Source organism: Athene noctua, chromosome 1, assembly GCF_965140245.1.
Source record: "Athene noctua chromosome 1, bAthNoc1.hap1.1, whole genome shotgun sequence".
Lineage (NCBI taxonomy): Eukaryota > Metazoa > Chordata > Aves > Strigiformes > Strigidae > Athene > Athene noctua.
In genome coordinates, this window is record NC_134037.1 from 67,164,752 (window position 1) to 67,308,930 (window position 144,179).

The following is a 144,179-nucleotide window of genomic DNA, read 5'->3' on the forward strand; positions in this document are numbered from 1 at the left end:
TTTGCTGGAGTCAGGGCCTTCATTTTTGATCATTAGTGCTCAAATTCACTTGAGAACAAGGGATTGCACACAACACCACTTTCCTTAATTTTGTGTACAGCTCTGCAGTGCTTTGCAGTTTCACTATCACAGATGTCTAAACCAATCTTCCCATTCAAATGAGTAATAGCAATTAGTAATAGCAAAACCTGTCTCCTGAGATCTCATTATAAATTCCCAGACCCAGGCTTTTACACTTAGCGACAGCGGGAGACTGATCGCTCCCCTCAGTGAAGGAGACAGATCCCAGGGATGGCAAATGCTTCCCCACTGGATGTTTGGAAACTCAATCCAGTTTTTCAAAAGTAAACACCACAAAAGTGATATAAAGACTTCTGCATCCCTTCTCTTTCGACAACTGTTGCTATACCACCTTCCTACAGGCGCCAAGAAAACTTGCCCGTGTGTTGCTTGGGGCCTTTGCAAAAAATAGCATCCATTATTCAAAGAATGAGTAACAGCTCACAGATTACATGTTGTGTTTCTTTTTTTTTTTTGTTAGAAAATGCCTAGAAGAAATGCTAACAACTTCTTTGCAGTAAACACTTATCAAGAACTGGAAAAATTTCCAGGTTGTGGATAATTTTGTGTTTTGCAACTTCCCAAAACCAGATATCTTTCACAAACGCATGATATTCCCTTGGAAAATAACTATGTGGAATTGATATAACTTCCTTTAACTTCATCATCTACTCACTTCTGAACAGCAGCAGTGAAGGTAACAAATGCCACCAATTTTCTCTCAGTGGTTGCAAAAGCTTTGAATGTGTTGCTCAGGAACCAAAGCTCCCAGGACTTGAAAAATCCTTGGGGCTTTGCAAGAGTCTGCATTCAGCCAGTTGCCACAAATAATTTCTGAGCTGAGGTGCTCACATTTTCTGATTAAACCACTTTTCCCTGGCAAACTTCACTGGCCAACTGCAACAAGAACAGCCTGCTTGCCATTACTCCACATTAAGGACAGCGAAAGAGTCTTGGGGAAACCCAGCTTTTATTGTCTTAAGAATGGGAAGGATTCATGTAACACTACTTAGGAAAAATTATAAGTGACTTAAAGAACCAAAACTACTTACAGTGAGTGTGCTGAAGAACCAAAGTCCCTTCACCTCCTGCTTTCTGAGTTTCAGCCAAAGCCTTTGAGGAGAGGGGAGCTGTGGAGCAGATGTTCCCGGGCACTCAGCTAGGGGCTTTAATGACCAGGAATAGGAGTCGAAAGACCACTGTGGCACCAGTGGAAACCACAGATGGGGACCACAGAGGGAGAAGACAAGGGACTCATCTCTCTTCTGAGAGAGGATTTTTGAAAGATAACAGGAGCCCAGAGGTGAGTTTAATCATCTTGAGTAGTTGAGTGAACAGCAACCTGTTATCTGGGTGACAGTAATAACTAGCAATAAAATAAACGACTCAAAGTAGTCTATTTTGTCTCCCACAAAATATGCATTATTTCTTGGTTATGGGTAGTTCTATTTGATCAGCTTGAACTTGGATTTGAATAACATTTTTAAGTTGTGCAGGAGAACTGCAGAGGTCTGAGTTTGAGTTTTTACTGTTTTAATCTCATTCTTTTTTTTTTTTTAACCCTAGGCTTCCATAAAAGTACCTAAATAGAAAGTTTATAATGTAGGATATTTTTATTAGGTATTTCAGATGGGAAGATCCTAAAAGGATTTGCAACCTCTTCCCGTTAGCTCTCTTTCATGCTTTTTGACAGCCATGGAGTGGAACATGGCGCACTCTCTCTCTGCCAGCAATTTAAGTAAAATGGCACTATTTTATCTACTCCCATTTCTTGCCAATTGAGTCTCTTTTCAGAGTACGACCCTGATTTCAAGTGTCTAGTCTGTATCCATTGAGGAAATGTTGTTTGCTCCTATACCATCATACTGATTAGGTGCAGTCATTTATTTTTCTTATTGATGCTTTCAGCTCATTTTTTAACGTCAAAGGAGATTACACCAAGAATGAAATACTGGCCAATACCCATAAAACCAAAATATAGTGCTTATGGGAATTTTTCTGCTCTGTAGAAAACGGTCTTAGTACATTTTCTCAAAGTCTCTTGATCTTTCCCACATGTATCTCTTTTGAAGTATACAAATGATGTGTCTTTTATGTTCAAACCAAAATTTAGTGAGACTGATCGATTTGTGAACATCTGCAAATTAAATAAGCTAAGGACAGTTTACTGGCACCAGTGCTAGCCCTTTGTATAGGGAAATAAAATATATATATAAAAAAGAAATAATAATAAAAAGCTGAGAAAGGTGGCTTGTTTTGCTAAAACCTTCCTTGTTCATTTATTAAAGGAGGAGATCATCTATTCCTATAAAAGAGCTCCTGAGAAAGTATGGTCAATGGAAAAGGTCTAGGTGTGAACAGAAATCTGGTTAAGTTTTTCAAAATCTGTGTGAATAATGTAACTACTCACCTGGCTTTTAAACTAACTCATTTCAGAGTGGAATGGTCACAACTACTCCATGCACAATACATAGAAAAAAAAAAAAAGATGCTTATTTCTGAGTTACAAAAAGCAAAGCTTCTACAAAGGATTGGACCATGGAGAGAGACACTGCAGTACCGGTTGGCGTGGGCTAATTGCACTTGTCAGAAAGACGCATCTCCAGGACAAGTCCTGGCTGATGATGTGCAGTAAAGACCTTGCAGACCCAAGCAGAGACATCTTGCTTCCATGAGACAGGGAATGAGAGGGCCTTTGTGGAGAGGCTGGTGGAGGCCCCTTACCCTCATGTGGAGGGATCCTCATGACCCCACAAACAACCAGGAAAGTGCCTGTACCAGGGGACTGTAGCAGTCTTGTTCCCCTGACAGATCAGGTGAGGGAAATTAGGCAGCATACATGGTAGCATCAAGACAATTGAGATAAGATTCCCCTGTTCAAAACTAGTATCTACCTTGAGCCTTCTCCTGCCCAACATGCCTGCTCCTAATCACTACTCTGCCAGAAGCTTGTCCTAGGTCACCAGCATGGCTCACGGATGGCTCAGAGATGCAGGAATCCCTGCATTGCCTAGACAAAAGCCACTGTCTGTGCTACTCCCTTTCTGAAGCCATAGGGATTTTTGTGGTGCTGACCATAGACACACCCTTAATGATGCCCAGTTTGTCTTTACCAAGTCAGCTTAGAGACATCATAGCACTTCAGAGAGGAATTTTCACCTAGGACCTCTCTTCAGTCCTCCTGCTGCTAACTCATAACCCTTGTCTCCTTAACTGACATAGGGCTTTGGTTCAGTAATTTTTGTCAGATGGCTACAAATCTGTCCTTTGCAATGTTAACAAGAGGCCTTTCATTTGGATATACATTTAGTAATGGTGCTTTGTACCCATAGAAGGTTTGCCACTACTTCTTTAAGTAGATCTGAACAAGGAAAGCCCAAGAGGCAGACTACTCCTTTGTGTGAGCCAGTAGTTAGTTGCCACACTTGTGGAAGACTTTTTTCACCCCCAGAACATTACGGCAGATCTCCATGACTACTGAAACTGCCATTTATTACTTGATCTCTTCATGTATTTCTATGATTTCACCCCAAGAAAGTCTCACTTAAACATGGCACAACCCTCGCAGAGAGTAAAGGCTCACTGGACATCACCAAGACTTGACCTTGCAAACCAGGAAGCTTAAATTTTGCAAAACTGATGTTTGAGATGTTACACTTTTGAACCCAGCCACCGCATTTAAGCAGTTACTCCTCCAGCTCCTCTGATGCATGGTAAGGATCTACTTTCCTGATCATCTGGACCAACACTCCATGCTCCACACCTACTCCAGACATAAGAATCAGGCATCCATGGGGTTTTCGCTATTTTATAGGAACATGAAGACTTGAAAAGATTTCCTTGGAGGTCTGACCCCCTGTTACTGCAGGCAAGCACATTTATGAGCCTGTAAGCATAGTAGTGGAAGGGTTTGGTTTGTTTGTTTGTTTGTGGGTTGTTTTTGGGTTTTTTTTTGTCTTGGAAGCCTAAAGAACTGGGGGTGAAATCTGCTCTTGCCAAAACAAATGGAAATTCTGCAGCTGAGATGGCTGGGATCAGGATTTGCCCAAACTTGTGGCCTCAGAAATTGGCCACTCTTTCTCTGTTCCCCTAGTTTCTAGACAGAAATGCGATTTTGAAGATTCAAAGATGTGAACTAAGGTAGGCAGGACGTTTAGCTACAGGAATGCTGACGTACTGAAAAGCACATAATTTCAGAAGGTTTGCGCCAACACGAGAAACTGCTTTAAAATCTCTCTAAAATGTTGATGTCTGCAGACAAAGAAACTAGGCCATGTGAGTCCAAACTTCTTGTGATAGCTGCTTCAAGAGTATTTGAAAATACAGTGGCTAATTTTCTTGGAAAACTAAGGCCCCAGCTACAGGTACAAGACCATACAGGATGTATGTTGTTTCTAATAGGAGGAAATTTGGGAACTGTTCCAGGCAAACAATTTGTCCAGTCACTAGATAAATTGTAACTTACAAAATGCGGCACCTTCCCCTCAGACAGGCCTCACTTACTACAGGTTTTCAGCTATCCACTTTGACTTGACCTCTAGAACCCAGACAGCTCTTGCCCTCCCAGGCTGGCTCAGCCACAGAGCTCTGACTGTAACCGCTCTGTGAAGGCACATTCTTGCACGCCTGTGTGCTTCTTCTGTAAGGAAATCATGAAAACCTAATCTGCAGGATCTGGGTCAGAAGGATAAAAAGTTAATTTACGTGCGAGGAAAAGCTTGCCAGGCTCAGAGTAACTGCTCAGCCCGAGAGTTGGCACGCCGTTCTTTCAACAGGTTGTACTTTTTATTCTCAAGTTGGATAAAGTTGTAGGTACCATCCTGAGTGCACCGGCAGGTGACACTTCGGAGCGGGGACCCGCTGCTCGTCGGCCAGGCGAGGGCACGTTGCGAGTGCTACTGTCTTGCAGCCGACTGGCAGCATCTCTCCTCCCCGGCTGCGGGAATCCCGGGAATATTCGTTACCTATTTTCCGCAGTGCCGCCCGCCGAGGCCGGACTCCTGCAGAAGCCCAGGCTGCTGCCCCTCCACAACGCCTCTGCCGAGGCGCGGCGGCTTCCAGCTCAGCTCCAGGGGGGCGCGAAGGTCTGACAGCCTTCACCTAACTCCCGTCCTAAAGGTTCACCCCCGCTATCCCTCACCCACGGAGCCACCCCTACCAGGAACTACAGAGATGAAAAAAACCTCACGTCCGGGCCGTAATGTTGTAAGGCTTTTTGCTCCTTAACCCGCCCCCCCCCAAACACGAGAATGCATTATTTTTATTTCCTCCCCTTTTATTCTCGCACCTTCAGGTGACATCTTCCAGCCGTTCCCCGCTGTCTGGACATTCACACCGCCTGGGATGCCGAGAGGGGAGCCCAGCCCCGACCGCTCGGCCCGGGGCTCCGGCGGGAAGAGGGGTCTCGCCGGGCCCCCCGCTGCCGCCCGCCTCCCCCGCTCGCCCCTGTCCCACCTCCCCGCCGCTGCCCGACCCCCGGGCCGCGGTACGGCCCACGGCGGCAGCTCCGCGGCGCGGCCGCCCGCCCCGCCCTGGCTGCGGGGGGGCCGGCTCCGGTTCCCGCTCCTGCTCCTGGCGGCGGGGCGCGCTCTGTCCCCTCCCGGGAGGCGCTGCCGCCCTCCCGCCCCCGTGCCACCGGCGGGAGCGGGGCTTTCCCTCTCCCGATAAGCCCCTCCCGCTCCCCCCGCCCGGCTCAGCCCCAGCCCCCCCCCGCCCCAACGCGCTCCGCTTCCCGCTGCCGCCCGCGCCTGCTCCGGGAAGAAGCGGGGCGGCGGCGGCGGCTGCCGAGCGGGACACGCCTCTCGCCCTCCCCGTCCCGGCCCCCCCGGGCCCCGCCGCCCACCGCGGGCGCGGCGCAGCGCAGCGCGGGCCCGCCATGAGCCGGAGGTAGCGGCGGCGGCGCCTTCCGCAGCCGCCGCCGCCGCCCGCCCGCCCCGCCGCGGCGGCGGCCGGGCCCGCGATGCCGAACCAGAAGGGCGGCAAGGGCAAGAAGAACAAGCGCGCCAACAGCAGCGGCGACGAGCAGGAGAACGGGGCGGCGGCGGGCGGCGGAGCCGCGGCAGCGGCGGGCGGCGGCGCCGCGGCGGGCGGCGGAACCGGAGCGGCGGCGGCGGGCGGCGGCGGCGGGGCGGGCGGTGGAGCGGGCGGCGCGGCGGCAGCGGGCGGCGCGGCGCCCGGAGACGTCAAGAGCGGTGAGCGGCGGGGCCGGGCCCGCGGCCTCCCGCGGCCCGCCGTGGCGCAGGCGGCAGCAGGGGGGCCCGGGGGGGCCGCGGCGGGCGGGGATGTGCGGGCGTGTGCCCGGGGGCGGCGGCGGGGCCGGGGCAGGCGGGGGGGGGGCGGGGGTGTCGCGGGCGCCGCCCGGGGCCCTGCGCGGCGGCGGTGGCTGCCGCCGCCGCCGGCGGGATCTCCCCGAAATGCGCGGCGGGGCGGGAGGCTGCTCGCCGGGGTGTCCCCGGCCGGCGACCCGCCGGAGGGCGGCGGCGGGGGGCTGCCTGCCCGCCCCAGCCCGCCCCGCCGCGCAGCGCAGCGCCCGCGGGCAGGCGGGGGGGCCGCCCGGCCGGCCGGCCCGCGGGGCAGAGCGCGTCCCCGGCAGCGGCTCCGGCCACGTCCCGGCTCGTTCAGCCCTTCGTTGAAAAATCCCGACTTTTATTTCGGTACAATTAAAAATGGAGTCCCGCTTTTCGGTCCGTTTTATTTGTCGCTTTACAGCGGTCGGGTTCGTCAGGGTGATATACTCACTTTTCATCATCCATTTTCTGCTGCCTTTGGTTGGTGGGTTGGGTTTTGGTTCGGAGCAGTTTGGGTAAGGTGTTTGCTTGCAGAAACTTGCATTGCTGTCCGTGTTTGGAAATAGCCTTGCTGCAAAATTATATTTCAGGCTAAAACTAAAGGTAGGCTAGGATTTTATTACACTTTTCGCTAAGCTAAAAAACTCCCACATCTCAGGTCTGCTGCTGGATTTTACAAACTGCGGCACAGAGTCCCTACTGTTGACTTTACTCCCCTCCCGAGTTGGACTTCAGCTTTTTACTCTCGATGCTTTGGAAAAAAGTGGGAGGGTAGCTACAACTGGTTTTATACTTTGTGGCGGTAGTTTTGCCTGGCTGCTCTTAGACAAAGGTCTAAGAATCCAAGAATCCAAGAATCTTACTTCGGTTTTCAAGATGTCTGATTCCCGTGGATTATTTAATGGAAACTTTTCCTTAGAAATATTAGCAATTAATTACTAATCACTGTAATGCACAAGAACTTTGCCAGACTGCTTTTGTAAGAGTATTACTTACTCCAGAGAATCATGGAGAATGCTTAGAATTTCCTTTCTGGGTTTGGGGTTTTTTTGGGGGTTGTTTTTGACTATTTGTTCTGAGTAAGTGAACAAGGGGGGTAGGGGGAAGAAAGATTAGCAGGAGTTAGAGAATTTTCCGAGCATTTTTATCATTACTTCAGTCTGGTGGTGTAAAATGTATGACAACCACGTTGCAGGTGGTGTGTCTCATAGGTGACACTGTTGGCTTTTATTTAGTTTTTCAGATGGGGAGAAACAGTTTCCAAATTTTTTTGCTGAAGCACAAGGGAAAGCAGAGGTACATTTCTGGTGTGGCTGTTTTGCACGGGGATAATGAAGGTGGTGTTTCTTGTGCAGATGCCACTGAAGGTGATGCCAGTGAACACTGGTGGTTGCACAGCTTGTTGGGTGGACAGGTTGTCAGTCTTCAGCTGTAAGACTGGGTGTCCCAGGTTACCTCACATATCCTTCCCCTGTGCTGGCCAGCTTCCTCTGAAGATGAGGCTGCCTTTCTGAGAGCTAACCCGAGATGTTCCTTTATTCTCTCTCTCCCTGCTTCCATATGACTTAAGTGGTCAGAAACATCCTTGACTCTTTTGTCAAATTACCCTCCTCGCCCCTCCTTTTTTTTTTTTCCCCTCACAACAGAGGCATGACACTGGCTTTGGCATTTGCTGTAAGTGCCTGGTTAGCAAGCACACCTCATCTTTGCCTTGACAGGATCATTGCGTCTAGTCATATCTTTCATCTCAGATAATCATAAAGGCTGGAGGAGTAGATGTGGTTGCTAGCTTTATTTTACATCGGCTACTGCCCATCAGATAATCCTGAGCTGGAAGTTTGGTAAATTGTATTCTCACTGATAAGTCCAAAGCTTTCAACGGTTTTGGTTCAGGAGATGAAAGGAGAAACTGCTCCTGTCATGCTACGGAGGTGGGGATCTGACTCTTGTGTGCAAGGAAAAAATTAGATGATGATAACAGATTCCCCCAAGTCTTCAAAACCAATGAATCTGAAATGAAGCTATGTAGTATAGCCAGGGCCTTGGTATCTAGTATGCTCGACTGAAGACGTTTGTAAGAGGCCATGCACTTACAGTTACTTGATCACTAAGCAGTTTATGGAGGACGCAGCCTGCTGCAGTGAGTTGTGAGGTTAATAGGGTTCTGCTGTACCAGTCAACTCTCGATTATTCATGGGAGACTATCTGGGTTGCGGATTAAGCATGCTGGGTGCAGGGAAGCTCTTTGCTGTGCTGCTTTTGGACCGTGCGGCTGCATGCTGTGACTTGTGCTGCCCAGGCTCACTGGTCCTGTGGGTCCCTCATCCCTGGGCCTGCTCTTCTCTCCTGCGTCGTCGCCATATGTTGTTCTAAGAGTAATTTGCATGTGTCTGGTATTATCAGTCTCCTACTCTATCTTTACCCTGGAAAGGCAGTAGATGATCATAATAACATAACCTGTTTTCTTTCATTAATGTGACAGGTCAGAAGTATGCGGAGATGAAAGCAGCAGATTTAATAATTGCAAAATTAAGATTGTCTGTGCAAACCTTGGCATCATGATGTCAGTATGACAGTCTAATTACACAGTCCCATCAGGACCCTGCTTCACTCAGGGAAGGGATAGTGGTTCAGATGGTTTTTTTAAGTTGTTACAGTTCATTATGTGGTCCATGTATTGTTTCTAGCCTCCATCCACGTGCTGTAATGAAACAGAATTTTTTATTTCCTCTGGGCTTCTCATGCAGCTCTGACTACCGGTGCCATGTAATACAGAACTGCCGTTATAGCACCCGGTTACAGTGGAAAGATGTTCCCTTTTTCATTTGGACAAATTTAGCTTTCAATCCCTGTACCATTTTCCCTCAAAGTGTCAGTCAATTTTTGACACGATGATTGAGAAATGTAGGCTGATTTTTTTTTTTTTTTTTTTTTTTTTCCCCATGCCCCAAGAGGGCATCTGTTTAGGCTCTTTTTTGGTGGTGGTTTAATTTTTGCACGTTCAGAGCTCAGACTGTGATTGAAGGGTTCTAGACTCCCACATGGGAATTGGGAAGGTGGAGAGTGTAACCACTGACTATATGGGATGGCTTTTCTCCATCTTGCACTATAACTTTTCAGCAGGTATTGGGATGATGTCCACAAGGAGGATTCACGTTCTGTAGCTGTGTCTTCCGTTCCTATCTCTTCCATCAGACCAAGCAGGAATTCTGTATATGATTGATAGATTAATCTTTCTTGACCAAAGTGCATCCATTTTCTGCATTGAATGAGGCACAGGTCATGGGTGGGAGGAATAGACCAATTTAACAGAAACGCAGTGCACAGGGAAACTGAAATGCGATGTCATAGAGAGCCCAGTTTCTTAGATTCCTGATCTTCAGAGCAGTTGAATGATGTGTCTTATACATTTTTAGTTTCCTAGCTAACTTTCTGGGTTACTTTTCTTAACCAAACTGGAAAATCTGAGCTATAATCTTGTAAAATTAGACCAGCAGCTCCATGGGATTGTGTGCTTACCCACTGACTCCATCCTGGTGGGTTATCAGCGTTCACAATGGCAATAGTTGGTTACCTTCACCTGCAGACATGAGTGAGTGTGAGGGGGCAAGACATTTTGTGGATACTTTGCCCTGGGCGGCAGAAGAGGAAAATCCAAAGGGTGTACATTAGATCTGAGGGCTCTGAGTGGCAAATTCCTTCTCTGTTTCTGCCTTGCTGAGCATGGGCACTTTTATACTGTCAGCTCGAGACATTTTATCCCTTTATCCTATAAACTTCTTGCTCTGGTCTCCACATATAGCTGCGTCTGACCCTAAAATTCTTTCTTCCATCCATTTTCTTTGTCTTATTTCCATTCTTGGTCTCATTGTTCAGTAGACCCAAGTCTTCTTCCTCCTCTTGATGGTCAGTATCTTAGTATCTTGTTGCTTTATCCTCTTGTCCTTGTCACTTCTAGTCTCTCCAGCATTGGTGCTATGAGAAGATGAGAGAAAAGGAAAAGCTGGCTCTTCTTGTTTGTGCTTTTCCTCTTAAACATGTGGTTCATTATAACCAGTTAAACTAAACTAAAAAAAATATGGCATAGCTGTCTAAATCACTGTCTTGTGGTGTATTTGCCACCTGTTTTAAGACCATAGTTTTCCCCCTCTTGCATAGGTGAGCTCTTTATGCTGGTTTTGGCTGGGATAGAGCTAATTTTCTTCACAGTAGCTAGTATTGGGGCTATCTCTTAGATTTGTGCTGAAAACAGTGTTGATAACACAGAGATGTTTTCATTATTGCTGAACAGTGCTTACACAGAGTCAAGCCCTTTTCTGCTCCTCACCCCACCCCACCGGCGAGGATGCTGGGGGTGCACAAGAAGTTGGGAGGGGACACAACTGGGACAGCTGACCCCAGCTGACCAAAGGGATATTCCATACCATATGACGTCATGCTCAGCATATAGAACTGGGGGAAGAAGAAGGAAGAGGGGGACATTTGGAGTGATGGTGTTTGTCTTCCTAAGTAACCGTTATGTGTGATGTAGCCCTGCTTTCCTGGAGATGGCTGAACACCTGCCTGTTGGTGGCGTGTGGTGACTGAATTCCTTGTTTTGCTTTGATTGTGTGTGCAGCTTTTGCTTTACCTATTAAACTGTCTTTATCTCAACCCACATGTTTTCTCACTTCTGCTCTTCCAATTCTCAACCCCATCCCACTGAGGGTGGAGCGAGCGAATAGTTGTGTGGGGCTTAGGTGCCAGCTGGGGTTAAAGCATGACATCCTTAAACTGCAAAAGTGTCAGAGCTAGCAAGTCGGTGGGTTGTCAGGCAGAGTTGCCAGAGGTCAGATCTGTACAGGATCCCCAGGTGTGAGAGTCTTTCAGGGAAAAAAGGCTGTGGGCGAGCTGGTGTAGGGGGTGGTTACTGGAGGTCTCACTGGAGCATGGTTTCCCAGGGGTGGAGTTCCTGCTGTGGCAGCAGAGGGGTCATGCAGGCAGTACCCACTGCGCAGGCCAGGCTCTGGACTTGTCTGTAGTTACCTGGGTTTGAAATGGCCAGCTGTGCTTTTGCCCATTCTTCACCTGGGTTTCACAAATCTGTAAGACTGGTTTACTTTTGAATAAAAATGCTAATGCAGGACAAGTGTGTGAAGAAGAAAATCACTCAGGCCAACCATGACTAATGTGTTGAAAGCTGTGACTGGCCAACAATTAAGATTTACCAAAAAAAATATTATATCCTGGAGGTGGGATAGTTAAACAGGCCAGAAAATCTGTCAGTGCAGTATTTAAATTAAAAATGCATTTTTAGAACATGAATTGCCGTAGTATTTAAGCATGGATTAATATTTGCTGTCAAATGTTCCCTGCTGCATGTAACATCCAGTTCCAGTTTGGCACTCTAGAGATGTTCAGTATTGGCACCTTCTTATACACCCACTTAGCTTGAGGGAGTCCCATTGATGTTGGTGAGACCACCTGGAAAATTAAGTTTCTGTTCTGTTGCAGTGACTACAAAATTTAATACCTATTAATTTTCTAAAGGAAAACCATTTTGCTTTGTAATTCCATTGAATTCTTCTAACTGCAGAAATCAATTGAATGCAAATTTTACTGTCTCTCAATGCAAATCGGGTTTGAAAGGACTTTCATGTTAGTTTTAGGATTTTTAGAACTATGCGTTTACATGCTTTTGTATCAAAGGCATTTCATGTTCTTTAAATCTTTGCAAATCGAATCATGTCTGTGGTATTACTGAATAAAATAAATACTACTCTTTCATGCAAGCAAGTACACACCCATTTATTTTTTGTTAACAGTTATTTGGTATCAGAATGGTTACTGGTGCCCTGACAGCATTCTGTGTTCATGTGATTAGTCATTTGCTCAAGTGTAGCGCTTGCATGAGTAAGGGTTAGGCTAGATGTTTGTTAGGTTTCCTATGAGGAAATACAGTTTTTGAACTGTTTGCTTTACTTTGTACTCATCCTGTATCTTCCTCCCAGTGATCTAACAAGTAGTGACAAAACAATTTCTGGTCCTTGGAGACATTTGTAAGGTATTTTTCAGCCTTTCTTACAGCATTGCATATCGAGACATCCCTTGATATTAAGTACCATGATGACTGGCAGACATCCATCCTTTTCTTCATTTCTTCCTGCAGCATATGCAAGGGGAAAAAAAATAGAGGTTAACCTTTCATCCAGCTCAGGGTAAAATACTCCAGCTAATCTTCAAGGTGTCAAAATTACAACAGCGTTAGTAGAGCATGGGCTTTCTTTTAAACAGTTTTGATAGAAACTCAAATAATTTCAATGAGGCCTCTTGAAGCGGTAATCTAGTCACTGGAGTGGGTAATTCCGTTTTGAAAGCTTGTGGGATTTTGAGTGGAGCACTGGCATTTCCCAGTAGACTTCAGTGACATTTATCTTGAGAGCATTCCCTTTAACCTTTATCTCTTTCTCTCTGCTTCTCCTACTTTATGGAGTCTGTCAGTCCTCCTTCCAGGGCTTGAGAGGGATATTGCTGTTGTTCCTGTCCTGATTGCCTGCTGGGAGAGGAGTAGCTTCAATCAGAGCGTGGCTATTGAGTGTGCCTGGGACTCCCCGTCTCCACTCCTGTTCTACTGATACCCATGTTGGGAGCCATGTACAGTCGAGGTCTCTGTGTACTGCACAGATGCCAGAGATGGCACATAGGCAGGGCTGGGAGCCAGCCCAGCATCATGAAGGAGAAGGCTATTGGAACTGACAGCTCCAAACTCAGGAGCTGCTGTCTTGCAGAGATGCTGGGTACTCCAGCTAGGGTGACTGCATCTCCTGTTTCCCACAGAGTTTCTACCAGCTTCTTTAGCCTTTAGTGTGGGAAATAAAAATACTGTCTGTCATATTGAAACTTGGGAAGGATAGACCAATGACACAAACATCCCTAGACCAATGACACAAATATCCCCAGATGCTGATACCACTTGATTTAACCTTTTCTCCTTTTTATCTTCCCTTCTTCTGCTTTTGGACTGGGTCTGGTGGCTGGTTGGCTCTGAATCTGGGCAAGTCCAGCCTGTGGTTTGTTACATCTGTGCTTAGTATTGGGGCATCTCCTGCTTGCCAGAATTACCTCTTTATTCCCAGCATGAGTTGGAATTTGCCACTGAAAACTGGCAAGAGCAGGTGCATTAGTCTGCTTTAGTTATTAGGATGTCTGTTTCTTGAGGCACCAGGGTTAGTTTTCTGTAACATTTCAAGGTACTAAAATCTATTGGAAAGCTACAGTGAGAGAATTTTAATGGTGGAAATGCTTTTCTGTGAGGATGATTCATGTGCAGACAAAGCAACAGCCGGTGTTCAAAACATCTTTGCACCATGATAGAGGTCACCAGAAAAATCCACCCTACTCTGAGGAATGCGAGGAGTCTTCCTGGCCTGGGCACGATTGCTTGTGGCATGTAGGACCAATTGTCATCTGACCTGGTTAAGCCAACTCAGAATTCATGTAGGAGTATCAGGACTGCATTGCCATTAATTGTCCCAGTGCTGGTACAGGTAGAGGCTTGTTCTCTTCGATATATTGAACTGGTGATATTTTCAGTTGGATTGAGGGTATGACAGCCCAAGCTAGGGCAAGATTTCTTCTATGCAGAGAGAGTCTGCACATCCTAGGAAAAAGGCAAAGCTGGTGACTTGAATTGTTCTCTGTGTTTGGATAGTAACAGGTATTAAATGGAAATAAGTCGGCTAAGTTGTCTAGATGGTAACTGTACAGATTATGGTGGCTTCTACTAGACCATGTGAATTCCCATGATGGGTTTCAGCAGTGTAGGTAGGCAGGTAGTTGGTCCGGCTTGGAGCACAGATGGTTGTGTAAGCAAACTGCAAAACTGTTGTGCACACGTTAACTGCCTATCCTCCTTAGTTTGTACGGTTTTGCTCTTGACTTTCTGACTGACTGGTGAGGTGATGGCTGAGCTGGGAGTGGGTGGTTGAATAAGAGCCACAGATAACTGACTTTGTATCATGTGCTAATTGCTGATTTCCTAAACAGGCACTAGCTCTGACTGTGCTGTATGTTAGAAGGTGTTAATGTAGCAGGCATGAGTTAAGCTTTCATGATTTCCATGGCATCTTCCCACTGCTATGTAGTTGCTAGGCCTTTCTCAGTTTTGATTTATTTTTTGTGAATAGACTCCTTTGGAGGCCAAGCACGGAGTCAGCGTAGAGTGAAGTGCTGGGTGCTGCCGTTGGGCCACAACAACCCCCAGCAGCGCTGCAGGCTTGGGGAGGAGTGGCTGGAGAGCTGCCAGTCAGAGAGGGACCTGGGGGTGCTGATTGACAGCCGGCTGAATAAGAGCCAGCAGTGTGCCCAGGGGGCCAAGAAGGCCAAGGGCATCCTGGCTTGTGTCAGCAATAGCGTGGCCAGCAGGGACAGGGAAGGGATCTGACCCCTGTACTGGGCACTGGTGAGGCCGCCCCTCGATTCCTGTGTTCAGCTTTGGGCCCCTCACTACAAAAAGGACATTGAATGACTCGAGCGTGTCCAGAGAAGGGCAACGGAGCTGGTGCAGGGTCTGGAGCACAGGTCGTACGGGGAGCGGCTGAGGGAACTGGGGGTGTTTAGTCTGGAGAAGAGGAGGCTGAGGGTAGACCTCATCGCCCTCTACACCTACCTAAAGGAAGCTGCAGAGAGCTGGGTTTGAGCCTCTTTAGCCTAGTAGAAAGCGACAGGACAAGAGGGAGTGGCCTCAAGTTGCGCCAGGGAAAGTTCAGACTAGATATTAGGAAGCATTTCTTTACAGAACGGGTTGTTAGGTGTTGGAATGGGCTGCCCAGGGAGGTGGTGGAGTCCCCATCCCTGGAGGTGTTCAGGAGTAGGGTCGATTTAGAGCTAAGGATATGCTGTAGGTGGGAACTGTGCTAGGAGAACGTTTGGACTAGATGATCTCCAGGGTCCTTTCAAACCTAGATGATTCTGTGATTCTGAGATGGTTCGAGGACCTACTGAATACTCCTCCAGGAGTACTGTCATTTGAATTCCCAGATGAACTAGGGTTTAGCAGCTCCAAATTACCTGAAATCTTTTCTAGAGGAAGGTAATCACTTCATCTGGCTACTCACCTAATACAACTAGTGACACCTTGCACAAGTTGTAAGTATGCCAAGAAATGCCGGGCTGCTTACAACCTTGTTCTCTTTAAGTCCCTCTGAGCGTAAATATTGACTGCAGCGACTTGGCCCTTGAGGGTAGGACTGACCTCCAGATTTGTAAGTGTCCATATGTAGGTGCTTACATGTGGAAACCTATCAGCCAGTCTCCCATTGTGATTGGCTCTCAGAGGGTGATTCATGGGGGGGTGTGTGACACCAGCCTGAGCTCTGTCTGTTGCTCACTGAAGATGGACTGCTGGTGTTGACTAGTCTTTCCAGGAACCTAAGAGGGAATCTCGTGACACAGACAAAAGCCTGTATTTTAGGAGGCTTACCAGGTATCGCTGTCTTGTTTTTGCCTCTTTACCCCTGGAGAATGACTGGAAACTTTCATCTTGATCAGTCTGCAAAGATTGCTTAAGAAGTTCTAGAGAGACATCAGTCATCATCAGTGAGTGTTATCAATATAAGCCATGAGCTGAGCTGTTCTGAAAGACTTCTCCTAATCTTTGATGGCTATTACTTCTTGTTGCTGCACTGAAGATCCAAGCTTGCCTTTTGAATCCACTTGTGAATCATTTTTTCCCATTGCATTCTTCCTGCTGCATTCAGGCTCTGAGGAGGATGGCTAACCATTTCTGTATTCCCGTATTATTTGTAGTGTTTAACCAGTTGTGCCTATGGCAATACCATTTTTTCACGTCTTGGTAATCTTTTGAATATTAGATGGTATTCCAAGGTTCACCAGAGTAAACACATTGGACAATTAATACAAGTTTTCTGTTCAGTCTGTTTTGTTGTGGTGGTGGTTTATTTTCTACAGCTGCAGTATAGTATTAGCACAATAATATTGAATGACTTCAATTAAAATACAGCTATGCTGATGGCAGAGGAAATTCAGAAGATTCATGCAAATGGTTGGAAGGGAGTAGCCTTCCACAGAAATGACTCAGCTCTGGTTCAAGCTGTCAGAGTGAACAATTCCTAGATGTGTAGGGTTGTGAAGAGAGCACTGCTCATGGGAAAGTGCTGGTAGAGGTTAAAGTGCTTGATTTGCAAAGTGTGTGTTCCACATGTACCCTTCTGGTCTAGGTAATGTGCTGGCAAGTAAAGTGTCCTTGGCATAAATGGTGATGTGCTAGAGTAACAGTAGACCAAAAGCAAGCCATAGTAATCTAAATCTTGTAACCGATTCAGTGCCAAGACCTTAGCTTTTTTTTTTTTTTTTTTTTTTTTTTTTAGAATTTCTTTTTCCAGATCCATAACAACTTACTGTTGCCTGACAGTTTTAAGATGACAGTAGGGCTGCCTCTTCCAACAGCCACTGTGCTTCTCTCTCCTCTGTCCCCAGCCTCACATGTTTAACACCTCCCTTGAGCTTTACCAGCAATCGCAAGTCTGCGGTGAGCTGAGACCTACGCCGACGAGTACAGGAAATAATAATCTGTTTCTGTCCACTGACTGAAAAACTCTGGTGCTCAACACAATGGATAATGTGGGAATGTGGCAGGGGAAGAGCAAATTTTGCTTGAGGCGTCCGCACTGAGGACTTGGAACAAATGAGAGCAGTCATGAAACTGAAGCCGTGGAGTCATTGCATTTGGCTTGCTGGGTGCATCTCTGGTTTTATGATGGGTGTGTAAACAGAAGTAAACAACATTCTCCTCCATTTACTTCACCAGAGGGAAGTTCCTCAGGCAGCCGTTGTTCTGATGCTTTCGTTTGGGTCATAAAACGGGAAGGATGGTCTTCGTATACCCTATTTATTTTCTATTAAAAGGTAGAAACCAGTTAATGTGGGTTTTTTGTTGTAGATTTATCTGAACTGTCTTTTTCTACTCCTGGATTTTATTGATATTTATAAACCTGAACAGAAAAACTGAGAAAAAGGCAAATACCCAAACTAGCTTCCTTGTAGTCTTCTGTCATGTACTCATTTTTGAAAGAAAAGTTAATTTTATGGGAGTTCTGTCAAACATAAAACACCACCTTGTTTAAGCAATGAACTGTCTTTGCTCCAGTCTATGTTTGTTTGGAATATTGTATGCTATTTGTGTTTTAGAGGACATTTATGTGCTGCCCCTTGCGTTATTTTAAGAATTACTGATCAAATTCACTACAGTGGAATATGAGAAAACATTTTTTTTTTTTTTTTTAATGTGGAAACTTAATTTCTTGAAAGAAGCAGCATGCAGTTGTAGTTGCAACTTGGCAGCCTGTCTGTTACAAGTAAATGTTGAAGCCATTCTGCTACACGAAACTTCACGCTGTCTTGTTTTGTTCTCTTATGCTGTGAAAACCGTCTTGAAAGTGAGAGGAAAAATAGAGGTACTTTTATGGCCGTTTAGGCGTTCTTTCAAAGGGTCTGCTGGGAGGATGAATGCTGCCCTGTTAGCTGTTAATCTTTAATTTTTCCTGAAGTTCAATTTCACAACTTTGGAAACCAGAAATCTGTCGAGCTATTAGATACTTGGAAACAAATTATATTTAGGTGACAAACCAGCTTGGGGCTGCAGGGGTGCATGGGCAGTTTGGCCATGTAAATTTCTATTTACTCATCTTTACTGTCTGTCTTGACAGTAATCGTTATGCTGTTACCATAAAACATTAAGACAATGATTCTAGCTCTGACTTTTTGAAGAATAATCTCAAAATGCATTTCTAATTAATGGGAAATAGAGGGGCTTGATAACAGGAATTTTTAAAGTTTTGTAATTCTGTAATAAGTGCTTTGTCTCGTTTATAAAATGATGATTAAATAACCCAGAGCACTTTCAAGGGTGTGAATTGATGGGAAGAGCTCTTCACATTTGCTAATGTGGCTCCCATACTAAGTGATCTGAATGTTGTCTCTTTCACTCCTAAGGCATATCTGTTGCTGTAATCTGGGAAAGTTGCACAAAAAATTGCTTCATTTTCTGTTTTTCATTTATTCTTTATGTAGGAACATGTGGCATGATTATGTTTGGCAGGAGACGTGAATGGAGAGAAGTCTGCAAGGGATGTTCAGTCCTGCACAGTCTGTTTTGTACAGATAGACCTGTTGGAATTTGAAATATTAGACAGAACCAAATGCTGGCTTGAGGTTTCTATACACTTTTCAGGTAGTGGAGTTTTCTGCTTTCTTAAATAGGGGGATACTACTGAAGTGGTAGAACTTTCTACTGAGACAACTTTAATTAGCTATGCTAAGTTTCTGTTGTGGAAATACTGCCACGGTTTTATCAAGGCCATCTCCAGATCAGCAGACTTCCTAATAACAACCAGTGAAAGCAGGTGCTTTGACTAGCATGGCATTAACTGTGCTGTGGAGCATGGCAACATGGCAGAGAGACCCGCTGGTTTCTTATGCTGCTACAGTGTCAGTAGTGAAATGTCAGGTGGGTCCCCAGAAGGGGTGAGTAGGCCACCAGCTTCTCCTCTTAGCAATGATGTTTTCCAAAGTGATCTCAGTGCCACCATTTAACAATTCGGTGGCATCTTTTGCGCGAGGAAAGGCTCTTGTTCACTCCGTTGCTTTTTTCCAGCTGCTTTAGATCTGCTTTTGTGTTGGTGATTGTCTAATCAGCTAATTCACACTGAGCAGATAGAAGATCAGATGAGGGAATGTCGGAAAACTTAGTCATCTAGTTAACTTAAATGTTGAAAAAGTCATTTCTGTCCAAGACTTGAAGCTTTTTCTTGCTCATAGTTATGCTGTGTGGAAGTTCCTCACATGATCTGGCATCTGTAAATTCTCAAGGAGAAGCTGGAGAAGGTCCCACAGTCCTTCCATTGACCAACCAGGGAAAAGGGGAAAATAATCTGTTGAAAGTCACCTTTACAATAGCCTCTAGACACCCAGTACATGATCACAATCAAATAATTGTGGACGTGTTCTGTGGAATACACAGGCTGCAGTGATTTTTTCCTGTATTTCAGCCACTTATTTTATTAATTTCATTTCTTTGATCATATAGTGAAGAGGCTGCAAACTTCTTAGGGGCCTAGAGATTGTATGTTTTTGCATCCAAAACCAAAAACATGTTCAAAGGCTAGACAAGGAAACACTTTTCTTTTTCAGTCAGTTAACTATGCCAGTATGGATGAACAAGTATTAAGTCTTTATACTTGTGGAGATCTCTAGACTTGTCTGTATAGTAACTTTCTCGGCTGTCAGCTATAATTATACCTGCGACTGTTAGAACATTGACACTTTGAAACACAGGGGGAGCATAAGCGGATTTTTGGCATGTTCTTTCTTCCTGCCTCCTGGCAGTGGTGGAAAGGAATATGTACCAAAATAGATGAATACAGGAAATGCGTAAGTGAGAACTGTTCTTATTGGTACCTCCGATATCTTGCTGCACATCTGACTTCTGATGATTTGCCTTTAATGGTTTCAGTTTAACTGAATTCTCTGAGATAAGATGCATAAGGATGCTGTAATTGCAAACTGTACTTTCAGACCCTAAATATGATGAACGAAGAAAAACTTTTCTGAGTTGCTTGGTGTGGCATAGGATGACTTGAAGTCTGGGAGAATGGGTGGGAGAACTCTCTGAACTAGTAAACAGATTTTATTTCAGAGCAGATAAGTTATCATTCATTTTACTCTTGGCCTGCAATGTTATACTCAATAATACACAGTAAAAAATGCCAAGGAAAAATTTTACATTGGTACCTGATGAAATTCATGTTTCTCAAAGACATCTCAAAACCTGCATGTTTTTAGTGGGCTTTTCAGAGACCTGAGACAACTAGTAAGAACATTGGTGTCACATGTATAGAAGGAACTTCCACAGAGTCCCTAGGGAAAGCTGCTCTTATCTCTGTTCTCTCCAGTTTTGTAATTTGTTTTTAAGTCATATTTTGAAATGAAATCGACTTTTTTTGCTTTAAGAGAATGTGAATGTGCTTTGCTTGCAGTTCGTAGGCCAGTCCCTGAAGGAAAGGTATTGCAGAAAATTCTCTTTGCAACTGTGCTGCTTCTGGCATTAGAAACGGAGGCAGAGAATTGAGGTGAAGGATGTCGCATCTTCCAGACAATGGCTCAGGAAGATTTTCTCGTGCTCTTTGTACCAGTCTCTTCTGGGTAAATAAGTCTTCAGAGCTACTGTAATCTTGAATTTACTGAAGGTAACCTTGAAGATTTTGTTTGTTTGTTTATAGCCTTTTAACAAAAACTTGTTTGGAAGGGGCGAAACCACTAGCGTGGCAAAAATCTGTTGTTGTAAAGCATCTGGTTTGTGTATTGCTGCTGTAGGACACGTGATGATGGATAGTGTGTGTATTACTGAGAGCCTGAGTAAAAGCAAATGGAGCAGCATAAAACCTATCATCCCGCTGCAAATTTATATTATTTGTGCTAGCAGTGAGAACAAGATTAAAAGCAATGCAACTGAGTGGTGGCTTTTTTCCTGCTTATCAGCTAGAAATTTGAAGTCCTGAGGAAAAAAACCCTAGATCACAGCAGCCTCTCTTTTGCAAGGCTCTGTGTACTCTTTTGTTAGTTCTCTAGCTCTGGCTGAGACTGGAGAACTGCAGGGAGCTTGTTTGCTCTGTTTCACATGTGGTGAGACAGCACTTGACCATGGAAGACCCTGAAGAATCCTGCTAGTATTTGAATGCAGCAATACAGAGGTTAAAAGGCAGCCAGCCAGCCCTGTTGGATCAGGATTTTTTGGTGAAGTGGAGGAAGTAGGAAGTCAGAAATACAGAGGAGAAATATTTGTAATACTTGAGTAAGCATCTAAAAACTTCATAATTAGAAACTCTTAAGATCCAACAGAAATTCCAACTGAAAATTTCCTGTCCTTTCTGTGCCTCCCAGCTGCAACGGAGCAGCCAGAAATGGCACTTATATGTAGTCCGTGGTACTTTAGTGAGGGAGGGGAAAACATCATTGGTCCATAAATGCAGAACATTTTAGTAGAGCATTTGTGTAGAAGCTGATACTGTTGCAGGCAGAGAATTGAAATAAACTGTTCTTTGCTCAAGCATATAGCAAAGGCTGCTGCTGCTTTGTGGCAGCAAAATGTGGCATTTTGTTCTTTTAAACTGTGTTGCAGAACTATTTGGTTTGTGAAATTTAGCTATCCAGGAGGTCAGTGATGACAGTATGATCTATATTTGCCTGAGCAGTGTAATGAAGGTCTCCTTTCTGTACTGGGAACATAAGCTGTTTGTCTTGCTTTTCAAAGTCCTCTGCTTCTTCCTTCTCTTCCTAGCTGTTGTCTCTTGCTTAGTCCCAAAGAAAAGATCAATTTCTGCCTCTCCCTGTGATTGCAAAGCCAGGCTGTATTGCCTACTTGTTTTTCAAACAAGCATCTCTGTGTGTTCTCCCCCTGTTGCCTCTCAGGCTTCAAAGCAACCCTCCAGAAACATCCACAAAGCTTTCTCCTTACTTTTTAAGGCCTTGCAACGGTATCTGCAAACCCTTGTGGTGGGCTGATTCTTCTGAGGTGCTTTGGCTTTGAATATTAAAGAACAAAATGACATTACAGTTTGTTTATTCCCTCACTTCCGTATCTTCTTTCACATGCTTAATATTTTTTTTGGCAAAGACTGCTTTTTGCCCTGACCCAGAGCTAGTGCTTGTGGGCCCTTCAGTAATACGGATCATGAGTAAGAGCTCATGTGTGTATTTGGCATGGTGTTTAAAGAAGTATTGCAATAAGCAGGCCATTAAGTTATTAATGTATCTGTTTTATCTTCCACAGAAGCCCCCTGTGCTACTCCACTGATCTGTAGCTTTGGAAGGCCGGTGGATCTGGAGAAGGATGACTACCAGAAGGTTATATGCAACAACGAGCATTGTCCGTACAGCACTTGGATGCACCTTCAGTGCTTCTACGAGTGGGAAAGCAGCATTCTTGTCCAGTTTAATTGCATTGGCAGAGCCAGGAGCTGGAATGAAAAGCAGTGTCGCCAAAACATGTGGACAAAGAAGGGATATGACCTGGCTTTTCGCTTTTGTTCCTGTCGGTGTGGGCAAGGTCATTTGAAGAAGGACACTGACTGGTACCAGGTGAAGCGAATGCAGGATGATAAGAAGAAAAAATCAGTCTTGGAGAAGAGTACGGGGAGGTCAATGGCAGAGTCGGCAGAGGAGGCCAAAAAGGGCAGGCCGGCCAACAAGCCGCAGAAGGGCTTGAGCAATGACCTCCAGCGAAGGCATTCAATGGACAGGCAGAACTCCCAGGAGAAGGGCGTCATGGGCAGCAGCTACGCCGTTCGTTCGCCTTGTGTCTCCCCTGGCCAATCCCCACCCACCGGCTACTCTATTCTTGCCCCCACACATTTCAGCGGCCCTCGTTCCTCGCGATACTTAGGAGAGTTTTTGAAGAATGCCATTCACCTGGAGCCACATAAGAAGAGCATGGCGGGTGGGGGCATGTTCAGGAATGCGCATTTTGATTACGGGGCAGCTGGCTTGCAAGCACATAGATCAGGACACTTCGATGCTCCTGTGCAGTTTTTGAGAAGGCTTGATCTATCTGAGCTGCTTACTCACATCCCCAGGCATAAATTGAATACTTTCCATGTGCGGATGGAAGACGATGCCCAGGTGGGCCAAGGGGAGGACCTTCGGAAGTTCATCCTTGCTGCTCTTAGTGCCAGCCACAGGAACGTTGTAAACTGTGCGCTGTGCCACAGGGCGCTGCCAGTGTTTGAACAGTTTCCGCTGGTGGACGGGACCCTATTCCTTAGCCCATCGAGACATGATGAGATTGAATATGATGTTCCCTGTCACCTTCAAGGTACAGGTTGTCTGTCAGTCATGCTAGGTTTTATTAAATGATGGAACTACCTTTTGTGCCTTGTCCGCCCCCATTATAGATTTTCATCCTGATTCTGCATTTTCAAGCAGTTCTGTAGAGCTTGAAGTCATGTCCAAATTAATCGCATGGATCAGATTGACACACTTAGAAGGAATTACGAAAAGGAAATGCTGTGTAGAAAGATCCATGCCTTGTGTTTGGGTTTACAACTAAGAGATTTCTCATCTGGTTTCTAGGTAGACCACGGAAAGGTTTTCCAGCCAATCTGTTCTGCAGTGTGTGCCTGCTGATTTATCTGTTGTGAGCTTTACTCCAAGATATACATCAACCTTTTAAATTTAAGCATGCTGTGCTGCAGCATGGGTGAAAGTTGTATTTGTACCACCAGTGAGATGAGATGCTTCTTCTCTGCATTCAGACTAGAGAATATCAGTTTTGGTTTATAGCAAACGACTATTTTTTTTTTTTTATATGGAAAGGACTGTAGTCTGGCCTATGTTAATACCAGCCTGGGGAGGTTGGATGTAGTAAAAGTAAGCTTTTAATATGGTGATTTGAAGCAGCAATGGTGTAGTGAGGGTTTTAGACTTATTTCCAAACTCCTGCCTGTTTGGACTGCGTCCTGATTGCGTCCCAGCTCTGAGCTGAGTTGAGACCAAGGCATGTATTACTTTTCTCCTCCTAGAGAAATAAATGGATGTGGGCTAGGATGAGCTTCAGATCATCCAGAATACTGTGCCCCAGACTAAGTGATCAGGGTGGTACATGGCAAAACATGCCTGTTCTGCAGCCTGCTGGCTGCCAACATGGCTAAAATAAGTCAGAAAATATTTGTAGTTTGTTGTTCAAAGCCACAGAATTATATGTTGAAAAGTGTGTTGGGAAGGCATTAATGAGGGGTATTTTTAATATTTAAGTTTCTCTCCTTTCAATAAAATTTGTTATATCCCATGCATGGCCATAATATGTGTTATGTAACATTCCTTTACTCAACAAAATTTGTATTTTTTTTTCTTTCCTTAAATCACTGTGCACTAAGTCACTAAACTGTATTCATGCTAACATTATTGTTTTGTCTTGCCTAATGTACTTTAAGGGGGAAAAGTGGTAGGCAAATATACAAGCTAAAAAAGCTCCAGGATAAACAGAATATATATATGTGAGATAATGCTTATTTGCTTTGGTGGGAAGGCAGTGTGCTTGTGATTTTTATCAATATTAATAGCTGGTTTAGTAATAGTGAAACTCATCACTTATTAACATTTGCCACTAAGAATGAAACTCTGCAAATTTTTTTTTTTTAATTAATTGCTCCATACCCATTGGATGATATGTCTGAAAAACTTGCTTAGACATGATATTGTGAATAATTAATTGTTAAAATTTCTACCTCCTTGTCCTGGGTAAAATGGTTTATTATCAGAAGTACACTTTGAAATGAAATTAAGCTTGCAAGGTGCTGTTCCAGAATGTTACTTTCTCTTCAGTAAAGAAAATAACTTCTTTTATTTCAGGCCTGTTATCAGGTGCCTCATTTCCAACATTCCTGAAAATTAAGCAATGGAGCTATACAGTATTCTAATGTGCAGGAGCAGTGCAGACTTCAGATGAGGAAAAATATTTTCTTTTCCTGCACACAACACAAAACTTCTGCGCATGGAATTATTTGAAAGCCTCCAATCTTGAGTGTTCACTTTAGGAATGGAGTTTATTATATTTGCATATCACATTTTCTACAGCTGAACACTCCAATGTGGAATAACTCAATTTCTATCAGCTCATACTAGCAAGTTTATTTTGTATATATATTTTAAGAAGAATCTGATTTGTCTTCTCATTTTTCTAAAATAGTTGGCTTAAAAACCAAAACAAGTTAAAAAAATCATTATCTTTAAAGTATCTGGTATGGACTAGTCACAAATGGTTAACATTTTACTCCCTTTTATCTAGAATGAGTACAAAATATGTATGTTCTTTAAATTACAGGTTGTGATGTGTTCACTGCTTTCATGCTGAAGAGCACAAATTGCAATCCAAAATAAATGCATATTATATGCAGCCCTATTTTGTAGCTGATCTGTAACTGCATTACTTCATAACTTTGTCTTGTATAGCAGTGCAAAATACAGTATATTACAGAATCGGTATTCTCTGTCAGCCCATTTTTAATAACCAACTATTAAACTACAAATTGATTAAATCACTACAAGTCAGGCTTAATGTAGATGCCAGATCTTTGTAATTTGTAATTAGGGCTTTTTGTTTTGTGTGAAATTTGCATCTTGGATTTTGCTTTGGTGAGTTTAGTCACCTTTATGTAAAGAAAATATTTAATTTTCAAGTCTGAAATGCTTGATTTTTATAGAAGTCAATATAACTGTTTTTGAAAGTCATTGTGTGTACAGAGCCTAAGGTCATGATAGAGTTCCATAGATTTGAAGTTCTGAATGGCGTGTTAAAGTCTGTGTATGTGTAATGTATAATGCTTTTAAATATACTTACTGTAAATGGTCAGGAAAAAGTATGTGAAAGAAAATTACTCTGCTGGCTGTTGTTTTTTTCCATGAGGAATATTAGGTCCTTAGTTCCCTCTTTGCTGGAAGATTTTGGCAAGTTGTTAAATGAATCTGTACCCAGCTTGCTAATAAGCTTCAGCACTTCTCCACTTGTTCTGTCAGGTGGGGATGAAGCTAGGGCACAGTCCTGGTTTTGGAAACACTGCAGCTGATCATGTAGCTTAACCTGGCATCTGTTCATGGAGCTTAAGCATCTCCTTTTATAAAATATTTTGCTAAGGTCTACCAGCAAATGGAGGAAGGGAGGGTGGGAGGGGTGATGACTAATTCCTGAGTTTTGCATTCATGGAAAATAGCTTCAGTCAAGCCCTATGTGTTTCCCATAGAGAAACATTTTTTACTTTATCATTCACCCTTTTTTTTAAAAAAAAAAAAAAAAAAAAAAGTGTGATTTGTATTACTGAAGAGCAGATAATGGGAAATGTCTGTTTTAATCTTCTGTTCTCGTCTCCTTAAGAAGTGTCTTTACTGTCCACAGGAAGGCTTATGCACCTCTATGCTGTTTGTGTAGACTGCTTAGAAGGGGTTCACAAAATTATCTGCATTAAGTGCAAGTCCCGATGGGATGGAAGCTGGCATCAGCTGGGAACTATGTATACCTACGATATTCTGGCAGCGTCTCCCTGTTGTCAGGTTAGTACCGTACATAAATAAGACTCCTAAGGTGAAATTCCAACAGATGATAAGTAAAGCCAAGGTTTGTGTTGCTCTTCTCCTTTCCCTTCTTTCATCCTTCTTTTCTAGCCTATAAGTGCAATACAAGAAAGCTGACCGCATCCCTGTCCCTTTGTCTTATGAGGCACAGAGTCTGATAGCTAGACAAAAAACAATGCAATGGTCAGTGGTTATTACTTAAGTTTTTTTTTAATAAAGCGCCTTCAAATGAATCCACAATTCAGTCTAATGCTTAGGATGATCCCTAGCAAGTATCTTTGGCATCATATGTAATTTCAGTAGTATTTTAATAACAATTGCACGTTTTTAGCTGATGTTTCATGTGTTCAGGTTTCTTTTAGTTGCTTCAGTTATGTTTTATCGTAAGATGCTTGTAGCAAAAAAGCTGAGGGAACGGAAAGGTCTAAAGAGTCTCTGTGCTCACGCTCTCCTTAATCTTTGCTGCGACTGAGTCTGGTGATGGTACTCTACCACAGCTTGAAGCAGCTTAGTTTTCATTAAACGTTCACCTCATCTGTCCCTTGGGTGAGAAAGATCCAAGGCCTGAGGTTACTCCAGAGTAGACACCGGCCTGAGGCAGTAGGGTCGTCAGCATCCAAGGGAATTGTCCATGTGATGGGCAGAGCACTTTTATTGTGTAGGTAGGGGTAGATAGACATGGAAAAAGCATTTATCTGGGAATGGCTCAGTGATCTGCTCGGGATGCTCAGGAGTAGGCTGTTGCCTTTGGACACACCGGTTTTGTTACTGGGTGAGAACAGAAGCCTTGGTAGAGATGCATTCATTCAAAGTACAGTCACTTCATGGTATTGTGTATGCTTAAGAGCACTATAAAATACAGTTTTGTCAATATGTGAAATCCATTTTATTTTAAATTCAACATATTTACCAAAATATGTTGCTGAAAAGACAAATAGAGTTGCTGCTACTGGATAAAATACTGATAACAATTATAACTAAAGACAGATATTACCTCCAAATTTAGTACCTCTTGAGGTTGTAACTTTTTTTTTAACATAGGGAGTTTTAAAAGTAAAACACTGATGCTGTCTTGCTACCTCTGTAAAAGCCAGGAAATTTAAATCTGAATTGCCTCTGTTGAATGTACAAGACAAGAATTAAGGTCTCGTTATACAAGAGCCTTAATTATATGATTAATGGACAGTGTGACAGTACATGCTAAGTAACAGAACTGACTGTGAAATCATTAGCTGCAGTGACTGTGATTGCCAGATAATACGCTTTATTGTTTCACTGTGATTGTTATAGCTGATTCTGTGCATAGAGGGATGACATTTAAATATGGTATATAATTTAACTCTGAATTGCCTTGCTAATTTCTATTTTGTATAATTCCATACCTTATTTCAAAATATTTAATTATACATCACAAATGTGCATGTAGGATAATGAACTGCAGCCGCTGTCAGGCTGCTAAGCAGGTAGCTGATGTGCTGGACAGTAGCAAGGGGGAAGACAACCTTTTTATTAACTTTGTTTAAGAAAATCATACAAATTCATATCCTACTAGATTGTACTTCTTAGAATTTCTGCTTTTCAAGCAGAGCAGATGGCTGTGGAGCTGATGGCTTGTTTCTTTTTGAGTCTTGTCTCAACAGTAATAGTACTTGAATAATTTCTTTCTTTCCTCATCCCAGGAAAATTCCTTAAATCAAGGTTGCTGTAGAAAATTTTTTGTTCTTTTCAGTGAAGAAAGAGCTGAAGCTTTCATTAGCGTATTGGGCTGTGAGGTTAAGCTGTGATACAGCTCATGCCCTTGCTGTTCGTTTGCCACCTTTACTCTTAAACTTCTTTACGGTCTCAAATCCCTTCTGCTTCTCTTATTTCAAATGGCCTGCTGAGCTTTCACACCACCTGTTGCTTTCTTTGCATCAAATGGGCCAGGTTTCTCAGCTAGATCTCTTCTGAAGGCTTACTTTTTGTTATTGCTGAACATTAATAGCTCTGTCTGCCCTCACCCTTGACCTTTAATTATTTCTCATATCCACCCAGTTAATACTGGTCCTTTCTCAGTTGAATTTTGTAAAATGGTTTGTGTGCTTGAAGTGATGTTTATTTTGTATAAACTATGTATTATAAATGTTTAAATAGATACTTAAAGTGATACAATACCATGCCATGCTGATAAAGTAGATTGAGCTATAAATTTAAGCCAAAAGATTAAAATGCTGATATATTTCATAGACAGATCATGCTCAAACGGCAACCTAAATGGTTCAGCTGCATGGCACAAATGTAAGGTTTCTCTCTTTGCTTTGGGGCTTCATTAATGATGTATTGAGACTGCACTTCCTGTGCTGGGGACTGAGGAATTGGTTCAGAGATTAAGCAACACAATGCAATTGTTTGCATATATAAACTTTGAAATTCTCTACCTCCTGTCAGTCAGAGTGGGAGGTAACCTACTCTCCAGAATTTGGTGGTGGTATTTCATGTTAAAAGCATTGTGTATGCCTGCGAGTTATCAGTCCAGATGAGGAATGTCCTTACCAGCAGATCCCACTACTGCCAGTTTCCTCACCCCTTCTCCTGCCGGAGAGGGCAGGGCAGGGGGCTGTGTGTGATGCTCTCTCTTTCAGAGGCAAGGAGCGGAGGTGAGTTTGGTTATTTCAAAAGGGTTTGTTTCTTTGTTTCTTTGTTTTTTTACAGGCTCGACTGAACTGTAAGCACTGTGGGAAGCCAGTAATAGATGTACGGATTGGCATGCAGTATTTCTCTGAATACAGCAACGTCCAGCAGTGTCCTCACTGTGGAAATCTAGACTACCACTTCGTGAAGCCATTTTCTTCATTTAAAGTTTTGGAAGCTTATTGACGAAAGCTTTGCTTTAGTAATAGCTATTTTATGGGTATTTCAACTTTATTACATATCTTTTTATAGGATTCATTCTGTGATGAAATTTAATTTCTTTTCTAACTGAAAGAGCAGCTTCTTTGTCTGTGTACATATTAATATGTATATATACATGTTGTTAAAAACAGAATCCTCCTGACAAGGTCTCTGTGAAGATTGAAGGCAAGCCAATTTAATGGCCTTTGAATATATCCCAGGTATGGGGAACTTTCCCACCCTGGGAAAAGTTCAGCTAAAAATGATTTGTTTTTATTTTTTTGTATAATTTTAATACAGTTTATAGGAAGGATATGGAGAGACATACAGGACAGAGAAATATGTTCAATTGGAAAGTGGATAATTGTGTAGGGTTGTTGTCCCTTCAGCTTGGTGGAAATGGGAAATCCTTGGAAAGAAACTGTCCTGTTACTGTTGAATTCATTCAGCCTTTTGCATCGGTTCCCACGGGTGCAGGAGCTGGCCCTGCACTGCCAGTCACCTTAGCAGGCTTTCTTTCAGATTTCCTGAGTCGGGGTAAACTAAGGTATCGTGACAAGTGAATGTAAATGTATGCCAGAAAACGCAATCTTGAAATGAATTTTTTTTTTTTTGGCATAGTGTCTTCCTGCCGTGTGCGTTTGATGTGCATTGCCCTCACTGATGGACCATACGGCAATAGTGCTGCTTCCACCGGGGCTGTCATGTGCCCAGCTGGGTCATCTGTTCATACCAAAACAAGCTGGAAATCTTAAAATGCTTTATTTAGAGGTGTTTCTTCATAGATGTTTTCGGGAAGGAACGGACTGAGCTGAAAGGGGATGTGTGTTTGTATGTGTCTGCTGTGACTGAGGCTTTGCTGCCTACTGCGAACTGGTGTGACTAGTGTGGCAGGAGGACCATGGAGCTGGGATCTGGGCTGTCAGACCCGTAAGAGCTGAGAGTTACTGAGTACAAAATATGGCATCACTTTTTAAAACAATGAATTGCTGCACCTTTGTCTTTCAAAATTACATTAAGTCCAGGATCTAAAAACCTGGAGATGTTTTAAGAAAGCAAACTTAGAATATTTACTTTCTACATGCCTCTGTGCTGTACATAATAAACCATGCATTAGGCAGTGAATTTGTATCAGAGGGCTTGGCCCTGTAGACTCTGCAGTTGTATCTTTGTTCCCATTTTTCCCTTCCTTAAATAAAATTTTAAAAATAGGTCGTTAATCTTTTGCTTGATTTCTCAAGCAAGTTGAGATTTAGGGAAGTTTGAGTTTTCTTGCTTTTCTCCATAGTGTATTTATGGAGTGTTTGTCCACTCTAGAGGTGTGGGATCTGTTTCTGTTTACAAGGTTTCTTCTGAAGTATTTTTGTTTTTCCAAATTAGAAGCTTTTTAAAGAGTGTATCTGTTGAAATCATGATTTTGAAAATGACCCTGATATTCTGCTGCTCTGGGAAAGAAAATAAAAATGTCAGAAGTCAAAAAAGTGTTTCATATGCTGGACTGAGAATTATGCTTTCTGCTAAGTTAAAAAATTAATGTGCACATAAAACTCAATCTGAATATCCATGTTTCTTTGTGCATAAAAATGCCAAGATCACAGTTTTGTTTCCTGGCTCTCTTCACTGCAGAATTAGCTCCTTTTAGCATTAGCCACTTTTCAAGTAATACGCAAGCTGCACAGAGGGCTTTGTTGGCACAGATGACTTGCTGCTAACTTGAGTGGTAATTCCTTAGAAGCCAGCCAGCTCACTTTAATGGTTTTCACATCTGGACTGTCTATCTCATACAGTTACACTGGTGATCTGCTGCTGGTCTGAACAACGATGTTAGAAGGCTGTGGTAGCCTTCATCACTGGTGTTCCCCTCCTTCTGTCCTCACTTTTGGGCTTGGTTTTGGGTCTGGAGCACACCCTTGGGGTTTTGTGCGGATGATCCCATTTTGTGACAGTTTTGGGAAAATTTGTTTACTTTTTAAGGAGAATTATGGAAGGGACTTTGAGAGACTTCTAGCACTGTCCTGGTGTGGCTACCACAAACCAAGTTAGACCAAGCCCAGTTGCAGTGGGACCAGCACTGTAACCATTGCCCATAGGAGCAGGAGCTGGACTAGGCATACCTGGGCTGGAAGAAGGTGTCTAGCAGATAAAACCTGTTTAGCTGTGCAGTGTGGAATTCCCTTATGGGTGACAATCAAATTATATTTTGAATTAACTCCTCAGGGAGGATGAGCCCCTCAGCTTTTGATGGTGCATTGAGCAACCCAATAGTTAGGGTGGCTAACAACGTTGGAGTGGCGTTGCCTGGCAGTACTGCAAGAACCAGAGCAGATAGACAATGGCTAGACTGTTCCAGCAGTCTGAAATCACACAGCAAAGACAAAGCTCCTGTAATGAGAAAAATTAAAGGATGCATCTGTTATTGTAGTGTTAAGTCTTGAGTGCCAGTCCCTCATGCAGTGAGTCTAGGGTGTTAATTCCCACATAGGCTACATGGCATTGTGTACCCACTTTTTCATGCACTTGGCGAAGGGAGGTGTCACTACAATGCACACGGTAGGGGAGAAGTGGGATCTGGAGTCCTTCTAAATACTTGTTCATTTGCTTTCCTTAGAGTAGCTTAATTTATAATTCTGTTCTTAAGTACTTAGGTGCCTCTCCAGACATGTATCTACATAAGACAATCAAGAATGAGTAGACATGGAAAAAGGGAATTTGGCCAGCTTTAAAAACACAAGTGTATGAAAGGTTGTACAGTATATTCAAGTCAAAACCAAGAATGCAGCAGATTAAGAAAATGGGAAGGGAAAAGCATATTTAAAGTCTTAACAGTGACAAGGAGTTATGTACAAAGCTATCCAAGAACACAATTTAGTTCTTCATCAGCTTTTTCTTTTAATTCTGCTGTTAAAGTGAATCTTATCTACTGTTTGAGGAAATGCCTATTTTCTTTCAAAACACATCTCAACTGGAGGCTAGCAGCACTTGTAGCACTGTAAAAAGATCCTCAATGGAAACCAGCTGTGATACAGAAAGATTCCTCTAAACTTTAACTCCAAAGTAAATTGTCCCTAGTTTGTAAAGAATGCTTTCCCTGTTTCTTGCTGGTGCTGAAAACTGGTCTTGGTTTACCCTAAGATGTGTATTTTCTGTAACATGCATCAGATTCCAGTCAAGCAGTCAGGCCCACCCTTCAGCATTGAGAGTTTCAACTGGGCTTTGCATAAGTAGGAAGGCAGAAGTAACTTCTTTGGGACCTAATGGCTACTTCAGAGGTTAAGCTAGACCACAGTTGGTTTGCTTTCTGTCTTGACAAGCATTGGAAGTAGTCATGAGCTTTTAAATGTGTCAAAGGGGAAATTATTTCACTAGCTAGGGAGCTGCTTGCTTTGCTTGTTTGGCTAAAGTTTATTCTTCATTACCTTTCATTTTTCTGATGCTGTGTGTTGTTTTTAATCTGGCCTGTGTTCAGATTAAATTGTGCCTGAAATACGTTTTGTAAACGAGAATACAGTCCTCTGGATTTGGAGGTTCATTCTGTTCTTCTGAAGTGCACGATACTCCTTGTGATAATAATGGGAGTTGCATGTGCAAATGCTTTTCCTTCCAGTAGTTAACTCCATTTTCCATAGCAGAGGCTTGCATTTAGATAGACTTTGTATTTTGGATGTGTAAAAATGAATTCATTCATCAGTAGGATGTTTAAAAGTAAATTTTGATAACTGTAACTAACACAATGGACATCTCTCACATGCTGATGTGTAGTTTGACATCTAAGGTGAACAGCCTGAAACTCTTGTTCTGTCTAATGCTGCAGAGTCATTAAAACTACAGTGTTCTATAGCCAGCCCATAGACTATCCTATAGTCTATTTGCTTTAACATCTCCAGTAGTTAACTGTATATTAATAATGAATTTAGTTGGGAAAATAGGGAATATTTGTACAAGGGAGGCATCTAACTAATTTCTTTCTTTTTTCTTGTTTTTTTTTTTTTTTTCCTTTCTCATATACTCTTCATTTTGCTGTACCAGGTAACCAAGGACAAACGTTGTTGTAAGGCCACTGGTGAGAGAACCCCTCAAAAATATACTTGTCCATAAAGGCTTCTTGAGGCATTCTTGGATTGCACTTATACAGATGGAAGAATATGTACATAGGAAATGAATGTTGATGAAATTAAAATAATTAGTTATGATATCATTTGTGTGTGTTGTTAGAGAATATTTTGTTGTGACTTCTCTGTATTAAAAAGTAATAAATACCAGACAGCTAACAGTGTGGGTTCTTCTTTCCCCCTTCTTCTCTTGAGTAGTTTCTTACACCTGCTTTTTATAGAGAGACTTAGCCTGGTCACCTTTAATATTAAAGGACACAGTGAAAACAAATTTTCGGTGCCAATTAAAATGTAGTCATTTTGAAGACCTCTGTACTAAAGAAGGAGGGGAGGGTGACTTGTCCCCTTGCAAAACAGAAGTCCTGTTCACTTTGTTGACATTGGAAAAGCTCCTACTGTAGCATAGCATGTCCTGCGGGAGCCGTTTTGGGAACGCCTGCGTGCTGCACTGGCCATTGCCAGTGAGGATGAATAGAGGACGGAGTGCTGAATTCTTCACTTCTGGTTGAGTCTGTTAATAGAAATATGCCCTCTGGTGCCTGAGGAATATCAGAAGGGCTTCTGTGGGGAAGAGTGCAACACAGTAGCACTAGGCAAAACCGTTTCCCACTTTAGAACAGAAGAATTTACCTCTGAAACACTACTGCAAGGGAGGGAGCCTCAAATCCCTGTTTCCTGAGAAAAATTTTCAGCAGTCCGACTAATCATCTAATCATGCGTTTGAGCAAACCTTGCTCCATATGCTTACAGCATGATTTTTTCAGCCTTTTCATATTACCACAGAGAAGTTCAGGAAGGATGTAAGTGATCAAGACAGTCCAGCCTTTCAAAAGGTAAAGCAAATACTGCTGTGGGGGAGGTTGGTCTGTGGCTCAAGAGAGGTGAGGTGTGATTTTGGAGATTGGAAACACTCTCTAAAGACCCAGCCGTAGCTGTTCAGGTTTAATTTTGGAAGCAGATACATGGCTGACTTGAATAACCTTGAAGCTGAAAAAACTGTGTGTTGATTGTGAAAAGCACTCTGGATAGCTGCCTCTTAAAATATGAAGATCTGTTTATGAGGTGGAAATGTAAATAAGCTATCATCAAGTAATTGCAAGTGAATGCAATGATTCCATATTGATATTTTGCTGAAGGGATCTTAGGTCATGATTTAAGCTTTAAGCCTATGTGGGGAAAATGAGAAACTAAATGAGAAAACTAAATTGGTACTGAGCACTAAGCTGCAGAACTTCAGGTTTGGTCTGCTGTGGTAATTACTGTGTTGCTAAAAAGAACTGAATAGCATTGTGAGAATGTGGAGGAAAGAAAAAGTCACCGAAAAAAAGCTTTTCAAGCTGTTACATGATACAGTATATAGTTAAAATAGGCGTGGCACAGGCAAATTGGGTTAGGAGCATGCCTGGGCTCGTGTTCCTGCTGGAGGCATCCATGATTGTATTAGAGAAAGGGAATGAACTATTCAGGCTGCATATGTCTGGGGGTGTGTGCACCTAAAAATACATGTCCAGGTTTCACACAGCTATATTCGTATTTGATTTCTATTCTGACGGTATTCTGTGAAACAACTTCTGTTCATTCTGATGCAAGTAAAACCTGGCCGTATAAAACAAAACCTGCTTTCCTGTTAAGGCTGCAGCTGCTGTGCTTTGTCATTGACTTGGTACATTAGTAGTTTTTGGCCTTAAATGAGTGTATTAGTCACTGGGTTTCCTGCACATTTGCTTTTCATTCAGCAATGTCCAACCAACATCAGTGGGATGTGCAGAGAAACTACAGTGACTAGTATAGCCCCTTAACCCACAGGCCCCCTGATGTGATGCTCATCTGAGCAAAGCTTACAAGACTGAACGAGCGGTGATGGCATCTAGGAGTAGCTCTCAAGCCATGTTCCACGAAGAAATCTGCTCCTTCCTTCCATGAAGGAAAAGGTTTCCTTTTTGTAGTGTACCTGCCCGGAGTGCTGTATATTCAAGAGTTGACATCTGGCTCCATTATATAATGTAACTCTGAAGTTACTCCCTTTTGTTAAACATGCACTGCATTTGTTTTCTTGTGAGAAAAACACGTGTGCAGATCACATCCATCTTACTGCTTCTGTGTCCCATTTTCCTGGCTTCATGCTCCTTTAACAAGCAGTTGAAAAAAATTAAAAGCTCCGGCAGGATCTTTTCAAAATAAAAATCTCCCTAGTTATCCAGATAGAGTTACAGAATAACAAATCAATGCTGCCTTTGTGTGATGCCTGCGTGACTCTTAACTAATACAAGATCATAACTGTGGAATGGAGTATTTGGAGATAGAAGGTAATCCAGCCATAAAATCAAGGAGACTTAAACAATATAAATTGCAATTGCTAAATTCTTACACCTTTTTTGGTGTGGGTGGTTTGTTTTTTGTTTTTTTTTTTTCCAGTGCCTGAGCTTTTAAATGAGTTTGGCTCCAACCTAAGTAATACCTTATGTTTGGAATGTGATTAATAGTAGGCTCAGGTTAATTGCTTGGGACTTGTTCTAAGAAACATCCCTGCTAGCTGATTACTTGTATAATGTTCACAAACCTCCCAATCCCCACGTGACAAACTGATACTTTCATATTCGTATGTTTAGGAAGCATCATTATATTGGCACAAGACACAAATACTAGTTAAGGCTCTGAGCTGAGCTTTTCCTTTACTGTGTCTTCTATAAGACCTGGAGACAAACAGCACCTTGGAGTTAAGAGACAAGAAGATCAAGAAGCTGAATCAGAATCAAGAATCAGCATTTTAATAATGAGAGACTATTTTCTTTAAAGCTTTGTTTAAATGATTGCTATGGTTACAAGCTCTGTAACCAGGATACCCCAGTTACACAAATAGTAATTGAATTTAGCCTGCATTTTATTCTTAATTTTCTGCCAAAGAATATATTGAACTGCGTGGGTGTCTTTCCTCACCATCAGGCAGCCTTTCCCTTCGGTGCAGTCAGTGCTAGATTGGCTGGCTGGGCCGACGGTGGAAAGAGAGGCGGCTGCAGACCTTGGCGGACAGCCGGGGAGGACATGGGAACTGAATGGTTGGTAGCAAAATACCGCGTAGGCTGCAGCTCACTGCTGAAGGCGGTGCAGCAGCCGCCTTGGTTGGAGTAGAAGTCAAGTGCGGAGTAAGGGGCGTTTCCTCTCACAGTTTTATGGAAGTTTTTCCTGATGTTTTTGTAAGCAGTCCTCACTTAAAAATTGGCAGTGCTTGTACCTTGTTGAATTTAACTTCCTGTGGTTCTGGCTGGAAGAGTCCCTGTTCTGCTTTTTCACCTCTTCCCTCCCACCTGTGCTGGGACTGAAGGGTTGCTTGCACCCGGGGGAAGGGGGCATGGACCCACCTCCTTCCAGACCCACCAAGCTGACTCCGCATCTCTGCTTGCAGGTACAAGATGCAATGCAGAGACGCTGAAGCCAGCCCTGGAGAGGGCCAGCATGGGTATGACTAAGCTGAATTATTTTGCCTCTGTGTTCTGCCTCCTTCATCTGTAATATGCTTGTGACCTGCTTCAGAGGACTATTTTGCATGGAAAAGGAAGAAAAAAAGGAACAACACTTAACTGCCCCTGCTGCTTGCCAGTGGCATAATACCTGTTGCCCAGGGGAACATAAAACGTTGTGAGCTGGCTCAAGTTCCCTGCACCACACAGATGTCTCTTGCGGGTCCTTACTCCATTACTTGTGTGCTGGAAGATCGGCGGGGGCATACTGTTACTGCTGTGATGTGACTGCTTAGTGCAAGGCATCATGCCTGTGGAGGTGGAGCAGCTATGCAGCAGGTGGAGCAGGATCACCCAGCCATCCTTCTGCTCTTTGGGAAGAAGTAATAGAAGTAGCTTTCAGGAGCTGCCTGTGTCTGGAACAAACGAGAAGGGAGTAGCTTGCAGGAGAGCTGGGAAGCCAAGCCAGGATTTTGGCAACGTAGCTGTCCTGTCTCCTGAAGTCTATGGTGGTGTGCCTGTTTATGCCAGAAGAGGATTTGTACTAGTGCTTCTGATAATTGCTGGACATCAGAAATTCAGTGTACAGGTATTGCTGAGAACAAGCACTGTATAAATTAGTCTAGTCATGTGTTTGGCGATCTCTCGTTGACAAGGAATTCTTAATAAGAATTATAATATTCCTATTAATGAGGATTATCCTCTAAATCCCTTTCACAGGAAGAAAAGAATCAGAAATCTGACTTGTACAGTAAGGTGAGGACATTTGTCTGAAGGCTGAAGGCATGAGAGAGGTGATGCGAGAAATAACATTTTACTTCCTCTCTGGAGAGTGTACAGTAGGGCATTGTTGGAGGGAGGAATGTCTTGACACAACAGACTGGGACAAGAGCGGAATTCACATTTTGGTGAAGACGGGGAGAGCTTCAATCAAGGTGTTTGATGACTAGTTTAGTTGACTTGCAATATAAATCTTGGCTTGGGAGAAGCTCTTGTCAAGTACAAAGGGCTTCCTTTGGTGTCTCTTGTCATTACCATTGCTAGGGCCAGAGGAGTTAGTGCCCGTAGCACTGGGCACAGCCCAATGCAAGAACACCTTGAGAGGGGAGTCTGTGGGTTGCACTCAGCTTTTGCTGAGGATTGTGTCTGTGTGCTGGCATGCTCCTCCGCAGGGATGGCAGTGTTGTGGCAGCCGCACTGGAGGTTTGTGTGGATTTTGGCATGCTCCGTGTCTGACCACCTCTGATGAAAACGTGCTGGCAGGAGAGGAGCGCTGGAGATCCCAGCCCTGTTCTGCTCCTGGGCTGAGAGCACGGCTGCCCAGTTCTCCCTTTGCCACTCAGCTGCTACCTCTGTGCAAACACACACCTACACCTAAAGCAGCTGGACTTTCCATGCCAGTTTATTATTGAATCCTCTCTCCCCTCTGTGCTCAGTTTCTGATTAGTGGAAATGTTGTTTTGTGAGCCAAGCCAGAGAGAGTGGGCCAAATTTTGAAATGGATGTATATAATCTTCAGAAAAAATACAGTATAACTGTGAAGTCTCATTTTCTTCTGATTGCTTTTCTGGAGGTCAGGGCATGATAAATGTGCATGAGAGAACTTTCAGTGGTTTAACTGCATCAATTTGAAAATGGAAAGTGATGAACAATACCCAGAAACATCTGTATTGCACTTTTGAAAACCTGTGGTGTGGTAGTGAGGACCCCAAAATAAGCCTGACTTTCCTCCATAGTACTGTTGCTCCCTCTGACTGCCATAGCTGCACACTGCACCAGCACAGTGGAAGGTACTTCAGACAGGCTTTTGAGTCCTGGAGTTAATAGTACGAGGGCACAAACCATGTGAACTTCATCATAGTGTCTTAACCTTGCCTCTGGCTTTTGGGACCAAGTAGTAGACACCTCACAAGTCTTAGCAGTTAAGTAGTTACCCATCAGCTTTGACTGTGACTCTTAGCTGAGTTGTTTTGGCAGAAGTTTTTAAAACAAAAATACATATCCAACAGACTTCAAAATAGTAGTCACACATTTATTGCTCAGCCTTTGCTGGTTGGAGTACCCCTAGGAGATGCCCTGTAGGGTATGTTTCTGTTCAATATATTTATCAATTATCTGAATGCAGGAGTTGAATGCACCTGTAGCAAGTTTGCTGATAATACCAAACTGGAAGGTGCTGTTGACTCTCTTGAGGGATGAGAGGCCTTGCAGAGGGATCTAGATAGATTGGAGCACTGGGCAATGATTAATGGAATGAAATTCAACAAGTCCTAATGCTGGATCCTGCACCTAGGATGGAGTAATGCTGGGCACAAGTATAAACTGGGAGAGGAGTGGCTGGAGAACCACCCTCCACAAAGGGGTCTGGGGGTGCTGGTTGACAGCCGGCTCAATGTGAGTCTGCAGGGAGTCCCGTCAGCCAGGAGGGCAAACCTCCAACACAGCATAACCAGTCAGTCAAGTAAGGTCATTATCCAGCTGTATTCAGCGTTGGTGCGGCCTCACCTTGAGTACTCTGTGCAGTTCTGGGCCCACAATTTAAGAAGAATGTGAGGGTCCTTGAAGGCATCCAGAGGAGGGCAATAAAGCTGGTGAAGGGGCTGGAAGGAATGTCCTGTGAGGAGAGGCTGAGGACTCTGGGCTTGTCTGGTTTGGGGAGAAGGAGGCTGAGGAGTGACCTCACTGCTCGCTGCAGCTTCCTGAGGAGGGGACGTGGAGAGGGAGATGCTGATCTCTTCTCCCTGGGATCCAGTGATAGGATGTGTGGGAATGGCTCAAAGCTGTGTCTGTCAGGGGAGGTTTAGACTGGACGTTGGGAAGCACTTCTTTACCGAAAGGGTTGTTAAACACTGAAATAGATTTCTAAAGAGGTGGCTCATGCCCCAAGCCTGTCAGTATTTAAGAGACATTTGGACAATGCCCTTAGTAACAATGCCCTTTAACTTTTGATCAGCCCTGAATTGGTCAGGCAGTTGATTGTTGTAGGTCCCTTCCAACTGAAATAGTGCTTCACTTCACTTCACTTCACTTCACTTCACTTCACTTCACTTCACTTCACTTCACTTCACTTCACTTCACTTCTATTCTATTCTATTCTATTCTATTCTATTCTATTCTATTCTATTCTATTCTATTCTATTCTATTCTATAGCAGCTTCTCAGTGGTAGGCTGATATAAGATAAAATGTCTTTACAAGGCTGACTTAAGCTTCTTAAACTTTAAGGATCAGAAAAGACTTGCTTGTTTCATTTTCTGTGGTTGAATGTAACACACACAGGTGTACTTTAACCAAGTTCTCATGGTGCTGTATTTTTCTTATTATTAATCCTTGTAACATTTTGCCTGGCAAGTAGGAACAGCACATGTGGAAAGTTCATACACCTGTGTAAATGTTATTGTTAACAGTTAATATTCTGCTGAGGACTTGGAAAGATTTGCCAAAGCCTGAGGAGAAGAACTCTATCAAGCATAGGAACCTGAGCTTATGGGAGGTAGGGCCCAAGTAGCTGTTGCTGTGTCACACATTCCGTTGGAGCTGCAACTGCAGGGGGGGAGGATTTTGCATTCTCAGCAGACCTGGTGAACCCACCTGTTTGCCAACTATTGCTCCTCTACTCAGCTGGCACAGCTGCCTACATAGTCATCCCCCAAGCAAAGTCAGGTCAAAATGGTTTAGTTTGCTTGAGCATTTTCCTAAATAAAACTAAAGCTGCCTGATGCATTTGCACCAGGCTGGGTTAGGAAATGATCACACAAGCTGGTACGCTGACAAAATTGGTGAGGGGTTAAGCTGTGGTGGAGTTCATGGTGAGAGACTGGGAAGACTGGGGGGTGAATGGGAAGTGGTGGCTGCTTCACTTGGATAGCAGCAGTTTGAGCAGGCAGGGAACTCACTGCTGCAGTTTAGCATGTATGTGGGCTCGTCATGAAATGAGGCTGTCCCATGTAATCTCAACAGAACTGGGTTTGTTCAGCCTGGAGAAGGCTCAGGGGTAATGAATTGTTTTCTTCGACTCATGATGGGAGGCTCTGGAGAAGACGGTGCACAGTAGCAAGGTGAGAGGCCAAGGGCATGGGCTGCACCAAGGAAAATTAGATAGAAGGAAAAAAACTTCACTGTGAAGGTAATCAAACACAGGAACGAGTACCCAGAGATGTGCAATCTCTGTCCTTGGAAATACTCAAAACTGACAGGACCTGAGCAACCTGATGTAAGTTCAGTATTGGTCCTGCTTTCCCTAGGAAGGGGAGGTGACCTCTAGAGCTCCCTACCAACATAAAATGTTCTATGATTATAATTTTTTATGGCATTTTAAATTAGGTTAAAGCAATTAATCTTACTGAGAAGTAAATGTTGCTTACACTCAAAATAACTTGCAACCATGTTCACTACTAAAATTTTACATGCAGGAAGATGAGGCAGAATGATCATTTATTTGTCTGAGACAGAGGGTCCCAAAATCAGAGATTATAATGCAGGGGTTTCAGGTGCACCGCCTGATGTCTGCATTGTATGTCTCCCCCTGTTATCTACTGCTGCCGGTGGGATTCTCCAGGGTGCAGGAAGGATCCCAGCTCCTCCCTGGGGGAGAAGGGCACCAAGCAGAGCAGCAATGTTGCAGTGTGTCCCTGCAGCTGTGGTGTTACAAAGCTTACACCATTAAAATGCCTTACTACAGCTCTCCACGTCTGTGTGCTTCATAGCTATAATAGAACATGCTACATCATATGATATGCTACATTAATATATAATTAAGATGTTAATATGGTATATATTAATTCACCAGTAACTGCAGAGGACACTGTGTTCCATCAAGAATCTTTATTGGTATGTGTATAATAGAGACATAGAAATAGATAATAGCAAACATAATAAACTAAAGATGTAGAAGGCCTGGGTGGGTTAATGGCAGCCACTGTTCTGCACACACAAGGTAAATGTGATCTTTTATAGAAGGAGAAGTTCAATCTCGTTTCAGGGGAGCTAGCTGAACATCATGCTGTTGTGTACCATGCTTGTAAATTGCAGTGATTTTAATCTATATTTTAAAGTGTTGTGGGTGTATTTAATGATGCAGAAAATGAGAAAGGAATGGGTTGACCGAGGCAGGTGCAGAGAACTGCTGCTGAGTAAGCCATCCCTCGTGCTGACAGGTCCATCTCTTCCTGATCCTATGTCAAGCTTCTATTTCTGTTGTCAAGACTTTTCTGAACAGACTTTCTAGCTGTACAGAATAGCACCAGTCAAAAGTGTGGTTTTGTGCAGTGGTCTGGTCTAGAAGCACATATTTAAAACCAAAACTGTCTCCAGTTGACGTCATTCAGATGTGATCCTGAATTTCAGGAGGTAAGACTGCATTACCATCCCACAAAAAAAGGCTGCTTCTAATAAAAATGGCACAGATGACACTGGTTTTTTTTCCCTTTCTTTGAAGCAAATGCCTCATTTTTTTTACATTACATTCAGCCTCTGGTATAACAGAAAAATGGGTTTTCTGGGATGCTGTGGTCTATACATATTGATTTAATAATATTTTTTAGTACAATAAACAAAGAAAGAAAGAAACTCAGTATATTCTTATTGCTGAGGGAAGCTGAAAATTAGGATCTACCAGAATGACTGGGAGCAGAGAAATGACCCTTGGAGTCTGAGCAGTCACCTTGCTGCTGGCTCATGACCTGTTCTCGTGTGTGAGAACCCAGGGTGTCCATATGGAAGCACAAGAACTTTCATTGTGAGCAGAAGATGTAATGCACAGTTTGAAATGCTGGAGCCGGTCATTATCATAGTGTGTTGGGTATTGTGTCTTCTTTGTCTTTTGTGTAGAGGGATACAACTTTTCAAATTCTGTTTTCAGTCCAGGAGACATCTGCTAAAATAGTTAATGGAAAGGCTACCATTAACTCTGAGAACAGCATTATGCTCCAGAGTTAGCATCCAAATGTGTGGATTCCTTTACAAGCAAAGGATGGATGAAGTTCAATTAGCAGTTATTGTGATCAGAATTAAGGTCATAGTTTCATGAGATACTGTCACAAAACCACCCAACTGGAACACTGCAATGATCTGAGTTAAAATTAGCTCTTTCTGGAGTTGGTGGTGGAGTATTTTTAACCTGAATTGTTTGAGTGACCCAGTTCAAGTGCAGCCGCGCAGCAGCATGTTGGCAAGGGCAGTGGGTGCAGTGTGTAGGTGGGAGCAATGCCTTGAATGGGGGAACGGGGGAGAAACTGTAAATCATGTTACTGCTCAAGCCGGCATTTTATTTTTGATTCTGTGGAAACCAGTGGAAACACCCAGGAAGAGATAGCTGAGTAACATGATGACTAGCACAACTTGACTCTCCCCTTGGGACTTGCTTAAGGCTTTTTCTATCTATGATTACCGTGACACTGGAGGTGCTCAGCTTGTGACATCATTGTTTTTCAGAAATTGAACTAGCTGGCAGTTTGTAGGCTGAAGCTTTCTGGTGTTAGCTGTGGGGCACCGGGACCATCTAAACTGAAAAAACAGGAATTCCAGAAAACTGACGAACCCCAGCAAATGCTGATTTTAAAAAAGCTATTGCTTTTTTGTTGTGGTTTTGAGTAATACCCTCCAAAGGGATGGATTGAAAAGGGGAACTGAGCATCACAGTGCCTGACTTTAATATTACTGACACCGGGCAAATCATGGAACGATAAAGCTGGGAGATACCTTGAAAGGTTCCCTGTCTTGTTGAGGCCTGGTGTGGTCTATGTGCCTGAGTCGCACAAGCCAGCTCTCCCAACCCTGTAATCATTTTAGTAAGGTGCCCGGCCCTGTGTCCTCAGCACACCTCACTGAGCTGACATGTGATGGTGGGACCTCAGAGATCTCTCCAGTCCCCTTGTGCCTAGACCATAACCCTTTCTTTAAGGGGTCCATGGTGTCATATAAAGCACCTTTTCCCTCTGGGCTGCAAAGGTAGATGCTGCCACAGCCTGCCATTCGAGGTAGCTTTTTGGTCTAGAAAACTGCCCAGCTTTGGAAGTGAGTGTTCATGGTCTGACTGTTACTGATATGTGGGGGCACGGGGATGCTCAAAAGCCCTCGGTTCCTCTCAGCTTCTACACTGAGTAAAGCACTAGCATCCCAAACCTGTCCCTGTATAAGCCAGTTCTGGGAGTCACACCAGAAAAAAAAAAATTTTTTTTCTTTTGCAAAGTTGGTTTTCTGCCAGGTTAAACCCCAAACCATCCCACAGCTTGGTCAGAGGGGTGCCAGCACTCAAACAGGAGAGGAGGCTGTGATACCCAGCGGAAGTGGGGGGGAAGGAGGACTCCTTCAGTGGTAGCTTTAAGAAATAACAAATACCCTGCTGCTCACAACAGTCATCCATCTGGTCCTGTATTCTGTCTCCAGCTGTGGCAACAGGAAGATCACACTTTAGGTAGCACTGCAATTAAGTAGTAAGTGAGCAGGATTTCAGTACACTTGAGCTGACCTGGTAGCTTGCTGCTATTCCCACTTTATCCATCAGCACTCTAAAATGCTGGAAAATAATACCTTTTTCCTCAGTTGGACTACTTTTCTGTTGGGCTAGTGAGTCAGACTGGTTCATCAGAGAACCTGAGCTGGCGCATAGGAGGGTCTGCAGAGCCATAAGCTGGTGAGCAAGACCTCCCCCACGGTGGAGACAGAGCTCTTGCAGCAGCTCAAATGGTATTGTCAGTCCTGACCTAGATCTCGTGTGAAATGAAACCTGAATCTAATCATATTTTGTTCTATTTTTAACAAGGACTATCCAGAGAACTGCAGCAAGCAGAATAGGTTTAGACCCGTCATTGGGTGGGAGAAGTGTGAGAAAGAGCGAAGAGATGCAGGAAGTGGGTGAAGCGGTTGACGAAATGGTGCTCTGCCTTTTATCCTTTCTGAGGAGAGAGTGTGAGCTGGAGGAGCACTGCAGCACTTGGTGTTTGGATGAGCTGCAAAATGAAGGCTGTGGCCACTTGTGGTCAATAAAGATTGCTTTTTTGGCACTTTTCCTAAAAGTAGCTTCATTAAATGCAGTGTGTTGGCCAAATTCTAATTGAGTAAATCTATTCTGTCTCTCTCAGGGCCCCTGAAGTATCAGCTGGGTAAAATGTTTGCTTCATAGGAACAGAGGACTTTCTAATGGCCCAGTAATTCAGCCCCTTGGATGGGATTCTCATAGGACTTCAATGTGTGGAGTTCGGCTGGCTCTAAAGGAGCTACTCTGATTTACACCTGCAAAGAGCTGGACTTTTATTTTTCTGCTGATGGCAGTGCCAGAATTATCAGGACAAGGTACCAAAAAAAAAAAAAAAAGGCAAAAAAAGGCAATTAGGGAATAAACTGGTCATTGAAAAGGTATCTTTCTATTACCAGGCATTTGTGGTTGGATTCTGCACTGATGGTTCATACCTAGTGAAAGCCTCTGTCCTAGCTCTGTATTTCTGAAGTGTATTGCTGTTGCATTACAACCCAGAGCGGTTGGCCCTCAGCCCAAAATGAAGTCATAAGTCATTCCTTAACATTTAGAGCTTGAAAAGCATTTTGGGATCCTCTGAAGGCAGTCTCTGTGGTATATTTTGATAATCAGTGCATACAATGATTCATGCAAATAAGAGGGCTTCCCGAACATTCTTCCCCCCCACTCTTATTTTCTTTCTTCTTTTTTTTTTTTTTTCAGACAAAAGGATTATTCTACTAATACAGAACCTATTTTCTTGATCAGTGAACATGAAATATTAGCCAACATGAATGGGTGTGTGTGCATGCCTTCCTTGCATCCTCAGGGTAAATCCAGGACTGCCCTAGCCTGGATGCATGACTTCAGTTGCTCTGTCATTATGTGACCCCCCTGAGTAGGGGCAAAGAGCATTCCCTTTAGATCCTTGTCCATACATGTGTGATGTAGATATTGTAAATTACACTATTCTGGGTTTATTTCTGAACCATTGCTTCTTTTGTCTTTTCATATACCCTTTCTTTCAAACCATCTCCAAATATAATATATGAGGAGCGTGGAAGCCACTTTGTTGATGCAGAGAGTTGCTCACAAATGGCATATACCCTGGCATCTTTCTTTGCCATCTATCTCCCAAGGTCAGGACCAAACCATAAGAGTATCTGCTGCTCCCCGCCATGCCTGTGGAGGGGGACCTGGCCCATGGTTTCTTCAGCTGTCTGCAGCCCAGAAACAACTACCACTTGACTCACTGTGTTGGGTCAACTGTGATCAGCGGCTGGGGCTGCAGGGCAACCTGAGCTGTCAGCCATGTGAAGCTGTGAGCCAGTGGGGACTGTGAATGTTGACATTTCTGGGTTTCCCTGGGGTTTGAGCACTGGCCTAGCACTGTCTTGCCAAAGCCACAACCATCATCTCTTCCTGCATCTTTGAAAGGGGTGTGATAGGTCTTTTCTAAGTAGAAAAAACAGCATTGCACAGTAGTGAACCGTGTTAGTGCAAAAAATTCAGGGGAGGAGGAGCCCACCAGCACAGCAAACACCCCTTCTCCATGTCTGCCTTTCCCTGTTCTCCTGAATTCCTCATCCAGGTGGCACATCCCGCATTGCTGGGCAGGCTGACTCGAGGTCAGGGTTATCTCCATTCCTTATGCTTTCTCCTTGGCTCAGCAAAGGTCATGGGTGAAAGTTAGCATGAACAGCAATGCAGGGGTAGTGTGTGGGCCTAGGAGAGGAACGAGTCCTGCTGCCATTTCCTAATAAAGTAAAAAGAAAAGTCTAAATTCAATACTGATGAGCACAATGATGTTCATTGCAAAGAGAGAGGGGTGGTGTGAATTCGGAGATGACGGCATATGTGATTGATTGCAATCAGATTGACAAAGTGAATTTAAAGATGACATTACTAGTGAAGTCTAGAATGAAAGTTTTACTGTATTTTACCAAGTCCCTGCTCTGGGTCACTTGCACTATTGCTGCAGTTCTGTCATCTGGTTTGTATATTCCATGTCTGCGTCTACTTCTGTTCAGTTTTGTGGGAAAACTTAAGCTGAAACAGATGAGCTGTTTCTTACTCATCTCTCATCAACAAGATTTATCATTACTGTGGTCTGCCAAAGGGATCAGAAATTAGGTGAGACGGTCATGTTAGCATCATGGACGTGATTTTAGCTGTCATCATGAAAAGCCCCTTACGTTTGGATAAGCTCTGGGTTATTGAAAAATCTCGTGTTTTGCATGTCCAGCAGGGTAGCTGTGAAATTTTTGAGGTGGCAAAGATCAGCCATGCAGAAAGGGAAAATGTTTTTGTTCTTTCCTTGCAACTTGTGTAAATAAAGGCTTTTTCTGGTGCAAAGCAGCAGAGCAATGGATGGTTTTAGTAAGGAGGATATAGCCACCATCACCACATCTTCTCACCCCCAAATCTGTGCCTGGTGGTATGGGAATAACTGCATGAAATAAAAGCAAGACTGAAGGAGGCAACCACACACCACAACACACACCAGGATTGATGAGACTGGCAGTATCAGTAGGAGAGCGATGAATAAGGATGAACAGCAGGGAAGACGCATGTCTCGCTGCTACTTAACTGCCTCTGAATGATCACAGAAGTGTGGTGGGTTTCTCTGTCTTGGGTGCGGAGGTACCTGAGGGAAGTGCAGCAGAGCTGATGTGCAGGCTGCGATCCCAAAGGCTTTTCACAAGGATGGTCCTACCATGCAGAGGGAATTTTATATGTAAAGTAGAGAGAAGAGGGGGGTCAGCAATTAATGTTGAAGAAGAATGAGAGGAAGTGGGTTAACCCACAAAAATCTGTGATGGTGATGGTGGTTTAAACTGCCAGTCTGATGCAATGGATGATGAACAGGTACATGGTTAAATTTTGTAGATTTTCTGCCTCTCCCGAGGGTACTCTAGCCTCCCAGAGCTCTGTAGGCCACGAGGTGACACATAAACGAACCCCATAGTTTGATTCTAAATGCTCTATTCGGCCTGGAATCAGTCAGAATTTTCCCTACATTTTTTTTCTCCCATCTCTAGTAAACACACAAAGCCAAATACTGGAACTAAGAGGTGGGAGGGTCACTCTCCTGTGCTCTCAGTGTTGTATGTATGCACTGAGAATGAGGAGGAAACTGCTGGGATAAAATGCTGTTGGTAGATGGTATGGAAGAAGAGAAGCAACAGGTATGGGGGTAGAAACTCACAGAGCAATAAGGATTACAAGTATGTGAGTGCAGTTTTAGATGCAAGAATTAAAAGGGCAAAAATGAGGAGGGCGGAATAGAGTGGGAGTGATTTTCCCATAAGGCTGTGTAATTATTCATGAGAGATGATGCTGTAAGAATCAATCATGACTATGTAGGAAGTTTTTATCTGTAGAATCCTTGTCTCCCTTCTTGCTGAAGTTGGAAGGTATGAGGCAACAATTATGTAATTAAAGATGCGACCATAATGATTATGCAAAATTAAAGTTGCAAGGCCATGTCGATCATTATTATTATGTAATTGAATGTTTGAATGTATAAGAAAACTTCAACAGTTAAAGGCATTCTAAGGGTCTACCTGAAGAAAAAAAAAGTTGGTTTCATGCAGGTAATTACTAAAATGGCAACAGAATCAAACAAGACCAAGAAAGGAAAAAAACCCACATTAATGGGTATATAAATTGCATTAAGTTTTAAAGTCACCCTAACAACAAACAAAAATGATAATGGAAACTATATTTCTACAGACTTAAGTCAATGGGAACTAAGAAAAAGTAAATCAGGTGAGTATAACTTTTTATCTTAGGATAAGGGTTTGTTATAGGTTAACATTTTCACAGGCACATAACTTGCTTGTTACAGCTTGTTTTTCAGAGAAGGCCATTTGCTTGGGGCTTTGAATCTGGACATTTGATGGTATACATCTTGCCTAATTTAGACACCTAATAATAGACATTTTAAATTTAAGCTAGTTGTATTAGACTGGCTTTAGAATCAGTGAAGAGAAATGGCATCTTCAGAGAGAAAGTAATTTCTTCTGTCTTGGGTGCCAGTCTTACTGTGAGATGACTTGTCCTCACAAGATGCCTATTATTCTCTACTGCTTATAAAAGGAGCTTAAGGTCACTAAGACTTGAATGATCTACTTCCAGGTGATTAAAGATGAGAAATAAATCCTGTTGGTCTTGGTGTCTAACATAAGGCACACACATTTGAAAACTGTAGCCATAACAGCTGCTTGTAAGGCCATATCAAGACAAACTGTTGCAAATCACACTGTATACTCCAACGGTTAGCTCTCAAAAAGCCTGGACCAAGCAGTGCAGACACAGACATAGTTAACCAGGGTGTGCACCATACTGGCAGTAGGCAAAGATTCAAACCCCACTTTTGGAGGGTGGTGTGCTGGAAGGACTCCATGACTACAGTCTCCCACAGCCTGCCAAAGATGGAATCTTTTCTCTTTGTTCACCTGTATCTCAACTCCAACTTGAATGAGTCACTTTGTCTTCAGGGGCTTCTTGGGTAAATAAATGTAATAAACATGGATTTGTTTGATTGTAACATTTCCCTTTCCAGCCTCTGGACATCTTGTTTAATTGCCCTTTTCAAATTCTTAAGCTATCCAGCTCAGACTCCAAAAGGCCTAGACTGAATTTGGAAGAAGGGGACGAGAAACAAGAAATGTGTCAACAGGATTTTTTTAACCTTCTTCCAAACAGTCTTCTTACTCTCTTGCTTGAAACAGTAGATCTGTCTGGGTAGGTACCCTCTCTTGCCCCCTTCTTTCTTCATCTTCGTTCTTGGTGCCAGAATCAACCAGTTTCTGACAAGCTGGCTACATTATTAAGCAATGGTGTGTTGGCAGAGGGGAAGAGCCAGTTAGACAAGAGATGGGATGAGAATGTAGCCAGTTCCCAAAGGTGTCTGAGAGAGGGATTCCTGCTTTCCTGGTACTTGTGCTCGACTCCGATGAATGAGGTGACAGGTGGGTGTGCTCACCCTTCTCCTGGAAGCATCAGCACATGCAGCAGGGCCAGGAGGAAGATGTGGTGAGGAGGTCCCTGTGGCTGTGGCTAGGAGAAATGGCACCATCCAGAAGCATGATCTCGGGGGTATCTTCTGGAATTAATACCTCCTGGTACCTTCTAGTGTAGCCCCACTCTGCTTTGTGCTTCTGGTCTAGAAGTTGGGATCTGCAACCAGCTTCTGAACTTCTGACCTCATTTGTGAGCTGGAAACAGCCGTGAGCCCCTCTGTTGGGCTCATGATCCCAAACAGTATGACAAACTAGCAGGTTTCTGTTGGATTCAGAAAGAAGGTTGTGACCCCTACCTTGGGAATTGCCATCAATTTGGAAATTGCTGTTGTTTTCAGTCATTTTATGAGGAATTTAGAAAAGATCTTCTCCCCTCCCTTGTAGTTCTGTTGAAAGCAAAACCTCTTTTAGAACACTAAGCAGAAAAGACCAATTCAAGGCAAGGCTAATAGCTTGTGGGTGTTCAGGCCAGACTGATGAATCGTAGTTTACTCGTACAAAGATTAATCTTTTGTTATTGCACCTCTTCTTGGATATGGCTGACCACATTGATAGTTTCACTATTTTACTTTGTAATTACAGATTTCTTTTGCCTCATTTATTAAAAACACTGTGTCCAAGTAGGCCATCTTTTATGCAACATCATAACAAACAGATACAATTAATTATGAGTCTTTAAATATATGTATGTGAATTGCAATAATTTTTGAAAGGTGAAACTTCAACACTTTAAAATTATTTTGCTGAATTAGATGACTCATTATGCCTGGGAAAAAAGATCCTGTAATTTCATTGTATTTTCCTGTCATTAAGAAAATATTATGCTTCAAGCAGATGAAGGACAGCAAAATTTGCAGACCCATTATTACCAGATAGTGGTAGCAAAGAGAAGTGCATTACATTTGCCTACAGATATGTGTGTGTGTTTTAGCACCCACTTTTTGTTTCTTTAAAAAAAAAAAAAGGTATTAATTTAGAGGACAAAGTAGAGCTGTGGCTTGTAGAAGACAAGCCTGGACACACCCGTGTCTTCAATCCACTGCTTCCATGTCTGCGTCCCCTGTTTGCTCTGAGGACTGACCTTGGACAGATCTCTCTGCTGGGTCATCCACACATTCTTCAGCTTTTGGTGGACTTTTCGTGGGTACTGGCATACTCCCAAGGGGAGTAGACATGCTTTGTGTGGGTGTTGGCATGTTTTCGGGGGTTGCTGGCATGCTTTCAGTGGGTTTTGGCACATTCCCTGTGGGTACTGGCATGCTCTCAGGAGGTATTGGCACACTTTCTGTGGGTGTTGGCACCCTTTCTGGAAGCATGGGCATGCTTTTGGTGGGGTTTGGCATGTTCTCGGTGGGTGTTGTCATATTTTCAGTGGGCACTGGCGTGCTCCCAGTGGGTGCTGGCATGTGTTCAGTGGGCGTTGGTGTGCTCATGCTGGGCTGCTCACAGCAATTCCCAGCCTCTGACTGTGGGGTGAGAGGGGAGGGGACCTCTGGTATCAGGACAGCATTACATGTTTGAGTGTCACAGGTCTCTGGATTGCTGCTGTTGCTTGGGAGGGACTCCTCTGCCTTGTGGGACACCCTGAAAGCTTCAGCCAGCTCCTTCAGCATGCTCTTGTCAGTAGCGTGCAGATCAATGCTAGCCTGCTCAGAGGAGGAAGGACTTATATCAGTGTCGTCTTCTTCTTCTAAGATGTCATTTCCATTCACCTCTTCAGGGAACTGTGCTTGCTTTATTTTTTTGTACAATTCATTCCTCTCTTCCTGCAGAGCCCGGCAAAGGTTCTCTAGCCTCTGGATTTTCAGCACAAAGCACTCATATTCCTTGGACCTCATGGCTTTCTGTGGTCAAAGACATCAGACAAAGGTGCAGACTGTTTAGGTGCATGCAATTCATTGGTGGAACTGGCAATTATGAAACAGTTTGAGATCTAGGCAGCCCTCACAGGACTCTGCCAGGTAGCTGGCTTTCCCCAACCGCTCTACAGTAACTATGGTCTTTTGTACTGAAGCTTCAAGAGGTAATTCACCCCCGTTACTGCAGTGTATTAGCATTCTTCATACAGATTCAGATCAATGTAACTCAAAAGTATTTGCAGGAATACCTGTTGATGGTCTGTAGAGATGGAAAAACGTAGTGGATATCCATATAGATGAGCGTTCAGAAGCCTACCTGGATTTCTGGTGGACATGGGTGTGAATTTGTGGGAAAACAAGCTGTATTATATTTTTTGTTTATTTTGCTTCTAGGTTCTGTGAGAGCAACCTTAACTGGAACATTTTTTTTGCTTCTACACCCAGTGAGGAAACACGAGATACAGAAACCCGTAGAAAGAGCAATAGCACAGAGCTACAAAGCTAACCAGAAAGACCTGGTTCATTGTAAGCTTGGAGTGAAACTTCAGGCAGCCTCTTATCTTATTTGAACAAGTTCCCACGTGCTTATGAATTTCCTTTGCAATGCCCCTGTGACAGTATGTTTAAAACTATGGTGAGCTACAGTACTTGGTTTTGGCTCTTAGAGTTTGCCTACACAGGAAGTTAACAAAAGGCATGAATTTAAAGTTCATTAGCTAGAGCACATTAATTCCCTGGGTGGATGCTCTTATGCAGAAAGAAAGTAGCGTGAAGTGAACTAATGCCAATTTGCTTCTATGTGAGAGCATTAACAATCATACATTTTTAGAGCACTTCAAATTCACAGTTACATAATTCAGTTTCTTGTGGACGTCATGAATGTCTCTGAACAATTTAAGAGCTCCAGCAAGTTGAGACTGTCTTTTTCTTTAAAGACATCTAATTAGCAAAGTAGCTTGAAAAAAGGACCCTTACATTCAAGAACAAAATTTTCATTGACTTCTGGTGATTTTAGGTCATCTCATCTCCTAGCTAAAGCTTTATGTGGGGAAAGAGGTGCATCCTGAGAAGAAAAAGACTGCTCACCTCTTCAATCATGTCCAGTAATGCTCTGTTACAGTTCTCAAACCTGGATTTCCATGTAGCAGTATCCTTTTCCAACTTCTTCATTTTCTTTGTCATCTATAGAAGCAGGAGGAAAAGCTGAATCACAACAGAAATTCTATGCTGCCGATGAAATTAGCACAGCCTTTTTTATTCAGGTCTTGGCTGTACTCATAACTCTGCTACCAGCAGCTGTAGTGGCTGTGCTAAGTAATAATTTATGTTAAGGGATGGATTTAGTTTTAAGTAGCTGCCATATAACTTTCAACCTCCAGTCTGTAGTCCTAAAGTAGGACTGGCTGATTATGTGGTTAAAAGCATAGCCAACTTCCAGAGTACAAGCTATCACAAAAACAAAAGGTGAAGAAAAGATGGAATTATTCTGTTTGCCTCTTTACCAGACCAGTTAGATTCCTGAGAAGTTAAAGAAGGGGTTGTATCTTCTGAGCCATCACTGCCAAGGAAATTCCCTCTGGATTAGTCACCTCTATACTACCACCAAACACAGCACTATCTAAATAGCACCATCTTTCCCTTTGGTTTTCTGCAGACTGAACTCTCTGTGAAGATCATTAGAGGTTGTCTGGATTAGGGCATCAGGATTTTGGACCCTGGTGGCACAGCAGAATATTGTTTATTATGAAAGTGGGTACGACACGTGGGTGTGTTTGGTTTTTTTTGACTCCCGTTCATTACAGGAAATAAGTATACCAGCTGCAAGGAAACAGTCACTTGGGCTTAATAGTGGGAAGGTGTTGGTGGCCTTCAGCTCTGCCTACACGCTCCAGTGGGAAGACGTATAGAGTGTGTCAACCTCTCTGCACCAGTATCAGTCACTCAGGAGGCTCTGGACACTCCTGGAGACATGGGCTGACCAGTGCAGCTCCAGACTCCCCCTTTGGTATCTCTTGAGGGTCTATACCCAACCACCACATTAGGTTTTAGGTAAAAAGTTTATTCTTCCAGGCAATTTCGGTTTTAGCTGAAACGGAAAGTGAAATACTCAGCTTGCAGTGCTGAAGTCTAAGCTGCTGTCAGTCATGTCTGAGTGTGCCCCAGATCTTATTTGGATGTTGATGAGATTGTTCTCCAAAATGTGCAGAAACAGTTCCATACCAGATAAAATTATTGTGGTGGGAAATAGCAAAATCTAAAAGGAAAGTCTCAAGCACAGAGTTCAGGTATGAGTTGCTACTCACTTTCTCCATCTCCTGTTTGAATGTGGCAAACACTTCATTGCTTTTGGTCAATGTTTTCTGAAATTCTTCAAACCTTTCAGAGTAGAGAGTGATCTGCATTAACAGAGAAAAAAAAAACAAACCAGTAATTTCAGTCTCCAGGATGGTGAACTTCTACTTTGATAGAAGAAAATAAGTATTCTGTTTGGACATGGAAATTAGCTTCTGTTTGGAGACCATGAAGCACAGATATTAGGGAACTGAAAGTCTTTGCATCTTTTTAGGTTGCAAACTATTAATAATTCCTATGTTGCAGAAAGTAAACTGAGGAAGAATAAAAAGACCCAGGCCAATGATTTTAAAAAGACCTGAGAATTATGGGTGCTCTATACTCCTGAATGTTGCAGCTATGGTGTCTCTACATAGGTTGTCCAGAAGAAAAAGAATTCCCTAGAAGTGGAGACTTCTGAAAACATTTCCCTTGACAACACTTTGGAGACTTCAGGAGGACAGCATTGACGTCTACAACGTTTTCCAGTCCCTGCCTTTCCTCATAAGACCTGTATACTTCTTTTCTGTGTACAGCTGTGGCTCACATCTACAGGAAAGGACTCCTAGGATGACCTACAGAATGGAAAATGATAATGTGATCCCTGGGCCACCCCCATGGGCAGGGACTAACCTGAGCTGGTCTGACCACCGATGCTGTGCAGGACCAGGCAGTGGGATTAACTCAAGGTGAGAGCCAGCATGGTCAGAGCTGTGCCTGAGCTCTAAACCTTGCTTCACCATGCAGACCTCACCAAACTCCAACTTTAACCTGAGGGCATAAGCTCTGGCAGGCTTTAGCGGAGGAGCTCAGTACAGCCTGGCTGCCCACATGTTTACCTGCCTTCCTGATTACCCAACAAGCCAGACTTGGAGCTGGGTGCTTCCCTGGCTATGCTGCTTCTGACATCTGAGCAAGCTGGGTGAGAGCATCCCCACATCATGCTGCAGCCATAGTTTCTCATCTTCCATCTTTCCAGTCCCCATATGATGGCTTGGGCTGTGGCCAGGAGCTGCACCAGGCAGCACTTGTGCTTCACTGGACTCCACCGTTGAAGAAGAGTGTCACTGCTCTCTTCCTATGCGATCTGGCATGCAGGGTAGCCCCACTACTGAGCAAAGCCCACCCTTTGCTTCACACTGCCATGATTCTGCACTGGATTCCTTCAAGCTGTGTCCCTGCAGTGTAGCTTGAGCAAGCTGAGAGGGCACCTTGTCAGCTCTGTTTTGTAGCCTGCCTGTGAACTGCAGCTGTGGGCAAGGCCAGCAAAGGCAGAGAAAATAATCTCCTGCCAGCCTCTTTTGCCAGTTTCACTTTGCTTCATGAAGCAGAGTAGAAGAAAGATCTGTTGCAATGTGCCAGTGTTTAAGACTGTTAGGGTTCCATATTTTGCTATCAGTTTATACCTGGTAGCCACTTGAAAATTCATCTGTGGATGTATTTTGTCAGTAATCCATATTTTTATATCTAAAATCTGTGGATATTTTTGGGAAAAAAAGTGTTCTAAAGATTTGAGGTTAGTTTTTCTGTAAGATTTTCTTGTTTTCTGCTTTTTTCTGTGTTTGTTTTGTTTTGTTTTGTTTTTTTTCTGGGTGGGAAAAGCACTTTCAAAGCTCCAAAATCATGCAGGATGCTAGAGAGATAAAGCACAGTTATCTGCTCTTTGGAAAAGAAGACCAGCTCCAACTCAGCCACCTTGGTTCTGGTGCCAGAGCACCCCCAGCAGTGTTTAGGTGATCGGACATTTCATCTGTCCAGCCTGACAGCTCTCGTTAGAAAAAGAGTGATTGATGTAACGCGCAGTGGCCGAGGCTGGGTGGGTGCAGAGCAGTGGGATATTCAAGAGCAGCCTGCAGTATCCAGGCATCTAGCTGGAGGCTAGCTGCCCTCTCCGCACCCACACAGAGCTGACTAAATGTTTAGTTAGGAGCTTTTATTGTGTGGTGCCAGTCAACACACACCCTCCCCCGATACTACTCTTCAGTTACCAAGGAACAGAAGATATAGAAAACGTTGCTAATAGTGAGGTGGGTTGAATTCTGATTTTGAAATCAGATATGGTTATTTCATGTTTCATGTTCATTCTGACTAGTTGTTACGATGCCCCTTGTCATGGCCGTAACTGCAGTGTACGGTGGATATGCCCGAACTAAGTTTAAACTAGGTAGTGGCTGTGAATATGGCACTGGCCGCAGCCCTTCCCTGCCAAGCTGGGTGAGGGCATGGGAGTTTAATCCACACAGAGCTCTGTGGTGCCAATATCAGAGCTAGCTGTTGTGAAGCTTGCATGTCTGTATTTATACTAGGCTGTAGCCAGAACTGTGACCTATGCAGAAACAGAAAGTCAGAGGGATTTGTTTTAGCAGTCTGAGTGCCACAGTGTAAGTGGGACACTGATACCAAGTGGGACATTTGGAATAGACGTCATGGCTCTAAGGAGAAATGCCTGAGCATCCCAAAGCAAGTGAGGGAGTGGGGGTGGGAGCCAGCAAACCAGGGCTCCTAACTCAGAGCTGTTGTCTTAAGAAAACCTCACCTCAATTCTCTGTCTCTGCTTTTCCCTTCCAATTTTTGCCTATTGTTTTAGATTAAAAACCTTTCAGGTTTTAACAGGGCAAGCTCAGATCTCAGATGGGGCTCTAGGCAGTACCATAGCACCAAGAATAGCTTCTGCAATTTAAATTTGAATAATAAATTAATGTTGTCATAGTGGCTGGGAACAGGCTGTGAGAGCTGTCTCTCACTAGGAGCATTTACACATGCTCCTCCGTTAGGGAGACGAGGAGCCCCTCACTGCTGCCCACTGCCCATGCAGCCCCTCTGACAGCGAGGGCAGAGAGAGTGGAGGCAGTGGCGCTGCCAAATGAAAACGTGAAAGAGCAAGGCTTTGGGAAGAAGGGGGATCTCACCATCGCCATACTGTGAGTGAGGGTGCTACAGCGAGGATGCCCCTTAGTACCTCTCACATTCTTCTCAGTTGCCATAGCCCAGTGGCTGCACTACACCACGTAAGAAAAATTAAAGGTCTCAGCTGACTTTTGTCTTCTCACTTTGTTTCAAAGCATGAAGCTAAAAAAGCCTGCCTAAGCAACATGCCTGGGGAGGCCTGCAGCATCCTGGGAAGCAGCACCACGGTTTGGGTGTATTCTCTCAGCTGGTGACAGATCCCTGTCACCATCTGGAGGGTGAGATTTGGCCATCTCAGTCACACTGCTGTCCAGAGACAGGCTGGCATGAAGCTGATGTCCCCTGATTCCTTACAGCTCAAGGAAGCAGTGAGTGTTCATCACCTCCTCTAAAATGGAGGGGTATCTCCCTCACTATAGCAGGCAGTGAGAGCTATACTATGGCTTCTCCTTATCTCCAGTTATCTCTTACCAATGTCTTCTCATAATTTCCATGCAGTTGTTCCTCTGCTAATATTTATTTGTTGGTTTGTGCTGTTTGCATCAAGGAGCTCTTTATGCTCTTTCTGTTCTGCGCTAAGCACAATGCCTTGCATGACAGCACCTGGTCCATGAGGGAGGCCCTTCAGTGCTACCATAGTGGAAATAATAATAATAATAATAATAATAATAATAATAATAATAATATTCCCAGTAATTCCAAATGGAGGCTGCTGTGTAAGTGACAGAGCTCTCACACTTGGGTAGAACACCTAACTTTATGTTTCATTTCAGCAAGTGAATCACTTAATTTTTGTCTACACAAGTCTGAAAGGGGCACATGTATTATCAATGCCTTTGCAGGCTTGTTTGACTGGATTTTTCTAAGAACAATTTTACTGTTTCAGATGTATGCTTAATATATTCTAGCTTTTATCAATACCTTCAGTTTCATTAAACGGGCTACAGAGGTCTGACTGCGTACAAAGCTCGTTCTGGCTGAACATAAAAGTTTAATTAAAACCACTCTGAGAAAATTGGGAGCAGGTTTGCAGTCGGGACAGGCTCAGCTGGAGGCCTTTGAGGTTTGGTTGCAGAACCTGTCAAACTGGTGTCAGCAGCAGTTTATGTGATATTCCTTGGTGTGCTTATCTTAGCCTTTGAAAAAGCACATAAAGGACCAAACCCCTCTTAGCAAGTTTCCAGGTTATCAGTTTAATGCTATCCTTTCTTGAGTGCTCAACAGGTAGGAATTAGACCATCTACAAGAGTAGAGCTGGAACAACTTACCAGTACAATTAACTGTGATCAAGGGCTAAGAAGTGGCTTCCTGACGGGTGAGGGCAGCTGCAAGAGGGGCTGAAGGACTGACACCAAATCCCCCACCACAATCCCTGATAAACTCTGTTTGTGGGGACCTTTCTCACAGGCAGGTCAAAGAAGATAAATCTACATACTGTTTCTGTAAGTCTAGGAAAATCTACCAATGCTGTGTCTTTTTGACGTGGAAGTCCAGCATGTCATCTTGTGTTCTCACTGATATTCAAGGGCATTTATTACATTGGTCTCTAAGTGTAGTATATACTGCCTGTTTCTTGGTTTTACTGCCTTTCACTCCAGCCCGACTCTTAGTGTAATTTTGGCAAGTAATTTTATTTTATTGAATGTTTCAAATTCCATCTAAACACTGAAATCCTAGAGGCCCCTTTGTATAATCTCTTAGTAGGCAGAATTCCTGCTAAAGTTAATGAAAACACTGCCTTCACACCCCACTCCAGAAAAGCACATGAGCACATCAGCTCCAGTTTGGTAAACATGTTTCATGATATGTATGTACTCCAGTGCTTTACTGTATTAGAAACCTGCCTGAAGGGTAGTTACAGTGAATAATCAAGCCAAAGCACACACATTGTTGTGTGGTTGAGTACTGTGAACACTCATAAATCACAGCACTGTAGAATGGTTTGGGTCAGAAGGGACCTTTAAAGATCATTTAGTCCAACCCCCTGCCATGGGCAGGGACACCTTCCACCAGACCAGGGTGCTCAAAGCCCCGAACAACCTGGCCTGGAACACTGCCAGGGAGGGGGCAGCCACAGCTTCTCTGGGCAACCTGTTCCAGTGCCTCACCACCCTCACAGTGAAGAACTTCCTTACAGCTAATCTAAATCTACTCTCTTCTAATTTAAAACCATTACCCCTTGTTCTATCACTACAAGCCCTAGTAAAAAAATCTGTCTCCATCTTTATTATAAGCACCCTTTAAATACTGAAAGGCTGCAATAAGGTCTCCCCAAAGCCTTCTCTTCTCCAGACTAAACAACCCACATGCCACACTATGATTTGCAGTATGGGCGTTACCTTACAGTTGGCTTGAAAATAACCTGTTTCCTTTGCAATAGTCTATGAGATGTAGATTGAGGCTAGGAGGAATACATAGGAAGTAGTTCGGATACTTTACCTGGAACATGCATCACAGGTTAAAAACTGGGAAACAAAGGCACACCATGCAATCACCTCTCCTACGTCACCTGTGCCTGCAGGACTGTCTCTTGCTCTTTTAACATTTTGGCCTGGAGCTTCCATTCTGCAGCTTGATTCAGGAGCTGTGTTTTGGGCAACAGAGAGAAAATTGTTAGGTCTCTAGTTTATCAGTTGGAAATCCTCGTCCTCCAGCTACCTATGCTTCTGCCACTGATAAGGAGTGATCTAACTTTCAGAGGAATGTAGTTAGAGGAGTTAGGCAAGACAGAGTAGTGCTATCCTGAGACATGGGACAAGGCATTTGGTTTACAAAGGCATATTTGAATAGGATTTCAAAACTACTTGGCATGAAGTGTGTAGTACAGTGGACTCTAAAAAGTGTGTATTTAACCATATCTTCACCAGACTTCTACAAAGTGAATATGATACTTTCTGGCACATTCATTTCAGCACAGTTCTGGCCGCATTCCTGCTCTCCAGTGAATGGCAAACTCCCTTTTGCATTAATGATCAGAACTTAGCATACATGTACCGTCACAGTCAGATGTGCCTCAAAAAATCTTTGAGCTTTCAGAAAGGGAATGCATACTAAATGTCATACATTTACTGGTGTCTGTTATCTTTGGGCTCCATTTGCATTGACATGCTATCAGCAGAGAGTCCCAGCTCAGGGTGATAAATGTCTCACTTAAATCAAGGAGGCAGCCCAGGAAGAGCTTGACTGCAGTTTCATCCCTGGCTGCTCCTGGGAAGGTGTGATTCCCTGCTACAAGGTATTTGGCAAAATGACATTCTGATGCGCAGGCTGCAGATGGGAGGGTTGGTCGAGGCTGAGTGAATTGTAGGAATGAGGTGTACAAGACTTTTTCAGGCTGCAGTTCTGAGTCAGCACTTCCAAAGTGTGCAGTAATATTCTAGCAATTGGTTTAATCTGAAAGCAGGAAACATTTACTGAAGTGTTAAAGAAATGTGCTTATTGCCTACCAAACATTTATAAAACGTTTTATTGGTTAGGCTAAATATATTTTAGAAAAAGAATGCTAATGATAGCTTGAGAAATGAGATATAAACAAGTTAGTTTGCCGCAGGACTTTCTCCTGTTGGATTAAATTGTACTGTTTAAAATAGCACAGTTGGGGTCTGAAAATATATTTAAAATAAAAGTGCTATGTAAGTTAACAGATCTCATATTGGAAGTGAAAGGTGAGTAGAACCACATGCAGAAAACGTATCTGACCCCTAATAAAAATTTTTATCCTAACCATTTTGTTGGAAATAACACATGTAAACTATTTGAATACCACCCGGCAAAAAAGCTGAGGATGTTCTCTACAAAGGCTGACTGAACAACATGATGAATTCTCTCCCTGTCTCGCTATTTGTGGCACAAAGACTATATGAATTAAACTTGTGGCTTATGTATATATATATATATATATAAGCTCTAGAAAAATCTTTCTTCCATCAATTTGGCCTTTTTATGTGGATCGACTGAATTTTTGCCATCTACAGTTTCCTAGACAAGAATGTTTTACAGCTCAAGTATGCATTCTATGAGGAAATACCACGTTCTGTTTATTTTATACCTGCCTCTTAATATTTATTTTGAGAATTTAATTTGATGATTTGTTCAATGGAGATAAATCAATTTCTTGAGTTTAGATCTTGTTGACTAAAATTTCAAATAGGTTGTGTCATAGCAAGTAAAAAGAGATGGTAAGAGTATGCCTAGGTTAAATGAGCCTCAGTTCATGCATTTGGAAGAGGGTATGTTTTACACACATGAAAATAATTAAATTTTTTAAAAGTTTGGATGAAATCTGGATTTCTAAGTTTCATGTTTCTTTGATATATACTTGTTTGAGGGTTGGGGTTGGGGTTTTTTTTAGGAATTACAGGGTATCTGGTTTGAATGATTTAATGAGTGCTTTGAAAACTTTCAGAGCTACCCAGTCCCTAGGCCAGTCATTATTTCCAAGAACTGGGTTTTTATATGCATTTCTTCAATCTCAGCTATGGTTACCTTCATACCCAGTGTGCCTGGGATAATGAAAAGTTCCCACCTTCCATGCCATGTCTTCTGCCACAACACAAGAGATGGACAGAGAAAGCAAAGAAAGTTGTTTCTTTTGCTTGTTAATGAAATCCTTCTTCTCTCCTATTGACCCACATAGCCTTTGCAGCCAGGAAAAATCCAAGAGTTAATAAACTCTTCTGTAATGGAAGCAAGCCACACAGAGGTTTGCTCAAATTAGTGCGTGCTCTTATGCAGCCTGAGGTCACCTGCAAACACCAAGCTGGGAGAAAATGAATCAAGAGAACTGATGTACTTATTAATAGGCTATGAAGTGGTAACAAGGAAGCTGAAGTATAAAGAAATGAATAAATATTGCATGTGGTGTTTACAAAGCAGCACTTCTGTGAAATGCGGTGATGTTATACTATATTATTAGAGCTGTGATAGTGCTGGAGGCCCAGACAGTCACATCATTCTCAGGACTAAAAAAAGCCAGTCCCCAAGAACACACATTCCAATTTAATGACATGAATCTAGGGACTGGCTTAATGAAAATTAAGATTCCCTTTTTGCTGCCAGACTCTGCAAATTCCAATTGTGTAGAAATCTAATCAATACCTTCCAGTCATATATTTGAAAGCCACAGAGGCTTTAAACTGCAATTAATTGCACATCAGAGTTTGTATTACAAATGCTAAAAATGTATGATATAGTGAGGAAGTCCACTTAACATTGACCAGTTATGGATGGTAGCAAAATTGTATCCTTAGGTAAAGTTGACCCTTCAGGAAGGCCACACAGTATAAAACATTGCTCCTTATACAGGGAATCACATTCTTAGTTGCATGTGTAGGTGAATTGTGTGAGCAATGAGATAACCTGACTATTGAGAAGTGATGTACAGAGGCTGCAGGATGGGACATCTCTCCTTGTCTGAGGTAAAGGAAGTTTTGTATAGGGGCAAAGATTTCTACATGGAAGAACTGCCTAGGAAGGCATCAAAGTGAGCCTTTAAGGAGTAATCAAACAGATAAAAGAATACAAGAATTTTCATTTAAAGACATTTGCAAAAACCTGAAGCAAAAGTCAGGCACAGGGATGTAATAAATGGTATGGAAAGGTTCTGAAAGCTGTTCCCTCAAATGACAGGATGTTGAAATGCAGTAAGGCTCTGACTTTGCACATTACTGAGCTGGAGAGAGATACAACTAAATTAGAAGACTCCATCAAAACCACCTTGATTTCATACATATATACATTACTCCCACAGACACTAGCACAATAGCTGGGTGGGTGGGACTAAGAGCTCAGCAATAGGATCGAGGTGGGAGACAAGTGTAGGCTAGCTCTCTGGGTCCTGGGCTACCTGTGATGAATCATGACATGCTAATTGTGCCTTGACTCATTGCATGGCTTTTGGCCAGTCACTTCAGTTCTTCAGCTAAATCTACCTTGCTCTGAGGTGATACAGCCATACACCGCCAACCTACCTCAAACACAGGGTTTTTAAGCATGAGTTTGGACAGTGTGAAAAAATATTCTTTGTACATGGTGCATATCATTATACACCCACTGCTTAAAGGCTTTGTAGCTTTTTTCTGAACCTGTTATTTCATAGGTACTAGTCATACACACAGCAAAGACACAAAGAAAATCTCTCACTCCCAAATGTAGATGGTGATGACTTTCACTGCTTTAAAAGAAATGAAAGTATCAAAACTGTGTATATCAGTTCTGGACAAAATATACAAAGAAGGTTTGGCTAGAAACAGGGCTGGTTATAGGCTACAGGTAGCCCCAAAACTCATATTGTGTGACACACAGCAAGAAAGGTCATTGATAGAAGTCTGTATGTGTCAGTTTTCCACAGAGATAATGTCTGTCTTTCACATCTTCTGTTTTTGTCCCCGTATCTGAAATGTGGTGCTCAGTACCAAAACTCCCAGTGACAGCAGTAAAATAAGCCCAAATTTGTTTATCCTTGTAAGGGATTTCTTGGAAATGTTTCCTTGGGTTTGAATCTGACAAGAATCAATGGTCATGAATGAAATTTTGGGATTTGGCTTTACATAGGCCTCACAGTGACAGGGAATAACTCAGCTGGGACACAAATTGTCATGCAGTGACATGCAGATGTGCACACGGAGAAGCTTCCAGTCTTCCTCCTCAGCCTTTAATTAGGAGTAAAGCTGAGCAGGAGTGGGTCTCCCAGCTGCAAGATCAGTGCAGAGACAGAGGATAAGTGCTCTTATGGGCAATTTTTTGTAAGAGGTGTTTGCTGTGCTCTAGCTACAAGGTTTAGACCCCCACATTTGCATCCATATTTTATGATACCTTGTGCACGCTAGTGCTAATTAATCTGTTTCCAGATATGGGGAGGGGATAAATATCCTCTCTTTAGAGCTCTCTCATGCTGCTCCTGAGTTAGCTGAAGGACTGGTGAAAGCTAAAGCTTTCTTCCAGCCGATGAGAGCTCATTGCTCCCCCTGAGGAGTTTCAGCTGCTGCCACCACCCAGGAGAGGGACTAGGTTGAACTCTGATACTTTGTAGGTGTGAGGATTGCTGTGAAAATACCAGGCAGCCTGAAAAAAAATAATTTTGGTCTGATTGAGTCTCAAGATGTGTGAGACCAGAGAGGAGTGCTCTCCTTCTGTCCCAGCTGTGCCTGCAGGGAATATCCTACCTGGAGCTGCTCCTCCCCGTCCCTCTCCTAGAGGTGTCCCCTCTGCTAAGTAGAGAGGAATGGCAGACAGGGCTGCTAAATGAATCCAGACCCTTCCTGCCCAACAGAGGCACTGACAGACCAATGTGGGGAAGGGGAACCTCTGCAAAAGAGAAGGCGAAGCTCTGTCACAGCAAGCAGCTCCTGTGGCCGCCTCTGCTGGCAAAACGGGACCCACGGGAGGACATCTGGGGAGGCTCGGAGCCTGGGAGGATACCAGCCTTCAGCCAACTCACTTTAATCTCATGTTTTTGTTCTCCTCTCTGATTGTTTAAATGTGCTCATTTATCATGTGGGGAGATGGGGTATCAAATATCAGAGCTGTTTGAAAACTAATGGCATCACCTGACTCAGTGTCACGATGAATCAACTGTGTAGTAACGGTGAGTTAGCTAGAGCAGTCTTGCTCTAACCTACTGCTCTGCAGTTTGCTTCAAAACCTGTAAATGCCAATGAAAGCAGCCTTTCAGGGGCTGTTTCTTTACACTGAGCATTGACAGTAGCAATAAAAACCTCTCTGCTAATATATCACAGCTCGGACCTGAAGAACCAATATATTAGTGAAATAGCATGCAAGGCTCATTTTGGCCTAAAGTCAGATAAAAGACAGACAGATTAGAAGGATAGGTACGTATTCCTTTTCTTTCTGATGTCGCTCCTCGGCTTCCTTCATCATTTCCTGAGACTGCTCCAACTTGGCATCCACCAGTTTCTGTTGAAGTTCTCTGTGCTTAAATATTTTATCAAGGTGCTGCAAGAAAATAAGTTCCGCTGAATGTGCAAGTTTAATTATGTACACAGATCTTCATGCTCATGCATGTACAGCTATCTACTGGAACATTCATGAGACAAAAATATTGCAAAATAGGAAGACTCCCCATCTATTGCAATTACTGAAAAACTACAGCACTGATAAGAAGAAACTGTGCCATAATTTGCATGGGAAGGGAAACCTGTTTACATGATCTATTTTGATTTATTGTAGGAAAAAAAAGAAAAAGCCTTAGTGTCTTTGCAAGTTCTGTGGTCTACATATGAAGTCAACAGTATAATCCAACATAAGCGAAGATCAAATAACTGCTCATCATTAACAAATATGCAGGGGAAATACTTCTTTTGAGCTGTTAAGTGGCCAGCAGATCTAAGCCACTGTGTGGATAAATGTGTAAAGACACATTTCACCTGCAGTGCTTGGGAGCATGTGCACAGCTCATGCCATCCTTTCTGTGACACAAGCCCTGTACACCCCCTTTGCTCTGGCCACACGTGTGCAACGTGGGCTTGGAGGGCCTGGGTGACGGTACATGAGTGGGGGTGTGGAGGAGGTCAGACCAGATGAATCAGAGGCCTCCCCCAGCCTGTAAAAATGTCTGGCTCCATGGTGACCTTCAGGAGGTGACTGCTGCTGCTAGCCCTCTTCACTCTTGCTTCATTTAGGTAAAACTTGCAGGAGCAAATATTCTGAGTGCATCCCTCTGCTTTACAATTTCTTCACATAGAAACCACAAGACAAGGAATATACATTGCCTTTGTTCATCATAAGACTTCATACATGATGCAACAGATTTGGAAATTTATGTATTGTATTGGGCATTCCAGATTGTAAGGGCAGATCACTGATGTTTTATTCAGCATGATAACGTCTGGTTGCACTGAGGCTGACAGTAAATGTATTTAGAAACAATAAAAAGACCCACTATGATATTTGTTACTGTTTGTCATAAAATAAGATAAAAATGGTAGTTTGGGATTTTACTGGAAAGTTGGGTTTTTTGTGTTAAAATTTTCTGACCAACTCTAATGTTTACAGAAAGAATAATTTCCCATCTGCCTATTATCTGCTAGATCTTATGGTAAACATTGTGCCTGCAAAGAAGAATCTATTCCAATGGGAAGGGCCTCCTTTATCCATCGTCTTGATTTTCTGCTTCTGGGGAAGAGTCAAAGCATTTACATCAGAGCCCTCCTCAGCAACCTGCATTTGGCACAACCAGCAGAACAGGCTGTTCAAAAAGATGGGATATGGGACATGCTCGGTGGGGACTTGAGGGGAAGCAGGAAAGCAGTGCTGGGGGAGGTCCCTGGGGATTTAGGGGAGCTGTGAGGGGGCCAGGGGGCAGCTTAGCAGGCAGCTGGCACTCCTTGCTGCTTGGGTGCCTCGGCCCCTCTCACCGCAGCAGCAAGGGTGCTGTAGGCAGGGTGCTGGCCCACACAACTCCTTGACCACAGAGTTTGCCATGTGGAGTCTGGCAGGCTTGCTGCATGCATAGGCCAGCTCAGATGGCAAGGTGTGGTGGGGGCTACCCTCACTACCTTCACAAGACACCCAAGCGATAGCCAGTGGGGAGGCCAGGGTTCTTTCTGCTTTCTGCATTCCCCTGGGGAATCTGGGTTTGCTGCCTGTCCCCACAGGCAGCCAGGGCATTGCTCTCACCTCTTCCCGCAGCTCATACTGGTCAATGATGCTTTTCAGCTTCTCTGCCAGCTCCGTGTTCTCCTGGCAGAGCTTCATGTTCCTCTCGCTTTGCTGCTCGATCTGAGACTGGATTTCACTTAGCGTGCCCTGGAAATGATTAGTTATTTCTTTCCTCTTCTCATCTTCCTCCCGTGCCCGCTGAATTGTTTCCTCCTGTTGTTAAATGGGAGAGAGTGCAGTCATGTAAGTACGATGCATAATAAGCGGTTCCAGAAAGATACTGTTTCAGAGTAGCATAAGGCTTCCCTTTGAAGGATTACTCATGTTTGCATTCCTCTTTGGAGATTTTCTTGCTTTCATCTGCTCTAGCATTAGGCATGATTCTAAATTTACAGAGCAAATTACATAGTGGCCTTGAAAAAATTAGGGAACTAAGAATTTGCATTTATAAAGATGGATGTAGAGCAGAGTTTCAGATCAAAGCAAGCCTGCAAAAGGGAACATACGTGCATGTCTTGATTCATGATACTGCAGCAGAGCTTTTGCTTTGGAATAAGATATTTAGTGGAAGTAGTCAAAAGCTCTTTTATCAAACTGCTTTTTGATTCCATTAAAAAATCACCCTTTAAAATGCCTCCTTTTAACTAAGAATCCTCATATCAAATTTATGGTCTCTGGGATTTTCATTTTTAAGAGAAATCCGTCATTTTCTATAGAATCCCTCCCAACTCCTCAATTTTCCTGCCCTAACTTTTTAACTGATGCCAATATTTGCACTAATTTATTAGGTAGTGGAATCAAGGAAAGCTTGTGGGCTGTTTCTTACAGAATCAAAACAGATAATCAGAATTTTGTCTGGAGAAAGATTGATGTATTATTATTATTTCTTTACTCATTATTGAAATTCTGTTTTCGATTTGTTTATATTAAAGACAATGAATAAAGAATCTGGATTCATTGCTTTGGATCCAGAAATATGGACTATTTTTATTCCCTGCTCATTTGCTTCCAGGGCAGACTGCCCTTCTGAGGAATGTAATCCTGATATACACTGGCTAGGACCATATCTGCCATAGTTACAAATCATGCCAGAACCACATTAAGAACCCACTCCACAGCATGCAAATGGCATACTCTAATAAGGTTTCAACTAGCATAGTCATTTACATAAAAGTCTCTGATAACACTGCATATGGATATTTTCTATAAATACACTAGAATAAAACCTTAGCTGACGCTAATGAGGTATAATTTATATCATAAATGTGACATAAAAGGTGTTGATTCAGGCCCTACTCTTAAAGTAAGATGAATACCAAATAACCCAGTTTCTACTTAGCATGCACAACACAAGCCTGACCTTGGACAACTGCTGTTCAAGGTAGGGGCCGTTTGTCCTTTTGCTGACCGTGGAGTGATAGAGATGACAATGCCTTGGATGATGGGAGGATGGTATTGGAGCCATTAGTGCACAGAAATCACCATGAAGCCCTGCTGTGCTCTGCAGTTTACACAAGAACATGTGTGTACTCACAGAGTAAAGCAAAGTGTGAGCCCAGTAAGACTCCCACTTTTAAGAGGAAGAAAGAATTTCAGATGGAGCTGGGAAAATTACCTGGGAGGGGGTCCTGATTCAGTACCTGGGTTGGAAATTGGACACATGAAAAATTTGCAGCAAGATGTAAGAGAAGCTCTCCAATTATTTTTTTTTAATTAGTGAGAATTATTTTGAGTTAGCCTGAAACATTTTACCTGACCAGAAACTGAGCTGTCTTCTGTTCATAGTTACTTTTTGTTTAATTCTTTTCAGTACAATATTGAAATGGAAATGCTGTTCCAAAGTAGAGTTAAAAATGCTACTCAGAAGATGTTTTGGGCTTTAGCATTCCCAAAACAAAACATTTAATTTTCTTTTGAAAGGGGATGTTTACAATGTCGTCCTTTTTAATTTTGTTTGAAACATTGACAAATTTAACTTGAATTCCTAGATAGTTTCAGTCAAGTCAGAACTCCATTTTACTGCTTATATACTGTTTAAAAGACTGCTCGTACCTCTTAGTTTTCTACTGTATAGGTGCAGCCCTGAGATGGAAGAAGAGTGAACAGGTGCTTTCACTTCAAGAAGTCAGAGCGAGAAACTGAACTTGCATGTCTGGAGTCCTATGTCTATGGCTTCAAAACATCCTTCCTCAAAAACACTTTATTGTTTCAGTGGACCAAATGGTGTTATAACACGTCACTGCTGTGATTTAAAGCTCTCTGGAGTAATAAATCCAGCTGAATATAAAACAAAAAATTGGTGGATCGTGTGTTTGTCACACCAAGTAGTTCTGCTACAAGGTGAAATGAGACATCTTGAGAGTAGCAATCATGCAAATGTCAAAAAAACCCCTGTGCATGTGTTACTCAGAGGATCTTATTTCCTGCTCATCCTCTCTTCTGAGGCAGAATAATTATACAGAACACAGAGACTGTAATACAAAGATTCATGGTTAAAGACACTGAGCCAGGAAGTATTTAGTTGCAGGGCACAGTATTTCTCTTGACCTCTCCTGTTTCAGACATAAAGATATTTGAGGAGGATATTTGCTTGGGCGGGGGCTGGGGTGTGTCCCAGAGAGCTCCTCAGAATCCCTCATAAATTGGCAGAGATTTGTTAAATCCCTGAGATCCCAGTTACAGATTAAAGGCGGGTGTGGGTGAGAGGAGCTGGCCGAGCAGAAAGGCAACTGCGTGGCTACGACACTGTGTGAAGACCCACAGGCATTGCCTCTGCCCTGCACCAAGGAGCAAATCCCTCTGTGCCTCAGTGCTCTGCTGTGCCCCAGAGCTGGCTGCGATGCTGCCAGCACCCCGCTGATGGTGGGCTGGTACCCTGTCCCTAAATTAATGCAATTTCAATCTCAGAGGCCCTGAGGTGCTACTGATAATACCATGGGAATAGTGATGGGTCTTTGGAGGTGTCTGCTTCAGACCTGAGCCTTTACTAGCTGTAAAAGCTTGTGGCTGAGGCTGCATCTGCACCGGAGCCAGGGAGGAGGCTGGATGCCCATGGTGCCACCCTGTGTTCCTGCCAGTTCTGCTCCGGGGCTGTGGGGCCAGCTCCCCTTCACCCTCCTCACTTGGCCAGGCACAGTCTGGCAAACCCCAAGTCATCAGCATCACCCAGGTTTTGTTATCACAAGGCTACTGCCCTAACCCTTTGCTTATACCTGTTGCTGTAACCTGAGAAAATGCCCTTTTTTCCAATAGGCTCCTTTGTCCTTTACATTTCAAGATGCCATAGTGTAAAGTAATATCCTTAAGTTTTCCCCCAAACTGGAGGTTTGAAGACTGACTCCTGGTTTGTGCTACTGCTGTTGCAACTGAAGTGTTGGACTCCAGAGCTCCTGGTTGTGTGGACTCCAGAGCTCCTGGCTTGCTCAGTTATAGGGAGCAGAGCAGATGGTGTTTGGGCTGGTGACTTCTCAGCATCATCCTGGTGAATTCATCACATGCAAACCATCCTTGGCCTTGTCAGCTGCTCCACTTTGCTTGTTCTTTTAATAGTTTTAAATTAGGTGTTCACTTTTAGTGAGAAGAATAAAGCATTGTAAATTCTTTTAAGATTTTCAGTTCTGGAAGACTAAAGCCCAGCCATAAACTATTGTTCTCTTTCCTCTGCCCTTTCTTAATCTTTTGCTCCATACCTACCCTATCAAAGATATACTCTTGTGTCCTACTGCAATACTGCTATCACTCTCTTACATTGCTAAAATGTAAGAATGAATTGAATAAAACCTTGTAAAATTAAGACCAGGATATCTTGTAGTTTGAGATTTATCACTGGAATGTGAGATAATTTGCGAACAGAAGGTCAGGATGTCCTCATACATCCCTGGGGCAGCTCAAGACTGTTGGTCTGCTGAAGTCGTATCAGCCAAGGCAACATGAGCACGGACTCCTCATTTTCAATGAACTGTTCTCTCTGTTCCCAGGCACCACAGTCTGAGCCAGTTTGGAGCTGACCCCATAATTGAAGCTGTTGACTTTTGTGACACTTGCATGAAAGTCATTGTTTCATGCTTGGCAGCAAGAAGGACAAGGTATCTGAGATGCTTATGTCACCACAAGATGCTAAACAGCCACCAAGCTGTCAGATAATTGGCAGAACACAAACACCATGCAGAGAAACAAGTTGCTGTTGGTCTTAGCAGAGCTGCTCTCTATTGCAGTGGGAACGCATTCTGCTCTTTCATGAACATTTATTCCGCCTTTCTTGGAGGGAGAATTAAACATCTGTTTTCTGCTGTGAAGTGTAACTGCGACGAAATAATCTGAATAGCTGGACTGTAAGTAAGTCAGATTTTGAGGCCAGTATCCAATACTAACCAGAAATTTTTCTTCTCTGATCTGCCCTGTGGATTTTCAGTGCAGCTCCACATTGCATATTCATCACCACTTGGCTGCACCGATCTCCACTTAATGGGAATTCCACACACCAGATGAGTGAAGATGACATTTACATGACGTGATGTGCATATACTGTACCACATGCCAAGTCAGAGGAGGTTTGTGATCTGGACAGGCCAGGTTTCTCCTTTGCTATTGAAATGACACAATCTCCTACATTTTTTATTTTCCATGCTTTGGAATGTAATCAGAAGTGCTAATCCCAAGTGCTAAAGAATTATGAATCAGCTTCTCTGTCCTGCCAAAACTAAAATAAAAATTACTTAAGCAAGAGATTTTAAAAATAACATTTAATGGATTCTCCTGTTTTGGGCCCTCTCAGTACAGTCATAAGTGAAAGAAAATTAGACTCATTTAAATAAACAGAAGATGAGATTCTGGAGATTCACAGATTTCTAGGAGCTAAAGCTTAAAATCAAATATTCCAAGAGTTATGTTAAAATTCTTAGAGAGATAAAACTGGATAAAGATATTGAATGCTTTTGTTTATTAATTTAATCTTCATTCATTCTGCAAGTGTGTTTTGTCTTACTGTCTTATTTAACTTTGGGGTTTTTTTACACTGAAAGCACAGGAGCCAGAGGAAAGCTAGTATTCTGGGTTTCTTAAAAGGTCTCCAAATCCTTAGAGAGAAGTGGCCAAAACTTGCACACTTCTTCCTACTACAAGATCAGCTCAGGTACTATTTCAGGCCCACCTGGCATAGGTACAGAATTAAAAATCAGAACTGAGTCTGAAATGGATAGGTTTATTTAAACCTAATCCCAAAGTAAAACAGTCCAACAAGTGGAAAGATGTTGGAAAGAGACTTTCCTAAACATAAAGATGAAATGTGTCATGAAATATTTATACGCAAAGAGAAAGGAAAAATCATGATCCCTAGTAGTGATATTAATAAGCATGTGGTAGATGGGAAATCATGTGAGGAATTCAAAAAAACCTGTTCCAAATATGTTTTCCAAATATAATGAGTTTTTCTCTAAACTCCGTTTCCACTGATTTGTTCAACTGATTTCTTTGGTTTAGAAATCTCAGATCTATGCAAAGCACTGTACACTGTATTCTTAAATCACTTTAAAATTGGTTTGTATTTCTGTTGAAATATTTTGCTCAAAGACAGTCTGGTAAATCAGTGTGGATCAAAATCGAGGTATAGCTCAGGTTTGGTACAAATGACAGGCACAAATTTAATTGGCACTACCAGCTTTGCACTACTATACCTGAGCACACAGAGATTTGCTTCTAGTTTTCCTAACTACCTGTTAATCTGGCTTTGTCCTTCTGTTAATGCACAGTTTGAGTGTATATGTGGCCATTTCCCCTCTCAGCTATATTCTTAACAACGTACAATGAAAGTCCGAGCTAGACCCTGAAGGCTCACTCCTGAGCTGATGGAAATGAATGAAAATCCATTACAGTTAACAGAGGTTATATCAGGTGAAATTCTTGCTGCTGACAATTCGTATGTGTAATTCTATACATAACTATATCCCCATGAAGAAGGATTTTGAATAGATCAAAGCAGAGGCTTTTTGTATAATAACACCACCATCACTAACATGTACTCAGAAAAAAAGATCACAACAGAAATATATTCTTGAACCTATAATTTTTCAAGAAGCATAATCATATTATAAATTTCACATTTAAAGGGCGTGATGCACCAAGCAATAGGTAGACATGGCATATGGATCCCAGCCTTTTGACACTCCTGAAAATTTCTTTTTTGAACCTATTCTTGTAATCCACACAAATTCCACAGTGTTGACATTCTTCCTGTGTTGAGGTTTGATGTCTTGAGGCGGATGTCCTGATTGACTAACCCTCACAGAATCACTTGAAATGCCCAAGTGCTCAAATTACATGAAAACACCCACCAGTCTTCTGTGAGTCCCCTGGAGTAAAGCTGGTGTTCCGATTGTTCTGTCCACACACAAGCATTCCCATCCGTGGTCTCAGGGACCTGGTCTGCTAGCACCTCTGGTTTTCCCTGCTCTGAACTCCCTGACAAGGGAGGGTTTACAGCTAATGTGGGCAAACGCAGTGTCCAAAAGTGCTTGGATATTTCCAAACGAGGAATAAAGGGGTCTTGGTGTAAACAGGCCTCAGGACCAGAGTGTATCTATGATTACGTATTGCAGGTGCAGATGCAAACATCTCTTTGATTTGGCACTAGAGCAAGATGGGATGGCATCAGCATCTTCTTCCCCCTCAACTGCCGGGTACCTGAATAAGGACACCACTCACCTTGAGGTTTTTGTTGTGCCTCTGGAGTTCCCGGCACAGGCTCTCAAGCTTGCTGCGGGCAAGGATGGCTCGGCTATGCTCACTCTGCAGCTGATCCTTCTCCTTGGTGATCTGGGCCTGCCTCTTCTGCAGGTACTTGAGCTTTTTCTGTTCTGCACGATGTTCTTCGAGCTGGGCAGGGAAGAGGGATTAAAATGAAACAATGAGGGACAGGAAAGAAAAGAAAATGAGCTCTTTTGGTTTGGGGAAAGTCTTTACACTTTCTTAAACCCTTAGGAAATATTTTGTATTTATCAATCCTAATGGAAGAGGAATGATCATCCTGGAGGGAGTCCCAAGCCTACTCGCTGCAACAGTCCCAAGTGTGCTGTAGTGTGAGTGGGTGAACATAATTTTTAAAACTCTCATCGCACCATTCCAGTCCTTCCTTCTTTGGTTTGAATTTCTTTGGACAGCTGTGAGATTTTTATTTTTGTTTCAACATTAGGAACTGGAGCAGCCAGTTACATGGTGAGATTTCACCAGATCATGAGATAACACAATAGCTGCTCATTCTGAAGCTTCCTGAAAAAGAAGTGGCTTCCTAGATACCCAGGAACCTGCTGGAAAAGACAACTGCAAAAGAGGTGCTGAAGACCAGGGATGTCGTCTGTGCGTGGGCTTTGCTGCTGATGGAGGAGAATGCTCTTCAGGGAAGAGTTCCCCAAAACAATGCGTGGGCACCTCCTCTTGCCAGGCTCCTCTTACTTGAAGGAGCATGTGGGAGCATCTGTCAGTTGTGTTTCTGGAGGTCTCGTTATCAATGGGGGTGGGTTATGGTGAATCAAATCTCTTTGGGGCTCTTTGACTCCATGCAATTACTGAAGAAAACATGAACAGTCCCTGACATTCACTTGGGAACCTGCTGTTCCTGTGGATGTGTGGCTTCTGCCTTCCCTTGAGGGGTGGCAGAGAGGAGGCTAAATTTCAAGCAGGATGAGGGGCAGCAACAGAATTGCTAATAGCAGTCCCTGCACAGACTGGTCATTTCTTCTGACACGTGCCTATTACTAGCTGTTTTGAAAAAATGTCCTGCACTTCAAATTAACACCATAACAGTCATGTCAAAGAATCATTTCACCTCTGAAGCTTTTAAAGATTTCATCTCCTGTTCCAACACACAGCAGCCCTCCTTGCTGTATTACAGGCATGCATACATTGTGAGATATTTCTGAAGTCCAGATGTTTTCTGATTGAAAAACAGAGGCATGTGAGTTGTGATGTGCAAAGTTTAACAATAACCATTGCTTATTAAGGTTACCTTATCTAATAATATGGTACCACTAGTATTATTAAAGCCAGTATGACTGACAAAGCCTGTGAGTGCAGGGGAATGATGTGCAGCTCAAACAAGACAGTCAGCAGGCATCATATTTTACACTTTCTCTGCCTGAGGATCTGTTTTCTGCAGATGTTCTGTAATTTATGCTTACAGTAGAGTTCTGTGTATTATCAATCAAATCACAGCTAGGCATACCACAAAACAATGCAATCACCAGCTTGGATATATTTACAGTTTAAGCCCAACTTTCAGCAGGCATATTGAGTGTTTCTACCCCCATAGATCAGAATAGGGGCTTTTGCATCTAATCAAGCTACACTAGCTGAAATAATTTTTCCAGCATTGTAGGGAAAAAATAGCCTCTATGTAATTAAGGCTGAGATTTGTTTTCCTTTATAAGCTTGATTTTGGCCCCTTCCCCTTTCCTTTTAAAAACATAAAAAAGGTTCTTTTTGCTTCACATTTTGCATGTGCATCCTGTGCTGAGCGGATAATGATTTATCTAAATTTTAGATGATTCACTCAAGCTGTGCTTGAGATAGGGGGCTTAGAATAAAATAGTCTTAATCATGATATGAGAAGTCTTCCAGGCATTTTTTTTTCTCCTTTTTTCAATAAAAATTACTTGCACTAGAAACTTGTATTTCAAAGTTCTCAGGAATGTCTAAGACATGGTGTCACTTTTGCACTGAAGAAGGGTATTCACTGGTAAATTGGAATGACAAAAGGGCTGTCAATGATAAATTTTTAAGAATAGTTCATGAAATATTAGCTAAAATTAGCTACAGATAGAAGGAATTCTGATTTTGGAAGGCTCACCTAGAGGGAGATAAACTCTCAATTTAAGAAAAATTTTTATCTTGACTCCACTGCAGACCAGTGACAACACTCGTATTTCTTTATTTGTGTATAGTTCTTGCTCTCAGCAACTGTGAGACCCTCAGAACCTTTGCAAATAAACTGTTCACAAGCAATTCTGCAACAGCTGTTTGTAGGCAAAAGCTGAAGTAAAGCACAGTCTGCTTTACTAACCCCAACCACTCTGCCCACACCAGCATTAGTGAATATAATGTTCTCTGATGGTGAGTAGCGTGTCACAGCTTGTGCCCAAATGGCTCCAGTGTCTGCTTCCCCATCCCCACAGGCACAGCTTCCTTCACACCAGTCTGTGCTCTTCCCTGATGCCTTCCATTTGCTGTACCCATCGCTATAGACTGTGCCAGGGCATGTGCTAACAGTTAAATAGCATATAGCTGGGTGGCTGTGGGGAAGGGCTGGTGCTGCAGAGGGTACCCGAGTACAGACAGCCCCTTAAGCACAGCCAGCAGCAGCACTACCTAATGCAGCTGAAGCTATTGCCAGCACCCAGCTCAGCCTGGCACACGGCCGCACCTTCCCCTGGGCCGTGCTGCAACAAGTCCTTGTGTCACCACGTTGTTCACCAGACCAGGGAACTGATCTGGATGGAAAACAACTCAGCAAACCAAAAAGCGACCCGAAGTGTGTGATGGGGATGGACAAGAGGAAGCATGGAGAGTGGTAACTACTACAGCCGATGGCTGACAGGTTATTAATCACACTACACCCCTCAGTCATGCTGAGTGAGCAGCGTAAGGCTTTCTCCAACAAGCTTTTAGTTGTATTTATTAAAATATTTGGTTTAATGACATTGCATATCAAAATTGAATGCTCTGAATTTATGTTTTAGCACCTTTCTCCTGCATGGGTTACTAGCAATAAAACCCCTGTTTTATACAGGGCTCCGATGATGTTTGAATGCAGTGGAGAGTATATAATAGAGGGAGAAGAAGACCTATTTCAGTTAATTCAGGGGTATGAAGTCCCTTTAAGCACAAGCTAAACCATAAACGGCCCGAGCACAATTTATGAAATCAGAGAATTTTACATGAAAAAAAGGAAGAGTTGAACTTTACATTATGATGAGACATGGACACATCTGTGCATAAAACCAATTATAAAGTCAATGTTCTGCTTGGCACATTTTTCAGTACTCCACAAACTGTAAAATGCTGCAGCCTTTTCATTTGTAAGATTTCCACACCTTATGGCCATAGAGTCCTTTAACTACTTAGAAGAAAACACTTGACCTGAAAATAACCCATCTTATGTATGGAGAGAACAGGGGTAGGCAGGTGGCATTGTTACAGGGGTGACATGGTGGCAGGGACTTTGACTCTTCATTTCACTGTGTTGTGGTTTATCTCATGATTAGCAATCAGTTCTCTATTCTCTGATTTTCTACTTCCTAATATTTTATAGTAAGCCCTGTATTATTTTCATTTTGATTAAATCACTGGTACGTAAATTAAAGCAATACCTGCTTACAGAGGTATACAAAACTCCTTGCAGAAAGTGAAGGCAGGAGACTAGACAGTAGTCTCCAACATGGGTCAGTTTGGTAGATTCACATTTAAGTACAAATATTCTGCCTCATCAACTTTTTAACCCAAAGTCCAGCTTGTTTTCCTCATTTTTTACTTCTTTTCTCCTTCTCACCGATAATTGATTATCTGACCCTTATGATTATTTTGGGATTCACTTAACAGGACAGATGCTACTACTACATGAGGCTTGCCCGTGCTGCATGGCATATGTTTTTTATACCTTCCTGTATAGACACTTTGCACAGAAAAAAAACATGCTGTACTAACCAGCTCAGCATACTTCTTAAATAAGAGGTCCAGCTTCTCCTCTGGAGTATTCAGCTTGTTCAAGTTTTGCATCAGTAGGGTGGCTTCCTTCCCTTAAAAACAAAACAAAACAAAACAAAACAAAACAAAAAAAAAAGCATAGATTTGATGGTAGAGGTCATTTGTAGTTGATGTACTGTTATGAAATTGATTGCTTGATGCATGAATCTGTAAAAACTCGGGGAGAAATGATGCATTTTGGAAGGAAGGGACTAATTTTTGCTGTGAATTTCTGCATTTTATTTCTCCCCATAAGAACAAACACACTTGAATTTTCCTCCATTTCAGACCTCAGTAATGTGCCGTCTTCTAGCAAAAAGCGTTGGCTATGAAATGCTTTTGTCTTGTATAATCTGAATTTCATTTAATGTTTTTGCAACATGACTGGGTCACATATATGGCACATTTGACTGGAATAGGATGGAAAGGGTCTGGACCACAAAGGCTCAAAACCCAGATCTCTTTGCAGGCAAAAACTGATCAAAGCTGGTATACTCAGCTTCTGTGCTGCTCAATCTGTACAAGAGATAAGAAAGATTAAATTAGGTATGGAGACTACGGTGTGGATGGAAACAGAGAGTAGTGAGTACTTCCAGCCTGGTCTGGGCTACATGATAGTGGTGTAAATCAGTTCCTTGAATTGATGAAGAGAGTATGGATACCAGAGACAGTCTAATAACTATCTGAGCATGCATGGCTAAATCACGGCATAGCCATTTATGTACTGGTTCTCTTCTGATACCTCTTGGTATTCATTTCAGCCCTGAGTATTAGCTGGAGCTTTGAACACCACTTCTTCATCAAATAAAAAATGTCCCTGGTGTCCCTGGAGATAAAGCTGGCTGTGGCGCCAGGGGCTTGGCCGTGCTTTTCCAAATGCTCCTCTTTCCTGAGACAGTGAGAGAAAATTTGCTTTCTGCTTTAGGCTGGACTTTTTCTCCTTCAAGTCTAGTGCAGTCCATGAGTACTGCCTGTGGAGAAAATCCACTATTTCACACTGAGATCTCTCTACGGCACCAGTATAAATAAGTTGAAAAGAGCTAAAATCAAATTCTGCAGTTGCAAATGCAGCTGGAGAACTGTGCTTTGGTAGTATTTACACTGATCTTGGAGAGGTACCAATAACTGCACAAAAGACAAGGCTATAGAAACCAAGGAACTTCATTTCTCCTGGATGTTCAAAGAATTTGGGTAAAAAAAAAATCTGTGCTCTGTCCTATGCATAGTCCCTTGTCCATAAGAACGTCCGGCAGTGATTTTTCTATAGGCTTAGTCTGTGGTTGGGTTTGGACTCTTACGCAAAGGAGAGGCTTGAAGATTGGCTGGAGTTAAATGTAAGAAGGGAAATAAATTGCATGTTTGCTAGATTGGGATGTAGCTACATTGCTCTCTAGTGGCTGCCCAGCAGAAAGGACATACTTTACAAAAACTAGCTGAGACCTCATTCTAGCTCAGCTAACAGTGCCCTGCCATGGCCGAGGTGCTCTCTAAGCACTGTGCTTAGAGACGATAAGAATATTGGCTTATTTCATATAATCTGTGATGAGTCCGGAGCTCTGCTAGATGAAATATAACCTGGGCGTGACAGTGAATTTTTTGTGCAGAGTCCCACACCACACAGTAGCACCATTATGCCTGGTGAGAGGTCGTACCTGAGGTATCAGGGGAAGAAAAAATTTACTGAGGCACAAATGAGAGACCGTGTTGTCCTTTGTCTAAGAAGCAACTTTCTGCAGCGTGTCATCAGACTCAGAGCTTTGGCTAATTAGTTTGGGTGGCCCAGTAGCACATCAGAATTCTGTGATATAATCCTAACCTTTTGTCTTTTTAAAAGGACTAATATCTGATACAGCCTACATGTATCTGTCAGGTAATTGATGAAAATAATTAACAATTAGAGAAAAGTTATATTGTAGTTTTCAGTGGTAACTAGAGGTCCCTGTCATCCATGGCAGAGGATTAACATGGGAAAGAGCAAGGACCAGGGGTTTACATCTGTTTGCAGAAGGACAGTGTAAGTACATAAGTACTTGCCTAGACCTTTCAGGATTTTCTTCTCTAGCTTTTGCTCCTTGCTGCCACTGGGCTCCTTTGCTCTGGAAGCATCTCCAGGAGCCAGCTTTTCCTTCTCACTCTCCTCATTTGCATCTTCATACTCCACATCCTCCATGCTGCCTGGGTCTCCCTTTTCAGGCCTGTCGGTTCCTGTAGCAGCACTTTCCTTCTCCATCAGGCTTGCGGCAGACCCGTAGGTTTTAATAATGTCCTCCAGTTGCCGGCTGAGCTCCTCTGAGATGTCGCAGATGGCTAACTCGGGCCGGGTGCTCGGCAATTCTGCAGGGGCTGGAGCTGGGGGCTGTGAGTTGGCAGCAGGTTTGTCCCCACGCTGCCCCTGGATGTCCTGCCTGGGCGAGGTGGGACACTGCTCATTCTCCATGCTTGGTGCAGTTCCTGACAGCAAACAAATGGAGGGTTAATTTTAAAGTACATGAAATTAGTCTTCAAACTGTTCGCAAAGCTCGGCCAGCATGAGTGATTTTGTGTGGAATTTGGGATGGCAGCTCATCGGTTGCCTCTGGCTTGATAAATATGTCGCACTTAAATGAACAACCAAGGTGATTTGCCTGCAGGGAGAAAAGCAAATTATATACTTTCCAAGAGGAAAAACATGCCCAAACCTAATACTTAAAAATCAAAACCTTTTATTCCTGTTGCCAGCAATAACACACAAAATGACACCTGAGTAATTTATATCATTTCCCTCCCTGAACTATTCGCCATATGTTTACTTTTCTTGATCTGTTTACGTGCAACACTAGCTACTGATATGGGCAGCTTCACTTCAGAGCTGCATCAGTTTCATTTCCTATTTCTTCCCCACTGGCACATCTCAAGTCAATAATAATGAAAAAGGAATATTTTAAATTAAGCCAGTGTACCAAAAATTGGGCTGTGCTCTTGGAGAAGCCAGCCTGGTGTTTGATCTATGAGTGGCCTGGCTTGGTACTGTCACAATAACAGCAAAGAGTAAGATAAACAACTATAAACTGCTCTTCTCTTGTACTTGCTGCATGCTGCTGACAGTTTGTTTGACAAAGTACAAATACAGAATAAATTAGTGAAGTAAAAGAGAACAGGTATAACATGGGTTGATAGTGTATGCTGTTTTCTGGGGGTGAATTTCACATAATTTGTTCCTGATTTGCAAAGGGAAACTTTTGTTTTCCCATGTCTTTGAGTGGCGGCACTCAGCCAGGTGAATCCAGAGTTCCCGACATGTCTGTGTTCCTCCAGAGGCTGCTCTGGCTTACCCAGGACCTGGCGATGAGGTGTCAGTGAAAGCACCCTGGGTGCCTGCACATAGCTACTACAAGGCGTGGGCCAGCAGACACAGCATCTTTGACTGTGCAGCTGGAAAACTGAGTGTAGAGAAGGGTCCTTCCTTCTCAGAGTGGTGGCAGTGCTGCTGTCACCACTGCACTGCCTGCATGGGGGGTGCACAGCTGGGTCACTCACTGCAGCTAGCTCCCACTTTTGATTGACTACAGTACTCTCTACTCTTTATAGCCATGAGTCTTTTCTCTCCCTTTTTCCAGCTGATTTCTGTTCCTCTCTTTAATGATATGATTTATGATGGTGCCAGTGGAGAACGACAAGAGGAAGAAGATTGCTTTCTTGGTTCTGTTCCAGTGTCTGAGGTGGCTGCTGTCTTATTTTTTAAAAGACAACTTGCTTTGAAAACATAGAGCTAACTGGGAAGCACTTTGTTCCCCGTTCAGTTGGCCATAATGTATATCTTCTATGGTGTTTACATTTTTATAGTGTTCGAAATTATAAACTAACTTGGCCAAAGGCAGTATATGATAAGAGATATGTAATTTACTGTAATACATGAGTCGGTGTTTGTCATTAAACTATGCACAGTCAAAGTGATGTTTGGAAGTGCAGTGACGGCCATTGCTAAGGTAACGTTTTTCAAGATGTGATTGTCTAGCTATTTGACTGGGCTTACAGATAAGATAATCAAATATTATGGTTTAGCATCTCTCAAGTAAATAATTGAAAGCTCTGAGTGGGCCTCAGGATGTGCTTGAAAACTGTTAGCTATAAATCCATGCCCCTGCAGTCCTCCCACAGGTACAACTCACCAGCAGGAACGGCTTGGGAAGGCGACTGGACCTGGTCTCACAGAGAGACCCTGTCTGACAGATCCATCCAATTCTTTCCTTCCTGCTTGTGGCATGGTCATTATATCACTGCAAAGCGACTGTAAAATTATATCCATCTGATTTCTTGTCACACTGAGTTTAATTTATATTGAAAGATTTGAGCCTACATGTGCAATTTAGGTAAAAAATTCCAGATAGCATGAATGTTAGACTACAGTTTGTGATCTTGTTTTAACTAGAGTTAATTGACTGCCAATTAATTCAAGGTCAGTAAGATTACTGTAAATGTTAAGCTAGATGCTCCACAAAATATGTGTTTATCTCTGACATGTTCAGACTAGTGTTTACAGTTGTATTCATTAATTTGAGCTAATTGGCAATTGGCGATCAATCAGCTAGAAAACCCAGGATCACCAGCTCTTGTCTAGACAGAACAAAAGTCTCACAAATTATATCCCCAGTCTAAACTAGCTATTTTTGTAATACGTTCATCACAGAAGAACAGGATTGCTAAATGCTCCATTTCCAAATATGAATTTCTCTTCTGAATATCTCCCCCTCTTTGTCAGAAGGCACAAGTCAATGCAGTTCTCACTGCACCCCAAATCTCTCCCTTGACTGCCTCCCAACTCCCAAGTGCATCACTCATAGAGCAGCACCATCCGGCTAAAGGTTTCCTCCTACGTGAATCATGAAGCATGCCTGCAAACACAGTAGGCTTTAAATCAAAAGCAGCAATTGATTTATGCATGGTGTTTCTCAGCAATAAGGGAAAAACATGGGTGAATGAAAGAGAAACTGGATGTTTAGAATCAAGGACACAAGATGTTTAAAAGCTGGCCTCACAGGAAATCTTCCCTAACATACATTCTTGGCTAGAAAGGGATTAGTTATAATCAGTCTCTGAAACCATGGAAATTCACATCTGCTGAGGTTCAGGCCTCCAGCCTGGAACAGTGAGCGGGCAGGAACCACAGAAATACCGAGTGATGAACCTTTAACCCAAGGGTGCCCGCCTGCCAGGTCATACCGGGGAACTGTATTTACATACACAAATAAAGAGTTTACTGTTTTATTCCATTCTTCTTCAGGCTAAACCAGAGGTCTAATAACTACTTTCAAGCACAAACACAGTGCTTGTTAAGACGTCTGTACCTTGTTTTGCATAATGGCTTTCACAGCATCACAGAATTTATATTTAGGGACACAGGGCAGCTCTCATCTGCTGAGAGCAGCCCACTTACAGCCATTGACACTGGGAGATTTTACTGCAGCTGGCCCCAGCCCCCCTTGTGCTCCAGCCTGTTTAACCTTGATGTGCATCTTCCTTATCAGGCCATAAAAGACTTCTGGTGCCATTCTCAGTAAGACCGAAAGTGTTTACATTATACAGTATCTCAGACACAGTAATGCCCAAAAATTAGGTGACTGAGCCCAGAAGAGGAATTCCTTGGTTCCTCAAGGGATTTTAGACTTGCTTAATTTTAGACTATTCACCTCTTTAGTTTTGCAACTCCTACTATCATTATGGTTGTCTCCAGGCACCTGAATTTCCAACACGGCCTTATTCTGTTTTATGGTGCGGGGGAGGACTGACCAGTTATCTGACTGAGTCTGAGCGCTGCATCTTGCTTACTCTTTTTCTCCTGTATTCCCAAATCCTGGACCTGTTCCACAGCCCTGAGATCAGTATCTTTCATGGCCCTGCTGTTTGGAATGGAAGCTTGATCCCAGACACTTGTGGTTGCTGCCTACAGATAGTCACTCTGGTTTTTCTTTCCTCCAGTGGGAAACACCCCCGAGAGCCAGAGGGTGCTGCTGCCTCCCCTGTGGGAGAGGATCTTCTCCATTCTTCTCCTTCCTCCATTAAAAACTTGGGATAACCCAGGAGAGCAATGGAGCCCCTTGGGGCATGGGTGACCTCCAGTCTCAGGTGGGAGGTGACAGACACCGGTCCCAGGCTGATGCCTTTCTGTAGGAGGGCTCATGGCCATGCCTGCCATCCCACAATGAGGCTGGTGCTTGGGGCAGCAGCAGTCTGTGGTCAGCCCCAAAGGCACAAAACCAGACTGAGCACACAGAGTAATCCACAGCTGCACTCAGAGACAACAGAAAAAGGTGTGCTAAGCTCAGTCTGCTAACGTCCTGAATTTGTTTGTCTCTGACCATTATCCCTTAACATTTCACATTTACAGCACCGTTTGCTTTCGCTGTGCTTTGAAATCAGCCAGTACCTCCAATGCAAAAGGTCAGTCGGCAACAGCCAGTGCCTGATTTAGCAGAGCTGCCGTAGGCATCCCTCTGCTGCTGGGAAAAACGTCTCCCGTGCTGGGCTGTGTCAGCCCACCTCTCACACCGCCCAAGTGGCCACGGCTGCTGAGGCACTGTCCTGGCATGAACAAAGCACAAATAAAACATCCTCTTCTTAGTTTCTCTGGCAGACTGTCTGGCATAGTGTTGTAGAGTTTTGTTTACCTTTTTTAAACAGAGTGGTTCCCCTTCCTTCTCATGGGAATTGCTTCCTCCTTCCCTTCTTGTGACTTGAACTTCTGGAGGGTTTACAAACCGGTCTATATTTATCATGCCTCCCCATGTATCCCACAGAAGGACACATGGCACCTGCTCTGCAGCCAGGAGTTATTTTAAGAACTTCTAAAATAAGTAATGGTATTTAGCACTTTATGCTCAAAATTCATACACACATACACAATTTTCTAAACCAAAGTGTTCCATGTACTTACACCAGACAGCATAAGCTGATAAAAATCTGAATTTTTACCTTGACGTAACACCAGATTGAACCACACTAACACCTCAAAGTAGCACATATTAAACTGTGGAATGGCCCACACTACTGTAGCTCCAATTACCCTCCAGAAAAATACAAGTGCCTTGTTATAGCCTAGACACTGTCCTATGTATTACTTCAGAAAGTGTTGATAAAATCAGCTTTATCAACTACATGCTACATTTGAATAGTTTTATGATTTATGCACAATTTTCTAGAACAAAACTAAACAAAAGTTGGGATGCTTCGTGGCAGGTTTCCATACAAGCATGGAAAGAATCAGACTGAGACTTTCTCATGCAGCACCCAAGTCTTGATCATGTATTGTTGTAGCAAACCAGCCATGGCCCCTAGTCTCACTTAAAGGCAAGCTCTACCAAAGTCAGCTTAAATTTTTTTGATGACTCTTTAGAAAAGCATTTCTTACTTTTACCGACAGCCTTAGATACTTGCCTGTTTTCCTCACATATCACACACATGGTGCCCAAGATTTTAAGGCTATTCCTAGAAAACGTGGGCTGACAGACCCAAAGGGAAGTACTTAGATTAAAGCCCTTGCACTGTGCCACAAAGCAGTGAAGGCAATGAAGTTGTTCATCAGACTTACCGGAGCAAAGAGAAGAGCTGAGCAGAGAAAAAGTCAGGCAGAAAGCTCAGGCAAGGGCACGCCAGCAACAGGACACTGGTACTGTAATCCTGCCACCAAGGCAAGAGGGACAGGAAGACCAAGCGAGGGGGGAAGGACAGAATGACACAGCAGGAGCAAACACTGCAGAGACTGAATGTGTGCTTTGCAGGGGACCCGCTCTGATAGGCGTGCAGGGAGTCTGCCTGCTAGCTGGCAGCATAAGCCAGCTGTGTTGGCTATTCCCTGCTCCAACAAGACAGCACAAGAGATTAGAGACTCGGGCCCTCAAAAAGAGAAAATAAAGGAAGGTTTCATACACAGCTGCTACCCTTGAAAATTAAGTCTTAATCCTTCAGTCACTTGACATGTTGTGTTGTGTGAAATTTGTCTGTATTGACTATAGATTGGTCAAACTTGATCCAATTTTTCTGTCTGCACCAGAAAGACTGGGATGGCTTTCCATAATTTGAGCTCACAGCTGTCGCCCTTTGCAACCTGGGATTTGGGCAGGATTTGTTAAAAGCCTGACTGATTCTTAATCATAGACTCAGTGGCTGGAAGGGACCACGGGAGGTCTTTGGTTCAACCTCTTGCTCAAAGCAAGCTCAGCTGTGTCTCTCACGGCTTTATATTAGTCTTAAAAACCTCTGAGGATGGAGACTGCCTGACCCCCCTAGGAAGCTTGTTGTTCTGCCTGACTGTCCTCATGGTGAAAAAGTTTCTCCTTATACCTAGCCCGAACTTCCCTTGTTTCAGCTTGTGCCCATTGCCCCTAGTCCTCCCACCTTACACTCCTATGAAAAGCTTGTCTCTGTCTTCTTGATAATTTCCTTGCAGGTACTGTGGGGCTGCAGTTAGGGGCCCTCAAAGCTGTATTTTCTCCAGGCTGAACATCCCCATCCCACTTGCCTCAGTCTCTCCTCATGGGATAAGTGCTCCAGCGCCAGTCACCATGGTGCCCCTCCAGTGAATCGACCAGCTTCTCCCATTGGGGAAGCAATGCTAATGGAGATGGCTGGTGTAGCTGTTCCCCTGATCCCAGTAGGTCCCAAACAAATGTTCTTATTGCTGCCAAGGTAACCTGTCTGACCTACTTTCTGCATGTTACTGTGCTGGCTCACACTGACCGGAAGTTGTTTATACAGACAAGCAGAGCACTCCCCAGGGAGCTCAGCTGCACACTATTTAGCCAGCAACCAGCAACTCCCACTTCTGTGATCCACAAGCCACTCAGGCAACTTCTTAAGGTGCCGGATGGCCTAAAGACCATCTGCTGCCACTCCCTAGAAAGAGATGTAGGTCAGTTTAATGCACAAATATGCAAACAACTGAGAAGCGATAGGCTGGTACTCGAACTGGTAGCCAGGACTATGAGAAGAGAAAGGGGACTTTGGCTCCAGTGAAAAATAATAAGGCTCAAAACAACAATAGGAGGAAAACCACATCTATGCTACAATGATTTGGAGTAAACCTTCACACTGAAGTATTGCTGCATGGCACTACAGGAGCCAGAAATGTTTTGCACCTGATTTACAAGGGATATAAGAGAAAACAGTACTGGGCAGCTCAGTATCCAGAAGTACTGGCTCAGAAATAGTCCATATGTTAGCAGCATCTCAGACCTTCACCAGAGAGGACTAAAGGTCCTGCTATATTTGTGGAGACAGTGTCTATGGGGCGGAAGGAACATACTTGGGGTGGTTTCTCATTAGTCTTATTTATCTACTTGGAAAAGACAGCTCATATTATCTGGGGATGCATGGGTATTGTGGCTTAACGAAAAATCAGTTCTTCAAACCTTCTTCAGGCACTGGTAGTGGCTTGGCAGTGCTCCTAAGGAAGTCACAGATCTAAGGATAATGAAAGGGAGCTTGCAAGGTCAAGGGCTTCTGCTGCAAATCTTTTGGAGGGGGTTGGAAACTGTCTGGACGTGTTTTGAAAGAAGATAAAGCTCTGGGGTTGTTTGTGACAGGGCAGTGTGAGCAAGCAGAGTATCAGTGAAGATAAGAGTGTTTGTGCAGGCTCCTTGTGCTCCTCCTATTTCAACTAGAGAATTCTCCTGTTCCAGTCCCCTGTTCATTTTTCTTTTGAAATAAAATCAGCTCCAGGGTTTCTGAGATCAAAATGCCCAACTGAGCTACCAAGGAGCTAAGCAACAGCTGAACTGCAGAAAGTTACTCTGGAATATCCTCACTCCTTGGCAAACAGAAGGCAAGACATGTTCAGCTTTGCTCTCTTTCACTAGGGGGTAAAGCTATTATGTGTTAGCTCATCTTTGCAACAGCATGCACAGAGGCCCTTATCGCAGCTCAAATGACATGCAAGGATTCACTGGGGGGGGTGGGAACTTGGTCAGGTCCTTGAGACATCAGAGCATACCGATAACAGGAAATTAGTTAGGGTCATCATCATAAAAATTAGCTACAAGAAATACAAAGCTACAGGTTCTAAGTTGTTCCTAGATATGCAAGAAAACAGTCTCTGATACAGCCAGGGAATGGAAAGGGGCAGATAAAATCAGTGTTTCTGAGTATGTGGAGAGTACATGTGTGTAGCACCAGAAGATTAAAAGGGATCTGCTGGATTTTGGCCTGTAAAATGAAAAAAACACCTTAAGAATGGAAAGAGAAGCTCAGACTGAGAAATTCAGAGGGGTGCATTGAAACTGCTATGCAGGCAATTCACATGCTGAGGACAACTGACCCACCAACTGGCATCTGGACTCTGCACGCTGGGATGGCTGCATCTGGTGAGCTGCAGAGTGAGCTGGCTGAAAACGCTCACTGTGAAACCTGCACTGTTTCTGAGGTTTCTGCTTTTGCAATGCTTTGGGCATTTCATGTCCCTATTTAGGGGAAGAGAAAGAAAGGCCTTCTCTAACCCATGAGAAAAAGGAGAAAGGTACCTTCTCATATTAAAACTAGACTACTCCTTGAGAATTTGCTGTAACGAGGCTGAATTTATTTTTCAGGTGTGTTCAGTTGTGAGCTGGATTGCATATCTAAAACCATACACTCTCTTTGTTGCGCAGTGGCATTTCCACTGAGGTCATTGGTAATGTTACACAGAAATCGTTTCTGGATTAAACACAATCAGCAGCAGCATCTACTGAAGACATAGGCTTCCCAGGGGACAAAAAAAACAGTAAGTAAACTTCTACCTGTATTTGTCATTTGCTCTATATGATATTCAATGCATTCAGCCTTACCAAACGGAAGGACAAGTTCATTAAGTCAATGCTATTGAAGCTTTTGGGTTTTCTTCCTATCTTTTTCCGACATATTTTTCCCTTTCTCTCCCCAGTCCATTTTCCTCAACTGTAACATTCAGCTCTCACCTGCTGATGCTGTCACTCCTCCCTCCAGTGCTAATGACATTGGCATTGAAACAGTTACTTTTGGCAATTTTGTGTATTCTCTGTGTACCCATGGGAAGGTTTAGGTGAAAGACTGAAGGCTCAAGTTCAGAGTCTCTCTCTCAAAAGTTCAAGAGCTTTAAAAAATGCAGACTCTCTCTGAAGGCAGTACTGTGTTGGTTAAAACCACTTTAAAAAGTTTTGAGGGTTTCTTTTTACCACAAGTAATGGAAAGCCTTAATTCTTCTTCCAGAAGCCCTAATAATCCCCTAGAAGTCATACAGACTGATTTGGCCTGCAGGCCAATCTCTTGACAGAAGATGAAGAGGTGGGGAGGGTCTCCTGCCTTCTGCACTGGCCTGAAGAAAGCCATCCGCACCCCTCTGCAACTTAGAGCTGCTCTGCTCCACAACACCCTGCTTGCCAGCCGCACAAGAAAATTTGGAGACAATCATTCGCAGTTCCATCATACACAGGGATGCAGACTGCAGTGGACTGCCATAGTCTGCCACTTCAGTGCCAGATCTATATCAATGAGAGCATCAATTCTGGATTCTAGCACAGAACCCCCCCTAAGAACCTGGAGGAGTTCTTCACAGCTTTCCTGCCGAACAGTTTTTGCTTTATTTTTGGAAAGACACAAGTGTTCCAAATTATACTGTACCTGGGCAGAACCTATCCCTGTAATACCACCATTTCAGTCAATTATATTGGAAATAAAATTGATCCATTCTGTTTAAATATGTACCATAATATACATAGGCCATTACATAATTATATAACATGATTGTATATAGTAACAAGCAGGCATGTAAGATTGGAAGTACAGAATGTATGAAGAATCTGGAGCTGCCTATAATGTAAAACGTATAATTAGAATTTAGAAAGAGCCCTCATAAAGGTCTTGAGACACAGAAGCACGGTGATGTGTGAGCAGTGGTCTAGAAGTCAGAAGCTTGCTGAGTCTGGCAGTATTTCCCTGGTGTGGGCACCTACAGCTGAACCAGTGTTGGGAGAGTCCTCTAAGGTCCCAGTGTAAAGTCTGTCAAGACTGATCTCCACTGGGTTTAATTTACTTCTATAGAAATGTCGTAAACATCTGGACCAATCAGACATTTTGCATGGTGACCTCTTGGGAATTGTTTCTCTGTTGCTTAGGCTTGTGTTAATGAAAAAAAAAAAAAAAAGGAAAAAACCCCATATTTGCATTTATTTGCATACACAAAGCAGGTGTTCCACACTGCATTAATTTTCTACAGATTTTCTAGCTCCAAATCAATCTCAAAAGTGTTGGGAGGTTATGATTTGCCTTCTAATAAGATTTTATGGCCTGAAGGGTTTGTCATATACCTAAGGTTTGCCAGGTCTTTTTCTTCTACAGCTCAAAGATTCTGGTACCAATGGCAGTTAATAACACAGACAAATTAGCTGACATAGAAAATCCCAATAGGCAACAGACTTAACTATTTTAAGCAAATAATTTAATTCTTAATCTACATCAGTAAGAATATAATTTCTGAATTTTAGCAAGGAAACCACTCTAAGAATCTGGAGGAATTCCCCACGGTTTGCTACTGAACAGTTTTTGATTTATTCTTGGAAAGATTCAAGTCTTTTGAAAGCTTAAGAGCAAGCAAAATCAATTATCGGGGTTTCAATTTTCTCCAGGCAATTTCCACTGCTTCAGCTTGCCCAAGAGATAGACTTTCCATAAATACATTATGCTATGTGCTATTTGAAGAATTTGGCAAAGTGGAGAATAGCTTCACTTGAAAAATCACACATAAGGTAAAGGAATCCCTCAGGTGAGGCATGCAGTCACACCTGAATGCATCTCTGTGGTTTGGAACCAACTCTTCTCCAATATATACAGGTAATTTATTGGGAAGGAAAAGAGCAGTATTAGCTGTTTCCAGTTATTTTAGTTTCCAGTACTGCAGCCAAGTTACTGCTGATTTACACCATTATAAGCTAATATAAAATCTAGCATGAAACTTCAAACAGGTACAAATCCTGAAACAGTCTATTTTTAACCTAATTTAATTTAAAACGATGCTTCTCTAGCTAAAAATGGTCTACTGACAGACTGTGGGAACAGAGTTGGGCCAAGTCAACCTGGACACTTTTGTGAACCTGCCAGGGGAAATCTCTGGGCCCAATTCAGATGTGATCATGCTATAAATCACATATCAGGTATAATTTGGAAGTCTTTTAAATGCCAATGGTACATTGGTCAAGGGCGAGTTGTAGAGAAGAAATTATCTATTCCAGTAAGATAATGTAAACTGACTTGTTTTGTATGAAGTAGCATTTTGTCTTTCCCTCCCTTTTCTAGCCCCTTCCATTTGCTAGTAATGTTCATTTGCATCAGTTTCATTATCAATATGCAACTTCTTTTTTTTTGATTGCTGCTAGAGCTGGCTTGTAAAAATTAGAAATGGAAAAGACTTATTAAGGGCTCAGTCCTGCAGCTGCTCCATGTGTGGAACTGCCATTGATTTCCCAAGCAGCACCTGCTGGTGAGCAGCACAGAGAATAAAGCAAATTAGAAATTGAAGGCCAGCTCTCTCAGCTGTACATGGGCGGTAAAGCATCTCGTAATTGGAGCCAAATGTCTTTCTCTGGAAAGGACAAGGTCCAAATTCTGCTGACAATCACAAGTAAGCTGAGGGGGGCAGGGGGCTAAGCAACACTAACCTGTCTAAGACTACAGGAGGGAAGAATAGGGACTGACACGATGGGAACGACACAGATTGAGATAACACCTCAGCAGTGCTTGGAAACAAGGGGAACATTTGTGGTGAAAGATGAAGTCCTGTAGAAAGAAGGGGGGGAAATAACAGTGATGGTGAAATAAGTCCTAATGAGAATCTTATTTTATAGGATAATCGCAGGGTCGCTGATAAACTGTTAGTTCTGAGGGAACCACGCAGTGGTCTGCAGAGCCGTCAGAACTACTGTGTGATGTCTGCTGCTGATATAAACACCAATGACTAATTTTAAGACATGTGTGGAAAGAGAATCACTATATGGAAGATGCAAAAGGTATATTGGCATTATCAGATCAAAACTGTGAAATGGTGTTAACTGGATTTTTTTATAAGGGTTTTCTAGCTGTCCAGGTAGAATCACTTTATTAAACGTAACAACATTTGGGGGACCAAATGAGTTAAGAAGAAAATAAAACCCAAGAGATGAAAGGATGAATAAAGATCAGCTGAGAGTGACTTTCATATTTTACTAAGCTGAAAGACAAATACGAGAGAGGTGGTGCCAATGTCATCAATTTGTTAGAATATCTTCACTTTGTGTACATAAAAAGCCTATGCGAGTCCTATTTATTGTGAAAGGCAAATTGGTCTCTATTTTAGATCCTGGACTTGAATAGGAGTATGAATATGGATAGATATATGCATCATATTTAGTCTTAGGTATCTTCAGATGTGTCTCCAGAACTCTACTACTACTACTACTATGAATTTAAAAAATGTTTTTCCTCTAATGGCCCTCTAAGAGAGAGGCTGGGTTAGAATACAGTGCTTCGCAATAGCCTCAGAGCAGTTATATAATTTGGAGATTCCCAAACCAGTTGAAGTATGGGGAATTGCTGAAAGAACAACTGTTTAGGACCCCCCTTGGAATCTGAGAGAACAATTCTAGTTCACTTGGATACTCTGAAATCATCATTAGCCAATTCGTAATATTGTCTGTGTTCCTATAGTATTGCAAGACACATCACTAGTTGTTCTTTACCTTATTAGTTATTTTTTCTTTGGCTATTATTTCTGTTTTCTGAGCCCAAAGTGTATTTTACTACAAATCACAGTTATCTGTGGTTCAAATATTTAAATCAAACTTTAGAATTGAAGATGTAGGAACAAACTTCTGTGGCAGTGATTTTCCAGTTGTGTAGTAGCTTGCATGCAAGGACCCAATATAATCTATTAAACAAGGTCAACATCAAGTAGCAATGAACTGTAAAAATCACATCGTACTCATTATTTGAAAGGGTAAACTGAGATGTAAAGTGTTACATGTTAATACACAATAAATAATGACTTGCCTAAGGTGATGCAGACGGGAACAAGATGTGCTCAGATTCTTTTCTACTTTAATTGTGGTGTGTTTGCTTTATACATGAGGGCCAGAGTTGTATGCTTAGAGTGAAGGGGAGATCCACCTCACAAAAATGTTCAGTGTCTTTATGTGCCTTCACTTTCTGCAGAGGGTTTGCCTTGATTGTGAAATTCATATGACCTGTCTAGTCAGCTTGGATAAAGATGGTCTAAAAACTGCACTGCTTTGCACAAAGGAGGGATAAGTTAGGCAAATTACAGGACTAGAGGGCCTAAATGTTAACCAGTATAAAGTAATCTTCCCTATACAATGGAACTGTGCTTCACATGACTCTGGAAAATTGAAATTCTGATTTTCATTAAATTCATAAGGCATCTGTGACATCTCTGAGCCATTTCAGAGGTTGTGACTACGACAACCCACACAGGACAATGTAAATAAAATCCCAAGACTGTCATATTGTTATTCACATGACTAATAAATACTACTTTCACTGTTTGTTTTCTTTTTTTCTCATCATGTGGTCTCCCATCTGCCTTCTCTGTCTTGTAAGACAGCCAGTGAGTAAGTCCCTCAGAGCCACCTTTCTCTTGCATGTTTGTACTCTCCTGGCACAGCAGGCTCCTGTGCTCTGGTTGCACCTACAGGCTCTTTAGTGTTCACTTCTGTGCTGTAATCTTTTCTCACTAGGAGATCAGCTAGCAGAGCAGGCAGCAAGGATAGATGCTATTCATAAGACTGTGGACTGTTTCACCAACCGAAAAATGGAAAAGAAAAAATCTGTCTTTTGTCCTATTCTTTCTCACTTATTTGCCAGTCACAAAAAGGAAAAGTCATTGGGGAGCACATGGGGCAGTAAGTCCCCCAGAAATCTCCTATGTGTCAGCCAACAGCAAACAAGGAGAATATACAGTTCCTTTATGTCTGGCTTGATCTGTCTTCTCCTTCCTTTTATGTAACCAACTAATATTTGACTAAACGGGCCCTTGTGAGGCTTTATTAATTTCAAAGTCCTGCTGTGCCATCCTATTGCTTCCTAGACTGTCAGGTGTCAAGGATACCCACCGGTCATCAATATTCCAAGAAACCTTCATCAAAAAGTGGAGGAAGAGACAAATGCAGCATTTCAGCATGATCATCCATCTCAAGCAACAAATGCTGAGGAATCATGAATCCAGTAATGCACCAGCAGGTTTAAGCTGGCAACTTGCCTTTCTAAAGGGAAGTATGAAAACCCCCTGATAACAATGGTTACACTTTACTGGCAACCTGAGTTGGTTGGGCTATTAAATACTGTATACATCTATTTCTTCATTGTTTTAGCAGAACAACCAGAAAGACAAAAGTGTCTATACCCCTAAGATGTGACATACATGGAAGTAAAACATGCACGTACTTACGCTTCCTTAAAAAGTAAAATGCAATTTCCTCACAATGAAAGAGGCTGGCAAAAGCCACTGACCAAACCCAGTTTGGAGCTGTTAATTTTTGTGGAGGAGGAAAAATTTAGGAAAATGTTAGTCAATCAGATTTAGCAGGAAACATCTAAGTCAACTCTCCATCTACCTTCCTTTCCTTTTCAGTAGTTCAAGGCCACTTGTTACCAGGGTGACACAAAAAAAAAAACCCAAACACAAAATGAAAAAGTTATTTCACCTTATGCTGAGGAAAAAAAGTAATCAGAAGGTCCACTAAATCATTATTAGAATAATTTAAAGATAATAAAAACACTAAGCTAATGTTAGAGGAAATTAAGGATCAGAAAATACTCTAATCCATTCCTGACCCAAACGTAACTTTAAAAATATACTCAAATAGGTGATGTTATATTTGAATTAAGTTAATAAGGATATCAGATAGGGTCCTGGTCATCATACTGATTGTGAATCCTGACTTAATCCAATTTGAAATTGTCATTGTAACACGAGGTGCTGGAGTTACAGAGGATGGTTCATGTCTGCACCTACAGTTCTGTGCTCATGTAACGCGTTAACTTGGTCAAGCAGGGACTGCAGCAGCACCACTCCAGACTCTCATGAAGGACTTACAAGACCCGAGACTGATTTACACCACTATGGTGTACCCTGGACAAGCAATGTATAGTCCTCCTAAAATGAATAACATGTTCAGAGTACTTTTAGGCCCACTGACACTGGTGGGGTGACTTAGGGGAAACAGAAATAACTGTGTTAGACTTAGAATGGGCAATGTAGTTTTGACATAAAGTACTGCCTGAACTCTAAAAGGGATCCCAAGGGTAAGTCATCAGTCAGGCCTTGATTTTTGACTTGGACATGACTGGCCAAGCAGTTACCTAGGTTAGAACTAGACCCAGAGTATCACCGATCTAGATTTTAGTGATGAAGCTTATCTGGGAAAATCACAGGTGAATAATAATCTTAATTTCTGTTAATCTTCACAATTCATAAATCATCATCACTGCCTTTTAAAAGATAACCATAAAAAAGACCCAACCAAACAAAAAATGGAGAATGGACCTCCAGCACTTGGCTTACACACCAGGTCTTCTCTTGTTTTGCCTTACCTTCAATCAAAGTTATGAGGATACCATTCAGGGCAAAGCTGTTATGTACAGAAACAGCTACAGAGATCTGAAGAAGAGGTAAGGAAGTATTCTCCCTTCCTTCCTTTCTTCGGCCTAAGTACTAACTGATAGTTCAGCTTTGGAATTTAGAAGTGCTCTGCTTCACAGATTTCTGTGGAACCAACCTCCTCTTTTAAACACTGTCCTCGGTAATAGTTCTTGGGGGAAAAACACACAACCAAAGCCAGGTCCTCTAATAGATGACTTCATTGGTTGCAATGTTTACATGTAAAATGAACCACATCAAAAAGACCCCTGGACTAGAAGGTCTGGACTAGAGGAACCAGAGTAGAATCCCTGTGCATATTAACCTAAATTTTGAGATGGCATTGTGGAATTGCTGAGATGTAATTCCTGTATGAGGCAAAGGTTCTGCTCCAAAAGCATCCATCATTATTCACTCTGACTACCCTTCATTCGGATAAAACGTATATGATAAATCAAATTAAAAGGCTGCTCTTTTAAAGACTTTAATCGATAAGAAACGCAGCATTTCAGCTACACCTAGTGGACAAGCTCTGAGTACTGCAGCCACTCTCATAACGAGTCTATTTGGCATGTTAAATCATTCCTCCTCTGTTTGAACATATAAACTGTGAATTGAAACTAAGCACCTCCAAGTAATTAGCAACAATTTAAACAGCTCCTTTCAAAAATCTGTGTGATTACCTGTGCATTGTTGTCTTTAACATAAAGTGTTTGATTAAAACGTCGGGCAAGAGGACCCCGTCTCGAAAGGCGAGAGTTATGAAAAAGAAGCTACACGATGGGATGGCAGGCCTGTCCTGCAGTAGATCCCCCATCTGCGAAGCTGTCAGAGGTTGCTCTTGTCCTTATAGGGCAAGGTCACACACAAGGTGACTTGCGACAGACCAGCTGTCGCCCTCCCCTGCCACCCTGGGGCACGGCTGAAATGAACCACTGCATCCCAAGACAAATAAACACCACCTCAAAATGCTATCAACGGCTTATTTTCACCCTGATTAAACTAAAGAGAGGACAAGAGAAAGCATGGGGCCTTTGGTGCTTCCTGGCCACCAAAAAGAAACCCGCCAGACGAGGCTGAGGTACTGGATTACAGAGAATTTAAAAGGAGAGAAGGTGGTTTTTAAAAGCAGGACTGAACACAGGCTTCAAGTCCACGTCTTGGCTACAGTGGTGGCTGACTAGGACTGGCACTACTTCCTACTCTTCTTCCGGGAGCAAGGACATGGATCTGCGTCTGTCCCCAAGAGCAGAGCAGCCAGCCAGAGCACAGGCCTGCAGGCTATGTCGGCTCCATCCGCTCTCTTTGCTCACTTATCTCTGCCAGGGTACATTCAGGTTTATGTTGTAAATAATGTTCTGTGAAGAAGGTTAACACATCACATTTTTCTCAAATTCTCTACTTCTCCAGTCTACAGTGTTGTGCCCCATCAGACATGACAAACAAAATCAAGCTGTCCCCACCACTCCACAGACAGGCACGTGTTTATATTACAGTTTGTGGGTTGAGGCTGACTGGTTTTCATACCTACCCCCTAAAATCTTCTCAGTGACAATCATAACTAATTCTCCTTTGCCTACTACTTAGAAAGGCTTTATATTCATCTCAGTACCTGTGTTCATACCTTGTCCTTCACCTTCCTGTCAGATTACACGCTAGCCTTAGTGCAGCCTGCTGATAAGCAACTCAGAAACAACCCTAATATAACTATAGAACACTTATAATCCCATAAGCAACCCAAAATATAACTATTTAGCTTCTGTACAAAGCAGACGTGTGCAGAGGCTTGGTGTCATTTCCTACTGTTGGAGAATCCCAGAAATCCATTTCTGACTTCAAATACGTACTTCATACCAAGTTGATGGAGGATGTATAGCTGTACAAGGTTTGTAGAGAAATAATATCAATTATTAGACCCAATAACATAGCTGGAAGAAAACAAAGTATTTTGAGTAATAAACCTTTAAATACTTACCCTGGCAGAGAGACTGAAATCTGAAATGCTCTGCGTTACTTCTGTTTGAATAGCAGCAGGTAAAACATTTTATAGACTTCCAGAAACTTCACCTTCTCTTGCACAGTGCACTGTTAGCTAAGCAGGCTACAGTAGAAAGCTCACAGCACAACTGTTAGGAGACTCTTGGTCAAAACTGCACATAGGTAGGTGTGCCTTCAGCATCTTATTGGGACAAGTGTCTGCTAAGTATTAACTTTTGATCTTAAATGCTGTGTACTCACAGTAGTAACTTCAGCCATGGTTTGAGGAGTTTGACAATTCTGAAAATTTCTTTTATTTTACTTTATTGCCCATAGAACAGGGAATAATATTGCCAAATGAACATGCCAATAGACAGAGATAACAAAATGGCCTGGTGAAAGAAAAAGGTGAAAAAAGTGTTCAGCATTTTACGAAGCCTGATAAGCTGGAAAATCTTTAGCTTATTTTTAATACGGTAAATATGTGTCTTTCAAAATCTGTTTCAGACTTGTGACCAAATTGCCCCACTGTAATTTTTTAAGAGGAGGAAGGGCACAGCAGATGGAGAGGGACTGCAATACCTGATCCATCTCCATTAAAAGCCTGGTGTTGCAAATTTCTTTCTAAAATGAGGCAAAGAGAATAACAGAGAACCTACCATAACAGCAGCTCATCTGTTCAGTCATTTGATGTATCTCGTTATTGTTGTAGTTACTGAGACTCAGCTTTATCTTCTGCGCAAGCACAATAGTGGCACCATATTGAAATGTGTAAATATATTTTCAGAAACTATGTAAAATACCTCCTCTGTACTGACAAAATAATGCACTTAGAATACATGAAACCCTGAGAAAATGCTGCTGCCTTGGGTTTTAAATTCCTTTGATTCCTCATCTTACTTTTATTGCACATGCAGTGTTATCTGACAAATATACTTGCCTATTTAAAAAAAATATTTTGTCTTATCATTTAAACAGCTCCTGTCAATGTTACTTAGTCCTTGTTCGTACTATCCCTATGAGTGATGGTACAGAAATAGATCAGGTTAAGGTCGGTGTGTGTAGCCCAGATCTGTAACACTGGCGTTTCTTATTCCTGCCAGTGGTAGCCCCGCAGCGAGTATTTTGGACGAAACGAAGCCTTCAGAAAGGGTAGCTGTAGGGTCAGGGACAAGATGTGCTTTTTCTGACTTCATTTCCCTCTTCTCCATGCCCGTACCCGCCCTGATTTTGCGGAGGTTTCCAACACGAGGGTGTATCGGTCCCTTGGGTACCAGCTCACAGATTAAGCCCTGCAGTGCCGCACAGCCCGGAGGGTGAGAGGCAGAGGGCAGGAGGGACAGGGCAGGGGCAGGAGGCCTCCTATAGCAAGATGTTAACGCTGAAGCAACCCATGCCCTGAGGAAGTACAGTGTGGCTCTACAGACACATGCCATAGCTTTTGGCCAAACACCAGCAGCTTCGTATCCAACTTAGCTCGCGGATCTGGAGTGTGGAAAACATCTCCTGGGGGAAAAAAAAAAAAAAAAAAAAAAAAAAAGTTAAAAAAGCAACAAATGAAAGGAATTCTGCAAATCCAGATGTTGGAATTTTCCAATCCCCCCTGCAAGTCAAGATAAGCAGGGGATAATCCTCGTTTATATAACTTAAGAAAAAAAAAAACAAAACAAACCCCCAAACCCCAAAACGTGAGACCAACAGGCGTGTTTCCACAAGGTTTGTTTGCTTCTTCTCAAAAATTTCGGGAGGCCGCGCCCCCCCTCGGGCCTCCGCGCCGCGCCGTGGGCCCGCCGGGGCGCCTCGCCCAGGGCTGTGACGGGCACCGGCGCCGACCGGGCGCAAGGCCGGCTCCCCTCGCTGTGGGACATGCCGGTCCTCTCCCTCCCGGCGCGCACGGCCCACGGCTGCGGCGGGGCCGAAGCTCCCGTGCTCGAGGAGCGGCTCCCGCCCGCCGCGGGCGCCCTGCGGCTCCCCTCCCCCCCGCGCCCGGCGGCGGCTGCGCGGGGCCCGACGGCGCCCGCGGGAGGGCGGCGCAGGGAGGGCGGCGCAGGGAGGGCGGCGCAGGGAGGGCGGCGCAGGGAGGGCGGCCGCCACACGGGGGCGCTGTAGCGCCGCCGGCCGCCGCGCGCAGGTGCCTGCGGCCGCCGCGGGCCAGCCGGGCCGGGCCTAGGCGGGCCGGGCCTAGCCGGGCCGGGCCGTGTCTCCCGCAGCGTCCCGGCCCCGCCGTGCAAGTGGGGGAGCCTCGTCGGGTGGGGGTGTGTGGGGGGAGGGGGTGGCAGCTGACCCCCAGCGCCCACCTGTGAATTCTTTATTGCTGGGGAAAAAAGGCAGAGGACCGCGTTAATCAGCACCTGATTTTCCGCCGAGCGTGCCTTGCGTGGCGGGGTGCCTTAGGGCTGATCTCCCATCCGAATAAAACAGCGCGTCTATTTATGGCCGCGGCTTAGAGAGGAGCAGATCTCATGTACCGTGTTGCAAGCTCTTGAAAAACAGCCAAAGTACAGAGGTCAAGGTTCCTGCACTGAAAGTGTAAGCCAAAACGTAACAAAAGCAACTTAATGGGACGCAAGACGGCAACGTCCTTCATGAGGATCTGGCAGTAGCTGGAAAACTGGGTCACTCTGCATTTTTCACTAATCGCTGGGTTCAAATAATAAATTACTTCAGCATATTTCTAAACACTGTGGAGGCTAGAGTACCTACTTGAAGGCCTGTTACGGTTTCAGCCCATGGGAGCGTTGCCAAGGGGTTCACATCAGGAAGATGAGTGTCAGGCCCCAAATAATGCTCAGTGGATGATAACTAGGATAAAAGAAAATACGTAGTCGTGCTATCCACTGGGATCTGACTCGTCATTAGAAATTAAGGGACAAGGTAGGCAACATGATTGTTTTATAGATTTCCCCGAGGTCTGATTTTAAGAGATCATAAAACTCCTTGGCAATGCCTTGCCCAAAGCCACCGCTTTCAGTAGCTGCTGTTGTTGAGAGGCAACAGCTCTCAGAAGTTTTACAAGGAGTCGTATACAAATAGACTCTACCAGCGTGCCCATGAAACTGCCTATTCTTGGAAAAACTTATATGGAAAGATTTAGTGTTGACAGACGTAAGTAGTGATGTCTCAACCATGGAGGATCTGTTGTTTAACCAACTTCATGAAGGGAAAAGTGCTTATTGATAGAGTATTCCCTTTTGGTCTAGGAGATTGTGGAGGCTTTATATATCTATGCAATTTGGTATGCACAATAATTTGATAGTCTGTTTGATAAGAAGTTGATTAGAATCAGAAAAATCACCCCAAACTCCAGCAGAAGAGGGCAATGTAACTTGTGCAGATCAAACAGCCTTAAAATGGAAAAAGGATTTATATAGTGGCAAGTTGGGCAGTGGCTCTTAAAACTACAGCTGTATTCTTCTAAACACTCTTTCACGTTACTGGTGAGCTGATAAACTATGATTCACTGCCATTTGATGTTAAATTTACTGTCACAAAACATTAGAGATCACTGGCTGACAGCAGAAGGTTGGGGTTTTTTAATTCTTGGGTACTGAGAGTTGTCCAAGAATGGGCTGTTACTGCCTGCAGAGAGCATTTTGTCGACAGGTTTTCCCAGAAGTGTACACTTCCCTCTTTCTACTTTCGCTAATACTTTAATACAAGCTCTTTTTTTTTTTTTTTTTTTTTTTTTTTTTTTTACATTCATAAAACATAGTAGCTGCTTGATGTCTGTAAGGCAAAGAAGGCCAAGTATCACTTTTCTCACCAGCTGGGACAATTTTAGCAATAGTAATCAGTTTAATTTCCCAGCTTGATTCAAAACACTGCTACTTACACTCCTATTGTGTGGTGATATCCTCCCCTGTTTACGTGCCCAGGTTCAAAATTTAACTACATCCACCATGCTGTTTTTCTTCCTAATAAATTCAGAAGACGTGGCTGAAGAAGTAAGCAAAAAGAAAGCACGGTGGTATGGCTCCTGTATCGAACTTGGGCAGTGTGGCAAAACGGGATTACATGTATTAGGGTCCTGATCCCACAGTACTCTCATAACTTGCGCGGGAGCTTTGCCAAAGGCTGAGTAGGGGCAAAAGGCTGCAATAGTTGGCACTGAAGGAGCAAGATGTCAGTAGCCTTATTATAATGGGCAATTTTCTCCCAGATATTTAAAGTAAACCAGTACGGATTTGTCTGTGGCTTTAATTGGTATCAACGTCAGGGAGAGAGGGGTCAGAGACGTCCCAAGGTGGAGTATTTTAAGGATATATGCCCCCTGTCCTAAGTCACTGGAAATGAAACACAATCGTTTCTGGCGTGATGCAGATCTGGGTTGATGCAGCAACTGTCTCCTGTGTTAACCCTGGTAGGTGAGAGGGTCCGGACGACACCCACCCCACACCCCTTCCCAAGTTACCAATACTTGCACGTTAAACACTTGGTCTTTTTACACAGCTCTTCCAGATGAGATAATAAATATACAAGAGAACAAAGTCTACTATATAAATGAAAGCAGATTTATAAAATTACAAGTTTAATAGATAAATATAATAAATACTTTATGCATCATAACTCTGGACAACTACATTTAAAGCAAGTATGTTGGCAAGTCACAAGAAAGTTGCTCCTCGGCAACTTCATTTTTCATAAAACCACACTGACAGGCATATTACAATGTTACGTATGAGGCTTTATGCTGTAAGTATGTTCAAATCCCACTCACCTACCGAGTTCACCATGACATATATATGGGTGTAGTGTACCTTCTATTTTGGAATGTCTTTTTGCACACCAACACGGTTGTACAGATAGATGTTCTACTTACCAGGGACAGTGGGGAAGAGTTTTGAAGAAAAATACTGGTAAATGACTTCTAGAAAAACTAAAGCATTTCTTAACTTTTTATTGACATTGGCAAATTAAAATAGAATAAATTAACAATATTTTCTCAAAAAAATGTTTTGTACAAAAATACTGTCAAAATTTCCTGAAAAGCTTTCAACACAGTAGTATCTTTTCATGTACTGAATAAACTATATTAGCACAGTGTCAAAATGCTGAAGACAGAAACAAAATTAAAAAAAAAAAAAAATCCTGTGAAATGTTTGCCACTAGTCAACATTCCATCCACACCATATTATTGTCTGTACATATGGGGGAGGGGGAATGGGTAGCAGACTTTTTTAAGTAACAGTATTACTTTTCCTGATCTGGAAAGGTTTGGCCCACATCTGTTAAGCTTCCAGTTTAGCGTACTGAAGGAAAAAAAAAAAAATTAGTCTGCACTGCAATGCATAGTTAAAAATTAAGCAAGATGGCAGCATTTGTGCAGTAGTATCTGCCCTTCAAAGTTCATGCAACCAACTAATGCAATTTTTTTTCCCTGTTCACTCAGAATTTGAATGCAGTTCAAGTCATTGGAAATCATCGTTTACAAAATCCACAAGATTAAGCAATTTGCCAAGATTAATATCTAACAGTTCAGCACTGTGGGAATTATGGGCACGAAATCTGCCAGGAAATGGAAGAGAGTGAGGAGGGGAGGGGAGCGACCAACATAAAAAGGCAGAGTTCGCTAGAAATTATTACTACGGGAGGGGACGTGAGTGTCAAGGCTACAGAAAAAGTGGCAGCGATTTAAGGGGAGGGGGGGGAAACAAAAAAGAAAGAAAAAAAAAAAAAAAGGATTTATACAAACGCATAGTTGACTCTGCTTTCCAGATTCTCACCTTTTCAAGCCCTGAAAAGTGAGACACCGCGTCTAGGGGAATGTTTTCATTCGCACCGATAGAAAGTCCTTTGTTTGTTTGAAATGAATCAGCAGCTCACCCTGCTGGGCTGCTGTTTGCAAACGAAGTCTGTCATGAAGTCAAACTCGTTCTGTCCCAACCACAGCTCGGGAAGCTCCTTGATGCGATCCAGCCCCATTTCGATGACTAAGGACATGAGGACCTCCTCGTCGATGAAGTCAGTGTCTATGACATTGGGCGGCAGCATTGCCGCGGGGACGTGGGGGACGGCGGGCGGCAACCCGCTGCCACTGCCGCCGCCGCCGCCGCCGTGCTTGGGGTTGCAGTCCCTGAAATGCTGCTGGCTGCCGCTGCCGCCGTTCAGCTGGTGGGTGCCGGGGTGCAAGTCCGGCATGTAGTGGCCGTGGGGGTAGGGGTGGTGGCTGAAGTACTGGTTGTTCAGCTTCTGGAGCTGCATGCTGGCGCTCAGCTGCCCTCCCGGGCTGGCGACGGGGGGGGCCATGAACTGGGAGCCGCCGAAGCGGGCGGGGGGCGGCATGTTGCCGGCCGGGTGCCCTCCGCTCACGCTGCCCGGCCCCATGGCGTGCCTCACCCCGCCGCTCGCGTTCATATTCCCGGCTCCGTAATGTATATGGTCGCCCATCAGGGCGCTGAAGGCGTGCTGCTGCGGCGGCGGCGGCGGCTGCTGCTGCTGGTGGTGGTGATGGGGGGTGGGAAACTGCCCCATGCCCAGCCGGTGCGCGGGGTGGTGGTGGAGCCCGCCGGAGCCGTCGGGGAATCGCCCGTGGTTCATGGCCATCATGTGGTCTGCCATTGCCCACCTGGAAAGTTAGCGTGTGGAGATATTAAGAAAAGACACCCTCGGACAAGCCAGCCGCCCTGCATCTGCCCGGCCCCGCAAGAAACGACTTCGCCGGTCCCGCCGTCCTCTCCTTCTCGGGGGCGGACGGAGAAAGCGGGAGGGAAAAAAAAAAAAAAAAATCTCCTAGCGCGGCTCTACCGTGGAGTACAAAGGAAAAAATAAAAGGGGAGCCTGCGGTCCGAAAATCCCGGTCCCCTCCGCTAATCCGGCGAGCAGCACGCCTTCCCACTCCAAGTTGTGCATACCTATCAGCGGAGGAGAGGGTTGCGTACGGCAACAGCCGCCGCCTCCCCGCCCGCTCCGAAGGCGGCCGAGCCCCCCGGCTCCGCCAGGGAAGGCGGCGGGTTTCCACGGCACTCCCGCTAACTTGCGGGGAACAAGCAAAGCACGGGGAAGTCCCACCTAGCCGCTGTCAGCAACTTTTGGAATCAAGTCCTAATTATTTCGGTAAAAATACAGCAACGCACGGATAAGGAGGTGAAGCCAGGCAGCTGAGAAACACCTTTCCTCGCGTGTTTAAACAGTCCCGTTTTTCCTGTTGCACACAAAAGGGACACCCGGCACCAGCTACGAGAACCGCCGCACTCACCTCCCGGCTTCTTTCTTCTTGTGCTTCAAAGGTGGCGGTGAAATCAGTTAGGAAGAGTCACCCAGCATAGAGAGAGAGGGCTTCCCCGCCCCGCTCTCCTCGGCGCTCCCGTGACGGCGCTGAGATCGCTGCCGCAGCCCCGGAGCCGTTTCTCACTCCTCTGCGAGGCGCATCGGCACTTGCCAACAATGAGCTGTTCCTTACCCGGCTCTGGCCACGGCTGATATAGGATTTCAGAAGGGAGGAGCAAAACCCTTACAGGCAACCAGAAGTAAAACCTGGAGCAAGCGAGGGGAAAAAAAAAAAAAAAAACACACCACACCAAAACCCGATATCCAGCGCGCACACGCACACAGGCGCGCACACGCGCAGGGGCACACGCGCGCAAGGCGACACGCGGGAAGGGGCCAGCCGGCGCTGGAAGGCGTCCAAGCACCCCGGTCCCCGCGGCTGGCCCACGCGTGTGGCCGTGGGTTGCTTGCGCCGCGCTGCGCGCCCCGCTCCGCGCCTCCCCCGGGAACAAAGCGGGGCTCCGCGCCCTCCGCCGGCTCCACGAGCCCCGTCCGCTCGTGTCGCCGCAGCGCGGCGGCCGCGGACACGCGTGGGGCTGGGCGCTCTGCAGCGCTGCCCGGGCAGGGCGAGGTCCGCTCCTCCGCCGCCGCGGTGCAGGTACCCGGCCCCACCGGCGCAAGTCCTCCGGTCCCGCGTGGGTGCCCCCGGGGCCGGCCCTTCTGCCGCAGGCATGATCCCAGATCCACCTTTTTCCACAGACACGGGCGCCACATGCGGGAGGTGTGTGTGGGGGGTGCCGGCACACCCCCCATCCCTCCCATCCCTCGTGTTTGCCCCACAGCCACCCGCGGTGTACAGAACGAGTGCCCACCCACTCTTGCCCTTGGTTGGTTTAGTGGGGTTTATTAGCATTATTTATGGCTGTTTTTCTTGGACTGGCAAAGAAAAACAACATGCGGAGCGCGGGTGGGTGCACACTGCGCAAAGGCGATTGCCCCGGCCCGGCACGTCCCCAGTGACTGCCCCGTGTCCGACAGCGCCCTGCCTTGCAGCACCGCCCTGGCAGGGCCACGCGTGTACACCCCCCCACTCCCGCGACCGGCGCTCCTGTCTCTTGCTCCATATCCACCAGCTCCTCTCTAAAGGGCGGCCGTGATGAAGTGGCAGGGAAGCGCTGAGGGCCTGGGGGAGGCCTGCCGCTGGGAAATGAGGGATGGTGGCCTATTTTCCACAATGCCTTCGCCTGGATTTCCGCTCCCCCTCTCCGCTTTCCCCCTTCCAGCTGCCCTCAGGCACGCCAAAGGGGCAGCGGCAAGCAGGACACCCTCCCTGGACAGACCGAATTGTGTGCTCCAATTCTGAGGTCAGAGCGGCCATCGTGCAGGCAGAGATGGGGTTTTTGCTCCTCCACGCGCTCCAGAAGGACGCAGCACGGGCAAGGGCAGATGGGATGCTTCAAGACGCTGTCCGTGTGGCAGCCCTCTTGCACCCCTTTGGGGGGACTAGGCCCCTACCTGGCTGCAGTGAACTACGAAGGTGAAACCAAAAGGAGTGTTCACTCCGCCTTGTCTGCTCCTCGGATGGAGGCAGAGCGGGGTTCCCGGGTGCAGCGAGGTGTGGATGGTGAGAGGAGAAGGGCCATTCCCTGCGTGGCTGGTGCAACCCTTCGCAAAGCCGTGCGGGCAGGCGGCAGTGGGTGGGAAATACGAGATGCCAGAAAAACACCCGGCTGACACCTCAGCAGTGAGGGACAGCAGGGATGGAACCGAAGCCCTGGGAGGACAGGAAGCTTTAAAAGTGTCAGAGTTACCTCGAGGAAGTGGCCTCATCCTGCAGCTCCCTTTCCTGTGGCAATTAAGTAGGGTGCCTACCACAATTTAACCTTTTGGTCTTCAGATGCATGTAAGTAGGTGGAAGGGAGTTGCCATTGAACCAGGACCTCCAGTATGGCCAGGGATTGTCAGAAAAGTGACAGTACCTTTCTGGAGATGTTTCCTTCTCGTGGTTGTGCAGGTTTTGCAGGGCAAAACAATGAATAATAAGAAGATCCTGTTCCATTTGGCAAGTAGTCAGCTGTGTATCATGACAAGTGGTTTGTTTAATGTCACATATCCATGGTGATACTGGTATGCCTTTTTGCCTTAAGTTTGCGATCCTTTTCAAAGCCAAGCACACATCATATCACCGCCCTGCAAATGCCCTTTCCTATTTTCAGCTTTCAGATGCTGGAAGCTGCCAGCTTGCCAAAGTGAGTTATGGAGAACTGGCATGAGACTGCCAGAAGCAATAGTAGGGAAGTCACAGCCTCCATGACACCTCACTCATACAAAACATATCTTCAGGTATTTACAACCCACATACAAAGGATTGGCCAGGACAGAGCTTTCTTCATCAGGGGTTGAAATGGGGTCCAGATCAGGCTCAGCAAAGCGATGCCAGGCAAACCAAGTTTGTCATTGTTTATGGCCATAGCAAAGTGGGAACACAATCAGTTGGTTGCTTTCCAGGAACCGGCTGGAAGATGGGTGACAGGCAGCCAGGGGAATGCAGGATGAAGCATGAGCCCATCACCACTGAGCTAGCAGGAAGCCCCGAATCTCCTCAGTTTGCCTCTCCTGATCTAAGCCACAGTTATTTAAATAAATATTTTCACTCGTGTTCTTCAAAGTCTTCTGCATACCCGAGTTGGTTCTTCAGTCAAACAGCAAGCGAGCAGGGCACCACGTATCAGAATGCCAGAGATGGCCAGGGGCGGGAAGGAAAGCAGCAGCATTCACAGAGTCACTCCTCAGTGAAGAATCCAAGTAGAGCTGAAAGAAAGAATGTGGCTGCTGTGCCCATCTAGGAAGGATCGCTGAGAAATATCAAACACGACAACAGAAAAGAAAGGAAAAGATGGATCCTCAGTTGGGTGTTAACATTTTGTATCAGAAGGTCAGGGAGGCACTGAGGCTGGGTTGTGGATGCGGGCGGCCCTGCTCGCTCCTTCCAGACTGGAACATCTGCGGAGTGTGGTGAAAGAAAGGAAAGGAAAATCTGAAAGGAGAATCCCAGATGGTGTTTTTCCAGGTATTTACTGGAAATGTTCAGGCCAGCTAAATACTTGTAGTTCTAGGGATATATCACTGAAATAAGATACACAGGGCAACGGATTTCAGGGGGACTTGGATCTCTAAATCCTTTTTTTTTTTGCAACTCTGAAAATATAATCCCTAACTCTCTGTGACTTGTCTGTCCCAGATCACTGTGGAGATGAGTTTCTATATGTTCCCTCCCACGCTGGCACAAAGCAGTCAGGAAAACCCAGTTCAGGACATCTGCTAGGGTTATCTGATAGGAAATTTTATATTAGAATGATATCCTGGAAGAAATGCCCTTTTTGTAGAAATGATTAAGCTTTGCTATTGAGGAGCCATGATTTTCAGGCTGCTCTCGCTTTTAACTTCCTCACAGCTTCCTTCAAACCCACCCTTCCCCGGGGCACCTGGTGCTTGGGAGGGAAGAGGGAACTGTGGCGCAAGAGGTCCCCAGCTCTTTGCTTTACTAGTGCTGAGCTGGATGGCTGCCACTGGTTTCACTGCCCACCCCAAGGAAAAACAATGAACATGACAAGTTTGTTCCAGATGGGGACCCAGGATGCAGAGAAATCTGTTTTGGTCTCTCAACATGCCTTTTTTTTTTTTTTTTTTTTCCCCCTGGAATTGCCTTTGTGAGAAGAACAGTGGGGTTTTTTGTCTGTGGGGTGAAAACACATGGGTTTCAACTAGAAGGGGGTTCCATTTTTGGACATGCTTTACTGAGAGACCTGTTATTCTTACATGACTGTGGGGGAAGAGTGGACACAAGATTAGCTGTGGGTCTGGGCATGAGATCTTCCAAGTATCCAGGTGGGAAGGAATTATCTTGGCAAATTCAGCTGTTTGAGCAGCACCAAAATCCAGACTATGGCAGAAAACATAGGATTAACTCTGTTAACTCAGTTCGATACCAGGCACAAACTTCCTAAAGCCGTCACAGCTCCCCTCTGCCAGTCCAGACACCAGCCAGGCATTCCCCAGAGCTGAGCAACTGCCCTCCTGTTTCAAGTCTGCTCTCCTGGGGAAGGTCACTGATCACTGAGGTAGGGCTCCTGACATCCAGGTAGGCAGCCCAAGTGTGGAACAGACGACCCACTGGGGATTTCTTTCAGTGGTGGGCGTATGTTACAAGGAGTTACTGGAGTGATGTCAAAGCAAATCTGTACTGTGCTCCTTGCAGCTGGCTAGTGTGGGGGAGTCAGTGGAAATGCAGAGAGAGACAGAGAATGCACTATCTCCAGTAGTCAGCATGGGACTCACTTTTTCTTCACCAGGTTTCACAAGGTAATCCATCTCTGTGCTGATTAGAAGTGGTTACTCTGCTGAGAATGGGGGTTACTAGTGTATTTGTTAGCAACAAATCTTTGTGAAAAGCAAAGGGTTACCCAGAACAAGGAAATGCCTGAAGCATTTGGGGGTATGTTAGAGGGTTTTATGTGCTTGCATCCCTTGTTGGTGTGCCAGGAACCAAAGATGTATGCATCAAAGTGCTGTTCTAAAGTAAGGAACACAGGCTATGCAAATTCTGCTACTCTCCCCACCCACCTTTTCCTGTTTGTTTAGATGGTTCAAGATATAGTAACATGCCGGTATATTTTTATTTTGGTAATAATGAATGTGGCTTCGCACCCTTCATCTGCATGGTCTTATTCATGTGAGAATGTCTTGGGTAATGTGACAAGCTCCATTGTTTTATCGTTACGCCCTCTCAGCACAGTGCTTCAAGACTGTGTGATTGCAACTGAGGTTCTTCCTTAAGTGTAATTAATTTCACTGCAAGGATTTTCTTTGAAAACGTAACTCTGTAAAAACGGGAAAACTTATTAAGAACATCCTTTCTTGAAGAGGCTCAAGAGGATGTAAATATACAAAAATAAACACACGTGTAAGTAAATAATTGATCAAGTATCATTCTGTTTGCATTCTGTCACATAGAACCCCAGCATGAACCTTTTCGCTACTCCACTTTTGGGTATCAGTGGGAACCAGCAATAACAAAAAGAAACTGTTCAGGTGCCTTTGAGAAAGTGGTAGTAGCTTCTGTAGCAAACCAAATGACACCAGGTTCAAATAGAGCAGAGAGGGGGGAAGTGGTCACCAACTAGACTGTATGAACAATTTTGTTCCATTTGGAGACCAAGCCAAGTAATAATACTACTGTTTTGGGTCAACAAAGACTGTTAACATTTCTTCAGGTAGAATTGAAATGTTTTATTTAATTAAAAATTATTAGAAAGCAGAGTACATACTTCTAAGTATGTATTAGACCTGGATGATTACACCTAAAGTGTTCATTGCATACATTCTGTAATTAATTGAACTGGTAGTTGACAAGTAATTTATTTGAGTCCACCAAGTAATTGGATCTTATTATTAGAATGAATTGGAATGCTCCAAAAAAAGAAAGATTTATGATAATAAATATAGGCCCCAATCTAGGACACATTTATACACAAGATTAACAGTCACATTTTTTAGGCAGAATGTTTCACACAGTAACCTACTCTCTCATATCTGCATACAAATATTCTATTTTAAATCAGTGTGGCTGTGCAGGAAGTAAGATATTTCTCAGTATGAGTAAGGTTGACAAAATCTTAACTTCTCAAGTCTCCAACTGATCAAATTAACACAACTTAAATCCAACAATGGTCTGTACTTGGGACTGGATTTCCAGGTGGTCACATCTTTACAGCACAACAGTCCACTTGAGACACTGATCTGTGTGAGTGTCTGGCCTGGAATTTAATAATATCCAATCTAAAATGTAATTGTATTATTCCATTGATTAAGTTCACATTTTCCCTTTGCAGTTCCAATATTTCTGACATGAAGAAAATGTTAGTAAAATTACCATAATGGTTATATAAGAGAAATGTTTTGTTGCTGTACTGGACATCAATTTAGATTTGGGACTTTGGACATGCTTATTGGACCTAATGGTATCATATGCAGCAGAATATTTCTACATCCCATGAGGAATACTGACTTCCATAGTAGCCTACAAGGGCTCACTGTACAGCAAACAAGTGTGTGCAGAAACAGTGTTGCAGTATATAGGAAAGTAGGTTTTTAGTATAATCACTTGGTCATTAAGGCTTCTCCAGCACCTTTGCCACTTTGAATTTTATTTAAGTAAATAGGGAAGTAGTTTAATACTCCTCAAGATGATAAAGGGTTACAAGCAGCTGTGGTGTTGGTCACATGTCACACATTGTCAGCAGACAGTTGCCGTTTCAGTTACATTTTCTCCTTTGATTTGATTATGCTTTTCTCCTAAATGAAATAATTATAATGTGTGTACTGTGTGGTAATAGCAGCAGCATTCATTTCAGGCCTTTATGAATATGCTGTGGGTTCAGGAGAATTTGTGAGTAATAAACCTTCTTGTCTTGTTCAGCATTTTAGGCAACCTATTTCGCATACACCTTCTCCACTGTGGTTTCCTTTTACAAGTATGAAGGATTTGGGAATCATTCCAGTCTGACCTGTCTTTTCAGTGGATTTTCACTGCATTTCTTTAATTGAGAACCTGTAACTCTTTTTACTGTAAACCTCTATTTTGAGGCTTTGTATTTCAAGTTGGATCTCATCTCAACCCAGTACTTCACATCGTCTTCCTCTGGAACACAAGATACCTTATCTTTGTTTTCTGTGGCAAGGGTTAATCTCTCTCAGACAGGCCATTCTCAGTGTAGAAGATGCCTATCTGTGCTTCTCCCTTCCTGAATGCTTGCTGCAGAGGAGGCTTGCTGCTATCCCTCTCAAGATTAGTTACACACTTTCTATGTGGATTACTTCCTGTTTTCCCTCAGCCTTTCATTTCGGTTGGCACCAGCAAGTGTTGTTTCCACTTGTGTAAGTACCTGGTTTGTGTGCCATAGGATTCCGAAGCAACAGACTCGACTTCAGTACATTTCAAGTTTTGTTCTGAAATACATAGTCAGTCCGTTGACCCCTGAAAAAAATGACATGCAAACAAAGAAAATGTCAATAGTTCAAAATAGTTTATATTTCCTAAAACTAGTTAAACCTCAAGTTTTGTAGCCCCTTATTTGGAAACATAGAGATAAATCCTGTTTTCTTATCAGACCTATCTTTGTGAATGCTGCAAAATTATGATACACTGATTTTTTCGATTGATTAATTTCAGTTTAAGTTGTTTTTAGGAAGGCACTGCAGATATATGTGATTTTTCACACTTTGCTCTTCTGTGTAAGCCTGATGATATCATACTCAAGCACTAATACTACTACTTGCCTTTTACATAAATTAGCACTTTACAGCTTCAGAGCATAATACCAACATTACCTAATTACTCCAGAATTGTGCATGCACTCTTCTCCTTTTAAAGTAGAGGCTGATGGATTTAAATGGTGATATGTAATCAGAAAAGAAAACAAGTCCTTTAAGAGCCTGTGTAGCTGTCTCATCAACAGGCCAGGAGCCAGGGTGTTTGTCCTCCCTCCTCTCCCAATTCCAGCAATGTAATGAAAATCAGACTTGAGCACCCAAATTCCTTTCTCCTTGTGAAGGTCTCACACATATCTAAGTTTCTATAAAACGGAAAACTGATACCCTTCTTCTAGAAAATGCCTAGCAGAGATCTTTTTGGGTGAGCAACTAAATATCACTACTGTGGCCACAGATATTTGATGTCAAAAAGATTTTAAAGCTATCCTAGTTTTCTGCTTTTATTTCAGATCATGAGTGGGATGTTGGCCACCTTAATGTCAGTAGAAATAGTCATTATCATCACTGACTTCAGTGGAAGCAAGGTCTACCCTGGCATTTTTAATCTCACACAAAAGGTAACCCTTCCAATAACCTCTTGGCAGCAGCTCCTTGCAGCACTCACTCCCACCCAAGCAACAGAACAAAATGCTCCCCTCTCTTCTCTGCCTTCCTTGTGTCCTAAATATTCCACTCCCAGTGCCTCTTACCAGTTACCTCTTCAAGACTCTTGCTTCCTTTCTGCTCCAGGATGAATTATCCCTGCAAACTTTCAATCCTCATAGCTCTTGTCCAGGAAGATCATTGCAATTTTCCTTCCAAATAGCCCATTTCCTGCAGCTACATGCAACACCCTCCACCAAATCTCTCACACGGTGAATAGCAGCAGTCCAACAACATATTATCCATCACAGTGAAGTCATGTTCTTCGATGACTTCTTTGCATAACAGCATCCACAGCCTCTTTCTTCCCTCCAGACTCTGCCACCCCAGTAACCAATTTCCATTCATGCAGAAAATGTTAAATCCAACAACTTCCCTCACTATAATGCCCATGCATGATAAACCCTGTAACACCCTATAGTTTGCTGTGGTATGGAAGGTGTTCAGCAGAAGCAAGAATGGTGTGTTAGGGCTCTTACATCCATCTGAAGTTGTCTTCAAGATCTTTGTAAAATATTTCCTCGAAGTGTGAGGCTGGCCTACCCTTCTACCTCCTGAGGTTGCCTGCTCTTCCAATCCCCCCCCCCACCAGTCCCATGCTAGTGTGGGAAGAGGATTATTACTACTAATAAACATGTACATATAGCTTTTACTCCTCCAAGAGTTTGAGAAATATCCACTCCTCTGTATTTTCATTTACAGATTTTCTAAAAGTCTTCACAGTTAAGGACAAAACTCCTGCCAGTTTGCAATGTTTTATGAACATTTCGTTCATTGTCTTTTGTGTATAAATTCTCAAGGCTAGTTGATTGCTCAAGAATATTTATGTCGCTTGTGGAATAAAACAAACAGCTCTGTGACTAATACTGGCTTAAATTCAGTGTATAGCTCTGATTAATGCTATTTTTAACTGTAATATAAGGTTCATTGCTGCTCATGTATTATGGCTAGCTATCCCTGGCTCAATTTTTGTTAGCACAGCACAAGGAAACTTGATTTCAGAAAGAACAAATAGCTAAAAGGATATCTGAAATTCAGTCACACGTTTTTTTTCCTGAAGATAGGTACTCAGCACAGAAAAAGCTCATGGTACGCTGAAGTTCAGTGTCTGCCTACTAGCAGTGCCAATGCTAACGTCTTCAAAAGAACTCATAATGCATGAGGCATGAAACAACACTGTACCTGGGGAAGGATTTCCTCGTGGCTGTACAACTGAGAAGACAAACGTCTGAGATAAAGCAACTCGCCAGTTATATCATCACTGATGGAGACATAAATCTGAGGGATTTCTATCTTAACCCTGCCAAGTCTTGAACATTGGAAGTTGAAGGCTCTTGTCATTTTTATTTTCTGTACAACAGCTGATGAAATGGTAACTCCTTGGCTTGTATAATCAGTTCTGCTGATTACAGCAGTTAATGGACTGACTCAATTTACATGAGCTGAAAGACCAGGTTTCCTTTTTTTGTTTTTACATGTTATGTTTAAGTGTCCTCTGTTTGGGTGGTAAATCAAGCTATTTACCATAATAACAGTTTATGACCAGTTTTCTACAGATAAGTTATACACTGCATTGATAAGCTATGTCCTTTTGAATGTTTCCTTATTACTGAACAAGGTACATAAGGATGCCACATGTGGTCTATCCTTCATTGTACAAACTTACCGTACTCTTTAAAAGCCATCACCCTGCTCAGTTAAGGTGCTGAGAGCCTAGGATGCACTGTAGTCAGTAACAGGGGAGGTAACTCGGCACTTGGCATGACTGACCTCTATAAGGTCATTCAGTTTATTCAGCAGGCAGGTTTCTCTTCTGCATCCCTCTAAGGTTGTCTAAATGAAACTTTCTATCAATGTTTTATATAATCATATTACAATACTTTCTGTCATCCATTTTTTTTTATTACAGCTTATTTTCTGTGTTTGACCACTGCAGCACACTGAGCAGACATCTTCATTAATCTGTCCACACTGATGCCTCAATCTTTTTGTTGAAAGGTTACAATTAATTCAGAACCCATCTGTGTATATGAGTAGTTTAAATCATGCCTTCCAAGGCGCATTACTCTGCACTCATCTACACCGCATTCCCTCTGCCGACGCATTACTCCGTTACTTAGTGTTGTCAAGGCTTACTGAGGTGCCTCAGGATCCACCAGCCTTGTCTTGCCTGCCACTCTTTTGCATCCAGCCCTCCTAGTAGGTCCTCAGTAAGTACATTAAACACTGCCGCTGTGCTGTTTGTATTGATCATTGAGGCGACCCACTACTTAAATGCTGTGAAGAGAACTGAGTAATTATTCCTACTCTGCCCCTGCCTGCTATCCTCTAACTGGATTTGCATCCACGACTGGCAGGATGTTACCACCTCTTCTCCTGGCAACTGGCTTTCCTTAGTAGCCCTTTGTGACCGTCTTTATTCAAAGCCTTTTGACTGTTTAAATAACTTCCTCTGGTTCCCCATTACCCTGCATTTTGCTGTGGCTTCACAAAATTGCTCAAAATCCAAAGATCTGACATCAAAGCCTTCTTTCATTTCACAAACTTTTGTGTGTTGACCCAGAAGTTTTAGTTGCTGTGAGTTGCTATTTTGGTGTCCTGTACAGGCAGGTGAGTTTCAGGCCTGGTTTACTGCAATGCTGCTCTGACGGGGAGCTACTTTATAAATTAAATCCATCCAGCGGGCTGATGGCTTTTGTACCAGAAGCAATTGTCAGCCGCTTGAGAGCTTCAAAAATAAAATAAAATTGAGAAATCACACTTTCTCATCAAGGATGCATCCAAGTACCCACATCCCAGTTTGGGGCTGACTGAGGGTTCACTTTTAAGCCCAGAGTCCCATGCTTGTGCCACTAAATTTGACACAGGCTGGCCAGCAGCTATCACGTTCTTCCTCATGAGGGTCTCTCACGTTTTGGTTTTGCCCGCAGGAGAGGCTCCTCTCACCACCAGGCCTGCCAGCCAACTGAGTCAGTGTGCCCTTCCCCTCGAGGGCTCCTCTCTCTCTGCCGCCCCACAGACGCCTCGCCCGGACCTCGCTCATCCCCGCCGCCTCCTCACACCGGAGCCTCCAGGGCTCCTCGGCCCTCAAGCGGCCCGCCCTCGCCTCCCGGGCCACCGCCTCGGCAGCCGGCGCCCGGCCCGAGCGCCCCTCGCCTCGGCGGCCGTAGGGGCCGGCGGCGCGGCCCGGCTCCCGCCCCTCGCCCCTCAGCGGCGCGGTGCCCCTCAGCGGCGCGGTGCCCCTCGCCGGGCAGCGGCGGCCCGGCGGGCAGGACAGAGGGGCCGCGCCGCCTCGCCCCGCGGGGTGCCTCCTCAGCCGGCGACCTCCCGCCGCGGCAGGTGGCCCCGCTGCAGCGGCCGGGGCGCCGCGGGGGGCGGCGGACGCCGACACGAAGGGCAGGGCCCGGCGGCGGCCGGCGAGTGCCCGCCCTGTGCGTGGAGCGGGGCAGGGGCCGGGTGGGCCGCCGCCTGGCTTTGGGGCAGACGTCGCTCAGCCTGCGGGTTCTTGCAGTCCCTGTGAGCAGGGAACTACCGACTTGGAGGAGGCGAGTTGTGGTCCCGTGTGGTCAGGCCCTGGCCGGGGCCAGTGAACCGCCCAAACTGTGTGCAGAAATCACCTGGCTTGCGGTTTGGCTTTGTATGGGTCACCTTTTTCAAGCTCTTCTTCATAGGTATAAGGAACGGAAAATTCCTTGGAAAAAAGAAAGGAGTTCAGATCACCTGGTGCCGAAAAATAATGGCACGAAGTGCTAGAGACTTGTTACAGTGTGTGGGAAGTGGCGCAGCACGGGAGAGCAAAGCTGCTCAGAAACTGGGACCTTTCACAGGAGGGGACAAGCATCCTTCCCTGAGGGTTTTGATATTTTTTGGTTGTTGTTGTTGATTTACTTCTTTTTTAAAGGCTGTTAAGCACCGGTAATGAATGGGTGGGGGCACAGCTCCTGTGAAAACTTTGGGAGTGCTGATGGAGATGAAACAGTCCCTGGCAAATTTAGCACTGCAGTGTCAGGCCATGAAGTCTCAATGGCAGTGTTTGAAATAGGCACAGCTAGGGAGCTCCATCGGCAGCCGTGCGCCAGGCATCGCTGGTACGGATGGGGTTAGACTGGCCTTGTCAGCCCCGAGACACTCCAGAAAAAACATTTGTACGGACAAGGCCGCTGCGCCCCAAACGGCAGACGCTGCAGTTTTCGAAGGCTGCCTTGTTTACTGTTGGCTTTTGATAGCAAAAAAATAACAGGCTTAAATGTGCAAGACCAACTGTGATTCTCGTCAGGACATGACGCAAGCACGGAGCAGGAGGCAAAGATGGGAATTCGGAGGAGTGGGGGGAAGGTTAGACTGCCTGTTTGGTGGCTTATACAATGCAGAGCAACTGCATGGCAGGACTGCAGATCTCCTCAAGTAACGTGCAGCCGGATACCTTTTTCATTATTCTAAGTACCTCAAGGAGAAGCAGCAACTCGTACTTTCAGCATCTTGTACCCTGATTCTGTTCCCTCGATATACCTTAGGGCACTATACATACTCTGTGGCTGGTACTGTTGATACCACCTTGGTTTCCCAACTTTGAGTTCACAGTATTCCAGTTTGGCAAATAGAAAGCTTAAAATATTTTTACATTGACTTTCACATTAACCTCTGAGTAGACCTGCCAAATCTGACATGCTGAAAATAAGTGATACTCATTTTGGATTAATTTGAAGGCACTCTTAAAAAGCATTACCCTTCCTCCCTTTTGATAAAATAATTTTGCAGTTGGTTTCAATGATCCAGTTAAAATCTCACTCTGCTTTTGAGGTTCTTTTTGTAATCTAATTTAAATTTCTACTGCTCGGGAGACCTGCTAAGAATGCTTAATTGGTATATAGAACAGTAAATATGAAAACAAATGGCAAAGAATGTTGGAAGAGAACAAAGCACTTTGAATACAATAGAAACAAGGAGTGACTTTGTTGTCACTATTCCAGCAATGTAAACTTCTTCATTTAACAGCACACTGAATGTTAGTTCTATAAGCTTTTACCCTCTTTTTACACATATGGGATTTTTCTTTTCTGAATTAATTTTGGAATCATGGTTCTGCAAAATTTGATTTCCTCTTTTCACCCCTCTATTCCTCTCCCGCTTTCCTTGAAACCAAGATATTAATTTCTTTAATAATCACAGTGTGGAATGGAGATTATATCATAGAAATTAAGAGATGCAAATGGGCAAGTTAGGTCATTCAGCAGTGCATCTGCACTGCGTGTGCATGATGACTCCCCACACTGTAACATGTTCTCTAGTGTTTTGTCCAATCCAATTTTGTAAATTGGGTTGACTTCTATTTAAATTGGGAGGCTGTTCCATAATACAGAAAGATCACCAAGAGAAATGTCCTACATATGGCCCAGTTTAGGGATTTTTTTTTTTTAATCAAGCTTTTGCCATATAAGTTTTAAAACCTTCTTGCTAACACCATACGGGCAAATGTACAGAAACCACCTAAGAACACTGGAATGGTGATGCAGCTTGTAATCACTTTGAGGGAAAACTGAGGATTAATCTTGTCAATAAGTGCATTACGGGGACTGCTTCCACAGCAGTTCTTCCCACACAAGCGCCCATTGCCCCAAATAGGAGCTGCTCAAGTGCAATAGCTGCAAAATCAATCCCACTTTATGTAGCATCCATTGAATAACAAAGTAGAAGTGCAGTGTATTATTAGTTTATCTACAGCCTGAAAGTCTCTCAGCTGTTTTTGCATTTGAAGTGATGAAGTGCAAAATTATTATATAACTGCCTAAGCAGAGATCCATTAATCTAACCCCAGAAATTTTGAAATGGTTTGCCCTAGTTTATTTGGTGGAGGAGACAGGAGGCACAGTGTGTGTTATTTAGGCACCTCACTGTGCTTGAGTGATTTCAGTGTGAGCTGGCCATCTACACAGCTGCTCCGTGCCTTAGACCTTTGTAGCTTTTGGCCTGAATATCTGGCCTCCAGTTCCCTGCTCTAAACACTGTTTAGGATTTCTAATTCAGTAATTGTCATATGAGACATTAGGAAGAATAGATGAAGTTTCAATATTTCTTTGTGTGTGTATGTGTTTTCTTAATTAATTACCCATTGTTATATAGCTTAATGTTACATTTTTGTTTCCAAAGATAAAACAGTCAGTGGGTACTGTTGGCACTTGGCTGCTTTGGAAATCAAGGGGTTTTTTTTTTCAGGTGCCTGAGGCTGTGCGCAGTGTTCCAGGCTGGAGCAGCAATACAGTTTTGAAGTTAATTCCCTAATTGTCTCCACTTACTCCGCTCTGGTTTAATTTGCAAAGTGTTTTTGGTATGTGCTAACTAAATTTTCTTTCCTTTCAGAGAAACTAAACCAGAAGCTTTGCCCTGCTTGTACACCAAAACCACTTTGACAGCTGGTGGTTGTCCAAGCCTGTAATGGGTCCCTTGAACAACTTTGAATCGGCCGGGGGAACACACACTTAGTTCAGGGGATTGGACTAAGCCTAGTCAGAACCAAGTTCCCCAGACTGCTTGAAGTGCAGATACAGGGGCCTTGTTACCAACCGCTTCGATTGATTTATCTGTGCCTGTAATATCAAATTACTGGCTAATGATAATCTTAGCCTGAGATTTGAGGAATATAAATTTTGGCCCCTCTGTCTGGCAGTTTGGACCCTTGTGTGCATTAGGGACTCCCTACATGCCTCTTCCAATTCCACTGGAAGAATAAGTCATCTTTCTCTCTGGCTTAATCACTTGGAAACTACATCATCCTGAATTAAAATTGCTTTTTCCTATTTACAAAACTAGGAATGGTTTCTAAGAGCTCTGCTCCTCCCACATCGCTTTCTTTGCCTCTTTTCCAGCTGGGTCCAGCATGATTCCAGTGCTCAGATAACAAAGCACCATCCGCAGGGTGATGCGGGTAGAGGCACATTGAGAGGGTGTAACTGCCCACCACACATTTAGATCTCTTTTCACTGAATCAGGTGAAAAAGATAGTACTTAATGCCTTTAAGAAAGGGCTGCCTTCGTGACAAGTACAAATTATACTTCATGTTCCTGTAATTTGACCAGTCAACACCTGGTCTAAAACAAGTGATATACTGTTAAAAGAGAATTCCAAAGCCACATCTAACACACAGACATATCATTTTACCTATGAAATAAACAGGCAGTTAAACCCCCATCTGCACCCAACTCTCCCCAGAAAACCTAAACACTCAACACTTAACAAACATGATTTTTAAAAAATGAAGAAAATGTAGGTAATAGCACACCAGTTTATTAGGCATGTTACTTTTATTTTTTTTTTAATTAATGGATGTATAAATAAATTTTCAGGGTTTTAATCGTTATAAAAATAGAAACATTTTAACATAAAACTTGTCAAATTCACCTGATAGGGTCTCTATCAAAATAAGTATATTTTATCTTGGGTAGTAAATTTAAGTACTACTTTAGTATTGTGTATATAAATAAGAAAACTGGAGTGCTCAGATGACATTGGTTTAATAACTTTTGCTGAGAATTATTCTTTAAATTCTGTTCACTGCCAGAACTGAGTGTAGATGCCCAGCAGATCAAACAAAAGCAAAAACAAAACAGTAAATAATTGTTCAAGAAAGTACTTTTGAATTGTGGCACTTGGAGTAATAACAGTTTGGCTCTCTAGAATACAATATATAATTGAACCAGCTTGGGAAAAAAAAAAAAACAACAAAACAAACCCAAAACCCAAGCCTAAACTTGCTGAGAAAGAAGAATATCTCCATGCATCAGAATATGTGAGTAGAAAAGAACTGAAGAGAGAATGAGAGCTTAAAACCAGGACAAGAAAGGAAGGAGTCCTCAAGATTCACCCGCTATCAAGTAAGGAGTTTGGGGGCTAGTAGCAGGAAAAGCGCACCCTAGTCTGCTTCAGAGTCAGCTGAGTGAACTCAAACCCCTTTCTTTGCTGCTTGACCAAAATCACCAAAGCTTGAACAAGTTTAGGTCTGACTTGTAAGCCCCCCAGTTCTGTGAGGGCAGGGATATCTATCAGAGCGAGCAATTAGTAAAGAATGTTTGCACACTTGACTCCAAATTGAGCATCTGTCCCACAGCACTGGCTTTAAGAAAAGTACCTGGTAGTGTGCTTTACGCATGGTTAGATATATATTCTGAGGATGTCGTGTGGCTGGAGCCTTTGACTGAGGAATGTCTTACACTGTGTTACGTAAGAAGTATATGTCTCAAGAGGTGCTGGGCATGGGCTGTTCCTCCCGATCTTGTTGGAGCTCCTACTGTGAATAAGGGCTTGTCTACACATAAAGCTATTTCTGATTAATGCCACATGTGGATGCTCTGGCCACACATGACATTAATCAAGAACAATTAATCAGGAACAACTCCATGTGTAGACAAGCCCAAATTTAATGTGAGGGTGGTCACAGAATAGTGCTCTGCACTAGGGACCTCAGAGCAGATGAGTAATTGCCTGTCGTTTCCATGTGGATAATAATACTCTTGGCAGGGAACGAATAGACATTTGAGAATGATTTAATTTTTCATTACCAGGTACACACACATACACATTGTCAACAATACCTGGTCCCATGAACATTGGAGTGCAGATCACTAAAATGAGCGTCTATCGCTGTGGCTGCTGGTATGTGCAGCATTAGGCTTTGTATGCATTATTGGACACTTGCAAGCATAGCTCTGTCAGCTAAAGGTGTGAGGAAGTGCATTTATTCCTTTGTTTTTGGAAAGGGTAAGTGCACAGAACCTATCCCTTTGTCAGTAAATGGCTTGTTTTGCTTAGGACAAACTTGGGTTAAATTTTCTTGCTTACAACCAAATTATTGCTAGTGCAAGGCTGCTGACACGTACTTGTGTGGTCAGCTTTTAAAGACTGGGATGGTTCAGTGTACCACAGGATAACCTCTTCCTGTTGCCATCATGGGAGTTTCCCGGGTTTGGGTTGATAGGAAGCAAGATAATTCTGGAGGTGGGTTGGTGTGCTCAGGGAATATTTGTCCATACCTGAGCTGTCTCCCAAACTGGCTGTTACATTATTTTTATGTAAGCTCTTTTCTGTATCGCCTTGTCAGGAGTCAATTGCCTGTGCTTAGCTTGCTCTGGGTCTGACCAATACTTCTTTATCCTTTTCTTCTCCCTGCCTTTTGGTGCTTAGACCAAGAAGTTGCTGTCCTGGCTCAGTGCTTGGTTGGGTTGGTAGGACCCTGGTTCCATACTGCTAGGATGATGTGCTTTTTCTACTCAGAATATTTAGTGGCGTTCACTCCAGTATATCATTTCTCATGAAGCAATATGAAATCCCTTGAAAGCCAGTGTGTCACAGGTTAGGATAGAGAAATTTAATTTAATTTAACTTAATTTAATTTACTTTTATATTATTTTATTTTATGAGGGAGGATGCGAAATAGCAGGCCATTATTCGGACTATATTTGTATTTGGTCTGATTTGGAGCCACAAATGAGCACAGGTTTCCAATATCTGAGGCCATAGCATATTTTTGGGCAAGTATCTCCTACTGAAGCTACTGAACAGCTACTGAAGCTGTTCTACTTCACTGGGAATCGGAACCTGTGAGACTAACCTGCTAGTTAAAGTGGTCATATGGGAGAGCCAGATTCATATGTGTGTTCCAAAAAATGTACTAATGTTTATAAAAAGTAGAGCAACTATAGTGGGACAGATTGAGACAGATTTTTTCAAAACACCGAATGACTTTGACATTTGGCCACTTCCCAGAGAAACAGGAGATTGGGTTCAAGTTTATTCAATGAATCAGGCAGAGAGGAGGCTTCAGAATGTATTTCCCAATACACATGCATGTGCCCTAATCCTGACAGATGTGTGCCCTGACCCTGCTGCTCCCTCTTGCCTCCCCCCTAAATGTTGAATGTGAGATTTCCAGCAGGGATTAGGCATGAGGTAGGCTTGTGAGCCATTTCACAGTCTGGCATGTGCCTACCTGTTGATCTCCTGCTCTGTCCTCAAATTTAAGCAGCGGCTGAAAAAGATCTGTGGGTTGCAGCAATGCTGAAAGGTTAACCTGAGGAACCTAAAGGTGGAGTGAGGCACCGAAGTCATTTGTAGATTTAGTTCATGAAATCTGAAGGGTGGTATAGTTTAATAATTGGTTTCTATAATAAGCACTTAATTTTAGCAATAAAAATGTGTTTCATGTATGTATAAATTGGCATTTTTAATTACCCATTTTTCTAATACTCTTGTGAGGATATAATTTAGATTGTAATGTCATGGCACTCAAATGTAATTCTAGGAATAGCATTTTTGGTATGAACAGGTTTTTTTCTTGTTACATTTTACTGAACCACTTAAAATTACAGTCAGCTGAGAGAGCACGTGCAGCTTTTATTACAGTTCCCTTCTTATGCTGATTTTATGGTCTAAAAAGCTGAAAAATAGTGGCTTGGCATTTGTAACCTTTCCTTTCAGTAGATTTATACTTTTAAAACCTCATCATTAGCTCATGGCAATATGCTCTTCATGGTGCCACACCTTAGAGGCCACCTAAAGTTCTGTCTGGAGCAGAACGTACATGTTCTCTTGTGCCCCCTATGCAAGGATGCTGCGCTCCCGCTCTCTGATCTGTGTTGCCTTTTGACACGTTTAGGGTTGCGAGATAAAGAGTTAGCTTTAAATCCCAAAGCCATAAATATGTTTTTCCTAGTTAACAAAAAGAACATCTCCTTTCTATCTGTGATAATACAGTATTGCAGGTATCTGCGAAGCTTGGGCTAACAGTCAGCTGAGGCATTGGATACAGGGCACATGTGAAACAGGAATCTATTACTATGGAATTTGTTTCCTCCATTTACTGCCAGAGCATTAATCTGTTGACCTTTAGGTCGTGCTGTCTCTTCTACTACATCTTCTCTGGGGAGGAGAAATGAGAGGACTGAAAACATGTTTCTTGGAAGACTTTTTTTTTCTTTTTTTGAGGGTGGAAGTAGGAAGGTCTAAGTGGTTGGACATGAGTGCTGTTCATTATGACTTAGTCTTTAATGGATGGAATAAAGATATTTTAACTATGCTTAAATAAATAAACAATATAATAAAGGGACACAGCCTTTAAAAATGTCAGCTATCGAAAGTTACTGCAATTTTGGCCACTTTGACTCATGGAACTGGCATTCACATGACAGCTACCCAAGGTTTTGCTGACCCTGGGAACATTACTGAGTAATCCGTCATTAAGTAAGCATGAAGTGTTCTTGAACAGTTTAGTCAGTGTCTTCAGCACTTAACATACTTTCCCTTAAAAACATGTATCTTTTTGCTCCATCTTCTGTTCTGGAACACAAATTTGTTCTAATTTAAAGAGAACACCATTCTTCATTTTCCTTGTTTGCTTTTTCCTGTCATATCTCATCTTAATGGGACTAACAGCCTTCTGTTCAATTTTTGATTTTGCATATGTCTCTTAATAAAAGTATAATAAAACTTGAAGTTTACATCTTCAGAGAGCAACATAATCTTGACTGTAGAAGGCTGAGTTCTGCCCTCAGATGAGAAAGTGTAATTCCCATTGAAATAAATGAAACTCAAGCATATAGAGAGGGAGAATAAAATTCGGATGTCAGAGTATTTCTTGCAAAATCCTGTGAAGAAGGTGAGCAAAGCATTATTATACCAATCTTTGCAGATAATCTGAGACAAAGAGGATTAATGAATTGTCGGGATCCACTGAAAGAATCATTAGTTAAAGCTATTACTGGCATTCAGGAGTTTCTGAGCTCCCAGTCCTGTGTGAAATCCACTTGGCCAAATTGCTGAAAACAAGGCACCTTAGGGCAGGGAGTAACTCACTCCGCCAAGAGGTTACACGGGAGGTTGTATACATTCTCCAATTTAGCATGCAGACAACCAAATTGCTACTTGGACCCACAGGCTTCTTTGCAGTGTATGGAAGCAAATCAGCAGTGGATAAAAGGCTCTGGAGGCCATGGCTGAAGGGTGGGATGTACTGTCTGGTGTACCGGGCTGGCACTGTTGATGCTCAGCACACAGGAGGCAGGTCAGGGTGAACAGAGGGGATGTGGGGGAGGGGACATCGTGAAGAGGGAGAATAGGGTGGGAGTGGGAGGAAAAAGAAATGGGACAAGTATGAGAAAAAGCCAAATGTGATGGAAAGGGATCATAGAGCTAAATGAAACAAAAGCATATTAATTGATGTCATATCATTTTAAAAGGGTTCATTACATATATATCCATTTGCTTATTTTCTATGCATTGTGACAGTGGTACTTTAGAATATGTATTCCAGGAATTCTTGATTGTTTCTGCAACACAAATAGACATTGTTAATTTGGTTTTCTGGGTTTAATAAAGTTCGTGTTGTAGTTTGTGATAGTTTCGAATCAGAATTGACAGCTGAAGCACAATGAATTAAACTGATTCCCGAAAAAATAAAGGTTTGCACTTACTCCCACTGATACTAATATCAGATTTCAAACTGACTTTAAAGCAGGACTATGCTCTTACGTGAAAGCCATGATTTCCGAAGCATTACATTTTCAGTTAGATGCAATGAGCATCCTTTCATGGTTGGGAACGGAATATATATGCCCACATTTCATCACCAAAACTCAAGTGTAAAATCTACCCAGGGCCACCTGACTTTTTTATTCTGAGCTACTTAAAGGGACCCTCCTTAAAACCTCCTGGTTAGAAATATGCATTTTCTGGTGAAGTGTACTTAACTAATATACTCTGAATTATTAAAAAAATTATGGAAGTTTTTAATGCCCTGATGAAATGCATGAGATTGTTGAGTAAAGGAGAGATATGAGCTTGAACATGCAAAACATGCCTAAACGAGCTTATTTAGGATGGGCACGGGTTTTTCATAATTGCATGTCAGAGATACAGATACGTATTTCTCTGTTGTTTCTTTCAGTTGCAGTAGCCTTAAGTATTATTTTTACTGTTGTGGATACCACATTTGATAGGCATAACAAAAACGTGGTTTTCAAGCTGACCCTTTTAAGGCAGAATAGCCTGAAGGAAGTGCACCCATTCTGCTTCAAAGAAGATCTGTCAGTAGGAAGGAGGAATAATATGCATGCATAAGTAATTAATAATGATCCAAAGCTTTGATATTTTGTAAGGCCCAGAAAATTACATTTTTACAGGATGTAATATATTGTTGGGTTAAAAACACATGGCTTAATTCTCTATCCTGTAACAAAATTTCTGTTGAGATAAATAGGAACTGAGCTTGAATAAGGACAGAAGTATCAAAAGCACTGGTTTGAGTGCTGTGTGTGTCCTTTTATTACACCAGTGAATACAGTTGTGGGTATCACTGCAATCCTTAATAGGATAATATGGATGAGAAAGATCTTCAATACAGAGTATAATGAGGTGCTCAAATAGCCTGACTTTTCACTTAATTTAAAGAACTCATTCCCCTGAAAAGCTCAATTTCTACATACCTAATAGTACAACATGAAATTCAGAGGCCAAATCTCATTGACTAGATTTTGTTTGAATATGTTTTAAAACAGCTGCTTTGACTTCATTAGATGTCTTTAATGTAGCCATTTGTAAAGTCCTTTTCTTGTATAATAGATTAACTTGCAGAGAGGAACCGGCTGATATGGTCCTATTTTTAGAAGCAGAGGGAGGTACAGTCAAATAAAACACGCTGCAATTAATAAGCTAGATATCAAGCATGGATCATTATGGGGAAACTCCCTTTGTATTTTAACAGTCTTCTGGGGCTTCCTACCCCCCTTATAACCACAAAGAATCCTACAGGCAATTTTTACCTGGTGAGAAAGTACCTGTAAATTTATCCTTTCATCTGTAATTTTTTTTTTTTTTCAGGGACAAAAGATGTGAACCTGACTATCAACTTCCACTATTCATTTATCTCTCTTCTCATGTGTTGTTTCAGCTGGACATAAGGACACTGAACTAAGAGGTATCCACCCTATTATCTGCCATGGCTCCAGCAACACCACTCTGGTATATGACACAAGAGTGACAGACCACAGTTTAAAAGCCTGGGGAATATGTTGTTATGATGTGTTTTGGAGGGGTTAAACTACTCAGGACCGAAATGGTCAGTTATACAGAAACACGGAAAAATCCGGGAGATTTAATACTAAACCCCAAAAGTTTTAGTAAAAAGAAAACTGCAAACCAAAAGAAATGGACTAAGCACAGTTTAGCTTTTGCTGCACTATTAGCACAGGACCCTTGTGCAGGAAAACTATCTTCCTGATGCCAGACTTGTTGGTTAGTTTAATTCTGTGCCTGAGACATGACTGTCAGAGTTTAGATGTTGCCTTAATCGAGATGTTTCACCTTTAGAAATTTGAGTAGCAAGCTGATGGAGTTCACAATTAAAAACATCTATGTATTTTTGTATGGATAAAGTGTCTTTTTGTATGCAAATTGGACACTGGCTGATTTGATATTGCCAGAATATGGGTATTGCTATAGAACAGCTTTTCACTGGACATCTCTGCCCATTAAAGCTATCAGGAAAGAAAGCGTTCAAACCTAGTCTTACTTCCTTGACTGGAAGCTTGGATTGCCAAAGTGAGGTTAGTTAACCTAATTTAGGAATCCATCCCCTTTGGTACATCGACAGGTGTCTGGTGAGAAAGGCTGCAGATCAAATCTATATATGCAACTTCCCTGCAGGTCAGCTACAGTCAAGTGCCTCTGTTCTTCCAGCGTATTGTACGTTCCCCTTACCTTTTCCCACAGATGCTTAGATAAATTGGCTGTGCATTCCCACTGAGCACTGGAGAAGAATGTGCAAAGCAGCTCAGATTAATACAGGCTAAGGGGGGTGTGCTCTCCCACAAGTCCTTCTAATGCATTGCGTGATGGCATTACCTTTGTTAATGCAGGCGCTTGAATGCTATTTTGTAGTATGGCCATTCTCTAAGTATATGAGGCATCTGTGATATTTCCAGTTACCACATATTTTTGGCCACATTCAGACAGCACCTTTCAAGGTCATTAATAAACATCAGAGAAGTAGACAGGCATCCCCAAGGAGCCCAACTTGTTACTTCTGTCTTCCTCAATCCATTGTCAGCACATTGACTTTTTGTTTACGCCTATTGGAACAGTTTGTTATCTAATCCGGTATACTTACATCCTACAAACAAGTTATCTATTCTAATGCTCTGTCTAGACAAAGACTTAAAGGTGCGATGTTGGCACGTGCAACCAACTTTAACCCATGCTAACCTGGTAAAGCCTAGGCTCCCCATGAGGCTTTAAGACAGTCTATTTAGTGTGTGTTAAAGGTAATGTGTCTTGTCTAAAGCTTAAGAAAAATATAGTTTGACAAAAGCTTTAGGAAGACAGCAATGTACACTGCTAGTCTCTTTGTGTGTAGCAGTTTGATTCCATACCCCCCTTCAAGTTGGCATCATATATTTTTGTAAAACAATGTGTCTTTGTTTTATTTATAAACCTGCCTATCACTTTAGCCTTGGACTGACTGAGGCTCTGTTTGCAATGAGTTTTGAACTGATGTATTTGCAGTCGCATTTAATCTGCAGTGTGGACTTGTAGTTCTGCAACAAGCTAGACAGTTAACCCTCAGAGTAAACTGTACTGATAATACTTGCTTTTTCACCAAGGTAGTATGTCTACATTAGGTAGTGTTGCCACATTTGTCCTGCATAATACAAGTTGTGCTGAATTATGTGGTTGAACTCAAGTATCCTATGAAATAGATGTTGAATTCAGTTTTCCCAGAGCAGCCATCATAATAGGTATCCAGAAAAGCAGATTTGCTGAATATAGAAATTACTTGCATATAGTTTGTCTGATTCCTCATTTATTAGAACAGTTGATTGATGTGCAGAGTACTTCATTCTGAATCAAATCAAACATGTGCATAGCTTTTCTCTCTAGGACTATCTTGGATTTCCATATTTAAAATCTGACAGCTGAAACATGAGGGATTTTTATCAGTGTGTAACCACTGTACGACTATAGTAATGAAAAAAAAAAAAAAAAAAGAAAAAAAAGACTTCAATGTCTATTGACAACAGCCAAAGATTTATCTCCCCTGTGTCTCCTTGATGTTTCTCATTTTCACAGTTTCATTCTCTTTTTTATGGGTAAGGCAAAAATAGGAGTCATTCTTTAATACTCTGATGCACACCTTATGATAGCGTGTGTTTCTTATTTGTGCTACCTTGTTTTCTTGATTACTGAATATTGTCAGGTGTCAACCATTTAGGACCAACAGTATTCCAAGCTCTTATTCATTTAGATTCACTTATATCATTATTGTTTGAGTGTGATGGTGGCAGATCCTATACCATCATCTTTATTGCTTATTCTTTGATATGCTTAAAACATATTTTAGGACATATTCATTATCTACTTATTTTAATGCTGGCCTTCGTCAAAACCTGTGTCAGATCTGCAGACATTCTTATATCCTCTGTCAAGGTCTCTGCTAGTTCAGTTTTCAGTATTCCTGCAATATATTATTTTGCACTGCCATGTCCTTTACACATTCAGTCTCAGTGATTCTTATGCATGCCTTACATAACTCACGGAGACCAGTCTCCATCCCATCCTCACACCTCTGTTTCGCTACCCTTCCACTTTTTATAGTGAATTTTTCTTTTTTGATAGCATAATTTTCATCTCTTCAGTAAGCTGGTTTGTTTTCCTTCTTGCATTCTTAAAAACCAGGATAAACCTGCTCTTGAGTGATACATAGAAAAAAATTCAGTATGTGCCCTCATATCTTTATTCCCTTACCATTAAAATACTGCACTGTCGTTGCAGTTAAGCATTTTGAATGTGTAGAATAAGATCTTTGCTTTTACTTCACACCTGAGGAGTTCTGTCTGTCCTGGCCAGCAGCCAGAGAGCCACATTGTCATGAACAATGCTGGTGGTGCCAGCAGGTCCTCAAAATTCAGCATCCACAGCAGTTGTGCAGGATCAGTTAAGGAGCCCCAGGACACCTGCAGACCTGTAAGGTAGTTCTTTTCTCACAACTCAGTCAATTGAAAACACTGTATTTTTATAATCCGTAATTTGATAAATAGTATTCTTCATTAGTGTTGGATTTGTTCATGTATTTGATTTCATTAGGCAGCAGGACGATGAACACTCATTCTGCCTCATAAACATAATTTGCACTAGCCTAGTGTCACAGTCTGGTGTGAGTTACATGATCATTGTTCACACATACATTCTTGGGGGAGGAGGTTGCAGTTCTAATACAGACAAAAGGAATCTGACACCATTTTGACTTGATGAGAGAAGCATGCTAGTGTCCTGTCATGGACTAAATGCTATACTTTGTCTATTAGCAAAGAGATACTGTTTCATCCATAATGCACACAAGCTGCATTGAACTATAAGGCAGAACAAGAGACTTGTTAAAGGGTGGTCTGCTTTTGCCAAGGTGGGCATGAGACTCCCGCCTCAATATGGTTTATCATTCTCCTGCCAACATATCAGCAATGAGGTCAGGAAAACTCTCCACATATTCATGTTATAAGATGGAGACATTCAAACGGTCATTACTTGAACATTCAAGAACTGGGCACTTTCTTTTGTGGCAGAGGCTTTCCTCTTAGGTGGGACGTGAGTGTGAGCCCATGTACTGGTTTTGTAGATCTTGTCCCTTGCCCATAGGACTATAGTATTCTTATGGAACAGTGGGAGTACAGAATGATCTGTGGAACAGAGCTTTATTTTCCCTTGTGCTGCTCCCCTCAGCAATGTAACAGCAAGGAATAATTTTACTTTAGAAAGAATTGATCCATTAAAAAAAAATTCCCCATTCTGCACAAAATGTGGTGGTGTGATCAGCCCAAGGTTATAGGTGCCGATAGTGTCTAATTACTCTTGCTTTCTGTAAAGTTCTAAGAACAGCTTTATATTCTTTCATTATCCTGAGACAGGTGGAAACACTGTTCATTAAAAATTTAGCACTCTTCTCATTTATTCAGAATAGATTAATGTCGTGGTTCACTATGAGAGGTAGTTGCCTATGAAACCAGCAATGCTGTTACCCTTGAGCCAGACATGTGGCTCTTTCTTAAAAGGATGCTGTAAATGCACACAGTTCTCTATCAGTCATGGTAAAGGCACAGGATTTTTCAGAAGTGTCTATTAGTTTCAGGTGCATCACTTCTGCAGTGCTTATCTTCATACAACTTAAGAGGAGCTTGATTTTCAAAGAGCAGGTGTCCATCATTTTGTAAAAATCCAGTTATATTAAAATGTCACTCAACTTGAGGTATCCAGATGTACTAAGCCATTTTTTGAAGTCTTGTTCAAACCAATGTCTTCTGCACGACTTTGTAGTCTAATTCAGCCAAATACAATGTACAGAATAAAAACAAGATGAGGCTTGAGAAGAGAGAGAGACATCAAAGGGAACAGAATGAAAACACAGAATTTGTCATATCAGAGCAGACCATTGATCTGAGGAGGACTGTGTTCTGCTTCCAGCTGTGGCCAGTACCCTGTGATATAAAAAAAGGGCCAAAAAATGTGATTCATAATGTGCCATACAAAAATCCCCCCAAAGGTTCTTGCTTGTGTTGTTCACTGTAAATAGACTGGTTAAGTAAGAATGAGGTGGAACAAGAAGCCATGCATGCCAGTTGACGGTTGATGAAGGAAGTGTGTCTGTGTCTAACATACAGGCAAAATGCTGCAAGACTAGTTCATCCTTAGGAAAATATTAACCCTGTAATGCTGCTAAATTCAGTGCCTACATGGGTTATGTCTGCCTTGAAAATAAACTGTTAGGTTTGCAAGGTGCATTTATTTGGAATGATTTATCTTATTTTTTTTCTGATTGCTCAGAAAACTTTTAAGATATTTCATTCATTTCTCCTTTGTGCAGGAACTGTTGCTTAAGTTGGAAAACACAGTTTGCCAGCTAAGGCATTGCTTCCTCAAAATGCAGATGTAGAGTTGGGCACTGGAGGTCAACCTGTGTGTCATATCCTTCTTACTCTTGCATCAGTTCAAACTTGCATCTTCCTAATTATCACATTACAAGAAGGTCTTAGCAGAATCATAAAACAGGCTATAGAATGGTCTAGGTTAGAAGGGATCTTTGGAGGTCATCTGGCCAGCCTGTTCCTTTGCTTGACAACCTTTCTTATAATTTTTTTCCCTTCATAGGAATTGGAATCTCCCATGCTGTAAGTTTTGAGGATTGCCTCTTGTCCTTCTGCTGTGCACTGCTGAGAAGAAGCTGTCATTGTCTTCTCTCTGGCTCTTCTACCCTCTTTCGGAAGTTGAAAATAGAAACTAGACTCTTATATAGCCTTTTCTCAGAGGTTGAACAAATGCAGTTTCCTCAACTTCTTGTCATATGTCATGTGCTCCACCAACCTGAATGTCATGTGATCCACCAACTTGATTGGACTTTTCATTTTGGAAATGTCTGTTTTGTCCTGAGGAACTCCAAACTACACACAGTGTTCCAGATGGGATTCTACAAGTGCTAAATTGATGGTAATAACTGCTTATTTAAAAAATGGGTCACTTTTGGTTTCCCCTTCATCCAAAACACAATAAAAAAAGCAGAGTAAGCAAACAAGATTATGGGCCTACAAGAAGGGAGAAAAGAGATGCTGTCATGCTGTGCTTAATTTTTCCTTCTGGGTCTTTCAGTTTTCTTTCTGAACATTGACACAACTTGAATAAAAGGGGCAGATGGTGCTGCTACTGATCCCAGCTATCAAAGAAACATCCTCTTGGGATGGAGGAGAGGGATGGGGGCTTCAGCCATTTCCTGTTTGGTCCTGTCAGTTGTTTGGGAGGGATACACCATCCATGCAGGGATGATTGAGTATCAAGTTCAATATTCCCACAGATGTCTTTTTGCATGCAAAAATGTTATTGTTTGGGATTTTGAGGCTTTTCTGTATTTGCCCATATTGTAGACACTCCACTGCTCCTATAAAAAGTAGAATGTGTGTGCAGTAATTTGGGCTGGACTTTTGTACCTTTGGAAATCTTGCATGTATTAATTTGTTTGGGAAATGCAATGCTTATGTGACGTAGACATAGGAGCTGCCTTTCTAGTTTCTAGGTTTCAGTGCAGCTTAGACTGGGGGAAAGCTCTGTGCTGGAAAAGCAAGGCACTTTCAAGACGAAATGACAGCTGAGTCTGGCTGCTGTCAGGTGGGTTGTCTAGGCACATAAAGTCCCATTTAATTGTCAGAGTCCTCTTTGGAGGGAGTCTAACCATAGGAGTAAACTTTTAGAAGCGTTGCCAGATTTTAGAAGTATTTAGGCAGCTAAGTGAACAGATAAGAACATAATGCGATTTAAGGAACAGCCCTGCCGTACCTCAGTTTCCTGTTTGTGACATGAGCATATTCTCTTCTTGCAAGGGTGTGGTGGAGATGAAATTACATATTCAAGTGTGCAGAGATCTCAGACACTATGTTGTGTGAGGGCCATAAAGTTATTTCACCAGGTGTTATGATAGAGGGGTTTACTACTCCTCCTATCTCAGTCCAGTCAGTCCTCTGCTTTCCTTCTGCTTGTTTGCCTTTTCCCTCCTGTTTTATTGTGATATACTTCTGTTCTTAGAGAAGCATGTATTGACGAATACTGATGTCTGAGTGAGTGTTGTGGAAGAGGTATATACTTGTGCATTTCTTTTTTCCATGACACTTCTACAAAAAATAACTGGAAAGCCATTCATGAATAAAACCCAGGCACTTGGTATCACTGTGCAGAGTATAAATCAACAAAGAGGCAGCCTCATGTTTGACTTTATAATACGGAGCAGAAGTGCCTTCATATCGTCAGATGTTGATGCTATGGCTGCCATTCCTAAGTTGTCGTCCCCCGTTACACACCACCCCCACCCCCCCCCTAAGCTGCTGCTAATAAATTACAAACACATTTGCTCTCATTAATCATTCTTTGAAATGGCAGAATAGTCTTTGCTGATTGAAAATAATTATTAGCTTCTCAAAAGGATTAAACAGCCTGTTTAGATTTTCATTTATATCACCATTTTGATGGAGTGATGTGGGGGTATGTACACAGCCTTTGTCTTAAAAGTAATAATAATAATTAATGCTGTGCAACAAAGAGTTTCAGAAGAACTTCAGACAAAGAGAAAAAGAAAAGGCAGGCAAGGTGAGCTGTAGAATAAATGTAGGACACAGAACTGAACATAAGCTTGTGTTGGGCAGGAAGCCTCCTACTGTAGCAGAGCAGTGATAAACACAAAGGAAAATACAGCATTCCCAACATAGCAGTGGAGAGACTTGAAATTTCTGGCTAACATTACAATCTAAGCAGTGTAATTAATCTGGAATTGAAAGAATACCACAGATGTTTAAAATTATTTTTTCTACTGAGTCAGTATCCTGCACATTTACAAATTGTAGGTCGTGGATTAATAGCCCCTGAGGTTCATTACCCGATGGGCCTTGCTCCAAGCTTTGAATTTGCACTCAGCAAAGTGTATTTGGATTGAGATAACTTCATAATGTCGGGCCCCAAGATTTTAAAATAAAGTGTATTTGCTCTTAAAGTGTTCTATGGACACTGGGATGACAATGCTTGCTGGAGTGCCAGAGATATTAAAATAAACAAAAGAAAAAAAAAAAGCCAGATGAAAGTTAGGACGTGAACATTACAGAAGGGGATGTGATGCAGAGATGCCCAGATAGTATAACCCTATTAAGTCTTATACCCAAAGTGTTACAATGCTAATATGATATTATATTTGCCTGCTGAAGGGCAGGACTTATTAACAAGATCCATGTTCTATACTAATTTGATTGCACTGTCTTGGGACCTGAGCTGATATATCCATGTAGTGCAATACAGGTCTCTGTGGAGGTACTACTAGTTTGGGTTCATTACACAATACAGGCACGCCTTCTGAGATGCTGGATGGTATAGAAAGACTATGGGTCATACTCAGTGTGGAAAGTCCTCATGCTTGATATTTCCTATCCGTTCTCTGTAGGCAGCTCTCTGCCTTGAGCCTCATTTCAGGCCTTTAAGTCATCCCTTAGAGTCTGTCAGATGCCCAGTTCTCCAGACATGGCACTTAGATGTAAATGGGCCTGTTAAAATATATATCTCTTTGACTGTCCTGTTTTGTTCATCCTCAGTGGCATGCTTGAAGTGAGACCCCAAACACTGGGAGCCCAATAATGGATTTTCTTCACCTGGAGGGATGGAAGATGTGGTATTCCAGTGTCTACTCAGAAATATTTACATATTTGTTACAAAATGGAAAAACCCCAGCAAGAAGGGTGGAGATGTGATCTCCTTGTTTGGAAATAATGATGGTCATGTAACAGTTGAATTATATCTCTGAAGCAGGGAGGACTTCCATAGCTGTTAAAAGTAGAGGAGCATCCAGAATTGTTCTTTATGTGCTGCTGTTTACTGATGTGGGTTCCTGAGAGGGAGATGGAAGTACAGCACCTCTGTGAAATATTTTGGGACCAACTAATGGTTGGTCACAATTTAGATGGTTGTGCATCTACTCAACAGCTCCTTGTTGACTTCAGCAGTGGAAGAAGGGGATGTTTTAAGCACTGAATGTTCAAATGGTGCCTTAAATGCTCAGAAAGCTAAAGAGGTACACAGGTATCTTGTGAACCTAACTCTGGTCAGCACCAGCATTCATTTCCTGGTGGTAATCTTTATAAATATTACTTTTTTCAACTAAAAGAGAAATTGTACACAGATGCACTGAAGCAGTGTATCTTTTGTTCCCCATCACAATTTGTACTGAGAATCACAATACAAAAGCTAATCTGGATTTCTGGTGGGATAAAATGGTTTTGTGACATGGACCAAGGAACCCTTGACTTAATTATTTAACTAGCCTCTGGAGCATAAGTTCTCTGACTGTACAATGAGTTAATTTCTCTCGCACTTTGCTACGCTTAATTAGTGTGCAAAGTCTTCTGACAGGTCTAATTTCTTAAAATGTATGTAAGCATTTTAAGGACCTATGCACTGAGATCCCCATTTCCACTGAGGGCTGCGGTGAAACAGATAACAAGATGGGCCATGTGACAGGGTGCATGGCACAGGGTGCTCTGCAGCCATAAAGTTAAAGACAGTGTCTACTCCAGACAGCTTGCAATCTAAATACCAGTGATTTATTTTAGCAGCTGTTTACATAATTCTTATATCAGTGTGAAAGTTGTCTATGAAAATATTGAAAAGTAAATGTAATTTGTTCTTCCAAAGTTTAGTATCCAGTTCCTAAACCTGGAGCTCCAAATGGAGATTTATTTACTAGAAGTGTGTCTGTTACATTATGTGTAGCAGTATATGCTCTTCCTTCCCTTTTTACAGGGTGTTCTTTTAGTGCAGTGTGCAGGTTCCACTCTGAACGTACTCAGTATGAAATATTTTATTTTTCAGTCACCTTGGAAGACATTTCTGAGAACTGTATATACTGAAACAAGGTCATGACTTTACTGTTTTTTTCACAGACCACCTTAATAAATATTGCATTGATTCTTTACCATATTAGTTGCTACTGTTGTGTCCTTAATTCAGACTTTTCCATGCATGGCTGTTGTTTAAATGTACAGAGATCAACAGGATAGAGTAGGTCAGATCTGCTTGTATTTTGCATGCATAAAGCATTTGATTTTGCAAGGGGAAGGAACTGAGCTAACCTTATAACTGATAGTTACAGGTTGATTTGCATAACGAGTTGATGGCAAAGCTTTCCTTGTCAACAATGAAAAGCAATATTGGATTCAAATTAACAAAGTTGTAGAGAACGAGAAATCAGAATATACTGATCCTGGGAATTAAGGCAGCAAAATGTATGTCTGTCATCCACATGTTAGCCTAATTCCTACTTTCTCTGGATTCAGATCTCCTTTGCAAGTCACTTCACGCAGCCAGATAGGAAAGCATTTTCCTACCCCTCCCAGCATGTGTGCAGGGAAGACCCTCATTCCAGTGAAAATCATGATCCCTTCATGGCACAGCCATCTGATGTGTAGGTGGGGAGACCCTTGACTGGGTCTCTTCTGACACCATCAGCATCACGTGGCATGGGAAGGAAGGTGTACAAGATACAGAATTGCTACTACATCCACTATGGGTCAAGAACTTTCTGAGCTTTATACCACAAAACTTTTTAATAAGTTGAATTTATTTGCATGTTAGCTCCCCTTCGTATACTTCTGCATGTTAGCACCCAGTTACATAGTTCTACACACAAGCCTTAAAATTATATAGTGCATGGTATATAATTGTAACCATTGAGATCTTTGGTTATGAACAATTCTACAATTACAAAGCAGAAACACAAAGGACGAAGAAAATAAGGCAATGAAAACCAGTAACTTAGAAGGGTCATTTTTTATAAAAACATTGGCATGTTTTATTAAAAGATGGGATTTTGTAGAGCAAAATAGATTTGTGTCTGCTAGAGACATTGAGGAAGTGGGAATAGACAAGGTAGCATTGAACATTCATTATCTTTTTATGCATTTCTTTATTAACTGGAATTATCATGTCTATTTTATTATCAGCTCTGTTTTTATTTTTATACAGTTTGGGACTGATCTAGTATCTTCTTACCAGCAAAGAATATTTTTTGAATAGGGAAAATAGGATTTTGTCCTTTTGTTTGTTGATTTTGTCTGCTCATTAGAGTTCACTTTTGTTTGAGCTGTTAACAATCTGTCACTATATCTTGAGAGTCTCCCTGGATTATTCCTTGATAATTGGGAGACTGTATTATACAACAAATTATAAAAACAAAAAAGGTATAGGGTATAACAGAAGGTTGCACTATAATTTGTTGTAATTGTTACTTTGACTCACTTGTCTATTCTAAACAAATTTTACCATGTTATTGCAATTACTGTATGTCAAAGAATAGGAAAAGAAAAACTCATATAAGCTTCTATTTCAAGAGAGTTATTAATAGGAGAACCTGAACTCACCTGCAGCATTAATAAACAATATCTAGTTCTGCCTTTTTAAATCCAACAAAAATCAAATAAATTGTGTGGATGAAACTGAAGTGTATTTAGACTGTTTTATTTTGCTTGGTGCTAGGATAGAATGTGAAAGTAAATACGTTCATCCAAAGATAACTGAAGTTCCTGCTCCTGTTTAGATTTCATCGTCTGTTAGAAATCTCCTAGGTGATTAAACTAATGCACTGTAAAAGAATGAATCAGTCCTGCAGAGCTCTTCTCTGTACAGAGAATAACTTGCTCAGTTAAGTACTACTGGGGTTTTACTAAATTAAAATCCTAGGAATTTTTGTACATAATATATTTTATCTGTGAAAACTGAGCAAAATTTTATATGTGACTCTCAAACTAAATTCCTATGGTAATTAATAAAGAAGATTTGAATACATTTCTGGTAGAGTCATCTTTGACCAATTTAATAACTTGATTTTCTTAACAGAGGAAAACCCTTATCTCTCAAGGCTTGTGGTAACATTGGGATACACCATGAAATTGTTAAGAGAACCAGAGAGTTTCTTCTTTGTTGGCAGAAGATGAATTCAGACTGGAAACTTATCTTTTACTGATTCAGGTGGAACACATTCTTAGTAGTTATTGAATATTTATATTTCAGTTCCTATGTAGGTTCCAGTAGATCCCTGAAAGCATTATTGGAAGCATCAGGTCTCCATTGTGTACCAGCACATGAAAATATGACCCTCTCTTAAAGCTGAACTCACTGGACTCTGGTAAGGCTGCTTACATATGCAAAGCCATCTCATTTTAAGTATTCACTTGTTTACAGATAAACATGAATATTGGTTTTTGCATGTCTGGCAAAAATAGGCAAATAATGTAGTCAAATGTGTATTCTTCTAACATACATATACACACACTTGCCTTTTTTTAGTAGATCTGTTAGGTGCTACTTATCCCCACCCTCTCTTGGATTATTTTTTGTGTCTGGTATGGCGGGAACGACAAGAGCTAAAAAAGTGATAAGGAAATGATCTTATCAGTCAGCTCAGAGATGGCATTTCATGAGTGGCATTCTGTGATTGTTGCATGGAATAAAAGTGCAGGTATATAATAAATTTATGTTTTTCAGTGGGGTTTTTTTTGGAACTCTTGGTCTTCAGCTCCAACTTACTCACATCCACTCAATATAGTTGTGGACAAAGACTATATGAAATTCACTGTAATCCAGCAAAAGCTTCCTTTTATTATATGATATAGCATTTATTTGTGCATTCACTGCCTAATTCTCATAGCGTTTGATCTTTGACTGCAGTGAACAGAAATAATTAGCTCAGCTTTTTTTCATATGATATGTGCTTTTCCAGTTTTTAAAATTTTATTTTAAAATTCTGTGTAAACATCTTATTGTGCTGCACCCAGTAAGTACCTGCACAATATACACACTTCTGTAGATTGCTAAATCAATGTTAAATCTGACTAGAGTTGACTGAATTGTGGAAAAAAAAAAGAAAAAAATTGTAAGCACTCATTTGAATTCAAGAGGAAATTTTAATTCGATCATGTCTTCTGCCCTGTTATACTTTGTGAATACTTAAGAACTTGATTCTTGATGCTGAGAATAGTCCAGGAATATTTAAGACTGAAGATTTTATGAAAACAAATGTTTAATATAGTACTAATAAGGTGAGATTCCTTTGGTCATTTTGTAATAAAGCTTTTGATGGTATTAGGGAATAATACTTATCTTTATAAAGAGATGGTTGATGTGGAACTTGATTTGGAAGAGGGTCTTTCCTGATTAAATTCAGTAGTCTGACACCAGCTGGGAAAGGCTACTATACTTAGGAAGTAAAGCTGATAGTTTTCCACAGGAATGTTACAAAGTGATGTAGATCTATTTGATCTACTTGAAGTGACCAGTATTTTCAGGAAAGAGTTTATTGTGCAATAACACTTGGCAGAACGGAAAAGAGGATTGCACAGTCTGGAAGAAGGAGGACTTGACAGCAGCTCAGCATACAGTGCTTTTCTTAGTTATTTTGGAACAGTACGTTTAGTTGGCTTTTGACCTGGTGTCCTCCTAAATCAACGGTAAAGGTCAGAGAGATAAATAAGAGAAATTTGATGCACTGGTAATTAAGAAGGCAGTAACTTAGGGGAAATGAAGAATGCAAACAGACAGATGTAAACAGAGGGGAAAGCCTTTCCTAGGCTACTACAATAACCTTTGAGCTTTGGTTCTGCAGAGTATAGTACTTTGTCCTCTGTGGAGGGAAGGCTGATTGAGTTCTCTCTTCTGTTTTCAGCATAGAGTCACTGCAGCAGTCTGTCTTCAAAAAATGTTAGGGACATGGCAGAGTTGCAAGTGAGAAGGATTACCCACACGATTCCTATGTATGGTTTCTATTTCCATGACAAACATTGACCAAAACAAGAGAGCAGTGGTAGCTGATAGATTAAGTAAGGCAGATCCTGAAGGAAAGATATCCTTTCAAGAGATAGCGTTTTGACCAGTGGCAGGTCAAGGAATTTCATCTTTAATGAAACGGAGACTTCGAAGTTCTTTCTACCCAGATGGGAAGGTGACTGTCTAAATTCCTGAAGAGTCCAAAGGTAGCCAAGTAATGAACTAAGGAGAACAACAAGCTGGACAGAGCATAAACAAGCATGTTTATGAATTTAAGAGCATAAACAAGCATGTTTATGAATTTAAGAGTAATATGTTTGCTAATTAAAGTACACATCCTCTTATTTAAGTCAGCAATTATATTGGAAGATAGCAAATATTGTACTTATATTCAGAAAAAGTCCCAATAATAACCTGGAGAATTACAGACCAGTAAGGCTAACTTAAGCTCTTGGTGACTTAACTGATAGGATGATTAAAAATGCAGTTATAAAAACCCCCAGAAACACAGAGTTTGATGATATGGTAGGGGAAAAAAATTGCACACATTTTGTAAAAGAATATTGCAGCTTACTAATTCTTTAAATGTATACATGATACAGTAAATGAATGAAAACCAGTTGAAAAATTATATTTGTGTACATAATCCCTGATACTTCTTAAAGTGACAGCTAAGGAAACAAAAGCACGTAGATTTCCCTCAAAAAGTGGTGACAGGAGGTGGAAGTCTGAGATTCATGTCTTTCTTCTGAATCCGTGCAGAAGACAGATTTGATCCTACATTCTCTGTATTCAGAAAAGCTGTCTGTATCTGTAGATTTCTGAGATCCCAAGGAGTGAATTTTTCATTCTCTTTGTTCTGATAGGATTTACAGTCCCTGGCAGAACGCCTGTCTCAGCTGAACTGATGCCTAAACCCCACCCATTTCCTCTGTTTCACTGCTGACTTGTTTAGCGGTGTCATATTCAGCCAGCTTTGGGAATCTCTTTAGCTGCATATTAATTGTATGCCAGTATGTCATCAGGCATCAGAACATGTCTGAGTTAGGCATAATAACACTGTAGTATCTTTGATGTCCTGAGCAAAGTAATACTCTGAGAAAGTAACATCCTGTATGGATAAAAGAGTACAAAGCAGAAAAAAAAAAAAAATCATTTTCCTCAGAGGAAAAAATAACCTTTGGAGTATCTGAGGTTCCCACATATGGGTGGAAGTTGGTCTCTTTAATAATAGTTTGGTAAATGGAAGACCAATGAGGTATTAAATTATAAGTATGCTCCAAAATAATTTAATTAAGGTTGAAGAATTGTGGACAAACTAATAAAGCTGGCAGCAAAGTTGCCACAATAGAGAGTTAAAACCAGTATTACTTTAAAGTGGTGATCCTTAAAACATTTTATGCCAAAAGACTACTGTCACACCTTCCAATTTTGTCGTGGCTGGCTTTTAAAAATGTGAGTGCAATGAAGAGAACATCTCAAATGAGTAATGAGGTGCAGATGGAAGAATTCAGAATGAATTTAAGAATGAAATGACTACTAGTAAAAGCATGCACTTTCTTCTCATCAGACTTTTTAATGGATGAATTATAGTACTGTTTGATATGCTCCTGTGGACTGTCCACAATCTACTTTTCATGGCTTAGCAGAACTCCATGGAAACCACAAGAATTTGGTTTGGGAACTCTTGGCCTAAGAAAAGCACTACAAATTGAAAGGTACAATTTTAACTATTTTTACATCTTAATGGTTTTAAAAACCTGAGTATCGTTACTCCTTGCTCAGTGAAGTGCCTGAATTACTAGTGCTTGGAGCTGAACTCAGGCTGCCTGTCTGCCCACCCACGGGCTCAGGCACTTCTCTGTGCCAAAGGTCTGCCTGCCTAATGGTTTTCAACCTTTTTTGATTTGTAGTACCTTGAGAAATTTCTTGTAGAGGTGCAGGCTTCTGTGTAATAAGTGCAAGTGTTTTCATATTAGACTTGCTTTTCTCAAAAATGACCACTTGCAGATCCCAGGAGTAAGTAGTCCATGGAGATCCAGGAATCCATAGACGATAGGAAAAAAAAAAAAAAAAAAAAAGCCTTCCAGTTCAATAACGGTTCTTAAAAGAGTCTTTAATTGAAAACTCTCGTGATTAGGATTAGAACAATTGTACCTAAGCACATGCTAAAGTGTATTTTGTATTTCATGCTGTAGCTATTTTTAGCATCCTACTTTATGTTTTTCAATTTGAACACAGACCCTTTGTTTTCACTGAAGTTGAAAAGGAAGACATTCTGGAGTAATTAGAACATTACTGTTCTTTTCAGCCTTAGTGCTCCCTTTATTCTTACAGTTAAAAAAAAATCAGACCAATGGACTTGAGAGACTTGGTGGATGCATGGGCTTGGAGAAGCAGCAGGGAAGCAATATACTTAATGTGGCGAAAGGTGAGATAGCAAACTTTTATATACCCTGGGTACCAGGTATTAATCTCCTGATAACTGCTTTCACATTTGAACCTTCTGTCTCTTATGTGAGATCCAGCAATCTTTGCTTTTTGTCTGTTCTGGGAGCAATTTTCCGAATCATTAATTTTCAGTGGCCAGGCTTCAATTAGCTTAATCAGGCATTGATTAGATTTCTCAAGTCCCTGGCATTTATTTTCCACCTTGCCTATATGGTTCCTTGACTCCATTACCTGATTGTTCACTTATTGTGTATAAGGTTGATTCCTCTCCATTAACATTCCCTGATGAGAGATCTCGTTAGCCATCCAGCTAGCCACTTTCATTAGTAATGGTGGCAATTCATGGCGAAGGCCAGTTTCTACTGCCCTTGCAAAGCAGGGTATTTTCTTCTAAGCAGTGTTACTGCATCTGCAATCTACTTGTAGATGAAGAGGCTGCTTATGAACAATTTTGATCCAAAGGGAAAACACTTTATCTGGAATATGCTTCATACTTTGTTTAAAAAGTTGTGAAACTGTAGAAAGTGGAGTAAACCACTTGCTTTTTTCAAAGCATACCTCATGCAAGTTTACGTTTTTTTTTCCTTCTCCTTTTATTAGCATCTAGCCTGATGTATTAAAATTCATTTTCATAGCTAGTACTCATGATTGCTAAGGGAGTTTGAAGTGGTTTTATTATAATTGGGGGTGGTGTAAGGCACATGTAGACTCCATGTCCCCACAGACTGCAGCCCCCATAGACCTGCCCTGTTCCTAGATACCAGTTGCTCAGCAGTAATAGCTTGTGTGCAGATTCATTCCTCATGACACATGTTTTGGAGGTATGAGCAAGAGGGTTGAGGCTGGAAGTGGGACAGAGCTGGAAAATGGGACTTCAGGTCCAGGTCAATTTTTCTAGGTTGAAAACCACTTTCTTTTCTCTAGATCCTGTTCAGAGTCTCACATTATCTGTGGTCAGATCTGTGCATTGTGCTTTGTTTTTGCAAACAATGTCTTCTGAAGGCACAGATCGCTTTCTGGAATTCTCTTCTTAAGTCATGTGTCTGCACTAGCTTGAACTAGACAGACCTGAACATAAATGAGCTTGTGCCAAAATCGATAGCCGGGAAGTTCTGATAGCACAGTTTCAATTTTAAGAACTTTGCATAATATACGCTAATTAAAAATGCTAATAAAAGGTTATTTTAACAATAAAGTATGATTTCCAATTTAAAAATACGGAATCAGAGCTTCAAGCATTTTTTTCTATAGCTTCTTAGAGTTGGAGACTTGCCAACGTTTCATTTCTTTGTGACCAAACCAAAGTTGCTTAACTTCAGTTTTGATGAGTCAACATTTCAGGAAAAATGACGTTTTTCCAGGAAGCTCCTAACCCACTCTAATTTTCACACACTTACATAACTAAATATATGATTTGTCTTCTCCCAGTCCTAGGATATACACATGCCTTCTAATTTAAATAATAAAGGATAAAAAGGGATCCTCTCAAGGTTTAACAGTTGTTTTTTTCAGATTGTTCTCAGAAATATTTTGAGATTTGACTTCAGATTTTGCTAAAAAATGCTAGCACAAAAAATTGTAGAAAGCACTTTTCATGATCCCTTTCTTCTTAACAGTTAGGTGAAACGGTGATTAGATTCAGTGTGAGACTGTTCTAAAGTTAATTTCATCTTTTTGTACTCTTTGTTTCAAAGATTTCATTATGATTTGCTGGATTTTTAGATGGAGAGAAGATCTGTTATTTTTTTAATTCACTTTGTTGTTTATGCTTCATGACCTTATTATGCCCACCCAAACTGTAGCCACTCATGTGAGAAATAAAAAATAGGGGGGGTTTAATATGTTTTCTGTCTCGAAATGATTCTAAAATGATCTTTTAGAGCATTGCGATTTCACATATATGAGAAACATTCTTTGGCTTTCTTAAAACACCCTATCCCTGTTTTGAATCTTCCCCGCCTTTTCAATCAGAGGTCCCCTTCAGCAAAGAAATTTTCATGTGTCCAAAGCTGTCTTTCTGTAGAAACCATGGCCTTCTGTGATGAAAAAACCCTTTGAAAATATCTGACAGTTCATCTCTGCAATTAGTAATTTTCAATTATTACATTCAGAACGGCAGGGAGTATTAACGTATAACTATCTCAGAAGTCACATCCAGTGTCATCACTCCTTTGGTTTTGGTCAGGAGCTGTCACCGAGGTTTCTGGGCTTATCTGGACCATTTGGGGGGCACTGTGAGTTTGGACCTTTGTGTTTTCTGGCTA

General features: G+C 42.7%; 3 protein-coding genes across 6 annotated transcripts; 1 reads left to right on the top strand and 2 right to left on the bottom strand.

Moving 5' to 3' along the window:
- Positions 1 to 5,925: 5,925 nt before the first annotated feature.
- On the top strand, positions 5,926 to 33,604 carry HECA (hdc homolog, cell cycle regulator). 4 transcript variants are annotated; one of them, XR_012632858.1, is made up of 5 exons: positions 5,926 to 6,251; positions 22,174 to 23,214; positions 26,290 to 26,444; positions 29,157 to 29,557; positions 33,363 to 33,604. XR_012632858.1 is itself a non-coding variant. In XM_074896446.1 (5 exons), the coding sequence occupies exons 1-4, from the start codon at positions 6,020 to 6,022 to the stop codon at positions 29,319 to 29,321; spliced, it is 1,593 nt and encodes a 530-aa protein (XP_074752547.1). In that variant the 5' UTR covers positions 5,926 to 6,019; the 3' UTR covers positions 29,322 to 29,355; positions 29,958 to 33,604. The 4 variants fall into 4 exon arrangements, 3 of the variants coding, with proteins under 3 accessions (XP_074752547.1, XP_074752548.1, XP_074752546.1); XM_074896446.1 differs by having other exon boundaries at positions 29,157 to 29,355; positions 29,958 to 33,604; XM_074896447.1 differs by having other exon boundaries at positions 29,157 to 29,355.
- Positions 33,605 to 48,509: 14,905 nt separating this feature from the next.
- On the bottom strand, positions 48,510 to 84,999 carry TXLNB (taxilin beta). The gene is made up of 10 exons (XM_074896449.1): positions 84,894 to 84,999; positions 79,364 to 79,780; positions 77,291 to 77,382; positions 73,298 to 73,468; positions 66,617 to 66,811; positions 64,814 to 64,933; positions 59,490 to 59,564; positions 54,046 to 54,138; positions 52,829 to 52,924; positions 48,510 to 51,727 (listed from the first exon to the last, which is right to left on the bottom strand). Exons 2-10 carry the CDS (start codon positions 79,764 to 79,766, stop codon positions 50,915 to 50,917), a joined length of 2,058 nt encoding a protein of 685 aa, XP_074752550.1. The 5' UTR covers positions 79,767 to 79,780; positions 84,894 to 84,999; the 3' UTR covers positions 48,510 to 50,914.
- A 16,780-nt stretch (positions 85,000 to 101,779) lies between these two features.
- CITED2 (Cbp/p300 interacting transactivator with Glu/Asp rich carboxy-terminal domain 2) lies at positions 101,780 to 104,326 on the bottom strand. Its single transcript, XM_074924410.1, has 2 exons — positions 104,110 to 104,326; positions 101,780 to 103,479 (listed from the first exon to the last, which is right to left on the bottom strand). The coding sequence occupies exon 2, from the start codon at positions 103,470 to 103,472 to the stop codon at positions 102,726 to 102,728; it is 747 nt and encodes a 248-aa protein (XP_074780511.1). The 5' UTR covers positions 103,473 to 103,479; positions 104,110 to 104,326; the 3' UTR covers positions 101,780 to 102,725.
- Between the last annotated feature and the right edge of the window lie 39,853 nt (positions 104,327 to 144,179).

Coding starts and splice junctions, on each gene's coding strand:
- HECA (XM_074896445.1), top strand. CDS start 6,020: ATGCCGAACCAGAAGGGCGGCAAGGGCAAGAAGAACAAGCGCGCCAAC. Junction 23,215..26,289: donor TGTTCCCTGTCACCTTCAAG/GTACAGGTTGTC, acceptor TACTGTCCACAG/GAAGGCTTATGCACCTCTAT. Junction 26,445..29,156: donor CAGCGTCTCCCTGTTGTCAG/GTTAGTACCGTA, acceptor GTTTTTTTACAG/GCTCGACTGAACTGTAAGCA.
- CITED2 (XM_074924410.1), bottom strand. CDS start 103,472: ATGGCAGACCACATGATGGCCATGAACCACGGGCGATTCCCCGACGGC.
- TXLNB (XM_074896449.1), bottom strand. CDS start 79,766: ATGGAGAATGAGCAGTGTCCCACCTCGCCCAGGCAGGACATCCAGGGG. Junction 59,565..64,813: donor ATCAGAAAGAAAAGGAATAC/GTACCTATCCTT, acceptor CCCAAAACACAG/CTCCTGAATCAAGCTGCAGA. Junction 54,139..59,489: donor AGACAGTCCTGCAGGCACAG/GTGACGTAGGAG, acceptor CTGTTAATGCAG/ATCACTCTCTACTCTGAAAG.